General features: G+C 41.3%; 3 protein-coding genes across 3 annotated transcripts in view; 1 reads left to right on the top strand and 2 right to left on the bottom strand.

Annotated features, from left to right (window-relative positions):
- Window positions 1–611: 611 nt before the first annotated feature.
- Window positions 612–8,589, bottom strand: nopchap1 (NOP protein chaperone 1). The gene is made up of 4 exons (XM_020923661.2): window positions 8,470–8,589; window positions 5,995–6,066; window positions 5,411–5,544; window positions 612–2,196 (listed from the first exon to the last, which is right to left on the bottom strand). Exons 1-4 carry the CDS (start codon window positions 8,528–8,530, stop codon window positions 2,020–2,022), a joined length of 444 nt encoding a protein of 147 aa, XP_020779320.1. The 5' UTR covers window positions 8,531–8,589; the 3' UTR covers window positions 612–2,019.
- A 5,002-nt stretch (window positions 8,590–13,591) lies between these two features.
- Window positions 13,592–102,311, top strand: slc41a2b (solute carrier family 41 member 2b). Its single transcript, XM_020923652.2, has 12 exons — window positions 13,592–13,706; window positions 20,374–20,609; window positions 22,691–23,085; window positions 23,780–23,887; window positions 26,626–26,697; window positions 33,815–33,959; window positions 35,391–35,537; window positions 47,144–47,291; window positions 54,140–54,219; window positions 81,268–81,399; window positions 81,821–81,969; window positions 99,260–102,311. The coding sequence occupies exons 2-12, from the start codon at window positions 20,477–20,479 to the stop codon at window positions 99,443–99,445; spliced, it is 1,695 nt and encodes a 564-aa protein (XP_020779311.1). The 5' UTR covers window positions 13,592–13,706; window positions 20,374–20,476; the 3' UTR covers window positions 99,446–102,311.
- A 17,014-nt stretch (window positions 102,312–119,325) lies between these two features.
- The window catches only part of chst11 (carbohydrate (chondroitin 4) sulfotransferase 11), a 36,585-nt gene continuing 22,270 nt past the window's right edge, over window positions 119,326–133,640 (bottom strand). Inside the window, exons 2-3 of the mRNA XM_055153224.1 lie at window positions 121,592–121,821; window positions 119,326–119,950 (exon numbers count right to left, since the gene is read on the bottom strand). Of these exons, the coding sequence (XP_055009199.1) occupies window positions 119,326–119,950; window positions 121,592–121,821 (855 nt within the window). The remainder of the gene's footprint in view (window positions 119,951–121,591; window positions 121,822–133,640) is intronic.

Genomic DNA, 133,640 nt, shown 5'->3' with positions numbered 1-133,640 from the left:
TCAAATTAGAATATAAGTCTAAATAAAGAAATGTAATTCTGTGTAATGTAATGAACTTAATGTAAATGAAATGATACTGACAGTATGGAGAGGTGGCAGAGGGATCCACCACAATCACACACCCAAGTTCAACATGTCCCTATTGTTCAGTTCTTTACAATCTTTTCTAGGGGAACCATCATTTTTGTCCAGGCCAGTTTCATTAGTTTTTTTTTTTTTTTTATAATTCTGTTGAACAATTCAAAAACAGTGTCTGGTTATCATTGGTTATTTGTCAGGATTTTTTTATTTATTATTGCTTTTCTTAATTTCGAGTTATTTCAGTGACCATTGTTGATTTTTCTTTCATTACCAGAGGAGTACCAACAATTTTGTCCATGACTGTATCTAGCTTTTGTCTGTTTTTAACAGGCTCCTCGTTGAATGTTTACTTAACACACGGCAGTTAGCCCTTGGAATTCTTACGGACTGCGAAGTAACATGGCTTAAAGCTCACAAGAGTCCATTTAGTGTAATATTGCAACTGACTTGTTCCTTGTTTAGTGAAATTGGATTTCAGCACAATTTCCTTAAAATCTGCAATCGCAAAACAAAGATTTTCATTTCTGTAATTCACGACCATTGAACCTTTATTACAATAAAATGTGTTTAATCAAAATATAAACAATCTTTTTTGTCATAATAATCACTTTTTACATATGGCACATGTTTCAGTTACAAAAGTGGCTCAGAGTTTAATCATTCAGAGTTAACAGAAATACTCCAACTTACAGTGTTGTTTTTAATTTTAAATTTTAAATTTAATTGTAACATATCACATATTTAATTTCATAAGTTTCACTCTCTTTGCTCCCTGTGCTAAGTCACTACCCCATCAGAGCGCGATCACGACATAATCAGCATGCGTCGCGCTGATCAAACAGCTGCACATCACAGCAGGTTTGTCACGTCGCTGTGCACAGTTTAGTTTCAAGTTTTGGCATATTTATGGTGCGTTGTCGTTTGGGAGCATGGGTGATGTAGGCTTGTGGGAGGAGCCTCGTACAGGTTTGTACTGTTAACCATAAGGAGGGTTTGAATAGGGCTCAGGAGAGATCTCTAGATGACTCAGACATGCATGGATGAGTCTAAAACATCTTCAGACGTGTTTATGATGAGGAACAGCATTAGGACATGGGAGAAAGCTACAAAAAAATTGATTTTACAGAATACTCCCTCTTTACACAAAGATCAAATATAAAAACTATTTTAAATTTGTGGAAACTTTACGATCCACTTTCAAATATCTGTCCGGTCATTTCATTTCTCAGATTGTTGGTCTTCTCTTCTGCAGATGTGAAGTTCCAGTCTCTTGTTATCCATAAAGCAACAAAAAAACTGAACTTGATGTTATTGCTTTGTCTGGAATGTGTCACTGTATGGCCAAACCAGACCAGGTTACAGGTCAGATCTGTGGAGAGGCGACCCCGCTCACAGTCACAATGCTTGTTTTTCTAGGTATTTGAGCAGTAAAACCACCTGTAAATGAATAAATGTAAAGTAGAACTGTTTAAAGTCACACTGTGGAACATTCCAGTTCAGAGCAACAGCTGCACAAGCAGGTGATGAACCCCCCAACCAAAAAGTTACAAAATGCACCTTTAAAAGAAAAGTCTGGTTTTGGAGATTATTCTTCATAAACGACAGCTTCGTTACACAGTGAGGACTTTATGTGTAATAGAACCATGTGTTTGCTGTGAACCCAGTTGATACTTAGCAGCTGCAAAGTAGTGCGATGTTAACTGGAGGCACTGCTCTGTCTGAAGCTCTGTCACTCAAGACAGACTTTGTTTTAACGTGATCTGAAAGACCAGAATGAACTGATTTACAATGTGAAAACCTCCAGTAACGTGGTTAAAAGGTGAAAAGTCCATTTAGCCTACCGGAAAGTTACACAATGCAGCTTTAAAAAAAAAAATCGAAAAATGACAAAAGCAAAAGATCCAAATGTGTAAAAACTGTAGATGTGTGGAGACGTCCTCATTCAGTCGGCTGTAGGACCTGTATCTGGGCCTTCCTCTTGGGTCCGGGCAGTTTTATGTTGAGTTCAGTCACTTCTGTCTCATCTTCACTTTCAGAACCAGAACCAGACCCAGAATCCTCAGTCTCCTCCTCTGAGCCGCCGTCCGACCCGTCCAACTCCACCAACGCGACGTCCTGAAGGGGAATGAGGACAGGAAATGTGTGGTTAGCGGGCTAGTTGTTATTAGGATTGATGACAAAACTCCGCTCTGGTCTGTGAGAGCTGGGAAAAGTGCTTCTGAACTCATCGTGGTGAATAATGAGGACGCTGTGAATGCAGAAGGGAAGTGAGAAAGAACTTTGGACCACTGCAAACTGTTTACAATGAACTAGTTCTGTTTTTTTATGTTTTAAAGACAGAAAAATAAAAAAAGGAACCCATATTCCACTTGTTTCTGATCTGTTCTCTTCCCGGAAGACAAAGTACACAGTGGTGAGGTATGTGTGTGACTGCAGTACATTTTGAAGTACAATTTATAAATAAGCAAAACTAGAGTTGTTAAAAATGTTTAAAATACTGTATGACCGTAGTTAAAATGCCGATGAACAAGGTAAAAGGAGCTGTTCGCTTGATGCGGTAGCTTGAAAACTACAGCTTCATGACCTCACAAGGTGGAACAGAGCGTTTTGAGCTTTGAAGATGTAGACAGACTAATAATAAAGAGTTACTCAAACATGTGAATGAAACAAACACAACTCCAGGTGTGTTTTTGAGAAGGGAACAACATTAGAACATGACTTAAAGCTCATAAGATTCACTTTTGTGTGATATTGGACCTGGATTAATATTGGAATATTAATCTTAAAAAAAAAAAAAAGTACAAAAGTTTAGAGATGTATCACCAGGAAAACAGATATCCATGAATTGTTACTTAAAAGTGATGATTGATAATATATTATAAAGCTGTGTGTGTTTGTAATGTGTATGTGTTTTGTTTTCCATCTTATTTCTCTAGAGACATTATCATGTACTTCACTACATACTGAATAAATATCATGTAGATGAAATGTTGTAAAACTGCAGGGGAAGGATTAACTCTAACTCTCAGAAGATTATGATAAAGAAATGAAATAAACATCACAACAAAGTAAAACAGTGTGGTGATTAAAAAGCTGTTTAAAAAGTTTTGAGTTTTGAGAAAATATAATCACAATACAGCTGGACCTGATTTTTACTGATTCAAAACACAGAAAAACAGAACTAGTTTACAGTGTTCCAGAGTTCTTTCTCACTTCCCTTCTGCATTCAGAGCGTCCTCATTACTCACCACCATGAGTTTAGAAGCACTTTTCACAACTCTCACAGACCAGAGAAGAATTTTGCCGTCTACAACCAGGATGCTAACTAGGAATGAACATTTGATTAAATTTTCTTAATCGATCGTCGGGAGAATTAAAGATCGATTATCGATTAATCATTAACATTTTTATATTAAAATGATCATCATTATTATTACTATCTGCCCTCCTAATCTGCATAAATAAATTCAACTTTACGACATATAAACTGTAACCACTCTAGAGCCACATCAATCCGTTTGACATTATAATGTGTTTAATGCAGCACAACTCTCACAGAAACAAACTTAAAACCACATGACTCATTTGCATAAACTAAGCGGAGAAAAAAAAAAACAGCTCTTGTGTTGCTGATGCGGTTCAATTTCTGTCGGACTAAAGGACATGACTCAGGTGAATACAGGTTAGTGTGACCAGATTTGCGTTTGTCAAAGCCAGGACAGCGTACGGGGGGAGGGGGGTGGGGACTCGTCATCCACATTGAGCGACTCTCACCTGGCAAAACTTTTCTCCCCTGGACACCGAAACATATGTGCTGCTTTATACACTGTGCACATGGACTCACACTTGTCCGGAAAGGAAAGTGTGGAATTTCTTGTACAAGTCATCGTTAAATCCACATTTGTGCTTCGGTACGTTGCAGACTGACCGACTGTTTGTGTCTCGCTCCTTCTGATGCAGAGACACATGTACACACCTGTTTGTCCCCGGACACAGACATTTGGTCATCCTACGCTACACACAGCGACCTACATTCGGTTTGTCGATTAAAATGAACGTAATCAATGAAATTCTTAATGATCAATTATCAATTAATCGACTAATCATGCCCATCCCTAATGCTAACACACACTTCTTGATTCTCAGACATTAAACCTCTTTATAATTAGATGCAGACAGAACATGTGGATTGATTTTGACCTCAAGAGCTGCTTAAATAATCTATCTGTACTGGGACAAGATGTGTTGCTCAAATACATGGAAATAAATCAGGTCCAGGGCTTTATGTCTATTATAGACTCTTTCTGATGGGGGTTTTAGTTGTTTTAGCTGCACAATGTACTTTTCTAGATGCAGATGTGTGTGAAAGATTGAAACAGCTGACTCACTGCCAAACTAAATTCACCTGTTGGGACCAATAAAGTAACTTTAAACACAACGAAAAAGTCAAATTTACACGAGGAAATGTATAGTAACTATCTATCACTATTTTTTTTTTACTTTTTTGGAGCGCCTGGATTCTGTTGTGTCTAAAGATTTGATCCTTTTTCCTAGAGCGCCCTCTACCTGTTCTCACTGATTGGAAGACCTGCAGCAAACAGACACATTTTTTTGTTTTCTCACTGTTCATCCTTTCAGGCATCATCTAGTTAATTTTAATACTTTTATTTTGAAATATGTGCTTTTATTTTGATACTCCACACCAGTCCACGGAACCAGACGTTTGAAAAATAAGTGAGAGAGATGAGAAGTTGGTAAAAAGGTGATAAAAATGGACTCATACAGCTAAAAAATCTAATTTAGTGCAACTGCTACAGAAGCAAGGCCTGTATGTATATATTTGAACATTTAATTTAGGGAATTTCATGGGTGTATACATTACTTAAAAACTAAATTGTAAAGTTAAAAAAGACATTATTATAGTTAACAGCCACGTTATTTATATAAATGGTAATTCATGACGTTATTTTGTTTCTATCATGCAGCCTCATATATGCTGGTGATAAAGACAGATGTGTGATAAATTCATTTATTTATTTTCATGTTCAAATAAGCCAAATTTTAATTTGTAGTAAGTGCTTTACTACAAGTTACTGCACTCTCAATATACATGTACTGGAAAGTGAAATTATTAAAACATGGCTGATTGTATTTTTGTATTTTCTCTTGCAGTTTCACTCTGTGTTCATAAGAGGAGCATTAAATGTTAAAACTACTACAGCTGTGTCGTCACTGTCAGAGTTGAGCTCTGTCGAGCTGGTGAGGACAGTACAGTAACAACTGAACCTTTCAAATTGTAATATACTAATAAATACAGTAAATCCGTCACCATCTCGATGACCCTCGGTGCCTCGTCCACGTTCTCAATGTCGAACTGTTCCGCTGACCCCGCCTCCATCTCCCTCTGCAGCTTCTGATTGGCCGCCGCCATCTGAGGCAGGAAGCTCTGCAGACGATCCAGGACTAAAGAGGAAAACATACAACAGACCCATCTGTCAAAGCCTTTGAAATATAACCGTGACGTTGACAAGGTTGACATTATAATGCGTAACTTTTCGGTTGGGGGTCCGTCACCTGCTTGTTTCTATGGAGACGTTACTGCGCTGTCTGGAATGTTCCACAGTGTGACATTAAACAGCTTCACTTTATATTTATTCAATTACACATGGTTTTATAGCTCAGAAATCCCTAGAAAAACAGATATTCTGACTGTGAGCAGGGTTTCCTCTCCACAGATCTGATGTGTAACTTGGTCTGGTTTGGTATCCATGCAGATAAAAAGGTTTAATGCCATATTGTGAAACATTCCAGACAAAGCAATAACATCTCCATGGAGAAAAGCGTCTGACAGATCCTCCAACAGAAAAGTGACCCAATGCAGCTTTACGTTTCTACAGTAAACATTGTTCTCACCGCTGCTCCTCGGGACTCTCTCCGTCTGGGGGCCACTGGGTTTTGGTTTGAGCAGCAACTTCTCACTGAAACCTGGAAACATAACATCAAATCAAATGAGTCTTATTCTATTTTAATATTTATTTTGACCCCAACTACAACAGTACATACACAATCTCTGCTTGAAAGTATTCAAGTACTGTATTTTCCGGGCTATTAGATTGCGCTCTTAAGCCTCCAACCACATCAAAAAACGACTGCGCCCCACAATCCAGAGCCCTATACACGAATCCACTGGGGTGTCCCAGCACGACTTCAGTAAACTACAAAACCACACCACCCACAGAACACACAAACACACACGGAGCAGACAGCAACCGCACAGAGAAACACACCCACAGACACACTCATCACTCCACGCCGACGAGGAACGTGCGATTTGAAACATAAGGGCCAAAGAAACGCAACGGATTCCCCCAAAACATTTTGTGGTTTTGGTACATTCTATTTGAGATTCTTTTTTTTTTTCTTTTTTTTTTGGCGATGAAGCAGCAGGTGGCTTTTCTCTGCACACCTGTTTCATCTGTGCGCTGTGAAAGTTTTTTTTTTTTAAAGCAGGGGAAATTCTCTGTAAAAAAGAAACCGTCTGAGTCCAAATACTGTGGAGACATTGATATTTTTAGATAAAAATGAATAAAATGACCATATATTTCCATCCTTATTGTGGCATAAGCACAGACAGAAAGTAGTAACACGAGCAGAGTCACATTACATCCTGATCTCCAATTTGTTCCAACTTTTTCTTTTAACCCGACCGTTACATCATGAACACAGACTCCAGGTTAATACATTCACACTTTGTATGTTGAAATCACAAACATTCAAATATTTAATCATTCATTTATTCAGTATAAATCTTTCTATCAGAACCTCGATGATCATGTTGATTGTTCTATTTTCACTCTGCCTGTTACATATTTTTTTGGCCTCTTGATGGCGCAGTGGAGCAAATGAAACACCATGAAGCATCGGCTCAAGAGTCGAGCAAATGGATGGAACGCTTCAGTGCTTCATGGGGCTTCATCTCACCATCACTAGAAAATAGACCATTTAATGACATTTATAATCCAGAACGCATAATAGCCTGGAAAATACAGTATTTCTCTTTGTTATAATATTATATTGTGATGTGTGAGCTCCTGTGTCCAAACAATTACCCTTGTAGATCAATAAAGTGTAAGTCTAATTTATTAAAATGTTATTAAATTAAAAGCCTCCTACTATGGTACATATTAAGATTCCTAATTTTGTACACTAATAAATGGACAATGGTTTATGTTTAATAGGCCTCTAACTGCACCTCATCTAAGGCTCACTGTGGCCTTATATTTACTCAATTTCTAGTAGCTCTCTGGCATTTTCCTTTTGTACAGGTAGCTCAGGAGAAAAAAGGTTGGAGACCCTTGTCCTAGACGAAGACAAACAAATAATAGAGTTACTCAAACATGTTTGAATGATGCAAAACACAACACCAGGTCAGTTTTTGACGAGGTACTAAAATTTTAACATGGCAAAAGCTCACAAGAGTCAATTTTCCGTAATATAGGACCTTTACGTTATTTACAACTAAGCAGTGTTGGGAAGTAACAGATTACATGTACCGGAGTTATGTAATCTGAGTACAAATTATGAGTAACTGTATTCAGTTACAGTTACTGTTTCAATGAGTGGTAATTAGATTACAGTTACTTTGTTGAAATAAATGGATTTCACTGCGGTATTTTCCTGTTTTCACATTTTGGGCTAAACCAGGACTAAACCAGGACTAAACCAGGTCTAAACCAGGTCTAAACCAGGACTGAAACCAGGACTGAAACCAGGACTAAAACCAGGACTAAAACCAGGTCTAAACCAGGTCTAAACCAGGACTAAACCAGGACTAAACCAGGACTGAGACCAGGACTAAACCAGGTCTAAACCAGGACTAAACCAAGACGAAACCAGGACTAAACCAGGACTAAACCAGGTCTCAACCAGGTCTGAAACCAGGTCTAAACCAGGTCTAAACCAGGTCTAAACAATATGACACCTAACAGTGTGTAGTTTTAAAAAGCATGACAATATCAAGTAATCCAAAGTATTCAGATTACATTACTCACTTTAAGTAATTTAATGGATTATATTACAAACTACATTTTGGGGTATGTAATCTGTAATCTGTAGGGGAATACATTTTAAAAGTCACCTTCCCAACACTGCAACTAGGAACATTTAAAACAGATTGTGTAAAATAGAGACAATGCAGAAAAAAGCATTGGCTATATTACACGTGTCTACTCGTCATCGTGTAGTCTAGTCATTACGGTTACGTGATCTGTGATTTTTTGCTCTCACTTAAGATACGGACCACACGCTTTACGTCAAATTATAGTTTTTAATTCCGTTCTAGATCGTTTTTATTTACACTGGTCATAGCAGAAAAGACGTAAACCTGACCTCGCTCGTCGCCACAGCTCAGTAAAGCGTCCGAACTCGTTTTTGAGGAGTTTATTTCCATTTTTCTACGATCCCGCAGTGTTTATTTTTTTCACGTGTGTCTTGGGGCGATAAGATCCGGGTAGAAGGTTAAAAGCAAAACTGAACGCGTCATTTTAGCGCGCCCTCTGCTGGACAAGCTGTGGTTAACGTGTAAAGCGCTTCCAAATAACACGAGATAAATTACTTTAACATCTTTATCTTTCATAAATAAGTTATAAAATATGTTAAATTTGACGTTAGATAGGTTTAGGTGGAATATTATGAGCTAGCGCATGCGCAGTGAAACCAAAATACACCTGCGTGTCACTTTTAGATCCTGTGTGCAATAAGATGCCTCACTGTATTTTATTAACAATGCAAATAACGTACGTTTACCTTATTCTTTCCTAATTTATACAAAACGTCATAATTCGTAAGTATAAATTATATTAAGGTGATACAAACCCATAATTATGAGATTAAGTCTATTTTTACAAGCAGTTTAAATTTACCCTGTGATATGTTTTGTTACAGAAACGAGCTTTGGGTTCAGTCTTAGCTTCTATATGTTTGAAGACGTCTTACTCTGATTTAATACCTCCACTATTCACTTACGTTCGCTCTGTTCGGCTATAATTAAGACTTATTTTGATCTGTAGGTTGAAAACACTACAACTGTTATACAGAGTTAGGTCAGCGAGAATAAGATAGATTTACTCAGATGTAGAACGGTAGATCTATATCTATATGTCTACCGCTGTCTATCGATGCATACGCGTCAACGCAGCTGCCATCTTGGTACAGGCAGTGTACGGAAGGTTACTTTTAAAATGTAATCCCCTACAGATTACAGATTACATACCTCAAAATGTAGTTTGTAACGTAGTACATTAAGTTATTTAAAGTGAGTAACATAATCTGAATACTTTGGATTACTTGATTTGCTGTAGAAAAGCAAAAACGAGGAAATCTTCACATAAGAAGTTTTGTCTGATAAAAGAAAATAAAAAGTCCAGACTTTACTGAACCAAATTAAAAATATTATTGATAGAAGAAGAAGAGACACGTCCACGTGACATGGTTTAATCCTGTTAAATCCTGTTTTAGTCCTGGTTTAGATCTGGTTTAGACCTGGTTTAGACCTGGTTTAGATCTAGTTTAGACCTGGTTTTAGTCCTGGTTTAGACCTGGGTTCAGTCCTGGTTCAATCCTGAATTAGTCCTGGTTTAGACTTGGTAAAAAAAAAAAAGAAAAAAAAAAAAAGGGATATAGCCCAAAATATGAAAACAGGAAAATCCCGCCATGTAATCCATTTATTTCAACAAAGTAACTGTAATCCAATTACCACTCACTGAAACAGTAACTGTAACTGAATACAGTTACTCATAATTTGTACTCTGATTATGTAACTCCAGTACATGTAATCTGTTACTCCCCAACACTGGGTACAGGAGTAACACTGCTTTAGACTTAAACTTAGAGCGAGACTTAGACAAACTTAACTGATCCACAAGGAAAATTGTTTGGACACAGGAGCTCACACATCACAATATAATATAATAACAAAGAGAAAAAAATTTTATGAAAATTTTAATTAAATAATAATACATTCTAAATAAGTAGCAAAAAGAGCAAGAAACAGGTCAAATAAGACAATTATATAAATGTAAAAGTGCAAAATAAAATAGAAAATCTCAGCTTTATACAAGAGGTCACAGGAAGACAACCAAACTGGACTAAACCAAACAATGGTTTGGTTTAGTCCTGGTTCAGTCCTGGTTTAGACCTGGTTTAGTCCTGGTTTAGTCCTGGTTTAGTCCTGGTTTAGTCCTGGTTTAGTCCTGGTTTAGTCCTGGTTCAGTCCTGGTTTAGTCCTGGTTCAGTCCTGGTTTAGACCTGGTTTAGTCCTGGTTTAGTCCTGGTTTAGACCTGGTTTAGACCTGGTTTAGTCCTGGTTTAGTCCTGGTTTAGTCCTGGTTTAGTTCAGTCAGTCTGGGTTCAAAACACAACATTTAGTATCATAGGTCTACAAAATCAAATCTTATGAAATGTTCTGTTTTGCTTTTTCTTCTTCTTGTTCCGCTCGTTCGCATGTTCGTATTTGACACAAACGTCCGGCGTCTTTGCTCGCTGATATTATAGTGAGACCAGATTTCCAAAATAAAGAAAAAAACGTGGACGTCCCTGGTTTGGGTTGGTTGGCAATAATAAAACGGTGAATCGAGTCTGTAATTAAGGAAAACTGTTCTGCACTTGACCCATTTATGACGAACATGTGAGTCAGTATAGTCACATTTTCTTTGTGTTTTGGTCGTTTTTTGAATATTTCTTGTATAAAACTGGGACAAATGACTGGTTTTGGATAAATCTGCAGGGACAGGGGACACAGGGCTCAAAACTGGGACTGTCCCGTGCGAAATAGGACGTCGGTTGACCCTCTGATATTGTGAAAATCTTTACTTGCTTTGGGGCCTCGACATTGAGCTACAGTTATATCATGTACAGTGTTGGGGAGTAACAGATTACATGTACTGGAGTTACGTAATCAGAGTACAAATTATGAGTAACTGTATTCAGTTACAGTTACTCTTTCAATGAGTGGTAATTGGATTACAGTTACTTTGCTGAAATAAATGGATTACATGGCGGTATTTTCCTGTTTTTACATTTTGGGCTAAACCAGGACTAAACCAGGACTAAACCAGGTCTAAACCAGGACTAAAGCAGGTCTAAACCAGGACTATACCAGGTCTAAACCAGGTCTAAACCAGGTCTAAACCAAGTCTAAACCAGGACTAAACCAGGTCTAAACCAGGACTAAACCAGGTCTAAACCAGGACTAAACCAGGTCTAAACCAGGTCTAAACCAGTCTAAACCAGGACTAAACCAGGTCTAAACCAGGTCTAAACCAAGTCTAAACCAGGACTAAACCAGGTCTAAACCAGGTCTAAACCAAGTCTAAACCAGGACTAAACCAGGTCTAAACCAGGTCTAAACCAGGACTAAACCAGGACTAAACCAGGTCTAAACCAGGTCTAAACCAGGTCTAAACCAGGTCTAAACCAGTACTAAACCAGGTCTAAACCAGGACTAAAACAGGATTTAACAGGACCATGCTGTGCGGACAGTGTGTCCTCGTCTTCTATCAATAATATTTTCAAATCAGTTAAAGAAAGACTCGGCTTTTCATTTTCTTTTATCAGACAAAACATCTTATGTGAAGATTTCCTCGTCTTTGTTTCTCTACAGCAAATCAAGTAATCCCAAGTATTCAGATTACATTACTCACTTTAAGTAATTTATTGGATTCTGTTACAAACTACATTCTGGGGTATGTAATCTGTAATCTGTAGGGGAATACATTTTAAAAGTCACCTTCCCAACACTGATCATGGTTCACCTTTCGCGGTCTCGCCGTTTCAAGGATTTTGTGTGTGTGTCAATTTTGCATGTTTTTTTTTTTTTTACACACAGGTGGGTTAGGACTAAACCAGGTCTAAACCAGGACTAATCTTGGATTTACGAGGGAGAATGTCCACAAAGCATGATCGGGCAATTGCTACGATTATCTCTGTGAGGTTCAGAGCTCTGAGTCGGTCCTTTCTCCTGCGGTCACCTCCGAGCCCCTCCCGACAGTGAGTCCTGTTTCAGTCCTGGTTTAGTCCTGGTTTAGTCCTTGTTCAGTCCTGGTTTAGTCCTGGTTTAGTCCTGGTTTAGTCCTTATTCAGTCCTTGTTCAGTCCTGGTTTAGTCCTGGTTTAGTCCTTGTTCAGTCCTGGTTTAGTCCTGGTTTTCAGTCCTTGTTCAGTCCTGGTTTAGTCCTGGTTTAGTCCTTGTTCAGTCCTGGTTTAGTCCTGGGTTAGTCCTTGTTCAGTCCTGGTTTAGTCCTCCTCTTCAGTCCTGGAATCAGTCCTAGGTTAGTCCTGGGTTAGTCATGGTTTAATCTGTGGTGTAGGCAGCTCAAAAATTTGATCTGGTTAACGGGCAGGTGTGGTCCTGTACTGGCAGGTGCGGTGTTGTACTGAGGGTCTCCAAAAATGGCCCCGTGCAGAACTCTGTGCTGTCGGCTCCATTATGGAATAAATGAATCAGTTCATTACATAAAGAAGGAGGAAAATAACATAAGGACGACAACAGCAATAAGAAGGATGCTTTTTAGAACGTAACCCCCGTGATAAACGAGGGACACTGTCCTCTCACCTCACAACCTGTGCACATGGCTCCCACTTGTCTCGACTGGGATGGAAAACAGAGAATTTCTTGTACAAGTCATTGTTAAATGCACATTTGTGTTTCTGCATGTTACAGGCTGGTCCACTGTTTGTGTTTGCTCGCTCCTTCTGATGCACAGAGAACTACAAGAAACGCTCAATTTAATGGCCCCAATGAACGATAAAGAAAACCTGGACATTTGCATCATTTAACCCTCTCCAGGCAGGCGTTGCAGATTTGCAACAGCTAAATGCCAATTACCTACTGACTCCACATCCATATTTTATGAGCTTTTTTTACTCAGGAGCCTTTTTTCCCATCCATGCTGATAAACGTGGACGATGCAGACTGTGTAAGAATGACTACACACAAACGACCTGCCAGAAGTACAAAGTACTTTTGTTGTTTACAAAGGATAAAAATTGTTTCTCGTAGCACCACATGTAAAAGTGATGTTGTTCTGCCTCTGTAAAGCTGTTAAACTCTGCTTTATGTTTTCATTGTTATGAAAAGCGTTATACAAATAAAGTTAGTGTTCATATCATTTTCAGTCTTCAGTGTTAATTTACCACCGGACCAATGCTGCAAATCTGCAACATTCCAGAACACACTGGATGTGAAGGTCTCTCAAAAAAAAAGTCAGGATTGTATATTACTACCCCATATGATCATTTTCCCCAAATATCAGATTTTTCCTGATACTAAAAATTAATTTGAGCCTGAGAGGTTTAAAAAACAAAAACAAAACAAAAACGGACGCCCAGGACAGGACGCAAAATACGGACATTTTTGGTCACCCTAGCCCAGTACCAAGATGGCGGCGCTATTAACGCAGGTCAAGAGGCCGACCGTGAGCTCTACAGTTCTATATGACATGTACAGGAGGTTTGTGTGTGCGGAGTGACACGTTTTCTCGCAGAGTTGAGCTTTGGGCTAAGTTTTGTTGCTGCTGCTGCTGCTGTCAGGAAACACGTCTAGCATCTCTCTCAGTGGACATTTAACAGGTAAACACAGCAAATATTATTAAAATACCACGTTTTATTTACTCGTATACTTCTCTGGCATGATAACACCTGCTATACATTTTTATTTTGTATTTAATATTGCTGTAAAAAGCTGCGATTTGTAAGGAGACGTGTTACTACTGTTTCCAGAGCTAGCTTATAGCCACGATCTGCTCCAGCTTACGTATTATTACAATCTGACCAACAAGCATTTTGTTTGATCAAAGTAAGAATAAAGCTGTCATCTGTTTTAAAAGTACAGATGGAAATTGTGAGCATAAAGTGTGGTTTGTGTGAATTCTGTAGCATGACACTATTTAAAATTCTAAATTGTAAATACGTACTTTATAAACTCGAGTCTGGTCACATTGTTTTGGAATGAGACACAAATGGTTCTCACAAAATAAACGATCGCTTGTTTTTATCCTTTTATTACTTTTATTTGGTAGATACAAGGTTATAATATTAGTGATAAGTCTGTACAATATGTTCCAGATGTGGTCAAAGATCTGATTTCAGGTTTAATAAAATAACACTACAGGAAAAACGAATTTATGATGCAAAAGTGACTCTGATGAGCTTTACGTCATGTTCTAATGTTGTTCCCTCCTCAAACACACACCTGCACTTCTGTTTTGTTTCATTCACATGTTTGAGTAACTCTTTATTATGAGTCTGTCTACATCTCCAAAGCTCAGCATGCTCAGTTCCACCTTGTGATGTCATGAAGTGGTAGTATTCAAGTGAACAGCTCCTTTTACTTTTTTTACTAGAGCTGAAATAGTCTAAATGATTCCAGTGCGGCTATATTTATTTTTATTTGATTATAATACATATATAGATGAACATTACTGATCCACAAAGGAAATAAAATTATTTGGACACATCAACTCACACATCACAAAAATGATCATAATAATTAAAGTAAAACATATATGATATGAAACCGATAAAATGGGAGTTGTAGCTGCCAATAGCCGATATAATCGCCGATATATTTAGTGATGTAAAAATTCACTGTAAATGTTGAATTGTTTAAAAAACTTAGGTTTGGCTGTAGTACATTTTAAATTGGGTTTATTTAGGCAACATTTATTGTTATTCTGCCTCTTTACGTCATATTTACAGACAGTAGGTCAGACTAATGGCATTTTTGTTTCACATTCTAGCAGTTAGTGATGGGGATTCCAGTTCTTTTTAGAGAACCGGCTCTTTTGGCTCGGCTCACTAAAAGTAGCTGGCTCTTTCGGCTCCCAAGCGGCTCTTCAGATTGTTTTGTTGCAAGCAGGACTAAACCAGAACTGAACCAGGACTGAGTGTTGGGACTTGGTCTCTATCTCTCTCCCTCTCTCGAGCCCAAGATTAGTCCTGGTTTATTTTATGCTGAATTACAGCCAAACATGCACGTTTTTTCTCTCCTATGCACATGCAGATTTCTGAAAGTTTCGTTTTGAGCCGCTGCCGCTGTCAAACTCCCACGAGTCTGCACATGACGTAAAGAGAAAAAAAGTGAGAGAAAGAGAAAACACGGCTCCCAATAAGGAGCCGGCTCCCGTCGTTTGCTTCAAAGAGCCGGTTCTAAGAGCCGCTTTGTTCACGACCGACTCATCACTACTAGCTACTAAAGAAACTACCACTGTTAGCCTTTAGCCGTAAATGCTGCGCTCTGCGGTAATTAATTATATGTATAAATGTGGATCATTCACACGTCTATTCACAGATCATTTACATATCAGTGCAGGTCCAGTAACAAATATACGACCAATGTAGTCACTTTACAATAGACCAACAGAAAACAGCCTGTTTATGTTTGCGAGACACAGCAGCTAATCACTAACCAATGAGAAAGAACCAAAACTAGCTCAGATTCGACATATTTCCAACACTCAGCCTCACACAGGCTCCTCCCACATCACAAGTCTGCACTAATAAATGTCCTTTTAATCCAGACTCAAACCGATTGTCCGTAAAAAGAAAATAATCTCAATGTTTGGATCTGTGTCTGCAGGTGTAAACAAACACACGTGAGTGACGCGACTCTGTGGTGTGTTCAGGGACAGTACGACACACAGTCAAATGACTCCGTAGATAAATACTGATGTGGAGCCACATATTAGAACATTTATCTGTCTGTAAATTGGATTAAATGAACAGAATATAGAGAGTCTAAGCTTTATAACGAGGTATAACATGCCCACGTGAAATATTGGCCAATATCAGCAAACATATGGTCGATAATATCACCAACCGATATATCGGTCAGGCTCTAATGGTAATCATAAATTCTAAATAAAATAAGAAGGCAAGAAACTGGTGTCAAATAAGGCACAAGTCTATAAATGTATATGATTTTATATCTATACAAAATAATACAAAATAAACACATAAAGCAAACATTCATGTTCATAACAGATAAAAAAAAAAAAAAAAAACATAGAAAGATTAAAATAAAATAAAATAAAGCATCAGTGATTGCTATGTGTGAGGGGAGCTCTTTTTAAATATTGGTTATTGATAAAGCTTTTTTGTAGGATAAATGGTGAATGGATTAAAAGTTTATATACTTTTATTTCAGTTAACAGTTGGCTTTAATTCTGAATAAAAATCATTTAATTCTGAATAAATATTCATTCTGTTTTAAAAGACCATGTAAACACTTTATTCCTAATGAAAATGATTATTCAGAGTTAAACTTACTTCTAAAGTAAGTGTTTGGTTTATTCTGATTTTAAAGCTGAATAAATTTCTTCCTGGATCAGATAAATGTTTATTCTCCTTAAAAATAATAGTGGTTGTTCCTGCTCGTTGCGTCGCCTTTCTGACGTGATCCGGCTCCACCAGTCCTGGCTTTGGACTTTCATCCACATCTCTTTGGATCTGCGAGTGGGATGCGGGAGTGGGCTGAGGTAGAGCTTCTTTAAAATGTCAGCAGTGTGGAAATAATTTAGTGCGACTCACACGAGGACTGTAGAACTGTGCCTGCTGAAGTGAGATTACTGTGGGTTCTATGTTTCGCACTCACACCTGCACAACAGAAATGGGCCACTGCTGATGACGTCATCACATGGAGCTGTTTGTTTGCATGTTGCACAGTAGTGCTGTCACTTTAGTGGAGAATATAAGTCCAGTGGGAGAACATCTATTAAATAGTGAGGCAGATGTGCGTCCTTTTATGATCCGTGCCCTGCTTGAGTTTATAGAGATAAAAACAGCACAGAGCATTGATGAGAGCCAGAGACGAGATGCAGCTAAACTTCTGTCTCAGTTCTTATTGCCCGGTGTTCTGTGGAGGAGGAGGTGCCTCGTTTCCTGATTTCACTGTCCTCCCTGATCCAGAGTTTGAACTTGTTGTTCTCTGATCCAATGACCTGAGCCCCGCCCCAATCCAGGATGTGTTTATTTCTTTTACAGTGTCTGATATGGTGGATTTGAGGTTCTGCTTTGTCTTTTTGTGTTCTGATGAGTCTTCCTTTCACAATCCTTTTGGCGTTCCTTATTTCGGATGTGGAATGCCCAGCCCGTTTCCTCTATGTATGATTTTTTGCATGATTTGCGTTGGATTTTGTAGATGGTGTTGCATTTTTGTTCTTGTGGGATGTTGTCTTTGGGTTGTCCCGGCTGTTGGTGGAGTTTTGTGTATGGTTTTACTACAGTGCTTATGTTGTGTCTTTTCATGGCTCTCTGGATGGGTTCAGTTCAGTCTGAGCAACCTGCCAGGTCCAGCAGTCTGACCACACTCACAGGAACTAACAATATAGATATATGTTCAAGAAATGTCACATGTCACCACCAACACTGGTGACTGTTGTGAAGAATACTGGCACCTCTTGTTTGTACTTGGAGCAGAACTGCTCCCGCCAACAGCTCCAGCAGTTACCTGTCACATGTTTAGTATTTAAATGGTGTCGTGGGGTTGAGGAGCTTCTGTGAGATGAAACTCTTCTCTGAACAGTTTGCAATAAATAACACCAATTTGTCAGTGCTTCTATTGGGTCATTTTTTGAACAGAAATGTAGCGTCCAGCAGACCCAAAGCACTTTCATGCTCCGTTATTGTAGTCGCTGTGGGTCAGTATAACTGATTGGTATATTTATTCTAATTTGGTGTTTGGGTTCCAGATGATTCTCCAATCAGAAAGCAGAATGAGCCTCACATGACTCTCTCATTTGGGTTGCTGGTTCAAAGCTGAAAGTGGGTTAAAACCTAAAATGCCTCTCTCTGATCTGAACGGTCACTAAAGCCCAGCACCTGCACCAGTCATGAGTCAGTGCTAGTGCAGCCTCTGCAGCTCAGGGACAATCAGTGAGAATGTGAGAATTATCAGATCCTGCTATTCGCACTTTAAGCCTCTTTGCTCGTTCAACTCCACCGTTTTTAGAGAAAGCACCTGAAGGTCAAAGTTCAGAGTCGACGTGGAATTAAACAGAACTTTCTCTGAATAAACACGTGAAAACACACACCACACACACACCACACACACACACACACACACACACACGCACACACACACACACACACGCACGCACACACACACACACACACACACACACACACATACACACACACACCCACACACACGAGAGCGCTGCACAAATGATTATGCAACACTATTTTCATGACATCATCACGCGGTTTAGACACGCCCTCTCATTCAGTGTTTTTATTATTTTTACCTTTTTAACCACTACACTACTTTTATACCACTCTGTACATTTTAGATACACACAGAAGACATCAAATATATGAAGTAGGATAGACACTATGTAAAGGTGTAGCACAGCAAAGAGTGGCTAATTTGAGGATTTGAGTATAAAATCTATTTGAAAAAAGAAAATTGTACTGATTTAACGTTTCTTTGCTGCACAATTCCATTCATGAGCCTTGTCAGGTTCTGATGTTCCTCATAAGAGGGAAACAGTGTATGAGGAACATCAGAGCAAACTGTGTGTGTGTGTGTGTAACCCTAGCGTGCTTTAGCCCACCTCGAGTTTAAGCACAACCCCTAGTGTCATATCAGGATTTTCAACCAGGAAATACAATTTTAAACAGGCAAAAACTAAATTTTCTTTGTAGTAAAATGTTAAATATAATAGCCGTGTTTTAGTCAAATGTATAGTTCAAGGCATTTTCAGTATCAGCATATATTTAAACATTTTCACAACTAGTTTTCTTAAGCTATAGATATTACTTCAAAATGTACTGCAGTTACAGGTCTACTTTACTATCATTTAAAATTCTAAATTGTAAATGCGTACTTGATAAATTCTAGTCTGGTCACATTGTTTTAGAACGGGACAGTTCTCACAAAAAAAATGATGGCTTATTTTCTTGCTTGTATTACTTTTATTTGGCAGATAAGAGGTTATAATATTAATGACAATTCTGTAGAATATGTTCCAGATGTGGCCAAAGATCTGACTTCAGGTTTAATAAAGTAACACTAGAGGGAAGAACAATTTAAAAGGCCCGTCTCATGTAAAATCACTCTTTTCACGTTGTATCTTCTGCACATAAAGTCCGACTATTGCTCCTCCCCCCGCCCGTCCTGAGAAAGCACAGGCTCCGCCCTCCAAACGTGACGCTGCCCTTCCTCCGTCCATCTCAGGGAGGGAGGGGGAGACAGGTGTGACCCTGATAGTGGTAGAATAAACTTTTATTCATCATGGAGATACAGCGCGTTCAGCCGCATGTGTTGGACCCGGAATCGGACGAGGACTTTGAGGAGCACGAAGCTCAAGCACCACGTCCACATCAACTGAACATTACTGATTGGTAAAATATTAATAAACACTAGTAGATCAACTTATTATATCGTGGACACTGCAGGCGGGGTGGAGGTGGTGGAGGTGGTGGAGGTGGAGGAGGTGGTGGAGGTGGAGGAGGTGGTGGAGGTGGTGGAGGTGGGGAGGTGGTGGAGTGGTGGTGGAGGTGGAGGAGTGGTGGAGGTGGTGGAGGTGGTGGAGGTGGTGGAGGTGGAGGAGGTGGTGGAGGTGGTGGAGGTGGAGGAGGTGGTGGAGGTGGTGGAGGGAGGAGGTGGTGGAGGTGTGGAGTGGGTGGAGGAGGTGGTGGAGGTGGTGGAGTGGGGGAGGGGGTCGGCTGTGAAGTATTTTCTGCTACATCAAATGCGTCATAAGTGTATCTGCCGCGTCATCGTTGCAGCAGCTTTATTTCGTTGTCACGTGGAGGGTGGCAGAAATACACTGCAATTTGTTAAAAAACAGCGAATCAATCTAAAAACCACTTGGCGACAAATCCAAGGCCCACACATCACTCTGAGAAGGTAGAAAGCTCTGAAAAGTTGATTTTGCATGAGACGGGCCCTTTAAAGTTTCTATATTACACAAAACGGACTCTTATGAGCTTTAAGTCATGCACTAATGTTGTTCCCTCCTCAAAAACACACCTGGAGTTGTGTTTGTTTCATTCACATGTTTGAGTAACTCTTTATTATGAGTCTGTCTACATCTTCAAAGCTCAAAACATTCTGTTCCACCTTGTGATGTCATGAAGCTGTAGTTTTAACAGCTCCTTTTACCTTTTGTTCACTGGCACTTTAACTATGGCCATACAGTATTGTAAACAGTGTAGTTTTGTTTATTTATAAATTGTACTTCAAAATGTACTGCAGTCACACATGTACCTCACCCCTGTGTACTTTGTCTTTCAGATACAGCCCTGTTTTTGTCTCAGAGTTTAAAATGGCCGTGACCCTCGGGAGCAGCTGATTCACCGGGATCTGCCCTGAGCGCAGGAGATGAGACAGACGCACCATGAGCATCCGGAGCATAGGGGGCGCTCTTGGGGAGTCTGTGGGCTCTAGTCTGTCTGTGCGCATGAGCAGCTGGAGCAGGCCTGTGTCCTCTGGGAGACTCTCCTCTCTGCTGCAAAACATGGTCCCCACAGGTACGGATTAGTGTGGTATCTGTATTTATAAGGATTGGGGCACTTATTGGGGGTGTTGTACATGTATCTCTATAGTGAAATGTTCAGCAGTTACCATGGCATACAGAAACATTAGCAAACAGTCCAAAAATTGTGTAACTTTTCTGGTGGAGGGTCTGTCAAACACTTTTCTCCATGGAGGTATCATTGCTTTGTCTGGAATGTTTCACAATATGGCATTAAACCTTTTTATCTTCATGGAGACTAAACACATCAGATCTGTGGAGAGGAGACCCCGCTTACAGTCATAATGCCTGTTTTTCTAGGTATTTTTGAGCTATGAAACCACCTGTAATCAGTGGTGGAGCGTGCATTTCACACCGAGGCCTTCAGTAGTGCTCCGTCTGAAACAATCCACTCCTCAAGAACTATTTTATGGTTATAAAAGCATCTTATTCTACAGAAACACAGTATAAAGAGCCATGGAGATTCTGTGCACAGAGAAGTGAGGAGAGGGGGGTGCACGGTGCATGGAGAAGAAGAGGAGCACTGGGGTGCTAAACCAGGACTAAACCAGAACTAAGCCAGAAATAAACCAGGACTAAACCAGAACTAAACCAGAAATAAACCAGGACTAAACCAGAACTAAGCCAGAAATAAACCAGGACTAAACCAGAACTAAACCAGAAATAAACCAGGACTAAACCAGAACTAAACCAGAAATAAACCAGGACTGTTTGTGGTGACTGGCCCTCAGGTGCGCCCATGTGGACTGTCCACAGACAAAAGGACCGTGCCTGGACCAGGACTCTGCCGCGCTGCACGGGGCTCAGTGCAGCTGTCACCCGATCGAGCTTTGCAGACACTCTCTCACTCTCTCTCTCGCACTCTCTTGCTCTCTCTCAAGTCCAAGATTAGTCCTGGTTTAGACCTGGTTTAGACCTGATTTAGACCTGGTTTAGACCTGGTTTAGACCTGATTTAGTCCTGGTTTAGACCTGATTTAGACCTGATTTAGTCCTGGTTTAGTCCTGGTTTAGACCTGATTTAGACCTGATTTAGTCCTGGTTTAGACCTGATTTAGACCTGATTTAGTCCTGGTTTAGTCCTGGTTTAGACCTGATTTAGTCCTGGTTTAGACCTGATTTAGTCCTGGTTTAGACCTGATTTAGACCTGATTTAGTCCTGGTCTAAATCAGAATCTCAAAATCTGATTGTTTGAAGCAACAGTTTCATGGACATTTCTTTTGTGTTGGAGTTCCTGCAGACCGGATTGTGAAGGCCTCAGGGACACTTCTTTGACTTTGACTCTGCCTAGAAACAAGTGACGGCTGAAATGTGATTGGTTAAATGCTTTAATATGAAAATCCATGTGTGGAAGTAGCACAAGCATCAGAAAAACTCTGAAAGGAAGAGGACAGACCATTTGAAATGATTTAATAATTATATAATTAACATCAGTGTGATTCAGAGATTTTTTTAGGCCAGCAGAGAAGAACTTGCAGGCCCTGACGCCCCGCCACTACCTGTAATTGAATAAATGTAAAGTCAAGCTGTTTAATGTCACACTGTGGAATATTCCAGGCAGAGTGATGACATATCCATAGAAACAAGAAATAAAGGACTTTAAAGGACCCATGTTCCGCTATTTTCTGATCTCTGTTCTAATCTAGTTTCCTCATCACACACAGACCTGGTGTTGTGTTTTGTTTCATTCACACATGTTTAACACACAATCCTGCACATTTAGGTGGAATTCTTCTCTCAAACAGAAAACACTCTTCCACTTTTTGATGTCATATGGTAATACAGGAAGTGCTCCACTGTGTTTTTAAACTCCGCACACCTTCTCTAGAATCATTTAGATCATTGCAGTCCTGGAATTGTCAATCTCTATGGAACAAAAAGTAAAACCACACGGTGGAACAGAGCGTTGTAGACAGACTGATAATGAAGTGTAGTCAAACATGTGAATGAAACAAAATACAACACCACATCTGTTTTTGAGGAGGGAACAACATTAGAACATGACTTAAAGCTCACAGGAGTCCATTTTGTGTGATATTGGACCTTTAATGCTAAACCCATCTTCTCCTCGGGCAGGTTACACCAAGCTTCTGCAGGAGGACCGTCTGGCCATGGTGGACCTCGGAGCCAAACCAGACTCGTCCCTGATCCAGAACGGTTTCAGGCAGGAGACCACGCACCTGGAGGGCAGAAGGATCACAGAGCGCGCCTCCCGTTCCTCTCTGAGCTTATCCGACTGTGGAGATGTGTCATACTCGGAGACGGACCCCATGCTGTCTGAGCGGAGACTGTCTGGAGAGGAGGACGAGGCCGAGGAGCAGACCGAGGAGCAGGCAGGAGGAGGAGGAGGGGGCCTGGGGTCGGCTCTGCCCAAAGAGTCCCCTCTGGCCATGGCTCTTCAGATCCTGGTGCCATTTCTGTTGGCCGGGTTTGGCACCGTGTCTGCTGGGATGGTCCTGGACATCGTACAGGTGAGACATGCACTAGAGATACCTGTAAAGAGCCACACAAAACTGTCACATTTGGGTTTATACTGGTCACAGAGTCTTTTTTTAGTTAAAGTTGCACTGTGTAACTTTTCGTAACTGCGTAACTCTTCATAACTATGGTGGAGGGTGTGTCAAATGCTTTTCTCTACGGAGATTTTATTGCTTTGTCTGGAATGTTTCACAGTTTGGCGTTAAACCTATGGCATACTGACTGTGAGTGGGGTCGCCTCTCCACAGATCTGACCTGTAACTAGGTCTGGTTTGGTCTCCGTGAACATAGAACAGTGTAATTCCATACTGTGGAACATTCCAGACAAAACAGTAACATCTCTGTGGGGAAAAGCATTAAGTTAAGTTTAAAGGTGCACTGTGTAACTTGTCTGATGGAGGGTCTGTCACATACTTCATGGAGATGTGCCCTGGGTGTATGGCCATAAACTTGTGAATCTCTATGGAGACGTGCAAACCAAATTAGTTAGATCTGTGGAGAGGCGACCACACTCACAGTAAGAATGGAGGTGTTTTTTTGTTTTGTTTTGTAAGATGAGCCCTTAAACACCTGTAGACAGATTAGTTGAATACCAAAGTGTGGACAATTTAAACCAAAGCATTTACATCCCTCTCTAGAAAAGTTACGCATTGCACCTTTAAGTTCGAGTTGACTGTTGTGTTGCAGCACTGGGAGGCGTTCCAGTACATCACAGAGATCTTCATCCTGGTCCCGGCTCTGCTCGGTCTCAAAGGGAACCTGGAGATGACACTGGCCTCCAGACTGTCCACAGCAGTGAGTTCAGAACAACAAGAGCCAATATCAGAGTTCACACATGTCACACAGGGCGGGACGATATGGGGAAAAAACAATCATGTTTTTTTCTTTATGTTGATTTGCTCTTCTTCCATCTTATTAAAAACACACACGTGTGGACTTGAGACATAAAGAGCAGGGTGTCAGCTCACTACACTTTGTATTTCTGTTGATAGGACTGAAAATTATGTACAAATTCACATTTAAAGTTTAGAATGAGTTTGTACAATAAATTAAACCTAAAGTACACACATGTGTTACTGTTGGTGACAGAAACACGTGTGACGTCCGTGCGCAAAATGAGGTCCTAAGTTTCACTCATAAACAGTGAGAAAACAGTTGTTTACTTTCCATAACTTGGATTATAAAGATGAAAGCACCAGACAGAGAAAGAGGAGAAAAGACGAAGAGCAGAGAGATGGAGGGAGAGTGGGGCAGACTAACACACACACACACACACAGCACACACACACACACACACACGCACAGACACACACACACACACACACGCACCCCCCACACACACGCACAGACACTTACACAGACAGACGCACACACGGAGACAGAGAGAAGAAGATTGGACTTTTAGTCAAAGTTATGAACACGTGCGGAGTTGTTTCCTAAACAAGAGTGTAAATCCTCGTCAGCTCCACACTCTCATACTGCCACATGATTGGCTGTTGATATGTCGATTAAAATGCACTTGCCTTATCATCGAGATCGACCAAAGTAGAGATCACATCCATTGATCTTTTGATTTCCGGCACATGGAAAACACATGGAACATTATTTCACTCACTTCTCCTTTCTGCTGTTGTCTCGTAGAATCCTGATCATTTAAATAAAAAGATTAGTTTGACTAGTACACACTCAGAGTCAGATCGATCGAATATACCAACAGTTTGGATCATGTTGAGTAAAGTTTGAGCAGCAGAACTTTGAATCATAAATAATAAATCGTGTATCTGTCAGAGCCTGGGGGAAGGTTACACCAGCTCTGTGGTGAAATGTAAAACTGCAGCTGCGTCTGGCCACAGTCACGCCAAGAATGAAGCTGAAGAGGAGAGACCGTTAAAGGGTCCATACTACACTATACTCTGGTCTGTGTTCTAATGTCGTTTCCTCATCACAAACACACCTGGAGTTGTGTTTGGTTTCATTCACATGTTTAACACACAAACCCTGCACATTTAGGCTGACTTCTTCTCTCGAACTCAAAACACTCTGTTCCACCTTGTGATGTCATGTGGTAATACAGGAAGTCCACTGTGTTTTTAAACTCCACACACCTTCACTAGAATCAGTTGGATCATTTCAGCCCTAAAATTATTTTAAGGAAACTGAACGTAAAAGGAGCTGTTCACTTGAAAACTCTCACTTCATGACATCACAAGGTGGAACAGAACATTTTAAGCTTTGGAGATGTAGACAGACTAATAATAAAGAGTTACTCAAACATGTGTGAATCAAACAAAACACAGCTCCAGGTTTGTTTTTGAGGAGGGAACAACATTAGTACATGCCTTAAATCTCACAAGAGTCACTTTTGTGTGATATAGGAACTTTGAATATATGAGGTTCTGACTTGGTTTGGTGGGATAGAACCAGGACTAAACCAGGACTGAACCAGGACTAAACCAGGACTAAACCAGGACTGAATCAGGACTAAACCAGGACTGAACCAGGACTGAACCAGGAATAAACCAAGACTGAACCAGGACTAAACCAGGACTGAACCCAGACTAAACCAGGACTAAACCAAGACTGAACTAGGACTGAACCAGGACTAAACCTGGACTAAACCTGGACTAAACCAGGACTAAACCAAGACTGAACCAGGACTGAACCAGGACTGAACCAGGACTGAACCAGGACTAAACCAGGACTAAACCAGGACTGAACCAGGACTGAACCAGGACTGAACCAGGACTAAACCAGGACTAAACCAGGACTAAACCAGGACTGAACCAGGACTGAACCAGGACTAAACCAGGACTGAACCAGGACTAAACCAGGACTAAACCAGGACTAAACCAGGACTAAACCAGGACTAAACCAGGACTGAACCAGGACTGAACCAGGACTGAACCAGGACTAAACCAGGACTCCATCTACTTTCACAGGTCTCACAGTGACCTGACTGTTCACACATGAGTCTCCCACAGATACAACAACACAGAGCTCAAATATCCAGGGAGAGGCTCTGTACTGAACTACATGAGATTTTGATCTGTCCTGTTTTAATTCAACCTTTTGTATATGTAATAGAGAAATAATAATTTAAAAAAAAAAACATGTAAGTAGATAAAATATCTTAAAAACAGAAAAAATGGGACTAGTTTATTGTCAACAGTTTGCAGTGGTCCAAAGTTCTCCCTCACGTATCTTATTCATTCAGAGATTCCTCATTATTCACCACAATTGAGTTTAGAAGCACTTTTCACAACTCTCAGAGAACAGAGCAGAGTTTTATTCTCACCCTGATTCTTGAGCAATAAAACGCTGTGTAAGTAAATGCAGACAGTACACAGAGGACTTCTTGTACGACATGTCTGGAGAAAGAAACGTTTTGTTGAATTACACGGGGAAAAATTGGGTACACTGCTCATTTTGGTGTGTTTACAGTTCTGTCTTATTTGTCTGAGCTTAGTTCTAAACCTAAACTTTAAGTAATACATTCTGCTTTGAAAAATAAAGCGTTTCTTGTGTGTTTTCAGGTGAATGTGGGAAAGATGGACTCCCCCATAGAGAAGTGGAACCTGATCATTGGGAACCTGGCTCTGAAGCAGGTAACACACAAGACATCTGCTTCAAACCCAAAGACGTTCATTTTGTCTTCTTATGTTCACTAACTTTTTGGGTTCTTTTTAAAGACAATACAGTAGGAGGTGTGTTTACCTTGTGGGCATGTTTCGGCTGCTGCTTTCATCTTCAGAAGTGTCCCTGGTGTTGGGGGTGATGTGCCGTATGTCAGCTCTTGAAACTTACTGTGGGCGTTGCTGACATGTCACTTACCGTATTTTCCGGGCTGTTAGACGCGCTCATAAGCCTCTAACCCCATCAAAAAACGACTGTGCCCTGCAATCCAGAGTGCCCTCTACATGTATCCACTCAGGTGTCCCAGCACGACTAAACTACAAAGCCGCACCACCCACAGAACACACAAACACACACGGAGTAGACAGCGACCGCGCAGCGACAAAAACACCCTCACACACTCATCACTCCACGCCGACGAGGAACGGAACGGAGGAACAAACCGAAAAAGCGAGTGCAATGTGCCACTTCTAGACACGACTGAACAACTGAGTCACTGAACACGCCGACAATCCGTTGGTCCCAAACAGCACCCTCCCTACACGCCACAACTGAACAAAGCCCAGAGTCACCGTGAACGCCACAAACAAACAAAACCACTCACCCATCACACTGTTGGGTTTCCTTTAAAATCCAGTGCGGTTTATTTGTGAAAAAAGTTTGAAAATAGACCATTTAATGACAGTGCGTTTTATAATCCAGAGCGACTAATAGTGCAGAAAATACGGTAGACTGACCATGCCTTCTGTGGGCTGGTGCTCTCTGGAGGAGGAGTCCCAGGTGGAGGAGGAACACATGGGCCATTGTATCAGAGAACAACAAATTCTTTTTTTTTAATCACTTTGTTTTTATTGGATTTGAAAAAAAGAACAGATATATATTGTGCTGGTGAATAGTGTCTTGTGAGAAGTTGTATAGATAGACCAGTTCAGGTGACAAAGGGACAGAATATTCCAGCACCTGCCCAAGTACATCACAAACCATTTCTCAAATTACAGTAATATTTGAACATTTCCAAAATGGACAACAGCAAATTGAAACGCTGGATCAGGGAGGCCCTTGAAATTAGGAAACGAGGCAACGGCACCATCAACCGAGATGATGGAGCGTTCCTCCTTTCACACCTGGGACAGCCTCCTCCAGAGAACACCTGGCGACAGGAGGCGTGGTCAGTCTGATCGACCTGCCAACCACGCCCACAGGAAGTAACAACAGCTGACATACTAACACCAGGGACACTTCTGAAGATGAAAGCAGCAGCAGGCAAAACATGTCAGCAAGGTAAACACACTTCCTACTGTACTGTATTTTTTTATTTTTATTTTTTTTATTGCAGATTTTTAGATACAAACAAAGCAGCACCATATGAAAGTACACAGTTCACATGAAAATATAATAAATGCAGAAAAACAGAACAGTGAATAAAAACATATGCACATATAAAAAGGGCAATTTCAAAGCTCTAATTTAAAGGAATAAATTAAAATCGTTCAAAAAGGACATAAGAAAACCAGCCAGTGCTGGTTTAATCAAAAATAAATAAATCTATAAATAATTGATACCAAATTCCATTATTTTTTCTTCTATTAATACACCAAATGTATTTATTTATTTATTATTATGATTAGAGAGGCAAACTGAATTCTCCTGGACTGAAGCCAAGACTGAATATCAAACAAACTGAACTGCACAAACTCACACAAAAAGAAAAGATGTTCCAAGTCGTAAACCCTTGGGTCACAAAACACACATTTATCTGTCTTAAATTAGAATTTTTGCTTTAGGAATTCATTGGTTGGATACATTTTATTTTTAAAAATGGAAATTGTGTCTCCTTCGCTTTAGGGGGAACTGGAAAGGAAAGATACTTACCGTAGTTCTAATCATTTTCATTTCTTTCTTTTCAAAATTTTTTTCTCTTTTACTGACCTGAAGAAGCAATCATTTAGTAAGGAACATCTCAAAACTGTATTACTGCACCTCTTACTGTATTGTCTTTAAAAAAAGAACCCAAGAAGTTAACATCTGCTTCAAGAGGAGGCATTTGACTTCAACAGGGTATTAACTGTAACACATAACCTATTTAGCTCACCGTGCTAAGTAACTCCCCCTTCAGAGCGCCAAATTTGTCAAGTTGCTGTGTACAGTTTTGTATCATGTTTTTTGTGTATTTATGGAGAATTATTGTGGGGGAGCATGGGTAACGTAGGCTTGTGGGTGGAGCTAAACATAAGAAGGGTTTGAATAGGGCCCTGGGAGAGATCGCTAGATTAGTTAAACATTCATAGATGACCCTAAAACTTCCTCAGACATGGTTTTGATGAGGGAATAGTGTTAGAACACGGGGCAGTTTTTGCAAAATACGCCCGAAAAGACAGTTTTGCATTTGGCTCTCCTTTAATGAATGCTAAATAAGTTTAAGGCCATGCAGTTACGTACATATCAAGCAAATCTGAACTTACTCTGCCAAACTGGTGTCAGTTTAAAAATTGGTAATACAAAAAATGTGTAACATCAGAATTGTAAAGACACGCAACAGTCCTTTGCCTGGGATCTTGAATACTAAGGGGGGCTAAGTTTTAGAAATGATGTGCTTTGTTTGCAGAAAATTTTTAATGGAGGGGAGACAAAAAATGCTAATTGACTCAAATACACTGAAATAAACAAATCTGACTGGATGATCGTGTTTGGTTCTGACTCAAAATGGAGGGAATGGAGACCAGACGGAGCCCAGAGATACACAGAGATACAGCGAGAGAGATCAGGATTACTGGTAGATTAGATTAGAGTTAATATTATTTGAACATTTAAAAAAAAAAAAAGGTATGAAGGCACACAGTGTCGGGAAGGTGACTTTTCAAATGTATTCCCCTACAGATTACAGATTACATACCCCAAAATGTAGTTTGTAACGTAATCCATTAAATTACTTAAAGTGAGTAACGTAATCTGATTACTTTGGATTACTTGATTTTTTGTAGAGAAGCAAAGACGAGGAAATCTTCACAAAAGATGTTTTGTCTGCTAAAAGACAATAAAAAAGCCCAGACTTTACTGAACCGTATTAAAAATATTATTGATAGAAGAGGAGGAGACATGGTCATGATTTAGTCCTGTTAAATCCTGTTTTAGACCTGGTTTAGACCTGGTTTAGACCTGGTTTAGTCCTAGTTTAGACCTAGTTTAGACCTGGTTTTAGACCTGTTTTAGACCTGGCTTTAGACCTGGTTTAGTCCTGGTTTTAGTCCTGGTTTTAGTCCTGGTTTTAGTCCTGGTTTTAGTCCTGGTTTAGTCCTGGTTTAGTCCTGGTTTAGTCCTGGTTTAGACCTGGTTTAGACCTGGTTTTAGTCCTGGTTTTAGTCCTGGTTTTAGTCCTGGTTTAGTCCTGGTTTAGTCCTGGTTTAGTCCTGGTTTAGACCTGGTTTAGTCCTGGTTTAGACCTGGTTTAGACCTGGTTTAGACCTGGTTTTAGTCCTGCTTTAGTCCTGCTTTAGTCCTGGTTTATTCCTGGTTTAGACCTGGTTTGAGACCTGGTTTAGTGTCTGGCAATGAGTGGAATTACCGTGAAAAATTTTTTTTTAAAAAAAGGGAATACCCCGAAATGTGAAAACAGGAAAATACCGCCATGTAATCCATTTATTTCAAACAGTAACTGTAACTGAATACAGTTACTCATAATGTGTACTCTGATTACGTAACTCCGGTACATGTAATCTGTTACTCCCCAGCACTGAAGGCACAGCATGTTCTCCATACTCTCAGAACATGTACATTTAACAAAGAAACAAAAAAAGAGAGCAGAATTGTTAAAAACATTCAATAGGATCATTCAGGATCAGCCCCAGTTTTACCACAGAGTGTAAAAAGAAGTTCAGCTCCAGTCAAATGAAGCTCAACAACGCTAGTGGATAGTTACAGAACAAAATCGAGAAATAATAACCCCAGGATCATGTAGAGCGGGTTAATACGAGCATTTTAAGATCAAAACGACAAGGCTCACAGTAGAAGGTACAGAGATTCCAATGTGAGTCAATGGGAGCCAGAGTGAGAAGGAGCCGGAAGAGCCTCCACGCTCCCTCCCTGTTTGGAGCTATCTACATATGTCCATGTTTATGTACAGTCTATGAGAGTAAAAACATGTTTAAGTGTCTGTGAATGATCCACCTGAGCTGATAAAAACAGGACAGGTGTAATATTACAGTGCACACCTGGACTTACATCAGAGACCAGAGACCAGAGAGCACAGCAAACACCACCTCAGCACTTTTACATTCACACAAGAAATGTTTACACTGACGGATCAGAGTCGTAATCTTCAGCTGCTCTTTATATTCTGTACCTTAAAGGGCCTGCAACTGTTTTTTTCCCCATGTGCTTATATAATCAGCTCTTGAGGTCAAAATAAATCCAGTGTGTGCTGTTGGCGTCTAATTATGCAGCTTTTTAAACATGTTTGATAGTCAGGAAGTGCGTGTTAGCATGCTAGCTGTTGACAGCAAAACTTCGAAAGCTTTTAAACTCATCGTGGTGAATAGTTAGGATGCTCTGAATGCATAAGGGAAAAGTTTGGACCACTGCAAACTGTCACATTATTCTGTTCTATTATCTGTTCTAATGTCGTTTCCTCATCACAAACCTGGAGACCTGGAGTTGTGTTTTGTTTCGTTTGAACATATATATAAGACCTGTTTGTCACATTTTTAAGACAGTAAAAATCAGGTAGGTTTTGATACTAAAAAAGTCCCACTGACAGAACAGAACAGAACCTTTCCTGAGTGTGTTTAGAACCATCTGGAACTGGATCAGAACAAATATAAGAGACTAATATACACCCATGGACCTGGTATAGATCTGGTTTAAACATGGTTTAAACATGGTTTAAACAGGGTTTCGTTTAGACCTTGTTTAGTCCTGGTTTAGACTTGGTATAAACCTGGTTTAGTCCCGGTTTAGTCCCGGTTTAGACCTGGTTTAGGCCTGGTTTAGACCTGGTTTAGTCCCGGTTTAGACCTGGTTTAGGCCTGGTTTAGACCTGGTTTAGGCCTGGTTTAGACCTGGTTTAGGCCTGGTTTAGACCTGGTTTAGTCCTGGTTTAGTCCTGGTTTAGGCCCGGTTTAGGCCTGGTTTAGACCTGGTTTAGTCCTGGTTTAGTCCTGGTTTAGACCTGGTTTAGGCCTGGTTTAGGCCTGGTTTAGTCCCGGTTTAGGCCTGGTTTAGTCCCGGTTTAGGCCCGGTTTAGTCCCGGTTTAGTCCCGGTTTAGGCCCGGTTTAGGCCCGGTTTAGGTCTGGTTTAGTCCTGGTTTAGTCCTGGTTTAGGCCCGGTTTAGTCCTGGTTTAGGCCTGGTTTAGGCCTGGTTTAGGCCAGGTTTAGGCCCGGTTTAGGCCAGGTTTAGGCCCGGTTTAGGCCCGGTTTAGGCCCGGTTTAGGCCCGGTTTAGGCCAGGTTTAGGCCCGGTTTAGGCCTGGTTTAGGCCCGGTTTAGTCCTGGTTTAGGTCCTGGTTTAGGCCTGGTTTAGGCCTGGTTTAGGCCTGGTTTAGTCCTGGTTTAAAATAAATCCAGTGTGTGCTGTTGGCTTCTAATTATGCAGCTTTTTAAAAATGTTTGATAGTCAGGAAGTGCACGTTAGCATGCTAGCTGTTGACAGTGAAACTCTGAAAGCTTTTAAACTCATCGTGGTAGTTAGGATGCTCTGAATGCAGAAGGGAAAAGTTTGGACCACTGCAAACTGTCACATTATTCTGTTCTATTATCTGTTCTAATGTCATTTCCTCATCACAAACCTGGAGACCTGGAGTTGTGTTTTGTTTCATTCACACATGTTTAACACACAAACCAGATTTAGAGTTCTTCTCTCAAACAGAAAACACTCTGTTCCACCTGGTGATGTCATATAATAATGCAGAAAATGCTCCACTGTACTTTTAAGCTCCATACACCATCACTAGAATCATTTAGATCAGGGGTCTCCAACCTTTTTCCTCTGGTGAACTACCTTTACAAATGAAAATGCCAGAGAGCTACTAATGTTAGCAGTCGCAAGAAATTGAGTGTATATGAGAGCCGCAACAAGTTTTAGATGAGGTACAGATGGATGCCTGTAAAACATAAACCTTTTTTCAATTATTAGTGCACAAAGTTAGGCATCAAAATTATACATTTACAATGATAACAGACATTTAATTCATCAATTTGAGTAGTGGAGAGCTACTGGTTGGAGAACCCTGATTTAGATTATTTCAGTCCTGGAATTGCCGATCTCTACTGAACAAAGAGGAGGTAAAAGGAGCCGTTGACTTGAAAATTAGTGCTTCATGACATCACAAGGTGGAGCAGAGCATTTTGAGCTTTGGAGATGTAGACAGACTAATAATAAAGAGTTACTCAAACATGTGAATGAAACAAAACACAACTCTAGGTCTGTTTTTGAGGAGGGAACAACATCATTTAAAGCTCACAAGAGTCAGTTTTATATAGGACCTTTTAAAATGCTCTAGTTCTGTTTGTCACGTTTTTAAGACAATAAAAATCAGGTACAACAACTTCAGTTTGATAAACATGAGGATAGTGCATTTCTCCATCAGTTTTAGTTTTTTATGCGTCCTCCTTTTAAACTTGTGTCTCTTGTATCTTTGTCGTGGTGTGGTCTTTAAACCGTCTCCCTCTGGCCTCGGTTCAGACGGCGTTGCTCTGAGTTTCATCATTTAAATCACACTGAATCATTGTGGAGATAGAAACAGATGTTTATTATTCAAGTGTTTTCATCAGAAATGTAAATCCAGAACAGAATCTAGTATCATGGTGCTCTCTCCTGCCTCTCTCCTCCCTCTCTTCTCTCTGCCCCCTCTCTCCTCCTCTTGTTCTCTTCTCTCTCCTCTCTCTATTCTCCTCTCTCCTCTCCCACCTCCCCTCTCTCTCCTCTCCCCCTCTCTCATTCTCCCCCACATTCCTGCTCTCTCCCCCTCGTTCTCTCCTCCCCCCTTCCCACCTCTTCCTCTTCTTTCCCACTTCTCCCCTCTAATCTCTTCTCTCTTTCCCCCTCTCTCTCTCTCCCTCGTCTCTTTCTCCCCCTTCTCCTCCTCTCTCCTCCAGGTTCAGGCCACAGTGGTGGGGTTTCTTGCTGCTGTAGCTGCTGTGGTCCTGGGTTGGATTCCCGAGGGGAAGTTCCAGATGAGCCACGCGGTTCTGCTCTGCTCCAGCAGCGTGGCCACGGCCTTCATCGCCTCTCTGCTGCAAGGTACACTACAAACTACTACAAACTACCACAAACTACTACAAACTACAACAACAATCTACAACAACAATCTATAACAGACAATAAAAACTACAACAAACTACAACAAACTACAACAAACCACTACAAACTACAACAAACTACAACAACAATCTACAACAGACAATAAAAACTACAACAAACCACTACAAACCACTACAAACTACCACAAACTACAACAAACTACTACAAACTACAACAACAATCTACAACAACAATCTACAACAGGCAATAATAAACTACAACAAACCACTACAAACTACAACAAACTACAACAACAATCTACAACAGACAATAACAAACTACAACAAACCACTACAAACCACTACAAACTACCACAAACTACAACAAACTACTACAAACTACAACAACAATCTACAACAACAATCTACAACAGGCAATAATAAACTACAACAAACCACTACAAACTACAACAAACTACAACAACAATCTACAACAGACAATAACAAACTACAACAAACCACTACAAACCACTGCAAACTACAACAAACTACAACAAATTATACTCTCGTACAACAAACTGCAACAAACAACAAAAAACTACAACAAACGACAAACTACAAACTTTATTTGATGTTCTTAATGGGTGATACTTGTAGGATTGGGCAGCATCATGTCATCATTTTGGCCTAAATGTAAAAAAAAAAGTTCTGCTCCAGTGTGATGTGCAGCTGTCCACAGGAGGAGCCCACAACATGCAACGTTTTGCTGTCATGATGTTTACGGCCGCGTCAGCTCCCACTGGACACCACAGTTTTCTAAAGAGGAATTTTGCCCAAATTCTAACAATAATCCTCATGTGTCAGATTATAACTATAGATACACACAAATTAACCGTGCGCAGCACGGTGGATTCTCACGATATGTGTGAGTTCACAAACTCACGAGAATCCATCTTAAGGTACTCCCGCTGTCCGGTTTAAAGCAGCAGTGGTCGGCCTAGTCACAGGGCTTCTATGGAAGGGGGTGGAGTTTCAGACAAGATGACGCCAACCCCAAACACCAGGCCTACACCATAAACTATATGTATGTAATTTATATACAGTTTATGGCCTACACAGAGCAAAACAAACATGGCGTTGGCAGACGGTGATGGGGGCTTATAATGCCCGTGCGTTTTATCATAAGATCTGTTTTGCAAAAACAGCCAGCTTGGTTCATGGTTTTTCTTTCACACTTTGAGTGAGAGCTGTTCAGATGGAGACTGTGTAGATCTCAGTTGAGAGAAATACACAGATGAATCTGAAGTGAGCCAGGTTACACACAAGCGCTGCATGTCTACTTTAAACAATGCCCCTCTCTAGTCCTTAAGTTCTTCTGTAGATTTAGAGTAAATAACAGGGTTTGTCACAGGCTCCTCCTCTCTGTGTGCAGGTATCATTATGGTCGGTGTGATTGTGGGCTCCAAAAAGACTGGGATCAACCCGGATAACGTGGCCACGCCCATCGCCGCCAGCTTCGGTGACCTCATCACTCTCGCCATCCTGGCCTGGATCAGCCAAGGCCTCTACAAGTGCCTCGGTGAGTGCAGGGTACCACACTGACACTGATACTGTGCAGTCACGTCATGATGGGGGTGTCCTACATGTGTGTGTGTGGCTGAATGTTCATTATTTACCATGGTGACACAATGCACACATTAGCAAACACTGTTAAAAAAAACAAAACAAATGGATTTAAAGAGCATGTTTTCCAGAGCCTGTGGTCACAAGGGAAAGGAAAGGCTCACACATCACAATAAAATATAATAACAAAGAGAAAAAATATATAAATGGTAATTATACATTCTAAATAAGCAGCAAAAAGAGACAGGTGTCAAATAAAACATAATTATATAAATGTAAATGTACAAGTCAAAATAAAATAATAAAATATAAAATCTCAGCTTTATGCAAGAGGTCACAGGAAGACAGTACAACAATTATATGATGATTGACAGGACACAAGGTTATCTGTTCCATAAGGGTGAGTTGTTGTACACTTGTAGGGAGTATTATCTGTTCCATAAGGGTGAGTTGTTGTACACTTGTAGGGAGTATTATCTGTTCCATAAGCGTGAGTTATACAGTTGTAGGGAGTATTATCTGTTCCATAAGGGTGAGTTATACATTTGTAGGGAGTATTAGTTATTACATAAGAGTGAGTTGTTGTACAGTTGTAGGGAGTATTACTATAGTTGTAGGGGTGAGTTGTTGTACAGTTGTAGGGAGTATTATTATAGTTGTAGGGGTGAGTTGTTGTACGGTTGTAGGGAGTATTATTATAGTTGTAGGGGTGAGTTGTTGTACAGTTGTAGGGAGTATTATTATTAGTGCCTGCTCCCTGCCAAACCAGCGGTGCGGTCAGGAAGGGGCGTTACCTTCAACAGCCTCGCTCCTGATTGGCTCTTTTCGTTGTTATGATACTCGCAGTCGGAATTCCAAATACTGAACTCTGCTCCAGTTTTTCCCTTCCATAGCTGCAGGCCTTGGTGAGCTTCATTTGACTGGAGCCGAACGCTGTGGGTGACGTCACGCTCGCTCAGTCCTCTTGTTTGTGTCCTCCACTCTCTGCCCTCACTAAAGTTCACAAACTCATTCAGTGAAGCAGGAGCAGAGCCAGCCTCAGCATTAATATTTCACAAACTCAGAATAAAGAGACTTCCAGGTACGGCTCTCAAAAATATTGAAAATCAGACAATAACAGATGCAAAAACTAGTACTGAAACTAGATCCTCATTTTCTGCAGGTTTTGATACTAAAAAAGTCCCACTGACAGAACAGAGCAGAATCTTTCCTGAATGTGTTTAGAACCATCTGGAACTGATCAGAACAAATATAAGAGACTAATATACACCCATGGACCTGGTCTAGACCTGGTCTAGACCTGGTTTAGGCTTGGTGTAGACCTACTTTAGACCTGGTTTCATTTAGACCTTGTTTAGTCCTGGTTTACACCTGGTTTAGTCTCGGTGAAGGCCTGGTTTAGTCCTGATTTAGTCCTGGTTTAGAAGTGGTTTAGTCCCGGTTTAGGCCTGCTTTAGACCTGGTTTAGTCCTGCTTTAGACCTGGTTTAGTCCTGGTTTAGACCTGGTTTAGACCTGGTTTAGTCCCGGTTTAGTCCTGGTTTAGACCTGGTTTAGACCTGGTTTAGATCTGGGTTAGACCTGGTTTAGTCCCGGTTTAGTCCTGGTTTAGACCTGGTTTAGACCTGGTTTAGATCTGGGTTAGACCTGGTTTAGACCTGGTTTAGATCTGGGTTAGACCTGGTTTAGACCTGGTTTAGACCTGGTTTAGTCCCGGTTTAGGCCTGGTTTAGTCCTGGTTTAGTCCTGGTTTAGTCCTGGTTTAGACCTGGTTTAGACCTGGTTTAGACCTAGTTTAGTCCCGGTTTAGGCCTGGTTTAGACCTGGTTTAGACCTGGTTTAGACCTGGTTTAGATCTGGGTTAGACCTGGTTTAGACCTGGTTTAGACCTGGTTTAGACCTGGGTTAGACCTGGTTTAGACCTGGTTTAGTCCTGATTTAGGCCTGGTTTAGACCTGGTTTAGACCTGGTTTAGACCTGGGTTAGACGTGGTTTAGACGTGGTTTAGACGTGGTTTAGACGTGGTTTAGTCCCGGTTTAGGCCTGGGTTAGACCTGGTTTAGGAATAGAAAAGAAAATACCACCATTTAATGTGAAAAAGTAAAGTACAGTATATGGTCTAAAAAAAGAGGGTTTTTAATTAAATTATAATTATGGTATTGGAATCAGTATTGAGTATCGTGTCTATTCCTCAATACTGAAATTGAGTTTGAGATTTTAGTATTGTGACAAAACTACTGTGAGAAGAGCTTTACAAATGAATAAAAATTCCAATATTCAAAGTAGCAGTTGCATCATTTGGCCAGCAGAGGTCTCTCTTCACATGTTTATGTCAGACCAGTGCTGCACAGATTGAGCTCACCTCCTTTTACAGCTGCTTTTACCTTTAGGTCAGTAGAGATTACAAGGCTGAAATGATCCAAATGATTCATGTGCAGGTGTGTGGAGTTTAAAAACACAATAGAGCACTTCCTTTATTACCACGTGACATCACAAGGTGGAACTGTGTATTTAAAGGGCCCATATCACACTATTTTCTGATCTGTGTTCTAATGTTTCCTCATGACAAACACACCTGGAATTGTGTTTTGTTTCACTCACATGTTTAACACACAAACCCTGCACATTTATAGAGCTCTCAAACAGAAAACACTCTGTTCCACTTTGTGATGTCATGTGGTAATAAATGAAGTGCTCCACTGTGTTTTTAAACTCCACACACCTTCACTAGAATCATTTGGATCAGTTCAGCCCTGGAATCTCTACTGAACTAAAGGTGAAAAGAGCTGTTGGTTTTAAGCCCTTTAAAACTACCACTTCATGACATCACAAGGTGGAACAGAGCATTTTGAGCTTTGAAGATGTAGACAGACTATTAATAAAGAGTTACTCAAACATGTGAATGAAACAAAACACAACTCCAGGTGTGTTTTTGAGGAAAGAACAACATTAGAACATGACTTAAAGCTCAGAAGAGTCCGTTTTGTCACTTTTGTGTGATATAGGACCTTTAAGAGCTCACAATTAGCAACAGGCTTCCATATAATGCCTCTATGAGAACTAGCTGCTCTCCGTGTGTCTCCATGGGGGTTTATTCTGTTTAAAAGCTGCTAACCCTGTAGTTTCGACCTCTACAAACGTGTTCTGAAATGCCTGGGATTCATGTATTATTTAAACTTCATATTCCAGTCTCTCTCAGGTGTAAATGGGAGTGTTTACGATGCACACTCTGAATAGAATCCTACTTTTCTAAACACATCACAAAATGAAAGGGGCCTATACCTGATTTTTGCCCATGTATTTGAGCAAACATGTCCTGCCCCAGTACTGATATGTTGTATAAGCAGCTCTTGAGGTCAAAATAAGTCCTCTGTGTTCTGTCTGCATTTAATTAGAAACAGATAAAGAGATAAAGAGTGTGAGGTTATTTGTAAAGATAATCAGTCGTTACTCTGCTCTGGTCTGTGGGAGTTGTGAAAAGTGCTTCTAAACTCATCGTGGTGGATAGTTAGGACTTTCTGAATGCAGAAGGGAAGTGAGGAAAGACTTTGGACCACTACAAACTGTTAATAAGGGTTTTATATTATGCAAAAGTGACTCTTGTGAGCTTTAAGCCATCATCGAATGCTGTTCCCTCCTCAAAAACAGACCTGCAGTTGGGTTTTGTTTCATTAATGGTTCAGTGATGTTTTGCAGTTTTCAAATGCTCAAAAAATGTAAATACAAAATGTGTAGATTTTGTGATATTGTATGTGTGTATTTTATAATTTAGTATATGCTCCTAGAAAAGAACATTTTTCTGCATTTAAAGCCTGGGACGTCTTAAAAATAAAAGTCAGTGCAACGAACATATTGTTAAAATTTATTTACATTTAAAATAACTTATATATGGAAAAGGATGAAAAACACAAACTGAGATCTACAAATAAACAGTTGGCCATTAAATTTTTTCTTAAAGTTTTAAAAAATTTCACAATTTGCCCTAAGATGGCATTTGCGCTTAACTCAGTTTTAATACTTCAAAATAAAACACTTCAAAATCGGATAAAACCTCAGCCTGTTACCACTTTCCCTTTTTAAATTTAAGTTCTTATGTAAAAATCTATTTTTTTATGTCAAAACAAACTTTCTGATACATTTCACTGTAATAGGGTGACCATATTTATATTTCTGTTTGTGAAAACCCGGACATCTTACCGGGGGTGGGGGGTGGGGCCTTGACATTGAGCTACTCTCACCTCACAACCTGTGCACATGGACTCACACTTGTCTCGACTGGGATGGAAAACAGAGAATTTCTTGTACGAGTCATTGTTAAATGTGCATTTGTGCTTCGGCATGTTACAGGTTTGTTCGCTCCTTCAGAGTTACAGAGAGCTACAAGAGACGCACAGTTTAATGGCCCCAATGAACAGTAATGAAAACCTAGACATTTGCATCACTTAAAAAAAACAAAAAAAAAAACCCAGACGCCAGGACAGGACGCAAAAAAACGACATGTCCGGGGGAAAAAACGGACATTTGGTCACCCGACACTGTAATATCAGTAAATATTTCACTGCATGACATTTGCCATTTGGTTCAACTGAAATACAAAAAAAATCCTTTCTTTTGAAACTTTAAGAAAACTCAACCAAATCACATTAACAACATCTATCTAACTACCTTTAATATATTTATTGTTCAATCGCATTTTGAATAATTACTAATTAATCAACCAAACCCAATTTCCTTTATTTGTGTGATTATTGTACATTTAAAATAAAAAAGATGACTTTAATATAGTAGCAAATATAGTTTTATGTGTATAGTAAATAATATAAATATGAATTGTGTAAGAAATGCAGATATTTTGGAGTTTCCTACAACAGTCACGTCTGTATGTTTGACTGTCTACATGTCCAACGCTCCAAACGCTCTGCTCCACTTTTAGTTCAGTAGAGATCGACAATTCAATGGCTAAAAATCACCCAAATGAGTGTTTTCTGTTTAAGAGAAGAACTGAACTTGAAAGAAACAAACATTATGGTGTAATATGGGCTCCTTTAGACTAGTTCGACCGTAAAAATCAGGTACTACTTTTTAACTACCCCTTGTCCTCGGATGGAGGTTTTAAACATGAAATAAGTTTAAAAATCAAACTACAGTCGTAACAGCCATCATTAAAATCACTATTCCATATTTTCCTCCAAAGTTGTTCCGCCCAGTTTAAAGTTGCATTTTCTGCTGGAGGGTCCTTCAAAAGCTTTTCTTCATGGAGATGTTATTGCTTTGTCTGGAATGTTCCACAGTATTCTATTTTCATGGAGACCAAACCAGACCAAGTTCCAGGTCAGATCTGTGGAGAGGCAGCCCCGCTCACAATCACAATGTCTGTTTTTCTAGTTATTTTTGAGCTATAAACCACCTGTGATTGAATAAAATGTAAAGTAGAACTGTTTAATGTCACACCATGGAACATTCCAGACAGAGCGATGACATCTGCGTACAAACAGGCAAGTGACGGACCCTCAACCGAAAAGTTACACAATGCACCTTTAAACAAACCACAACAGATTTTTATTCTGCAGTTATGCGTTGAGAATTCTGCCTGACGTTGTGGTAAATGATGAGAAATGGGCGCTTTAGATGAGTTTTTCTTCCTGTATCTGTGCGCATTCATCTTTCAAAGCAGCGTTTTGGCATCTGGACCCCTGTGACTGTAATGTATGCACACAGGAATAGGCCTGCATACCGCTTTTCATAATTTAAGACTTGATAAATAATGTTAAGTGAAATAAAAGCAGACAGCAGCTGTGTAAGTCAAGGCTCCGCCATTAATCTCCGTCAAATCAAAATCTATGATTTAAAACTGCATTGTGTAACTTTTTTGGTGGAGGGTTCGTTAAATGCTTTTCTCCAGGGTGATGTTATTGAATCCGTGTGTCATTCGTTCATTCATTTTTCAATATAAAACCAAAAATAAGAAAAAGAAAAAACAACTATTTTCTTCATTATTTGTCTCCAAAACCAAAATGAAAAAACAGATAACGATTAGTTTTTTCAGTTTTCGATTTTGTGTTTAAATGAAAAATGGAAAAAACGGATAACGACCATTTCCCGTTTACATGACTTCAGTGACTGCGATGTCGGACTTTTGCACTGCATACAGACTGAACCAGGACTGATCCAGGTCCAGGACCAGACTGGGACCAGAGGGGGACTGAGACCGAGACCAGACTGAGACCAGACTGAGACCAGACTGAGACCAGACTGAGACCAGACTGAGACCAGAACGGGACCAGAACAGGACCAGACCGAGACTGAGACCAGACTGAGACCAGAACGGGACCAGAACGGGACCAGAACGGGCCCAGAACGGGCCGAGACCGAGACCAGACCGAGACCAGACCGAGACCAGACCGAGACCAGACCGAGACCAGACCGAGACCAGAACGGGACCAGACTGAGACCAGAACGGGACCAGGCCGGGACCAACTGGGACCAGGCAGGGACCAGACCAGGACCAGACCAGGACCAGACCAGGACCAGACCAGGACCAGACCGGAGGCTCAGAGCCCATGGCAGGGCCGAAGCTCGAAGCTGAGGCTCACACCCTGCGGAGGCTCAGAGTTAAAGCTCGGAGTCCACTCTGGTCCCGTTCTGGTCCTGGTCTGGTCCTGGTCTGGTTCTGGACCTGGATCAGTCCTGGTTCAGTCTGTATGCAGTGCAAAAGTCCGGCATCGCAGTCATGGGAGTCACGTAAACAGTGTTGGGGAGTAACAGATTACATGTACCGCCGTTACGTAATTAGAGTACAAATTATGAGTAACTGTATTCAGTTACAGTTACTGTTTCAATGAGTGGTAATTGGATTACAGTTACTTTGCTGAAATAAGTGGATTACAAGGCGGTATTTTCCTGTTTTCACATTTTGTGCTACATCCCATTTAGTTATTTTTTTATTTCGGTAATTTCACTCATTGCCTGAAACTCAAACAGAACGCGCGCAATAAGAGCGATGGAAACGTCATGTTAAAGTTGGCGGTGTCAGTCACACAGTGGAAGCAGCAGTGCATTGGTAAAAACGCATTTGTTTCTTGGAAATTCTTCTCCCGATGTGAGATATATATATAAAAAAAACAAATATAAAATCGCCTACAACTTAAATGTCAAACAGGAGCTACTGGCACTGGTGAAAACAACCTGCATAGACTCATAATATCTGCACTACTGTCCTATAGTGACCTGCCACATGAGGGGACACACACACACAAACACACACAAACAAACACAAACACACACACACACACACAAACACACACCTTCATCATCGTCATCAACCTGAGAACCCGCGGACCACGTCTCCTTCCGTAGTTACTGCGCGGACACCGCCGTCTCGTGCGCCGCGTGTGGACCGTGTTTTCTCGCGTAAACCGCACTTCCTCCTTTGCGCCTCTAAACCAGAACTAACACCAGGACTAAAGCAGGACTGAACCAGGTTTAAACTAGGACTAAACCACGACTAAACCAGAACTAAAGACCTGGTCTAGACCAGGTCTAAAAATCAGGACTAAACCAGGACTAAACCAGGACTAAACCAGGTCTAAACAACATGACACCTAACAGTAGGTTGACATAATTTAAGGTGATCTCATATAATTTCTCTATCAGTAATATTTTTTAATATGGCTGATCTTGTTACTGTCTTATAACAGACAAAACCTCTTATGTTAAGATCTCGTGGTCTTTGTTTCTCTACAGTAAACAGTTGTTTATTCATGGAGACTTGGGCTCAGACAATTTGAAGACAACAAACAAGAATTTTGAGGATGTGGTTGCTACATTCATGTCATTTAAAAAAACATGACAATATCAAGTAATCCAAAGTAATCAGATTACGTTACTCACTTTAAGTAATTTAATGCGTTACGTTACAAATTACATTTTGGGGTGTGTAATCTGTAATCTGTAGGGGATTACATTTTAAAAGTAACCTTCCCAACACTGCACGTAAACGGGAAACGGTCCTTATTTGTTTTTTCCATTTAAACACAAAATCAAAAACTGAAAAAAACGAATCATTATCTGTTTTTTTCATTTTGGTTTTAGAGACAAATAATGAAGAAAACTGTTGTTTTTTCATTTTTTTATTTTTGGTTTTATATTGAAAAACGAATGAACAAATGAAACACGGATTTTGCTTTGTGTGGAATGTTTCACAGTATGGCATTAAACCTTTTTATCTTCACGGAGACCAATCCAGACCAAGCTCACAGTCAAAATGTCTGGTATTTTTGAGTTATTAAACCACCTGTGATTGAATAAATGTAAAGTAGAGCTGGTTAATGTCACACTGTGGAACATTCCAGACATAGTGATGACGTATCCATAGAAACAAGCAGGTGACTGACCCATTCCTGACCAGGCCTAGCAACAAGATCACAAAGATGGGTCCCATGTGCTGCTCACTGCTCCTGTAAGGATGGGTCAAATGCAGAGGACAATTTCAATACAGGGATAATAAAATACTACAAAACAAAACAAAAACACAAAATTCGCCACAATGAGTTTATAAGCACTTTTCACCGCTTTCAGAGGCCAGAGCGGGGTTTTGCCATGACCATGATTATTGTCTAATCCTAATTATTGGACAATAAAACGTCCCACTCACACCTGTTAGTTTTATTTGAATTAGCCTTTTCTCTCCTCCTTTTATAATCAGATGCACAGTGGAGTTATTTTAACCTTTAAATCTGCCCTATAGCTCTTGGGTGAGCTCTTTAGTTCTAATCTATGACCACCGTGGATGATTCTGTTATAATTTGCACATTTTAAATCACAATATTGATCTAAAACAACTTAATAAAAGAAACAAGCGCGCTGACTTTAGAATAATGCGTTGCCCAATGGGAGCTGACGCCGCTGAATCCTACACGTCTCACCGATTAAAAAATAAAACATAAATAGAACAAAGTAAGTAAAGGTGAAAACGAGCGTAGACTGACAAAATGCCAAGGAGAGAGCCGTCCACGCTGGGAGCAGAGAGCCTCCACATTAGGAACAAAGAGCCATCCACACCGGGAGCAGAGAGCCATCTAAACTAGATCAGAGAGCCGTCTAAACTAGGAGCAGAGAGCCGTTCACACAAAGAGCAGAGAGCCATCCACACCGGGAGCAGAGAGCCGTCTAAACTAGATCAGAGAGACGTCTAAACTAGGAGCAGAGAGCCGTCTAATCTAGGAGCAGAGAGCCGTTCACACAAAGAGCAGAGAGCCGTCCACATTAGGAGCAGAGAGCCGTCTACAGCGGGAGCAGAGAGCCGTCCACATTAGGAGCAGAGAGCCGTCTACAGCGGGAGCAGAGAGCCGTCCACCGTGTCCAGGAACCACCACAGGACTTGGGGAGAGATGAAGCCCAAGCACCAACAGAACAGACCCCGACAGCCGCTCCCAGTGCAGAGGCTCCTACACAGGAAACACTGGAAATCCTAAAAATAGAAAAGGAATATGAGTTCAAGCTAATAACATGCCTAAAATAAATCTAATAAATTATGTATAATAAAAACAAGTAAAAGTATAAGATTTCGATGAAAAGCTAAGTTAAAAAGGTGGGTCTTGAGTCTGCTGTTAAAAACGTGAACGTTCTTTGGCCCTGAAATCTGTGTGTCATTCGTTCATTCGTTTTTTAATTTAAAACCAAAAATAAGAAAACGAAAAAACAACTATTTTCTTAATTATTTGTCTCCAAAACCAAAATGAAAAAACGGATAATGATTAGTTTTTTCAGTTTTCGATTTTATGTTTAAATGAAAAATGGAAAAAATGGATAACTGCCGTTTCCTGTTTATGTGACGTCTGTGACTGTGATGTTGGACTTTTGCGCTGCATACGGACTGAACCAGGACTGATCCAGGTCCAGGACCAGACCGGGACAAGGGCGGACTCCGAGCTTTGACTTTGAGCCTCCGCTGGGTCCGAGCCTCAGCTTCGAGCTCTGGCCCTGCCGTGGACTCTGAGCCTCTGGTCTGGTCCCGGCCTGGTCTTGGTCTCAGTCCCGGTCTGGTCCCACTCTGGTCTCGTTCTCGGTCCCAGGCCGGTCTCAGTCTCGGTCTGGTCCCGGACTGGTCCCGGACTGATCTCATTCTCAGTCTCGTTCTCAGTGCCGGTCTGATCTCGGTCTCAGTCCTGCTATGGTCCCGGTCTGATCTCAGTCTCGGTCTGGTCCGGGTTTCAGTTCTCATCTCAGTCTTGGTCTGGTCCTGGCCTGATCTCGTTCTCGTTCTTGGTCTCGTTCTCGGTCTCATTCTCAGTGCCGGTCTGATCTCGGTCTCAGTCCCACTCTGGTCCCGGTCTGGTCTCAGTCTCGGTCTGGTCCCGGTTTCAGTTCTCATCTCAGTCTTGGTCTGGTCCTGGTCTGGTCTCAGTCTCAGTCCCGCTCTGGTTCCGGACCTGGATCAGTCCTGGTTCAGTCCGTATGCAGCGCAGAAGTCCGACATCGCAGTCATTGAAGTCACGTAAACGGGAAACGGCCATTATCCATTTTTTCCATTTTTCATTTAAACATAAAATTGAAAACTGAAAAAAACAAATTGTTATCTGTTTTTTTTTCATTTTGATTTTGGAGACAAATAATGAAGAAAACTGTTTTTTCCTTTTCTTATTTTTGGTTTTATATTGAAAAACTAATGAACGAATGACACACAGATTCCCTGAGCTCCTCCTTCAGGCTGTTCCTTAGACGAGAGCCGAAGTACCGGAAAGACGTCTGTGTGTCCAGACTTTGGGAATGACCGGGAGGAGCGCAGCGTCCGCGAGGGTTACATTTAAAAAAAACACTAAAAGAACTTTAAAATCAATTGAATGTTTGAACCCTGCACTTTCTGATTATAAGACAAATGAACTTTCTCTTCTTGTTTCTTTTGGCGCTCATTAAACTCCCCTTCTGTTCTATTTCTATCCCCGTGCTTCATTGATATTACCTGCATAATAAATGGAGCAGCTTTTGTTCCTCTGAGCTGATAGAAGCCTTTTTAAAAACATCTGTCCAGAGTGTGCTGCGCGCTCTGGGGTTTTCTCTCTCAGAACAGTCGGAGGTAAAGAGGAAATGCGGCGGGGTGTAGAAGGTTGGGTTTGTGCTCCAGTTCCTCGTTAGGACCCAGGTGGGACCCAGATCTGCTGCTCTAATGAAAAGACCATTTTAGAATCTGATAGTACTCGAGGTTTGGAGGTTTTCCCAGGAAGAGTGGAGTCAGCTGGTGCAGAAGATGATGGATAGAAAAGACGGAGGAGAAGAGGAGGAGAGGAAAAGAGCAGAGGAGAAGAGAGAAGCAGAGGAGATGGTCAGAGGAGGAGAGGAAAAGAGGTGACAAGTGGCAGAGGCACTGAAGGTTCAGTTCTGGTTTAGTTTTGGTTTAGTCCTGGTTCAGTCCTGGTCTAGTCCTGGTTTAGTCCTTGGTTTAGTCCTTGGTTTAGTCCTTGGTTTAGTCCTTGGTTTAATCCCGGTTTAGTCCTTGGTTTAGTCCTGTTTTAGTCCTGTTTAAGTCCTGGTCTTTAACCTTGTAGTTGTGTTGTGTCCTCCTCAGATCCGTATCCGTACGTATCTTCTCTGGTCTGTGCCTTCTTCATGAGCCTGACTCCGCTCTGGATCGTGGTCTCCTCCAAACACCCGGCCTCCCGCACGCTGCTCTACTCAGGCTGGGAGCCCGTCATCACCGCCATGGTCATCAGCAGGTCAGTGTCTGCACGCCACGCTCCCAACATCCAGAATCACACACTGACCCAGACCAAAACACCAAACCAGGACTGAACCAGGACTGAAACAGGACTGAAACAGGACTAAAACACGACTGAACCAGGACTAAACCAGGACTAAACCAGGACTGAACCAGGACTGAACCAGGACTGAAACAGGACTAAACCAGGACTGAAACAGAACTAAACCAGGACTGAACCAGGACTGAACCAGGACTGAAACAGGACTAAACCAGGACTAAACCAGGACTGAACCAGGACTGAACCAGGACTGAAACAGGACTAAACCAGGACTGAAACAGGACTAAACCAGGACTGAAACAGGACTAAACCAGGACTGAACCAGGACTGAACCAGGACTGAACCAGGACTGAAACCAGGACTAAACCAGGACTAAACCAGGACTAAACCAGGACTAAACCAGGACTGAACCAGGACTAAACCAGGACTGAAACAGGACTAAACCAGGACTGAAACAGGAACTAAACCAGGACTGAACCAGGACTGAACCAGGACTGAAACAGGACTAAACCAGGACTGAACCAGGACTGAACCAGGACTGGAACCAGGACTGAACAGGACTGAACAGGACTAAACCAGGAAACAGGACTAAACCAGGACTGAAACAGGACTAAACCAGGACTGAACCAGGACTGAACCAGGACTGAAACAGGACTAAACCAGGACTAAACCAGGACTGAACCAGGACTAAACCAGGACTAAACCAGGACTAAACCAGGACTGAACCAGGACTAAACCAGGACTAAACCGGAACTAAACCAGGACTAAACCAGGACTAAACTAGAATTAAACCAGGTCTAAACTGGGTCTGAACCAGGACTAATCAGAAAATTCCTGTATTTCAGATGATATTAGTTTTGTCAAAAGTATCGAAAATCAATCAATACTAATAGAAGTATCGAACAAATCCTCATTTTCTGCAGGTTTCGATACTAAAAAAGTCCCACATACAGAACACAGCAGAATCTTTCCTGAATGTGTTTAGAACCATCTGGAACTGGATCAGAACAAATATAAGAGGCTAATATACACCCATGGACCTGGTCTAGACCTGGTTTAGTCCTGGTTTAGTCCTGGTCTAGACCTGGTTTAGTCCTGGTTTAGACCTGGTTTAGACCTGGTTTAGATCTGGTTTAGATCTGGTTTAGACCTGGTTTAGATCTGGTTTAGATCTGGTTTAGACCTGGTTTAGATCTGGTTTAGATCTGGTTTAGACCTGGTTTAGTCCTGGTTTAGACCTGGTTTAGACCTGGTTTAGACCTGGTTTAGATCTGGTTTAGATCTGGTTTAGATCTGGTTTAGACCTGGTTTAGACCTGGTTTAGATCTGGTTTAGATCTGGTTTAGATCTGGTTTAGACCTGGTTTAGATCTGGACCACTGAGGGATTATACAGATATGAGAACACATAAATAAAAAATAGAAAATAAAGCTGTATGATTTAAAGGTTGGGAGTTCGTCATTGTTCTGTCTGGAATATTCCACAGTGTGACTTTAAACAGCTCTACTTTACATTTATTCTATTACAGGTGGTTTTATAGCTCAAAAATCCCTAGAAAAACAGACGTTGTGACTGTGAGCGGGGTCGCCTCTCCACAGATCTGACCCTTCACTTGGTCTGGTTTGGTCTCCATGGAGATAGAAAGGTGTAATGCCATACTGTGGAACATTCCAGACAAAGCAATAACATTTGCACGGAGAAAAGCTTTTGATTGACCATCCTGTAGAAAAGTTCTGAGAGTTTTCATTATCACCGTGGTTTCCGACTGTGTTAATGAACGTGTCCAAAACCAAGTTACACATCAGCTCTGCGGAGTGGAGACACAAACCGCATTAGTGTCATGGATAATCATACAAAAATGTTTTCTTGTTTTTGTTTTTTTGTACTGTTGTAAAGTGGGCAAGATCTGATGTAAAAACCTGCACATCACACTGGGACTAATTCATGACAAAGAAAGAAAGAAAGAAAGAGGAAGAAGCAAGAGAGCAAGAAAGAAAGAAAGGAAGAAAGAGAGCAAGAGAGTAAGAAAGAAAGAGAGCAAGAAAGAAAGAAAGCAAGAACGAAAGAAAGAGAGCAAGAGAGCAAGAAAGAAAGAAAGCAAGAAAAGCAAGAAAGAAAGAAAGAAAGAAAGAAAGCAAGAAAGAAAGATAGAAAGAAAGAAAGCAAGATCGAAAGCAACAAAGAAAGAAAGCAAGAAAGAAAGATAGAAAGAAAGAGAGCAAAAGGGAAAGAAAGAAAGAAAGAAAGGAAGAAAGAAAGCAAGATAGAAAGAGAGCAAAAGAGCAAGAGAGCAAGAAAGAAAGAAAGAAAGAGAATGGAGTGAGTGAAAGATGTAGAAGAGGAGTATTTTCATCAACCCGAGTGAACGTGGCCGTTGAGTTGAAGACACCTTGGAGGCCTGTGTTCTTCTGCTCAGTGTTTACAGAGTCCGGCCCACTCACACATGCTCTTTCATCTGAAGTTTGGTGGGAGATTTTGGCTTCTTTTCTCCTCTCTCTTCTCCTCTTCTCTCCTTCATTCCTTCTCTCTTCTTCTTTCTTCTCCTCTCTCGTCTCTCATCCTGTCTCTGCTTCTTCTTCTCTTCTTCTCTCTTCTCCTCATCTGCTCTTCTTTCCTCCTCCTCCTCTCTCTCTCCTTTCTTCTCTCTCTTCTCTCTCCTCCTCCACTGTCTTCTTTCCTCTCTCTTCTCTCCTCTATCCTCTCCGCCTATACTTCTCCTCTCCTCCCTCTTCCTTTTCTTCTCTCTTCTCTTCTGTGCTTTCGTCTCTCTCCTCTCTGTCACTTCTTCTCTCCTCTCTCCCTTTGCTCTCCCTCTCTCCTCCTCTTCTCCCTCCTCTTCTCTTCTCCTCTCTCTCTTCTCTCTCTTCCTCCCTTCTTCCTCCTCCTCTTCTCTCTCATCTCCCTCTCCTCTCCTCCCTCTTCCTCCTCCTTCTCTTCCTCCTTTCTCTCTCTCCTCTCCTCCTCTTCCTCCTCCCTCCTCCTCTCTCCTCCTTCTCTCCTCCCTTCCTCTTCCTCTCCTCTTCTCCTCCTCCTCCTCCCTCTCTCCTTCCTCCTCCTCCTCCTCTCCTCCCTCCTCCTCCTCTCCTCCTCTCTCCTCTCTCCTCCTCCTCCTTCCTCTCCTCCTTCTCCTCCTCCTCCTTCCTCTCCTCTCTCCTTTCCTCTCCTCCTCCTCCTCCTCCTCCTCCTCCTCCTCCTCCTCCTCCTCCTCCTCCTCCTCCTCCTCCTCCTCCTCTCCTCCTCCTCTCCTCCTCCTCCTTCCTCCTCCTCCTTCCTCCTCCTCCTCCTCCTCCTCCTCCTTCCTCCTCCTTCTCCTCCTTCTCCTCTCCTCCTCCTCTCCTCCTCCTCTCCTCCTCCTCCTCCTCCTCCTCCTCTCCTCCTCCTCCTCTCCTCCTCCTCCTCCTCCTCCTCCTCCTCCTCCTCCTCCTCCTCTCCTCCTCCTCCTCTCTCTCTCCTCCTCCTCCTCTCTTAAATAGTTCTTTTCTCATTGTCTGCAGTTGTATGAGTCACACAGTACAAATGTCAGTACCACCCTCTGGTCTCCTCCGCTCTCACCAAACGCTCTGGAAAGGACAAACTCTGATCAAAACACCTTTACACATTTAACAGGCTATAAAAGAACGCTCATGGTTGTTTTTCATTATAATCTATTGTCAAAAATATCAAAACTCACACACTAATCCATACTAAGACTAGTATCGAAACGAGATCCTCATTTTTTCACTGGTATAGATTCTAAAAAAGACCCACTGACAGGACAGACAGGACCTTTCGTGAAAAAATCAGGACTAAATGAGGACTAAATCAGGTCTAAACCAGGTCCAAACCAAGACTAAATCCAAGACTAAAACCAAGTCTAAAACAAAGTTAAACCAGGCCTAAACCAGGTCCAAACTAGGTCTAAACTGGGACTAAACCAGCACTAATCAGAGAATTCCTGTATTTCAGATGATATTAGTTTTGTCAAAAGTATCAAAATCAAATCTTAATCAATACTCCAACAGTTCATCACCGGAGTATAAGTCGCAGGAAACACCCACACCATGAAAAAAAGTGCCACTTATAGTCTGAAAAATACAGTACACAGATATAAGGCCACATGGGAATAGAAAAGAAAAAAAAAAGTGGAAAATCAGAGGAGATTGTCTTAAAAAAAAGTATTGGAATCAGTATTGAGTATCAGGTCTATTACTTAGTGTGGAAATAGTGCAGTACAGATATATTGTTAGGGACACAGTAAGTCAGCTGTGTACTGTCTCTATTATCTAAGCAAAACTCCACTCTGGTCTCTGACACTTGTGAAAAATGCTTCTAAACTCATCATGGTGAATCATTTGGATGCTGGTGGGACGGGGAGAGGGTCCGTCACCGCTTGTTTCCATGGAGATGTCGTTGCTCTGCCTGGTATGTTCCACAGTGTGACATTAAACAGCTCTACTTTACATTTATTCAATTACAGGTGGTTTATAGCTAAAAAGAAACATAGATAAACAAACATTGTGACTGTGAGCGGGGTCGCCTCTTCACAGATCTGACCTTTAACTTGGTCTGGTTTGGTCTCCATGAAGATAAAAAGGTTTAATGCCATACTGTGAAACAATCCAGACAAAGCAATAACATCTCCATGGAGAAAAGCTTTTGACTGAGCCAAGTTACACAATGCACCTTTAAGGAATCCTTATTTTGATCATTTTAGCACTTTCATTCACTAATAGTTCTCTGTAGCATTTGGATTTTATTAACACCAATTCATCCCATAAAAAGTGTTTAAAAGAGCCAATACTTTTTTTCTTTCTCTCATGTTCTAGTGCTGTTCTCTCATCAAAAACATGTCTGAAGAGGTTTTAGAGTCATCTCTGCCTGTCTGAGTAATCTAGAGATCTCTCCTGTTCTAACCCTCCTTACGGTTAGCAGGACGGGTCTGTACAAGGCTCCGCCCACAAGCCCATATCACCCATGCTCCACACGACAACTCTTCATAAATATACAAAAACATGACACAAAACTGTCTGCAGTAACATGGCGTGCAGTAGTTTGATTGTACTTATATCAGAAACTTTGTATACAAGTTTTTCAAGCACCTCTCAGATCCACAGAATGAAATTATAAATGTTTTAATAATGCCTGAGCAGAGCAGTGTCAGGGTCTGAACTCTGGAGGCATTAGAAGAACACCTTTTATGGACTATAAACCATTATTACTGTTCTGTTTGTCTTCTGTCTGTTTTTAAATGTTCTGTATGGACCATTGGAAGCTGAAATAAAGCTTGACTCATTGCTGAAGGGGGAGTGACTTAGTAAGGAGAGCAAAGGGAGAGGAGAGTCAAAAACAAAAATGAACCTCCTAAAACTATGTGTTTTTAATTGAATATAGTATTTTAGAAGAAAAAAAAAAGTACACAACACCAGCACACTAACTATACATACACTGTACACACAACACACTCACTACACACACAACACACTCACTGTACACACAACACACTCACTATGCACACACAACGCACTCACTATATACACAACACACTCACTGTACACACAACACACTCACTGTACACACACAACACACTCACTGTACACACAACACACTCACTATGCACACACTACACACTCACTATACACACAACACACTCACTATACACACAACACACTCACTATGCACACACTACACACTCACTATGCACACACTACACACTCACTATACACACAACACACTCACTATGCACACACACAACACACTCACTGTACACACAACACACTCACTATACACACAACACACTCACTGTACACACAACACACTCACTGTACACACAACACACTCACTGTACGCACAACACACTCACTATTCACACAACACACTCACTATGCACACACAACACACTCACTATACACACAACACACTCACTATACACACAACACACTCACTATGCACACACAACACACTCACTATACACACACAACACACTCACTATACACACAACACACTCACTATGCACACACAACACACTCACTGTACACACAACACACTCACTATACACACAACACACTCACTGTACACACAACACACTCACTGTACACACAACACACTCACTGTACACACAACACACTCACTATGCACACACAACACACTCACTATACACACAACACACTCACTATGCACACACAACACACTCACTATACACACAACACACTCACTATACACACAACACACTCACTATGCACACACACAACACACTCACTATGCACACACAACACACTCACTATACACACAACACACTCACTGTACACACAACACACTCACTGTACACACAACACACTCACTACACACAAACACACTCACTGTACACACAACACACTCACTATGCACACAACACACACTATGCACACACACACACTGTACACACACACTCACTGTACACACAACACACTCACTATGCACACAACACACTCACTATGCACACACAACACACTCACTGTACACACAACACACTCACTGTACGCACAACACACTCACTGTACGCACAACACACTCACTGTACACACACAACACACTCACTGTACGCACAACGCACTCACTGTACACACAACACACTCACTATACACACACACACACACACACACACACACAGAGGGAGTGTATAGGATTGTGCGTGCAGCTGTTGAAATGCCTGCGGTGTGTTGGTCGATTAGAGAAGTACAGGAGAGTGACCGCGCTCGATAAACTGGATAAATGTCCCTTTGTTGGATTGTGATTTGCTGCAGCTCTTTTGTGTCAAAGATAAATAATGTTGGACTTGTATTGTTTTCGCAGCATTGGAGGACTCATTCTGGACAAAACCGTCTCTGACCCCAATCTGGCCGGAATCGTGGTGTACACCCCGGTCATCAACGGTGAGTTTAACGGATCGCACAGATGCACTGATGCCGATACCGATACTTGACCCACTTCACCCCCAGTGTCTGTGTACACCACTGTATGTTTTAGACAAACCATAGATTTAAGGCCGCCACACACTACAGAGAATTTGCCCGATTTAAGCTGCGATTTGCTTTTTCCCCAGTTCGGGGACTCGTGACCCAACTTTGTGTTTTTGTACTTGATTTTCAAGCCGCTGTGCTTCTTGTGTGTGGTGTCAGTGTGACTCTGAGCTGCTCTGTCAGATCATAACCACCAAACATCAGCTACGCTACGATAACAGACAATAAAACAGAGTGTCAGGGGCAGAGGAGTGACGGACACAGAGACACAACATACAAACTCAGGACATAGCAAAAACAAGTGTAATCAGAAAGAAATATCAGCCTGGTCTCCCTGAGGCGTCAGTGGGTCAGTTCATCAGCACAGAAGCAGTTTATGAGGAGCCCAGCCCATATGACATGATCATTATATCCACAGTGTAATGTGTGTATGTGTACAGGCCCATGAACATTTATGTGATACTGGTCACACATGAGAATGTGTGTGTTTACTAGTGTGGAACCAAAATGTCATTTTTCATGAGTTGTGTGTATGTTAGTTGTGTGACTGTTGTGACCAGAAAAACAAGAAATGGAAATGATTTTAGTTCCAATTAGGATTTTAACAGCTACACTGAAAGAGAAAGAAACTGTTAGAATTAGTGATTATCTCGAAAACTATTAATATGTTTCTATACAACTGCATAGAATTATAAATAGGTGATAATTTTTCTGAGATTTTGAGACACTCCTGTTGCTCCAGCTCGATCCTTCGTGGAGTTATGACCAAAAACACATATTTGACCTTGATTGTCTTGACCTTCAAGTGACCTTGACCGGTTTCAACCTGTAACATCCAGTGTACCTCGGTTATGTGTGTGCCAACTTGTGTGATGATTGGGTGAATATTTTAGGCTGCAGATGGTTCAGAAATTGCCGAACTTGCCTGGCCTTTATAACGGCGTGACCTTTCAATTGACCCGTGTGACCTCAAATGACCTCAGATCGTCACCAAACTTTTTTTGCGGCATCGGGAATGGGGGCTTGACTCACGTACCAAATTTGGTGACAATAGGTCCATAAATGGCGGAATTATCGCGGGTGAACAGACACACACAGACAGACACACACAGACACACAGGGTGAATACAAAACCTGGTCAGTCCTTTGGGGACCAAGTAATCTCATCCACATTATCCACAGAAGTTGTCCTCCACAAATAATGCCACCCAGTCCACAAAACCGCGCTGATAATCCAGTTTGAGGTGTTCTTTAAAAGTGAAAAGGTGAGTTTGGTTCCTCACATGTGTCTGTTTACATCCACACAGAGCACAGGTCGAGGTGAAGCTGCAGATTCGTGATAGTGACTCTACTTCCCCACGACTTTATTTCCAACCTTTTATTCTTTAATAATCATGTATCTGAAGTTTTGCACCACATTTCACAAATAATAATAACACAGTTTTGACTTGTGTCTGAACTAGAAGTGCAGAGTCTGATCTTTTGAACACTTAAGAGTCTCAAAGTGAGTGGTTTTACTGTAGACAGGAACCAGCTGATCACACTCACAACTTGTAGCTTGTGGTCCACAGACAGATCCCACTGAAGTCTTTACCATCAGAGGTTTAACATCAGATTCTCCTCGTGTCTGTGGTGTGCACTCGTTACACTTGGGTACCTTTTGTTTTTCCCCTGTTTTCTTTATTGTCTATTTGTCTCTTGTGTTTTGTGTAACAGTACTTTTACTTCAGTAATATACAGCACAGTGTAACAGTACTTTTACTTCACTAATATACAGTACAGTGTAACGGTACTTTTACTTCACTAATATACAGCACAGTGTAACAGTACTTTTACTTCAGTAATATACAGTACAGTGTAACAGTACTTTTACTTCAGTAATATACAGCACAGTGTAACAGTACTTTTACTTCAGTACAGTACAGTGTACAGTATACTTCAGTAATATACAGCACAGTGTAACAGTACTTTTACTTCAGTAATATACAGCACAGTGTAACAGTACTTTTACTTCAGTAATATACAGTACAGTGTAACAGTACTTTTACTTCAGTAATATACAGTACAGTGTAACAGTACTTTTACTTCAGTAATATACAGTACAGTGTAACAGTACTTTTACTTCAGTAATATACAGTACAGTGTAACAGTACTTTTACTTCAGTAATATACAGTACAGTGTAACAGTACTTTTACTTCAGTAATATACAGCACAGTGTAACAGTACTTTTACTTCAGTAATATACAGTACAGTGTAACAGTACTTTTACTTCACTAATATACAGTGCAGTGTAACAGTACTTTGACTTCAGTAATATACAGTACAGTGTAACAGTACTTTTACTTCAGTAATATACAGCACAGTGTAACAGTACTTTTACTTCACTAATATACAGTACAGTGTAACAGTACTTTTACTTCACTAATATACAGTACAGTGTAACAGTACTTTTACTTCACTAATATACAGTACAGTGTAACAGTACTTTTACTTCAGTAATATACAGTACAGTGTAACAGTACTTTTACTTCACTAATATACAGTACAGTGTAACAGTACTTTTACTTCAGTAATATACAGTACAGTGTAACAGTACTTTTACTTCACTAATATACAGTACAGTGTAACAGTACTTTTACTTCAGTAATATACAGTACAGTGTAACAGTACTTTTACTTCAGTAATATACAGTACAGTGTAACAGTACTTTTACTTCACTAATATACAGTACAGTGTAACAGTACTTTTACTTCAGTAATATACAGTACAGTGTAACAGTACTTTTACTTCAGTAATATACAGTACAGTGTAACAGTACTTTTACTTCAGTAATATACAGTACAGTGTAACAGTACTTTTACTTCACTAATATACAGTACAGTGTAACAGTACTTTGACTTCACTGATATACAGGACAGTGTAACAGTACTTTTACTTCAGTAATATACAGCACAGTGTAACAGTACTTTTACTTCACTAATATACAGTACAGTGTAACAGTACTTTTACTTCACTAATATACAGTACAGTGTAACAGTACTTTTACTTCAGTAATATACAGTACAGTGTAACAGTACTTTTACTTCACTAATATACAGTACAGTGTAACAGTACTTTTACTTCAGTAATATACAGTACAGTGTAACAGTACTTTTACTTCACTAATATACAGTACAGTGTAACAGTACTTTTACTTCACTAATATACAGTACAGTGTAACAGTACTTTTACTTCAGTAATATACAGCACAGTGTAACAGTACTTTTACTTCAGTAATATACAGCACAGTGTAACAGTACTTTTACTTCAGTAATATACAGTACAGTGTAACAGTACTTTTACTTCAGTAATATACAGTACAGTAAACAGTACTTTACTTCACTAATATACAGTACAGTGTAACAGTACTTTTACTTCACTAATATACAGACAGTGTAACAGTACTTTTACTTCAGTAATATACAGTACAGTGTAACAGTACTTTTACTTCACTAATATACAGTACAGTGTAACAGTACTTTTACTTCAGTAATATACAGTACAGTGTAACAGTACTTTTACTTCACTAATATACAGTACACAGTAACAGTACTTTTACTTCACTAATATACAGTACAGTGTAACAGTACTTTTACTTCAGTAATATACAGTACAGTGTAACAGTACTTTTACTTCACTAATATACAGTACAGTGTAACAGTACTTTTACTTCAGTAATATACAGTACAGTGTAACAGTACTTTTACTTCAGTAATATACAGCACAGTGTAACAGTACTTTTACTTCACTAATATACAGTACAGTGTAACAGTACTTTTACTTCAGTAATATACAGGACAGTGTAACAGTACTTTTGCACGTTTTGCAAAATCTGTGTTGTGCAAAGTCCTTGTTCGGCTTATGGGGCATCCAGCTTTCATAAAAGTTGTATTTTGTAAGATTCGTTTGTATTTTTTTACAATATAGTATCACGTGATCACTTTGACCAATCAGAGCGAGAGGAGCTAGAGCAGAGCAGAGCGGAGCTGAAGCTTATGATTATAAAGTGTTTTTTAAGACAACTATAGGATTTTGAGCTGAGAAAAAGTTTATGATCTAAAAATATGTAAAAATCGCCAACAAATCTGACATTTTTGAAAGCTGTAAGTGCCCTGTCAGCCAAACATGAGCAGTTTATAATTATATTGGCTCTATGAGAAAAACCCTCTCAGACCAGGGGATTTTTTCAGCTGAAGTTTCAGTGAGTGTCACTATGTCAAACTGGAGGCAGCTACAAGCAGCAACATCCTATCCAGTTATTTTAATAGATCCATGGGTTTTCTCTTCACTTTTGCCTGATGTGTCCTTCAGTGCTCCCTACTGGCCACTGAGTGTACTGCAGATTTCTAGTTTATCGTTTTGTTCGCTGTAGATGCCACATTGTTACAGGTACAAGAACTGTACCCTTTTTAAATAACCCTACTGCTTTTAAAAAAATCCTACTGTTCTGAATATTCTGAAGAAATGTTTGGACTCCTCGGTCTGTTTGTGATGGAGAAACTACATTAGAACAGATCAGAAGTTAGTGTGATATTGGCCCTTTAAGACTAAACCTCAGCCAAACCTCATCTGCTCCATAAAGCTGCCGTTTCCTCTCTTCGTTCTCACCACATACACCTCTAATTAAACACATTAACACATTAACGAGTCCCAGTGCCCCCTGTGGGTGTACGGAGTGTGTGCTGTGGCACAGACACACGGGCAGAAGGTGATTCATTAAAGTGCCTATGACAGGTTGGACAACACATTTCACTAAAATACAGTTAAAAGTGCACTATGTAACTTTTTGTTTGGGGGTCCATCACCTGCTTGTTTCTATGGAGATGTCATTACTCTGTCTGGAATGTTCCACAGTGTGACATTAAACAGCTCTACTTTACATGTATGGGTCAGTCAGTATGAAATCAGCCGTTTCAAGGAATCTCCCCTATGAGCCATCTCAGATTTGGCTGATTTTTTTTTTTTTTTTAAATTCTAAAATCACCAAATGAAAGAGTATCAAATTTTTGCTCAATCCTTTTGTTCCTGAGTTATGGCCCATTGACGTTTTGGGGCCATGCTCACTTTTTCTGAAGCCTTAATTTATAAGTATGTTTGAGAGACCATAATTTTATAAAAAATAGAGCTAGGAAGCTGAAAATGTGTATTATTGTAGATTCTTGGTCATAGGTTCTGAATCTGTTGTCAAATATTGTGTATCTGTATTAAGGGGGGCACTGTGGGCCCCCAAAATCTCACATTTGGTTGCTGCTCTTTTTTTTTTTTTTTTTTTGAGGTTCAAGATCTATTTACTCCAAGCAGATATTTACAAACTAACTGTTGAACCTGAATATATGAGAGAATGACCATTTCTGACAACAATCTCACACTTTTCTGAACTTTCATGTGGACGGTGTAGAGTCCCAAATTTGGTCACAGACCAAATGTGATCTTTTTGGCCCCTTCTTTGGAGCCTCGGTTCCCCATGTGGCACAGTTAGATGTTGATCAAATTTTTACCAGAGAAACTTTGGCATATTCTGATTAGTTTAAAGTAACAAAAACATCTACTATTAACTTCATTTCAAACTGAGTTTTTGAAAATGAGCTCTCATGGGTCATTTTTGGTGGAGCTTAGTGACTTTTCCATCTGCTAGAAAGATGAAAGTACCTGACTACAGATTCAGAATCTATGACCAAGAATCTACTATAATACAAATGTTCAGCTTCCTAGTCATATTTTCTATGAAGTTCTGGTCTCTCAAACATGATTATAAATTAAGGCTTCAGAAAAGTGAGCATGGCCCCAAAATTTCAACGGGCCATAACTCAGGAACAAGTCAAGGGATTGAGCTAAAATTTGAGATTCTTTCGTTTGGTAATTTTAGAAATTTTTAGATTGTTTTTTTTTTCAGACAGCTGATTTCATATGGACTGACCCTTATTCAATTACACGTGGTTTTATAGTTCAAAAATACCTTGAACACAAACATAGTGACTGTGAGCCGAGTCGCCTCTACACAGATCTGACCTGTAACTTGGTCTGGTTTGGTCTCCATGAAGATAGAAAGGTTTAATACCATACTGTGAAACATTCCTGACAAAGCAGTAATATCTCCATGGAGGAAACCAGAAAAGTTATACAATGCTCCTTTGATATAATTATATTTAAGATTTTACTCAAGATTTTACTTTTGTTTTTCAAATTTTAGCCTTTTTTTAAAAAAAAAAATTTTTTGATGAAAATCATGATACCACAGAAGAGGAATTCCGTAGTTGTTACCTAGCAACCATAATGTACACTGGGCCTAACCCCTCTAAAGTACACCAAGATTATTTGACGAATTAAAACTCAGAAATTCTGTTTAAAGCATCAGAAAAAATGTGTTTCTTGTGTAAATTGTGCTGAACTTTTGGTCTCTCTACTTCCTGTAATTTTCATATTTTTTTTACTTTTCTTCACAAATTGTTTTGATTTTAGTGTAAAACTATCATTTCTATTTACAACAGACATTATCCCACCAAATTGAGTCAACATTAGACCTGTCACACACTTTAAAGGTACATTGTGTAACTTTTTCTGGTGGAATGTCAAACGCTTCCATCAAACGCTTTTCTCCTTGGAGATGTTATTGCTTTGTCTGGAATGTTTCACAGTATGGCTTTAAACCTTTCTATCCTCACGGAGACCAAACCGGACCAAGTTACAAGTCAGATCTGTGGAGAGGCGACCCCGCTCACAGTCAGAATGTCTGTATTTGTAGGTATTTTTGAGAATATAAAACCACCTATAAGTGAATAAATGTAAAGTAAAGCTGTTTAATGTCACACTGTGGAACATTCCAGGCAGCGCAATGACTTTTCCATAGAAACAAGCATTTGACGGACCCCCAATCGAAGAGTGACACAGTGCACCTGCAACTTAAACCCAGTACATGCATGTATTCCCTGTTGGACGCTTCTATCTCCCAGCCTCTTTCTTTTTGTTATAATGTCCCTTGTCTTTGGCTCTGACGGCTCTGCTCCTTTAATCTCTGTTCTTCTGCTCGGCCGATCTGCTGCTGTTCGTGTCAGATAAGCTGTGCATGCCTCACACCCAGATCTGCATTGTGTTTCTGTGGCAAAACAAAACGAACAAGGAAGAAACTGAGACAAAGCAGTTCAGCTCCTGATGGAACACGATCCAGCTTTCAGTTTTGACCTACACACAAATAAATGCATGGGGTTTCTTGGATTAGGTTCTGTATTACACAAGACTGACTTGCGAGCTTTAAAGGTTATGCGGGGGTTTCAAATTGTCAATGAAAGGTCAAAATAGCATTATAAAGATGCAGCAGCCTTGTAATTATGATGTGGGAAAATGGTGGGAGCAAGCTTAGACTTACAGACTTTATTGATCCACAAGGGAAATGACTTGGACACAGGAGCTCACACATCACATTATATAATAACAAAGAGTAAAAAAATATAATAAATGCTAATCAAATAAGTAGCAATAAAAATAGTTCCAGTTTTATTTATTTTTTAATCGGTGATACTCGGTTTTGGTACAGATGTAAAAAAAAAATCAACTGCTCTCTAGTGTGATTTGCAGCAGTCCTTGTCACTGTCACGACCCCAGACTGTGTAAAGAGAACAACTGAGTGAGCGCGATGTCACCCACAGCGTTCAGCTCCAGTCAAATGAAGCTCATCGAGGCAGGCCGTTATAGGAGCAAATTTGGAGCCAGGTTCCGTATTAGGAATTCCAACCGCGAGTATCATAGCAGCCAAAGATCCAATCAGGAGCGAGGCTGTTGAAGGTAACGCCCCTCCCCGACCGCACCGCTGGTTTAGCAGGGAGCGGGCGCTTTGCAACGCGGTCAATCAAACCTGTTTGTTAATGCTAGTGGGAGCGACCTTGGGGAAAGAAGGCCCCTGATTGGTCCGTTATTAATGTTCATATGATAATTTATGGACAAAATAGTAAAAAAAAAAAAAACAGGATTTTAAGACCAAAAGCCTGACAGCAGCAGTGAGAGTAGAGTGACCAGATGTCCCTTTTTACCCAGGGTTTTGAGCCTTGTGTCCCCTGTCCCAGCAGAATTATCCAAAAAAATTTATTTATTCCAATTTTATACAAGAAATTTTGGACCAATCTTACCCTTGTCAACAGTAAAGAGAGACATAAATTGTCATTTGTTTAGGTAAAATACAGAAAATCTGCTTAAAAATGACCAAAACACAAAAAAAGTGTGACTATACTGACTCACATGTTTGTCATGAATGGTCTCTGCAGAACAGTTTTCCTTAATTACACACTAGTTTCACAATTTTATTATTACCAGCCACCACAATGTGGGTAAAACCAGCAGGGCTTTAAAAACACGGATTGCAGAGCATAGGAGTACAATCAGATGCAAAAACATGAACTATCCTGTGACGGCTCATTTTGTTGATTTTAACCATCCTATCTCTTCCTTAAGATATATTGGCATCGAACATGTGGAACTGCCCCCTAGAGGTGGTAATCTAGAGATGCTCCTGTCAAAAAGAGAGCACTTCTGGATTCACCATCTTAAAACTTTTACTCCTCATGGACTTAATATCGAGTTTGATCTAAGATGTTTTTTGTAATAGACAAACTATTTCTGTATTTTATAAAATGTTTTTTATGTAAATTGTTGTTTCTTGTTGTAGAATGGGCTGAACTCACTGGGTGACCTCACTTTGGGACCTCCCATTCATTGAGTGGGTATATGGGCACCTGGGCTGGCACCCATTTTGTGTGCTGTGGTCCAAGACAAGAAAAATATCTGATGAAGGCTTTTTTTGCCGAAACGTTATTTTGTTAATAAAATAGTATTTGGACATCGGCCAACCGAGTGTGCTATGCATTTTTTCACTCTGATACCAGCCACCACAAACCAGGGATGTCCCAGTTTTTGATTTTGAAAATCTGATCTCTCTAAGAGAGAGGGGTGCTGTTTTGTCAATTGGATCCAGAGGTGATGAAGCCGGAAGTGCACCCGTGCTCACTTCTTATTTGGAATGTGGCGGATAACAGGTTAGCTACGTTAGCACCTCTGGTTTAGCAAGGAGTGAGCGATTAGCAATGCTGTCAATCAAACCTGTTACTAATGCTAGGGGGCGTGACCTCGGGGAAAGAAGGCCCCTGAATGGTCCGTTATTAATGTTCATATGTTGATTTCTGGACAAAATTGAGAAATAAAAATACCAGGACTTTAAGATCAAAAGCCACACTTACAGAGATTTTTTCAATATGAAGTCAGTAGAACCAGAGACGATGGATCCAGAAGTGCACCCATGCTCACTTCCTGTTTGGCGAGGTTAACTAGCGGGTTAACTCTTTTAGTTGTTTAACTATTCAGTGCTATAGTTCAACACAATATGTTTTAGGCCGTGGAATTTCCTATTGTACAGTGTCACTATAGATGCTTTAGGGCTCTAGTTTGATTCTTTGGTCGGTACCAGGCAGTAAAATATTTGTTCTGTATCACAGACTTCATGTGGTCCTTTCACACCTGCAACCCAAAACTAGTCCCACTTACGTTTGTCCAGGGCTCCTGCACACAGAGGGCTCCACTGCTTTTGCTTCGAATGGAACGTTTGGTGCACTAACTGCTGTCGGTGTGAAAGAACCCTCAGTTTGCACAGATTAGACCCTGGAGGTAAAATATCCACTCTCTAACCCGCTCAGCCCCCCCCTGCAGAGTCTGTAATCTGTATTGTGGCCCCCTTATGTCAAACCTAGTGACCTGAATAAAGCAGATCACCCCTTAATGTTTGACCTATTAACTCTGCCCCCTGCTGGGATGGACGGAAATGTCAACTGTTATTATACCGAGATGATGGGATTTGAAGCGGGTGTGTCAGATGCCCTTCCTGTGTCTCCATGGGGTCCTACTCTGCATCACACCATCGCACCACCCGCAGAACTCGCAATCACACACAGAGCAGACAGCGACCGCACAGCGAAGCACACCCACAGACACACTCATCACTCCACACCGACGAGGAACGGAACGGAGGAACGAACCTGTGAACACGCCGACAATCCGTTGGTCCCAGACAGCACCCTCCCTACACGCCACAACTGAACAAAGCCCAGAGTCACCGTGAATGCCACAAACAAACAAAACCACTCACCCATCACACTGTTGGGTTTCCATTAAAGTCCAGTGTGATTTATTTGTGAAAAAAGTTTGAAAACAGACCATTTAATGACGCCTAATAGCCTGGAAAATATGGTATTCACATTCTTAATTGTCCGTAACAACCCCAAACTTAACTGGTTGTCTTGTGCAGCTAATTAATTGACAACGTTTTCTGACTAGGTTTTTTTTTTTTTTTTTAAACATTCTTACTACTATACTACAAGCATAGACTGTACAATGACACTCATTTTTTCAGATGTAGGTAACAATACTTAGCAATATAGGCTAATATATATATATAATATATTTATTTATTTATTTGAGAAGTTAAACCACCACCCGCCTGAATTTAATTAAAATATTATATTTTGTCCGTCATCCGCCCAACCCGCGCATCTCTAGTTCACGGTGACTCTGGGCTTTGTTCAGTTGTGGCGTGTAGGGAGGGTGTTGTCTGTCGCTGGATTGTCGGCGTGTTCACAGTGACTCAGTTGTGTCTAGAAGTGGCACATTGCACTTCGCTTTTTCGGTTCGTTCCTCCATTCTGTTCTTCGTCGGTGTGGAGTGATGAGTGTGTCTGTGGGTGTGTTTCTCTGTGTGGTCTCTGTCTGCTCCGTGTGTGTTTGTGTGTTCTGTGGGTGGTGCGGCTTTGTAGTTTACTGAAGTCGTGCTGGGACACCCGAGTGGATTCATGTATAGGGCGCTCTGGATTGTGGATTTGATGGGGTTGGAGGCTAAAGAGCACGACCTATAGCCCGGAAATTACAGTAGTTTGCCAGTTCAGAATTTGGTCTTTTTGTCTTCTGGACGTGTTAAAATATGAAACTTTGAACAGAATTGTCTTATTAAAACTGAAATTCCAATAATTATAACTGTTAAAAGGTCCAATATTACACAAAATGGACTTTGTGAGTCAAAAACAAAACTCCGTAGACAACAGTCCTGGACTTGTGTTTTGTTTCATTCACATGTTTGAGTAACTCTTTATTATTAATCTGTCTACATCTCCAGAGTTCAAAAAGCTCTGTTCCACTTTGGGATGTCATGAAGCTGTAGTTTTCAAGGGAACAGCTCCTTTTACCTTTCATTCATTTACCTGTCCAGGCAGAACCGCACGCTTTGACAAAATTTTACAAAGACGAGTGGATCTGGAGCTGTGTCCTGTCTCCCTGATTTCAGAGGGAGTGATTGACAGGCAGTGTTGGGGAGTAACAGATTACATGTACTGGAGTTACGTAATCAGAGTACAAATTATGAGTAACTGTGTTCAGTTACAGTTACTGTTTCAATGAGTGGTGATTGGATTACAGTTACTTTGTTGAAATAAATGGATTACATGGCGGTATTTTCCTGTTTTCACATTTTGGGCTATTCTGTTTTTTTTGTTTTGTTTTGTTTGGTAATTCCACTTATTGCCGGACACTAAACCAGGTCTAAACCAGGACTAAAACCAGGTCTAAACCCAGGTCCAAACCAGTTCTTACCCTGGTCTAAACCAGGTCTAAAACCAGGTCTGAACCAGGACTAAACCAGGACTAAACCAGGTCCAAACCAGGTGTAATACCAGGTCTAAACTAGGTCTAAACCAGGACTAAACCAGAACTAAACCAGGAATAAACCGGGACTAAACCAGGACTAAACCAGGACTAAATCCAGGTCTAAACCAGGACAAAAACCAGGTCTAAAACCAGATCTAAACCTGGTCTAAACCAGGACTAAACCAGGATTTAACAGGACTAAATCATGCAGCGTGGACCGTGTCTCCTCGTCTTTTATCAATAATATTTTTAATACAGTTCAGTAAAGTTTGGGCCTTTCATTGTCTTTTAGCAGATAAAACATCTTATGTGAAGATTTCCTCGTCTTTGCTTCTCTACAGCAAATCAAGTAATCCAAAGTATTCAGATTACATTACTCACTTTAAGTAATTTAATGGATTACGTTACAAACTACATTTTGGGGTTTGTAATCTGTCATTTGTAAGGGATTACATTTTAAAAGTCACCTTCCCAACACTGTTGACAGGCAGATCAACCAATCAGAGAGAAGCATGGTATGTAAGGTTGTGAAAAACAATCACATAAGATTGAGAAACTCGTCCTAAATGTGCAGGGTTTGTGTGTTAAACATGTGTGAGTGAAACCAAACACAACTCCAGGTGCGTTTGTGATGAGGAAACTACACGAGTACAGATCAGAGAACAGTTTGATCTGAACCTTTAATATTCCGGTCTTCTCCTCGTGTCCGTCTCGTTTAAAGGGCTCTTGTGTCTCTGTGCTTTGGTCCTGGTTTATTTATAAAGCTCAGAGCACAGTCAAGGGCGCTCGTCCCATCCACGCCGTGCTGTTGTCAGACGCACAGAGATGGAGTGCTCCGAGTAAAGAGGTGAGGGCCGGGACACTGGCTCTTAAGACGCCAGTATGGATTGAATTTTTTTTAGTCCTGGTTTAGTCCTGGTTCAGATCTGGTTTACTCCTGTTTCAGTCCTGGTTTAGTCCTGTTTTAGTTCTGATTTAGTCTGGGTTTAGTCCTGATTTATTTCTGTTTCAGTCCTAGTTCAGTGCTGGTTTAGCCCTGGTTTAGTCCTGGTTCAGTCATGGTTTAGTCATGGTTTAGTCCTCATTCATCCTGATTTAGTCTGGGTTTAGTCCCAAGGTATTTCTGGTTCAGTCCTGGTTCAGTCTTGGTTCAGTCCTGGTTGAGTCCTGGTTCGGCCCTGGTTTAGTCCTGGTTCAGTCCTGGTTCGGCCCTGGTTTAGTCCTGGTTCAGTCCTGGTTCAGTCCTGGTTCAGTCCTGCTGTAGTCCTGGTTCAGTCCTGGTTCAGTCCTGCTGTAAACCTGGTTCAGTCCTGGTCTCGGGTGGATTGTGAGGAGGAGTAGTCCTAGTTCAGTCATACAAAAGTCCTGGTTCAGTCCTGATTTAGTCCTGGTTTAGTCCTGATTTATCTGGGTTTAGTACAGGTTTATTTCTGTTTCAGTCATACTTCAGTCCTGGTTGAGTCTTAGTTGAGTCCTGATTGAGTCCCGGTTCAGTCCCAGTTCAGTCCTGGTTCAGTACTGGTGCGATTCTGATTCAGTCCCGGTTTAGTCCCGGTTTAGTCCTGGTTTAATCCTGTTTCAGTCCTGGTTCAGTCCTGGTTCAGTCCTAGTTCAGTCCTGCTGTGGTCCTGGTTCAGTCCTGGTTCAGTCCTGCTGTAGTCCTGGTTCAGTCCTGGTTCAGTCCTGCTGTAGTCCTGGTTCAGTCCTGGTTCAGTCCTGCTGTAGTCCTGGTTCAGTCCTGGTTCAGTCCTGCTGTAGTCCTGGTTCAGTCCTGGTCTCGGGTGGATTGTGAGGAGGAGTAGTCCTAGTTCAGTCGTACAAAAGTCCTGGTTCAGTCCTGGTTTAGTCCTGATTTAGAGTGGGTTTAGTCCAGGTTTATTTCTGTTTCAGTCATACTTCAGTCCTGGTTGAGTCCTGATTGAGTCCCAATTGAGTCCCGACTGAGTCCCAGTTGAGTTCCAGTTCAGTCCCGGTTAAGTCCTGGTGCAATTCCGATTCAGTCCCGGTTTAGTCCCGGTTTAATCCTGTTTCAATCCTGTTTCAATCCTGTTTGAGTCCTGCTGTAGTCCTGCTGTAGTCCTGCTGTAGTCCTGCTGTAGTCCTGCTGTAGTCCTGCTGTAGTCCTGGTTCAGTCCTGGTCTGGGGTGGATCGTGGGGGGGTCAGTGTCAGTGCGGTCAGTCCACAGGGAGCTTTAATCATGTCTCATAATATCAGACCTTTGGATGGGGTCAGATGGACCTGAGCCAAAGAGTGGCTCCGTCTGAAGCAGTGACACGTCCTCTTTCAGACGCCCTTTAAAGAGGACGTCAAGTCTGAGTCTGCTCTGGTGTTCTAATCTACGACACCCGAGAATCAATATCATCATCACAAAAGTACAACACTGATCGAAAACCACTTCATAAAGAAACCAGAACTGACTTGTGCTTTACAAAACTCAGGTGACAACAAAGCGCCACATGAACCGAACAAGGACTAAACCAGGACCAAATCAGGACTAAATTAGGACTAAACCAGGACTAAACCAGGACTGAACAGGACTAAATCAGGACTGAACCAGGACTAAATCAGGACTAAACCAGGACTGAACCAGGACTAAATCAGGACTAAATCAGGACTGAACCAGGACTAAATCAGGACTGAACCAGGACTAAATCAGGACTAAACCAGGACTGAACCAGGACTGAACAGGACTAAACCAGGACTAAACAAGGACTACACCAGGACTAAATCAGGACCAAATGAGGACTGAATCAGGACTAAACCAGGACTAAACCAGGACTGAATCAGGACTAAACCAGGACTCAACCAGGACTCAACCAGGACTCAACCAGGACTGAACTAGGACTGAAAAAGTAATAAATCAGGTCTAAATGAAATCCTCCATGTTTTTCCGTTCATTTTTTTCTGTATTTTTTCCCAATACGACAGAGCATGTGTGTCCCTGAGTGGCTAATCCACCTGTCAATCATCAGTTTTTGAAATGAGGGAGATTCACAAGTGATCAGACTCACATCTTCCTAAAATACTGGAGAAATGAGGCATGGATCACAGAGAAGCAGATTATATAGACAAACATCTTTTTAAATTTGTACCCAATCCTACCTACGTGTTTTCAGCTGCTTCAGTTTTGTCTATTTGAGTTCATTCCATCATTTTGAACTTTCTCATGGCACAGGTTTATAAAGCGTCCACACAGGGAAGTGCAGTCTGGGCCCAGGTCTTATCTCCCCAGGTTCAGACGGTTGTGATTGACAGGTGGATTTGACAGGTGGATTTGGTAGGTGGCCTTTTGGCTTTTGTCCCAGTTTTATCCTGAATTGATACTTCGCAGCAACATCAAAATGGTTTTAAAGAGCACATTTCCAGCGGCCTGTGATGAGTCCGAGCCTTCACGGTTCTACTCAGGAGTTTGATTTTTTAACAAAACCATGAACGACTGTTACTGGCTAATGACGAGGCTAAAGGACGTTTAACAGCACAAAGAAGCTCACCTGTTGTAGTTCCAGCTAAGTCAGTTCTTTATGGTCACATTGTGTTAAAACTCAGTTTTAAAGTTTAAAGGGATAGTTCGGATTTTTTGACATAAATCTGTATGTCATCCCCGTGAGCAGTGTCGTGCATCAACACAGACTTACCCCCGACAGCGTCCGGTGAGCCCAGATACTGGCCGTTTTCGGTGCTGATGAAAGTAGTCCAGCAAGTTGTGCTGGGGACTGTATAATAAAGTGTTTTTCTTCTCAAAACAATCTGTGTTCAAAAGAGTGATACATTTGCATCACAAAACCATCGCCGCCTAAAAAGTCAGACCTCATAATCACTTGGCACTATTTTCTTTCCGTTCGTATCACTGCGCACTGCCACCAGGTGACAGCCGCACACGGATCCATCACTTTGTTCAGTTGTTCAGCAGTGTTTACATGCGCAGACCGCCGCCACGATGTGAGAGAGCTAACGAGAGAGCTAGAGCCATAAGTATATAAGCTTGTATAAGATACATAAAAATATATCTAAAAAATGGTGCAAACTCTTGATTCTCCAGGCTGTAACAACAAAAATCTGGCTGAATCTCCACGCACATTTCACTGTTTTCCTGTCACAGACTTTGCTCTGAGGAAACTTTGGCTTCTTGCCTTTGGCTTCAATGTGGAAACCAAACCAGGTAAGAATGAGGAAGTGCTGCTGTGTTTACAAGAGAACAGACTCAAGAATCAGCTGTAACTCTGTGTGCAGTAAATCACTCAGTGTCATATCACCAGTGAAGCTTCTACAAAACCTAACTTTATAAGTCGACTGTTATTACTATTGTAAATGTCACGTACACTATTGGCAGCAGCTACGTGGACGTGTGGATGATTCATGTTTCTATTAGTCGTTCATGCTTCAGTCACAGTGGAGGTTCTATGTTCACTGTATACGAGTTTCTAAATGATGTGATGGTGATTGTCGCTCACTCAGTCTCTCACGACTCCAGCGTCAACTTGTACCACTTCTCTGTCTCTTTTCTCTCTCTGCTCGTTCTAACTCCATCTGGCGACTTTCAGCATCAGTATATTTGGGTTCATAAAGATCTCCCCTTGGCTTTGTGGTAAAGGCAAAGTCTTTATTGTCGGTGTCGTAATCAGACATGTTGTCGTTAACATTCCGAGCAGTAAACAAAGTGAACCAGGCGCGGCTGTCACCTGGCGGCAGCGCGCAGTGATACGAACGGAGAGAAAATAGTGCCAAGTGATTATGAGGTCTGACTTTTTAGGCAACGATGGTTTTGTGATGCAAATGTATCACTCTTTTGAACACAGATTGTTTTGAGAAGAAAAGCACTTTATTATACAGTCCCCAGCCAACTTGCCGGACTACTTTCATCAGCACTGAAAACGGCCAGTATCTGGGCTCACCGGACGCTGTCGGGGGTAAGTCTGTGTGGATGCACGACACTGCTCATGGGAATGACACACAGATTTATGTCAGAAAATCCGAACTATCCCTTTAATTTGACTAACAGAGCTTCAGACAGTCCAAATGAAAAAACAAAGCTTCAAAATCTATTCAAGTGTTCAAAAGAATGTCAAATATAATATGCTTAAAAAAGTCTGAAAAGTATAAACTGTCCTTTTGTGTTATTGAACAAGTCTTTAATATTGTGTCTGTCACGTAAAGGAGTTGCTTATAAATGTAGCAGATTATACTTTAATTTGGAACCGTTGGAATGTTTTATTTTGTGTGAAAAGGCGGCAGATGTTACAAGTCTATTCTTGCTTCTGCTCCTTTTCATTCACAGTGATGCATGAAACATAATTATTTTAGATTCGTCTTTCATGAATGAAACAAATAAAAAGATGAAAAATGAAAATGACAGAGCAGTGTGTCTAGTTAGCTTCACCTTCAAGAGAATTTTGATGACGGATGTGGATAGACCCAGTAATTACAGAGATATGAACCATAAACCAGGTCACACATCTGCATCTGACACTCCCACAGAAAACTCCACATGAGACTCTCACCTGTCTCACCTGTCTCACCTGTCTCACCTGTCTCACCTGTCTCCGGCTCAAGTTAATCCAGTCCAATCAAACTTTATTTGTATAGCACATTTTATAAACAAAACAGTTTCCAAAGTGCTTCACGTAGCAATGTAAGACATTTTACTTAAAAAAATAATAATAATAAAAATAAGCAGAATGTTATGTTTCAACTGTAAGGAAACTAATACAATCAATAAATAAAATAAAATCAATAAAAATAATAAAATCAATACATAAAAGCAGTACTAAAAAAAATAAAATGGATAAAACCAATAAATAAATAAATAATTATTTAAAATAAAATAAAATATAATATATAATATAATATAATATAAAATGAAATATCAAATGAAATCTAAAATAAAATAAAGACACAGAGGAGCACACAACTCACGCGGTATTAAAAGCCAGAGAATAAAAGTGGGTCTTAAGACAAGACTTAAAACTCTCCACTGTGAGGCTGTTGGGACGTGGAGGAGCAGAGTTCCAGAGTTTGGGGCCGACCACAGAAAAGGTCCTGTCCTCCTGGGTTTAAGTCTCGTTTTAGGCCCCACGAGCTGGAGCCGACCCTCGGACCTCAGAGCGCGTGCGGGCAGTAAATCTGGATGAGGTGTGAAATGTACTGTGGGGTCAGTCCATTCAAAGCTTTAAAAACAAAAAATTAAATCTTTAAATCAATTCTGAAATTAACAGGAAGCCCGTGCAAAGATGCAAGAATTGGGGTAATGTGATTGCGCTTTTTCTCCCTGTTTAAAGACGCACAGCAGAGTTCTGAACTACCTGCAAGTGATGAAGTGCGTTTTGGATGATTCTCGTGTAGAGTGCACTGCAGTAGTCCAAACAAGTAGAGATAAAAGCATGCACCACCTGTTCAAAATTATTAAAAGATAAAAAAGGTTTCACTGTGTATAAAAGACGAAGGTGATAAAAACTGGATTTAACCACAGAATAGACACATCAAGAATTTCAGACTTCTGGTCATTGCGCAATTCATACTGGGAAGGATTTTCCGAAAAAGTGAACATTAAACCTCCATGTTTGTTTTCCCAGTGGGATGCGTCTATTGACAAAGCTGGTCTTTTCAACTCTTTTGAACCATATCACTTTTGTTTCTGGTTCTGATATTGTCATATTTTAGTTGTGGGATTCGGACATAGTAATTGTGTGGTTGTTGGATCCAGCGGAAAACAGCTTGAGAAATGTGTTTGTGAACTCCATAAATGCAAAAGTGAATCAGATGTGTGTGACTGTAAACCTCTGTTCAAACTGTTTCTCTTCCCAACGGAATTGAAAAATAGTGAAAGGTGAAGGGCAGGATTGATCCACAGGAAGAACCAAAAAGGAAATCATCCTGAGTTTACAGAGAACATTTTGTATGTGGAGCGACATCAAGGCAGAATCCTGATCCCTCGTTCAACTTTGGTTACGAATTTAAAAAGTCAACGCCAAAGTGAAAGGCACCACCAAGAAACACGTGATGTTGCTGTAAAACCACAAGAGCAAGAACGTGCGAGCTCAGCCTGTTTATTTATTTATTTATTTATTTGTTTGAGACAGGGACAGCGCACAATTTTTGCATTAACCTTAACAGGAGAGATGGATTGTACATCAGGTTGTAGCATCAGTGCTCATTTCCACCTGTCGTCCCCGGGCAGCTTCATTGATTGATTGTATTGTTTGTCTTCTGCACCTTTCGCTTATCAAACAGGATCTCGCTTTGTTGTTGCTCCACATACAAAATGTTCGCTGCAAACTCGGGATGATTTCTTAGGCAGTCAAAGGTTTCCTTTTTGGTCCTTCCTGTGGATCAATCCTGCCCATCGCCTTCACCTTTCACTATTTTTCAATTCCGTTGGGAAGAGAAACAGTTTGAACAGAGGTTTGCAGTCACACACATCTGATTCAGTTTTGCATTTATGGAGTTCACAAACACATTTCTCAAGCTGTTTTCCTCTGTTAGGATCCAACAACCACACAATTACGATGTCCAAATCCCAAAACTAAAATATGACAATATCAAAACCAGAACAAAAGTGATATAGGTTCAAAAGACTTGAAAAGATCGACTTTGTCAATAGACACATCCCACCGGGAAAACAAACCTGGAGGTTTGATGCTCACTTTTTTAGAGAATCCTTCCCAGTATGAATTGCGCAATGACCAGAAGTCCGAAATTCCTAGTGCATCTATTGACCTACTTGTTAAGTTTAAAATCACAGTCTACAGTGATGCCAAAGTTGGTGGCTGAGGGACGAATTACCATATTTTCCGGGCTATAGGTCGCGCTCTTAAGCCTCTAACCTCATCAAAAAATGACTGTGCGCCCCACAATCCAGAGCGCCCTATACTGTACACGAATCCACTCAGGTGTCCCAGCACAACTTCAGTAAACTACAAAGCCGCACCACCCGCAGAACACACAAACACACACGGAGCAGACAGCGACCGCACAGAGAAACACACCCACAGACACACTCATCACTCCACACCGACGAAGGAACAGAACGGAGGAACAAACTGAAAAAGCGAAGTGCAATGTGCCACTTCTAGACACAACTGAACAACTGAGTCACTGTGAACACGCCGACAATCCAGCGACAGACAGCACCCTCCCTACACGCCACAACTGAACAAAGCCCAGAGTCACTGTTATGTTTACTGCATTTGATTGTCTTATGTTTATTCCTTGCTAAATTACGCCACCTAATGATCGCTTTAATTTACTCCAGTAGTAATAATAGTAGTAGAAGAACATTAAACAGGAAGTTGTTGTTCAGGCCTCTCTCCAGCAAAATGGCCGCCCTTCGGTTCTGGTGTTTCTTTTGGTGCTTGTTTAAGCGTCGTCTGTGAGTATTACATGGGGAAACATGATTGTACACCTTTGGTATTGTCTTTTGTGTTTGAAATGTCCTAGTTAGCACAGTTTTGGTTGGTTGTTATGCAAACTAGTCTGCAATTCATATGCCAATTTCGCTATGCTAACCGTTATGCTAACTGACTGTTACTTTAATTGTTGGTGCTTTTTATAATTTATAAATTATTTGGCACTGATATTGATGGCTATTTCTGTATGTGTTTATTATTGCAGTTTCACGAGAAAAAACAACAACTCTAAATTTCACCAAAGTCAGCCGCTCTCTGTGAAGTTTCTTCTGGGTCTACGTTTAACTGTTTGGATAGCTAGTGCACCATCTAGCGAGGCCATTTACAGTCACTGTGAACACGCCAAACAAAGTCCCACTGACCCATCCAACTGTTGTGTTTCCTTTAAAGTCCAGTGCGGTTTATTTGTGAAAAAAAGTTCGAAAATAGACCATTTAATGACTTCAGGCTGCGTTCAGACTGCAGCCTGAAGTGACCCAAATCCGATTTTTTGGCTTCTATGTTCCTGTGTCTGATCTTTTAATGACAGTCTGAACGACACAGATCCGATTTTTTCAAATGTGACCCAGGACACTTGGATATGTGCTCCTGAAACCAATACATATCTGATCTTTTGACATGTGACTTCAGTGTGAACGACCAAAGCGCATTCATTCGACCTACACGTTATCAACAAGACACAAACTTCACTATTCTGAGCTGAAGTAGGCGAAAATTGTTAATGAACTCTGAACTGAAGTGAAGCACATCACCACTCACCACTCTTGGCTCCGTCTCCACATCCACACGTTCCTTTCAACGGACGTCACTGCCGCTGTCCCACAAAACACCACGGCCAAAAACCTCGTCCTTCTCCTTCTCAATCTCCTCCTTAAAACAAGTAAGTTGTTCATGTTCTGGCTCCGGTACGAGAGGAACTTTAAAATCTCCAGATGCTCAAGTGCTCACGTCCATGTTTGGACAACTTCTCGTCATCATCATCGTGTCTCCAGTGAGCATGCAGGACACTTTCGGGCCGTTTAACATTCACATTGGAGATCACATACAAGTCACATTTAATTGGAAATGTGAATGACCTCGCAAAAACATTGGATTTCACAAAAAAATCGAGCATTAAGCCCTGCTGACTGAACGTAGTCTAATAGTGCAGAAAATACAGTAGTTCCTTGAAAGGATCCATATCAGCTTGTGGGTCCATGGGGCCAAACATTACAATTTCAGTTACAAGTTAAATAGAATTATTAAGTGTGATGTCACTTCCGGGTGCAACCAGGATGTCCACATCTGATTTCCAGCTTTGTTTTCGTTCCTTATTCATCAAACAGAGACAGCTACCTTTCAAAATCATCTTTTCAACCACAAATAGTGTCAAATCTGTAAATAATGTAAGAATAATCGAACATGCTTCATATCACACTTTATATCTCACTAATTGACGGTCACTGCTAATGCTAACTCAGCCTAGCCTAGCTTCTTACCTCAGCCTTGTTTTATTGTGTGTTTTTGTGAAGTAAATATTTTGTACAAGCTCACAGCTGCTGTTGAAACCCCAAACTCTCCCCAACCACAAACCAAAAATATTGTTCCTCTAAATGAAAAGAATGTAAACAGATTTTAAAATAAGTCTGTTTTTTTTGTCAAAATCCGTCATGTTTGGAGTTACATAAGGTGTAATTACAGTGACGTTTTTATTGTCACAAAGCTGTAAAATGCATTGTAATAAGCACACAGCGGAGTCCAAGTGATGGTGGTTTCCTGTTTCTTTTTCTTGTTTTACCACAGAGCACATGTACAAAGTTCCATACAGTCAAATGTTTGGACACATTTTTATATTCACATTATAGATTCTCACTGCAAAACAGACTTTTCAAAGCGTCAACCGTGTTATATAGGGTGACCAAACGTCCGTTTTTCCCCAGACATGTGCGTATTTTGCGTCCTGTCCTGGGCGTCGGGACAAGTGGGAGTCCATGTGCACAGGTTGTGAAGTGAGACTACAGTGTCCCTCGTTTATCGCCAGGGTTACGTTCTAAAAATAACCCGCGATAGGTGAAATCCACATAGTCAACTTTATATTTTACAATTATTATATCTGTGTTAAGGCTGTAAAACCCCTCACCACACACTTTATACACTTTTTTCAGACAGGACAGTTACAACCCTTTTTACTTCCTTCTTAAAACTTATTGCTGTTGTCGTCCTTGTGTTATTTTCCTCCTTCTTTATGTAACGAGCTGAAGAATCATTTATTCCGTAATGGAGTCCTACAGCGCAGACTCCTGCACGGGTACATTTTTGGAGACCCCCAGTACAACATCGCACCTGCCCGTTAACCCGAGATTATATCAAATTTTTGCGCTGCCTACGCCATGGACTGAACCAAGACTAAACCAGGACTAACCTAGGACTGATTCCAGGACTGAAACAGAAGGACGAAACCAGGACTAAAACAGGAATAACCCAGGACTAACCTAGGACTGATTCCAGGACTGAAGAGCAGGACTAATCCAGGACTGAACTTGGACTAAACTAGGACTAAACCAGGACTGAAACAGGACTCACTGTCAGGACGGGCTCGGAGGTGGCCGCAGGAGAAAGGACCAGCTCAGCTTCACACCTCACGGAGGAAAACGCGACAATTGCCCGATCGCGTTTTGTGGACAAACTGCTCAGCGTTCTCTCTCTTAAGTCCAAGATTAGTCCTGGTTTAGACCTGGTTTAGTCCTGACCCACCCGTGTGTTAAAAAAAAAAAAAAAAAAAAAAACATGCAAAATTGACACAAAACAAAGAAAAAATAAAAAATAAATTTGCAAAACAGTGAGACCGCAAAAGGTGAACCGTGATATAGTGAGGGACGACTGTAGCTCAATGTCGAGGCCCCACCTCCCACCCCCGGTAAGGTGTCCGTGTTTTCACAAACGGAAATATGGTCATCCTAGTGTTATAGTCATTTCTCTTCACCATTTACTCCCCTTCAGTTGTTTTTGGAGGGATTCGCACATGTTTGAGTCATCTTTAATCGCTTAATTTCAAGACGCCAATATTTTTTGACCGATCTACCCCCGTTTTCACCTCCACCTGTACACGCCCACTGTGACCTACGCTGTCATGGTGGTCATTTTTATTTTGTAATTTCTGTAGCTTTGTGTGTGTTTGAGTTTTGTTTTGTTTTTTCATAAGGTATAAAAACACATTGTCCTAACATTAAAGATATAAGAAATGAATAAAATGAGCCTAAAGAAGAGTCATCTTACGTTATCTGCCCTATTTTCCCTTTTCCAGACAATACATCAACACTGAGAGTTACATAAAACAGTTCACTCTCAAATATTAATCAGTTGCAAACAGAACTCTTCACTTTTATGGACAACAGCTTCTTAGTTTTCTTTTTCATACGTCCACACTGCACTGGATTTAATGTGTTTTTTTTAAATGCCATTATTGTACTTGATCGTTTGATTTCTTTGTTAAGACATTTCCATAAATGAATCACAGAGATGCTTCAGTCCATAACCTTTTTTAACATGTTGGTTCCTTTTAAATTGTAGTGGTTTGTTCTCATCTCAAACACTCTTTGAATATTTACAGGTAATACATTACACTTTGTTATATACATGACTTTGAGGAGACTTAAAGGGCCCATCTCATGCAAAATCAACTTTTCAGATCTTTCTACCTTCTAAGAGTGATGTGTGGGCCTTGGATTTGTCGCCAAAGTGGTTTTAGATTGATTCTGTGTTTTTTTTTTTACAAATTGCAGTGTATTTCTGCCACCCTCCCACGTGACAACGAACTAAAGCTGCTACAACGATGACACAGCAGATACACTTATGACGCGTTTGACGTAGCAGAAAACGCTTCACACCCGCCCCCCTCCCCCACTCCACCGCCTCCACCCACATCGTCTGACAATTCCCACATGAACACCTAAACAAAAGCGACAGCATAAGTTCATTGTTCTACACTGCAGTGAACACGATATAATAAGTTGATCTACTAGTGTTTATTAATACTTTACCAATCAGTAATGTTCAGTTGATGTGGACGTGGTGCTTGAGCTTCGTGCTCCTCAAAGTCCTCGTCCGATTCCGGGTCCAACACATGCGGCTGAACGCGCTGTATCTCCATGATGAATAAAAGTTTATTCTACCACTATCAGGGTCACACACCTGTCCCCCTCCCTCCCTGAGATGGGCGGAGGAAGGGTTTGGAGGGCGGAGCCTGTGCTTTCTCAGGACGGGCGGGGGGAGGAGCAATAGGCGGACTTTCATAGTTCCTGGTCCTGACTGTCTCAAAGAAATCAGTAAGATTTCACAACTATTGTGTAATGGATGTTCCAAAACCCAAAATGTGCTTGTTTATGTGCAGAAGATACAATGTGAAAAGAGTGATTTTGCAACAGATGGGCCCTTTAATTTGACAATAGCACACATTTTCAGCACTTTTAAGATGAACAAATAATGGGTTGGATGTCTCACTTTAATGACTGGTGATCATTCTTAAGGTCAACATGCAAAACATAATAATGGTACATTTTGCATGTTGACCCTCAAATTTTGTACATTAGATATGGTGCAATTACAGAGTTATACAGTATAATAATGTTGCACTAATTAGTGAAAACCTGACTTTATGCAGCACAGCTGTGGCTTTGGAAATGTTGCCTTTAGTGTCATTTATATGAAGCAAACTCCAGTTTAGACCTTCATCAGTCATGACTCTTTTAATCTGTAACCCATCTATTTCTAATGTTATGTCTTCTTTTTTCTTTTTATCATTAAATAAAATGTTTTGCTTTTATTTTAACATTAAGAATCAATCCAATATTTTACTTTGTTTACTTTATTTTTTAGTTATACTTCCTGTTATACTTGATTGTTTGCCCCACCCTAATATGTCCCACCAGTGTCTCGTTGGTCTGTGTGCGTATAAAGCCTTTGTTGGTTCATTTGTCTGTGTCAAGTCCTGTTATTTTGGAATTTTATGTTTTACTTCAGATTTTTGTTGAAGTTTCAATTAAACAACTCTGCAAGTACAGTCCTGCATTGTGGGTCCTTGATACTCATAGGATTGGGCAGTATCACATCATCATTTTGGTAAAAAAAAAACCTCTGCTCTAGTGTGATGTGCAGCTCTCCACATGAGGGCCCACAGCATATGGTGCTTTGTCGTCATTTTCGTTTCGTCGTTTACGGCCACGTCAGCTCCCACTGGATACTACGGTTGGCCAAGTTCAAATTGAGTACAAACTCATCCAAAACCGTCTTTTTCCACAAACTGTGTAGAGTCCAGTGACGTCACATTTTTGCTGTGCCCTCTTTGGACTAAAATGTTCAAATAAAGTTTCATGCATCTTTTCTTTATGCATATATTAGGCTGCTGGCTGGGCCGAACAAAATGATGAAAAGGGCAAATATCGGCCCATGTATCAGCCAGTATATCGACCTGAGATTTTCAGTGTTTACATTTAGATTGGATGGAAAAGGGTCATGTGTTGGTGAGTTACATCTCTGACAATTCCAAAAAGCAGCACTAGAATGGAAACAAAAATATGAAATCAAAGTAAATAAAAAATTGTGGGGCATGAACCATGAAATTTATATAATAGGAATTATGTTAAAATCCGTCTCGTGTCTCATCTCGTCTTGTAGAAATTGTGTAATGTCACTTCCAGGTCCAACCAGAAACTAACTGAAACCCTAAACTGTCCCTAACCCCAAACCAAAAATGTTGTTCTATAAATGAAAAAAATGTAAACAGATTTTAAAATAAGTCTGTTCTTTTTTTATTTTTTTTATTTCCCAAATTGGAAACTGAATCATGAAATTTATATATTAGGAATTATTTTAAAATCTCATCTTGTCTCATTCTCATGGACCCAGTCTTGTATCTTGTCTCGTCTTGTGGAAATTGTGTGTCGTCCCTCCCCTATGATCCCCGAGTGTCAGATTATAAGTGTAGAGCACACACAAACACTATGTGTCTGAATTAAAGGTTGTATAGAGGATTTTCCAAGGAAAGAGACTGTTTGTCCTATTTCAAATGTCACTTATGCATGTCACCACCCCCTCCTCCACAGCGTCCACAGTAGAAACACCTCCTCCTGTCTCCGCCTCACACTAGAAGTCATGCTTGTTTACAGCTGGTGCATGTTCAGACTTAGACTTAGACTTTGACGGATTTTATTGATCAACAAGGGAAATGATTTGGACACAGTAGCTCACACATCACAATATAATATAATAACAAAGAGAGAAAATATAAATGGTAATAATACATTCTAAACAAGTAACAAGTAAGATGGCAAGAGCCAGGTGTCAAATAAAACATTGGTGAATGAATTGCTGTTGAAGTTTCCTGTCCAGAAGTCACTTAAGTGACCAATCCGTCAGTGTTTAGACCCTTTGTCTGCTTCAGTCGCACCATTGCTGGAAGGAATCTCCAAGAATCACTTTAGTTTGGCTTCGCTCCTTCCCTTCTCTTCTTCTTTCAGCGACCACAAAAATACATACCTCAACCTTCCTCTGAACAAACAACAAAACTGTAGCTCTGTAACAAAATAATTTCAGAAAATACTGTATCATCACATTAAACGATACAATATTTCAGTATTTTTACACACCCCTAACAGCCAGTCATGTTTAACTGGCCTCACCATGTCCACAGCTGATGGATTTTCATTCTTTTTTTTTAATTTTTTTTTGGTCCTCTCTATAATGCTCTTTCGAACTTTCATTCACAATTTGAAACTAAAAAAATCCTCCATACAACCTTTAAGATCCAAAATATATATATATTTTGCCCAGTGTAATCACAGTGCTCTTTGTGCTCTTTGTGATTCTCAGGGATCGGAGGAAACCTGGTGGCCATCCAGTCCAGCCGCTTCTCCACACACCTGCACTTTCACTGTGCACCAGGAGAGGTCCCCGACGAGGCCAAGGGCTGCTACTACCCCTGCCGCACCTTCTTCGGCACAGGTCTGTACAATGTTTACTCTTGTAAACGCTCCTTATGACTTCATTTTCCCACAAACTTTGAACAAATGAAAATATTGCCAGTTTTTAAAGTTTCAGAAACGGCTTTTAAAGGTTTTTTATTTTACAAAAGGGATTCTTGTGAACGTTAATCTGTGTTATAATGTTGTTGCCTCAAAAACAAATGCCAAGGTAAGAAGAGGTGTTTACATGAAAACTACCACTTCATGACATCACAAGGTTGAAGCTTCAGATGTGAACAGGCTAATAGTGCAGAATTACTCAAATATGGGTGAATGAAACAAAACACAACTCCAGGTCTGTTTTTGAGGAGGGAACAACATTAGAACATAACTATAGCTCACAAGAGTCACTTTTGTATAATATAGAACCTTTAATATAACATTTTCTTCCTCTGCGTTAGGAGCAAACCACCGCTCTGCTCAGGTGCTCCTCCTGCTGGTCATCCCGGGGCACCTCATCTTCCTCTACACCATTCACCTGATGAAGAGCGGACACACCACCCTGACCCCCATCTTCATGTCCGTGTACCTGGCAGCTGCTCTGCTGCAGGTCAGTCCACATCAGTCCACCACATCCCCAACCGCACAACTATCAACAACCGCACAACCAACCGCACAGTTAACCCCAACCGCTCAACCAAACCCAACCGCACAACCAAACCCAACCGCACAACCAACCCCAACCGCACAACCAACCCCAACCGCACAACTATCCCCAACCGCACAACTATCCCCAACCGCACAACCAACCGCACAACCAACCCCAACCGCACAACCAACCGCACAACTATCCCCAACCACACACAACTATCCCCAACCGCACAACTATCCCCAACCACACAACTGTTGGTCTTGGTCTTGTCTCGGACTTGAGCACATTTGGACTTGGTCTTGGTTCAGACTCGAGGTCTGACTCTCGATGAGTGTGATTATATTTCATTACGGCCTCTGCTGTCGGCAGTAAACTTGTAGCGGTATGCAGGAGTGTGAGGTGTCTCTTTGCAGACTGTGTGCTCGTCTGGAGCTCATGGACACTGTGTGACGCACAACAAACACACACAACCCAGTGTGTGACTTGTCCACTACAGTGTGTGCCCTCCAGTACCAGCATGTATCACAGGACAGGTTACATTTTTGAAACATCCTACCTGTCCACCTGCCTCACGTCATCACGCCCCTCCTTACCTTTTCACGCTGTCTCTCCTTCCTGCGTACAGCACACACCGGCTCGGCCCTTAGTCCACACTGATTTGAAGGGCAGGACGAAATAAAGCAAAAACTAATCAAAATGAATGCTACAGTGTTGGCAGAGCAGACCTACTGCACAAGGCAGTGTGCCTTATAAAATGCCAAATAAATCTGTGGGCCACGATGTGCGTTTGGTAAATGTGCAGAGGCAAAATCCCACTGTAAAACCAGTCAGGAATTTGCTTCAAAATCCTACCTGCTTCATTCACTTTGAAGCAGTTTTCTTTCTGTGGTTGTTTAAGTGCAGTACAGTTTGCTTGGATTTATGTATATATATATATATATATATATATATATATATATATATATATATATATATATATATATATATATATATATATATACATATATATATATGTATATATAAACTGTAACATAAATTCTTCTAACTTTTTTCACCCCGTCCTGTTTTCATACCTGCTTTAAATACGTATAAAAACTAATCACAAATCATATTGATCAATTGGTCTCAATTCTATTTGATTTAATTTGATTTTATCCTCTTAAAAATAAATATCAGTGTTTAAACCCTGACATAGGACTCCAGAAGTCTCCTTTAAAAAGACCCATGATGATCAGAGCCCATTACACGGGATTACATTCATCTGCAGAGCTCCAGCAGCAGCAGCGCTGAAGGCTCCGCACAGGGACAATAAAGTCTACCTTCTTAATGATGTTTCTCCTCTGTGTGATAAAAATAGAAGTTTAAGAGGTTCTATTACACTTCTATGGGGCATTAACTGCTCACACATCACTTATGAGATCACTATGTTCCTTTTATTGTTCTGAAAATGCTATATTCACCCAAAAACAGTGTATTCAGTTTGTGTTTGATACTCTGCCTCTCTGTAGCGCGCTGTTCTGTGAGGGGAGGGGCTGTGTGTTGGGGAGCATTTCCTGGTTGTGTATGCTAGTGGGCGGAGACTTGAACAAGACACGGGGTCTCGTACACCTAACAGAAAGGAGGGCTTGAATAGGGCCCAGGAGAGATCATTATATGACTCAAACATGCATAGATGACTTGCTGTTGTTGTTAGGTTCTTTTTTCAGACCAAGACTTTGTTTTCATCCCTGACAGTTTGTTCTGCTGCTGCGTTCCTCCTCAGAGTCTCGTGATGTTGCTGTGACGTGTCGCTCAGTTGATTTAAACAGGTTTTGGCGTTGTTTTCTTATCAGAGGAGGAAGAACAACAGCTTTGTGGACTGTTTACTTTGTCCCAGTCCAGAATGTGCTTCTTTCTTTCACATTGCCACAAATGGATGATTTGAGTTGTTCCAGTTCTGCTTTGTGTTTTGTTGCTCGTGTTTCACCTTCGCTGTTTCCTTCTCACATTCTGGTCTAAGTTCCTTTTTCCGTGGACTGAACTCCCTCCCTGTTTCCCTGAAAGAGCGCAGGAAGCAGTCCAAACTGTCATTGATGAAAACAAACTCTTGGTCTGAAAAAAAGGACCTCATAACATAAATTATGACCAAATGAACCTCACTGGACTATGCTTGGACGACTCTAAAACCTCTTCAGGCAGTTTTTTGATGAGGAGCAATATTATAACATAGAAAAAAGCTTCAATCCATTTTACAGATTATCCTCTCTGTAAAGGGTCCATTTTACGCTTTTTTCTTATCTGTGTTATAATGTTGTTTTATTTCATTCACACAAGTTTAACTCACAAACCCTGTAGATTTAGGCAGTTCTTCTCTCAAACAGAAAACTCTTTGTTGCACCTTGTGATGTCACGTGGTAATACAGGAAGTGCTCCACTGTGTTTTTAAACTCCACACACTTTCATTAAAATCATTTGGATCATTTCAGCCCTGGAGTTGCCGATTTCTACTGAACTAAAGGCAAAAGGAGCTGTTCACTTCAAACTGCCACTTCATGACATCACAGAGCATTTCAAGCTTTGGAGATGTAGACAGACAAATAATAAAGAGTTACTCAAACATGTGTGAATGAAACAAAACACAACTCCAGGTGTGTTTTTGAGGAGGGAACAACATTAGAACATGACTTAAAGCTCACAGGAGTCAGTTATGTGTGATATTGGACCTTTAAAGTATCTGTATTTGTGTATAATAGCAGAGGTTGTTGTGGTTGTTCTGGACTGCGTGTGTGTGTGTGTGTGTGTGTGCGTGTGTGTGGGTGTGTGTGCGATGCTGACGTAAACAGAATATAAAGTGCAGCTTTAGCATGAAGGTGACTCCAGCAGCAAACAACAGAGTTCAACTATAATGTCCAATAGCCCAGTAATCCCTTTGTAATACACAGAGTCACATTAAGAGGAAAGAGACAGAGGGGACAGGAGCTGAGGAGACAGAGGAGACAGGAGCTGAGGAGACAGAGGGGACAGGAGCTGAGGAGACAGAGGGGACAGGAGCTGAGGAGACAGAGGGGACAGGAGCTGAGACAGAGGAGACAGGAGCTGAGGAGATGGTAGCAGAGGAGACAGAGGGGACTGGAGCAGAGAGACAGAGGAGGAGACACAAACTGAGGAGACAGGAGCTGAGGAGACAGAGGAGACAGGAGCTGAGGAGACAGAGACAGAGCTGAGGAGACAGGAGACGGAGCTGAGGAGACAGAGGGACAGGAGCTGAGGAGACAGAGGGGACAGGAGCTGAGGAGACAGAGGGGACAGGAGCTGAGGAGACAGAGGGGACAGGAGCTGAGGAGACAGAGGAGACAGGAGCTGAGGAGACAGAGGAGACAGGAGCTGAGGAGACAGAGGAGACAGGAGCTGAGGAGATGGTAGCAGAGGAGACAGAGGGGACTGGAGCAGAGGAGACAGAGGAGGAGACACAAACTGAGGAGACAGGAGCTGAGGAGACAGAGGAGACAGGAGCAGAGAAGACAGGAGCTGAGGAGAGAGGAGGAGACAGGAGCAGAGGAGCAAAGGAGAGAAGAGACAGGAGCAGAGGAGATAGGAAAGAGAGGGTCAGAGGAGAGTCAGAGAGTCAGAGTCAGAGGAGGAGTCAGAGGGTCAGAGAGTGTCAGAGGAGAGTCAGAGGGTCAGAGGTGTAGAGAGAGAGAGTCAGAGGGTCAGAGGTGTAGAGGAGAGTCAGAGGGTCAGAGGTGTAGAGGAGAGTCAGAGGGTCAGAGGTGTAGAGGAGAGTCAGAGGGTCAGAGGATTTAGTGTTAAAAGTTTGTAATAATAGAAGTGTAAGTGTGGAGGAAACAGCTTGGAGCGCTGGAGCTCACAGACAGACACCAGCTGTTCGGAGCTCTCAAAATGGCGGCAGGTAATGCTTTAATTGCAGCACACTTCCTCAGATCTGAAAAGTGCAGCCTCCGCGTCTTTCTCTAATTAAGTTTTCCACTAAACTCATAAAACACAAGGTCCACACATTTAAGAAAAGCTGTAATTCACTAATTAAAGGTGCACTGTGTAACCTTTCTAGTGCGGTGTCTCCTATCTGTCAGATGGTACAGTATGTTTTTCCTGGAATGTTCCACAGTATGACATTAAACTAAATAGAAGTGGTTTTATGACTCAAAATTGCCTTGATAAACACACACTCTTGCTGGGAGTGGCGTCGCATCTCCACAGATCTGACCTATAACTTGGTGTAACAGCTGTGAACTTTTCATCAGGCCATATACAAATGACAAGACACAAAATATAAAACATGGGAGCAACACACACTTCCAGTTTTCAAAATAATATGTCAAAATGATCAAATTCACATATAAACTATAATGAAACATAACAAACAACCAGCAAATAGTAATAAGTGCATTTTTATCTCCGTTACATTGACCTGGTGTTGTCATCTCCTTGTTTTCATTTGTTATATTTAATGCTATATTGAGGAACATTCTAGATCTGAAAAGTGCAGCCTCCGCACTCTCCGCACTAGTCAAAGCAGTAGCATCTCCATGGAGACGAGCAGATGGTTTACCCTCCTTGGGGTGTTAAATGTATTGAAATTCAAATTAAATTCTAAAACAAGTAACGAAACTAGACCCTCATTTTTCACAGGTTTTGATACTAAAAAAGTCCCACAGACAGAACAGAGCAGAACCTGAGTGTGTTTAGAACAATCTGGAACTGATCAGAACAAATATATGAGACTAATATACACCCATGGACCTGGTTTGGACCTGGTTTAGACCTGGTGTAGATCTGGTTTAGACCTGCTGTAGACCTGGTTTAGACCTGGTGTAGATCTGGTTTAGACCTGGTGTAGACCTGGTTTAGACCTGGTTTAGTCCTGGTTTAGACCTGGTTTAGTCCTGGTTTAGTCCTGGTTTAGACCTGGTTAAGACCTGGTTTAGACCTGGTGTAGATCTGGTTTAGTCCTGGTTTAGACCTGGTTTAGTCCTGGTTTAGACCTGGTTTAGACCTGGTTTAGACCTAGTGTAGACCTGGTTTAGACCTGGTTTAGACCTGGTTTAGACCTGGTGTAGATCTGGTTTAGTCCTGGTTTAGTCCTGGTTTAGTCCTGGTTTAGACCTGGTTTAGTCCTGGTTTAGACCTGGTTTAGACCTGGTTTAGACCTGGTTTAGACCTGGTGTAGACTTGGTGTAGACCTGGTGTAGACCTGGTTAGACCTGGTTTAGACCTGGTTTAGACCTGGTGTAGACCTGGTGTAGATCTGGTTTAGACCTGGTTTAGACCTGGTTTAGACCTGGTTTAGACCTGGTGTAGACTTGGTGTAGACCTGGTTTAGACCTGGTGTAGACCTGGTTTAGACCTGGTTTAGACCTGGTTTAGACCTGGTGTAGATCTGGTTTAGTCCTGGTTTAGTCCTGGTTTAGACCTGGTTTAGACCTGGTTTAGACCTGGTTTAGACCTGGTTTAGACCTGGTTTAGACCTGGTTTAGACCTGGTGTAGATCTGGTTTAGACCTGGTTTAGACCTGGTTTAGACCTGGTGTAGACTTGGTGTAGACCTGGTTTAGACCTGGTTTAGACCTGGTGTAGACCTGGTTTAGACCTGGACTGAGGGATTACACAGATATAAGACACATGGGAATAGAAAAGAAAGTTCTACCATTTAAAGTGGAAAATCACAGGAGATTGTGTATAGAAAGAGAGTCTTTCTTCTCATCGTGGGATCAGAATCAGTTTTGAGTATCGAGTATCGAGTCTGTTGTTTAGTATTGAAATGAGAGTTTAAATGTTCGTTTGGTGACCAGAGTAAAGCCTCCAGCAGAGAGGATCTGTATTATCCACTGAAACCTCTGTGTTTTTCTCCTCCTCACACACAGACCCACATATCCACTTTTCACTGCGTTTCTCGTCTTGTTCGTTTAAAAGCTTGTCTTCTGCCTCCGCCTTTGCCTTCAGAACGGCCTCCTCCTCCTCCCTGCTCCTTTTAAAACCAGTGATAAGCCCAAATAGCTTGGCACGCTTCACTAATGTCCTATTTAAAGTGAAAGCACCTCCGGAATGGGACCCAAATGGAACAGTTTGTGCAGAAAAGCGACGTAAAATGGTTGGAAGGCTTTTCCAAAAGATTCTCGAGAGCCAAACAAGATGGAGGACGCTACAGAATGTAAACCTGCCAAGGCGTTAAACACTCAACACCACAGTGCATTATGGGAAAGCCGAGGGGCAAAAGGGAGCTGGCAGCAAAAGAGTGTAAAATATGTAAAGGCATTATTAGCAGCGGGACTGAAAGAGGAGAGTGTAACGTTGTAATATGCCAGCAGTGTTTAAGGAACTGTCCTAGAGCCTTAAAGCTGCACTGTGTAACTTCTCTGGTCTGTCAAATGCTTTTCTTTCTTTTCTTTCCATGGAGATGTTATCGCTTTGTCTGGAAGATTTCACATTACTGTATTAAACCTTTCTATCTTCATGGGGTTTAGGTAGTGACCATTTAGATGAGAGAAACCAAATTCCAGGTCAGATCTGTGGAGAGGCGACCCCGCTCACTGTCACAATGTCTGTTTTTCTAGATATTTTTGAGCTATAAAAACACTTGTAACTGGATAAATGTAAAGTAGAGCTGTTTAATATCACACTGTGGAACATTCCTAGCTTGATTCATCAGCCGGTTTCACTTTGTAGAAACCGTCTGATCTCGCAGTGTTAGAATTCGTTCGCTCTACAGTAGACGGGCACTTTTTATCATTTAACCAATCACTGCTATTTGGTCGTGACGTATGTAATGCACCGCTAACGGGGCTAACTGGTATAATAAACTTTTCCCAAATCCTGTAGGAAGAAGGACAATAACGTCTTTCCTCTTGATAAAATTCACCAAACATTCTCTTTGTTCCGGCTTTAAAACCTCGATCTCGGGAATCATTGACAACACTGAATGTCTGGCTCTTCACTGATTGGCTGCTGCCCAAACTCGCACTTCGGGGTTTATACAAACCATCTAGTGCAGGGGTGGGCAAACTTTTTGGTTTGGGGGCCACAAAGGGTCCTAAAATTTGACGGAAGGGCCGGACAGGAGCAGATAGATGGAGTAGAGAGAAAAAAATAACATGAGATATGTAGAAAACCTGTGCTTGAATTTCAATTGAAAGTCACTACAAAGCATCACAACAAAATATCTGTCTTTCTAAAACACTGAAAATTAAATTAATAAAATACTCTGCAAGCGTGTTATATTTGATCTGTTGTGTATTGTTTATAATGAGTGCGTGTACATGTACATCAGCATCCCGCTTACGATTGGGTTTTTTGAGTCATGGTGCAGGTATACGCACTAACCCGGTTACAAGAATGTTAAGTTGAGTGTGAATGCGTCCAAATGACAAATACTTTTGAAGTGCTTTCTGGGACGCCATCTAGTTGTAGCCGTCACCATACTTTCTTTAGCCTACCTCCCTAAACTTGAATTTCCACTGACCTAAACGCGAGATTGCAACACTCCCCTGTTCAAGCCTGGGCCCAACCAAATGTTCACAAGTCCAACCGAACCTCTACCCAAAAACACGCTCCATCCATTAAGAGTTTGTGTCATGACGTCTCTGAGTCTTTTGACTTTGGTTTCAACCTGTTCAAACTAGAAACAGTGCAGTGTTATGTCTTGAACACGTTTGCCTCACTCATGGTCCGAATACACCGCCCGAAAATGACTCCTGTCATTATCTAGTCCGAAAGAACACTTTCCCATAAAACATCACGGCCAACATAATACACCACACCTCAATGTATATGTAGTGCCCCGTCTACTGGGAAACGCTGGAAAAATAAGACATTAACAAGGTTTATTATTATAATTTATTCAAGTTTGCCGGGCTGGATTAAAAGGTTTAAAAGGCCGTAGTTTGCTCACCCCTGGTCTAGTGTATTTTGATTCTTGAACTAGTCGCTGGAGAGAAATTAAATCGATTGGAGCCACTAGGTGGCACCAGCCTGGCAAGTACATCAGAAAAATCTCCATAAAAACAAGCAGGTGACAGACCCCCAACTAAAAAGTGACTTAATGCACCTTTAAAGAAGTGTATACCCATTTTTATACCATTTAAAAATATTTAAAACACAACATGTACATTTTTTGGTGTTTTTTGTGTTTGCTACAGTCCACATTTATGCCTCACTTTTTAACATAATTTTACAAAATCAAACGTCTGTGTCGCTAACTGGAAAATCTGTCTCACTTTCTGGTTTCTAATTAATAAAAACACTATTTATTTATTGTCACAAGTGCACAAGTGAGCCAAACTCCGCTCTGGTCTGTGAGAGCTGTGAAAAGTGCTTCTAAACTCATCATGATGATTAATTATGACGCTTAGATTGCAGAAGGGAAGTGAGGAAGAACTTTGAACCACTGTAAACTGTTTATAATGAACTAATTCTGTTTTTCACCTTTTCAAGACCAAAAAAATCAGGTTCAGCGCTTTTAAATGCAGACAGCACATGGCGGAGAGCTGCGTTTACAATACACCACCTTTAACCGTTTCTGTCGTGAGTCTGTTACTGTTGATGTCCCCTCATCTCTGTCCTGCTCTGACGCCACTGTGCACTGGACTCTTTAAGCTTTAAGTCATGTTCTAATATTGTTTCCTCCTCAAAAACAGACCTGGAGTTGTGTTTGTTTCTTTCACACATGTTTGAGCAACTCTTTTTTTATTAGTCTGTCTACATCTCCAAAGCTCCAAATGCTCTTGTGATGTCATGAAATGGTAGTTTCAAGTGAACAGCTCCTTTTCCCTTTAGTTCAGTAGAGATCGGCAATTCCAGGACTGAAAGCACCCAAATAATCCTAGTGAAGGTGTGTGGAGTTTAACAACACAGTGGATCACTTCCTGTATTCCTGTATGAGTGTTTTCTGTTTGAGAGACTAACTCAGCCTAAAGATGTGCAGGGTTTGTGTGTTAAACATGTTTGAATGAAACAAAACACAACTCCAATTCTGTGTTTGTGATGAGGAAACCGCATTCGAGCACACACTGTGGCGAGGCCTGTTACGATAATCAATAAATCAATGAATCGCACGATAATGTTTAACAAGCTCGATGACTTGTCCGGCAGCGAATAGTTCTATTTGTATGTTTGTTTGTTTTCTTTGTCTCTCTTTACCAAAAAGAGTGAATGTCAAAAGTACGGAAGCCGAGAGGGGTCACAGCAAACGCAAACGCTGCAACAAATACAAATGCGACAACACAACAAAAAGCCACAACACACCAAAAAAAGCCACAACGGAAATGACCGCAGGACTCTATTTTAATGCAAACGCCGCAACAAATACAAACGCCACAACACAAATGCAAATGCCGCAATACATTAAAAAACCACAACACATCAAAAAGCCACAATACATTAAAAAGCCACAACATATTAAAAAACCACAACACATCAAAAAGCCACAACACATTAAAAAGCCACAACGGAAGTGACCACGGGACTCTATTTTCCAGTGGACCAATCAAGCAGCAAGTGAAGAAGAACTACAACGTGAAATGAATAATGATAAAACAATGAATTACTTTTACTTATGTTTCCAACTTCTCAGTTTCTTTACTTTTCACGTTGTAGTTCTTCTCCTTCACTTGCCGCTTGATCGGTCCGTCGGAAAATAGAGTCCCACGGTCACTTCCGTTGTGGTTTTTTAATGTGTTGTCGCATTTGTATTTGTTGCGGCGTTTGCGTTTGTTGTGACCCTTCTCAGCTTCCGTACAAAAGGCTTCTGTCGCTCTCTACTGACTCCTCTCGTTTCCTGAGCGTAATGACACTTGAAACAAATGTGTCAGCACAGACTCATGGTCAGCATAGATGGATTATCTGTTCATCAACACAATGGTTACATGTGCAGCTCGAGTGCAGAAAGTCAGAAAATTGGTCTCAAAATGTCAATATTATCGTTTATCGCAATAATTTCTTGGTCAATTAATCATCCAGCAAAATCTGTTATCATTTCATTCCTAACTGTGACCACACGAGCTAGTAAAGACCTTTAAAGATGAAAAAATAATGTCACGGCCCCTTCCTCACCGACCTAAACCCTATTGAGAACTTGTGGGCCCTTCTTAAACGGGAGATTGGCGGTGAACTAAAACAGTCGACCTCTGAACAGCGTCTGGAGGCTGTGGACGCTGCTGCACAAAGTTGATCGTCAGCAGATCAAGAGACTCCAGGAATGAAGAGTTTATGACCATTATCCAGAAGAAAGAGAGATGAAAATAAACAAGTGAGAATGGGAAATGTTCATTTTTCATTAAGTTCCATAATAAATCCGCTAATTATTAATAATAATTGTTAACACAGATTTTCTCCTAAGAAAGCCAAAACTTCACTTTTACTTTCTTCAGTATTCAGGTTTGAAGTTTATTCACATTTTGGATTGACCGAGGGCACTGTAGTTGTTCAACCATAAAATTACTCCTCATAAATACAACTTGCCTAATAATAATGCACACAGAGTAGATCACAAAATGGCCTAATATGGGCCTTTTTAAAGCCCTTTAATTTACTCTCCAAACCAGCAGCTCCTCTGGCTCCTGCTCTGTCTTTGTACAGAACTCTCTCCTCTCCAGTTGTCACGGTGACCAGTAATGTTAAGCAATGGCATTACTGAGCTGCAGGACTCGGGGCTGGTGTCACTACGGTTTTGTTGAAATGTGGTATATTGTATTTTTATAAAGTCACCTCTACGGGGAGATTGTGTTTTTCATTCTGCGGACATCAGCACAGCTCAAAGTCAATTTGAATGTTGGATTTACCTGGAGCGAGATGGAGCAGAGCCAAATGGAGACCTGACACCACTTCAAACAAGTCCTCTAGAGCTTGTGTGTGCGCTATAGCTCTGATCTCTGACACTTGTGGATCATTCTGCTCTAATTGTGACACTTTAAATCACAATATTGATCTAAAACGACAAGTGAGCTGACTTCTGCATTTGATTGGTTAATTTATTTCTGTCACAGGTATCATTCCTTTTTCATAACATAATCTTAAATCCAGTTCATTCATAAAACAGTTACACCCTTATCATCAGAAGGCCCCCTAGTCAGAAAGCCCACTAGTCAGAAGGCCCTGTAGTGAGAAGGCCCACTAGTCAGAAAATCATTCCCTCTTCCATTGGTTTGTCAGCAACATTTCTCTTGAACAAATGAATGTATATTTGATGAAAGCAACAGGGAATAATCCCTGGATATAAGGGAAGAATTAGTAAACTTTTGGATGTTTACCAATTAAAAATGGCTGCAACATCAACATTTTTAGAGATATTGACAGGAAAATGCATAATCATGCATAACAGCATGAGCTAAGGCCAGCATGACTTCATTTGTTGGTTTACAAACCCACCAATGCTATATTAAAAGAAAAAGATTGAAAATAAAATTGAAATGAAGGTTGTAGAGCTCGAATTACTGAACATTTTGCAAGTTGTTGCCTGAAAATCAGACAATTATTAACCCTGTTACACTTCAGACGCCATTTCCACCCGAATCATTATTTCCTCAAACATTTTTGCTTTATTTTAAGGGTTTACTTTTTCAAATATTTAAAACTTGAAATACAATTTCATTTGTAACAATTTGTAACACTACCTGAACATGGATTTTCTGACTAGAGGCTCTTCTGATGATAAGGCTGAGCCCCATAAAACAAACAAGTAACAGTAAAGCAAAGTACCGTAATTACTTTTTTCTCACACGTTGAAGCCTGCAGCTTAAACAATGATGCGGTTAAAATATGGACCGAGTATTTTTTTTATTGACACAGTAGATGAGCCGCAGCCTGAGTGCAGAAAGCACCGCTGTCTGTGCGCTTAACATGAAGTTGCAGTGTTATCAGCACTCAAACAGTTTATCACTGTGAATAAAATAAGTTCTGATGCTAAATGAACATTAGTGAGTGGGATATGTGTTAGATGCAGGCGAGTGCATCTGCCCATCACCTTCACCTTTCACTGTTTTTGAATTCCGTTTGGAAGGGAAACAGGTTGAACAGAGGTTTACAGTCACACACATATGATTCCCTTTTGCATTTATGGAGTTCGCAAACAAATTTCTTGAGCCATTTTTCGCTGTTAGGATCCAACAACCACACAATTATGATGTCTGAATCCCAAAACTAAAATATGACAATATCAGAACCAGAAACAAAAGTGATATGGTTCAAAAGACTAGAAAAGACTGGTTTTGTCAATAGACGCATCCCACTGGGAAAACAAACATGCTCATGCACATGTTTGATGCTCACTTTTTTGGAAAATCCTTCCCAGTATGCATTGCGCAATGACTGGAAGTCTGAAATTCTTGACGCATCTATAGAGATTCAATACATTGTTATGGCCCTCCATATTTTTGAGAGACTTTTGACGATACGATATTATGATATTTCAGTTATTGTGACATCTCTAGTGAACATCGCTAACCTGCTCCTGGGCTTTTCATTTCACTGTTTTGTCCGTAAATCAAAATATGAACATCAATAACAGACCAATCAGGCGTCACTCCCACTACAAGTACAGATTTGACTGACAGCTGTGAAAACCAGTGGTGTCGGCAGCTCCTGTATGACTGTTTGATTGCGTTACTTCAAATTAGCCCCTGTAACTACTACCTTCGACAAGCTGCATTTGACTGGGGCTGAACGCTGTGGGTGATGTCACACTCGCTCTGTCCTTTTCCAGGCTGTGGTGTGAAATAGGAGTATGAACTTTTAGCATATGTTCCTGTGGTTCTCCCTGAATCCTCCTGCTTTTGGAGATTGGCATCGCTCCTGTTTACTCCCGTGCCCCTGTTTTTTGGCGTGTCCTCTGCTTTGGACGGCTCCCTCGGACTGATTCATGCCCCCTTCTTATCTTTTAATAGACTTTACACTTTAGGGCACTACTTTTACCCTCTCAAATCTCTAACACAAAATGATCCGAAAGTTGGTTGCCTCATTACTGCCTCTTGTTTATCCGACGCTCTGGGAGATTTCCTGTTTATTACTTTTCTTAAACCTGTGGATCTTTTCTGGTGGAGGCACCGTCAAAAGCTTTTCTTCATGGAGATGTTATTGCTTTGGAATGTTTCACAGTATGGCATTAAACCTTTTATCTTCACGGAGACAAAACCAGAGCAAGTTACAGGTCAGATATGTGGAGAGGCAGCCCCGCCCGCAGTTTTTCAAGGTATTTTTGAGCTATAAACCCACCTGTAATTGAATAAATTAGAGTCATGTCACTGATGTGCACTTGTTTACACACACAGCTGCTGTCAACATGTTGGATTATAATATATTAACGGAGTATCGCATTGAGTCAGGATTAAAAGGACACTTACTTGTGAAGACTTGTGATCTGTTACAAATGTGTCAGTTTTTGGAGTTACTTTTAGTTCTTAACTCTGTTTTCTTACATTGTTCTAGTGTAAAGTGACTGTAGTGTCTGTACATGTTACTGGACCTGCACTGATGTGTAAATGAGCTGTGCACAGAGGTGTGAATGATCGGCATTTACGCACATGATTAATTACCACAGCGTGCATGCATTTACCGCTAAAGGCTAATGGTGGTTGTTTTTACTTTCATTACTGACTAGAATGTGATGCAAAAATGCCATTAGGTCGACCTCCTGTCTTTAAATATGACATAAAGAGGCAGAATAACAATAAATGTCGCCTAAACAAACTCAATTTAAAATCCTGTAGAGCCAGAGCTAAGTTTTATAATCAACTGAAGATTTACAGTGAGTTTTTACCTCAACTAAATATATCGGCTTTTATATCGGCTCTTCCAGTTTTATCTGTATCATGTCAGCTGCAAAAAAAATCCATATTGTTCAGACCCTTGAAAAAATTAAAAGTAGAGTTGTTTAATGTCATACTGTGGAACATTCCAGGCAGAGCAATGACATATCCTTAAAAACAAGCAGATGATGGACCCTCAACCAAAAAGTACACACTGCACCTTTAAAGCAGTGCTTGTGTCTGCTCTGTAGTTATAATTTATGACTCCCATGGATCATTCTGTTCTGATTGTGACATTTTAAATCTCAGTACAGCCATAGAACGACTTCATAAAAGGAACAAGTGTGCTGACTTCTGAGTTGGAAAACTATGGTGTCTAATGGGAGCTGACGTGGCCGTAAACGTCATGACAACAAAGTGGGCCTCTCCTGTGGACAGCTGCACATCACACTAGAGCAGAGTTTAGTTTTTTTACATTTGGACCAAAACAATAACGTATGATGCCCTGTTCTACGAGTATCGCCCATTAAGAACTGGGGAAGGAAGTGCATACATCACAGTGGGTGTGTATGTGTACATCACACTGGTACGTCACAGTGGGCGTGTACATCGCAGTGTACGTCGCAGTGGGCGTCGCAGTGTACGTCGCAGTGGGCGTTGCAGTGGGCGTCGCAGTGTACGTCACATTGTACGTCACATTGTACATCAGTGTACATTGCATTGTACGTCGCAGTGTACGTCACAGTGTACGTGTACTTCACGGTGTACGTCACAGTGTGCATCACAGTGGGTGTGTACATCACAGTGTACGTCACAGTGGACGTGTACATCACAATGGGTGTCACAGTGTGCGTCACAGTGTACGTCACAGTGGCCGTGTACGTCACAGTGTACATCACAGTGTACGTCACAGTGTATGTCACAGTGTATGTCACAGTTTACGTCACAGTGTACGTCATGGTGTACGTCATAGTGGGCGTCACAGTGTACTTCACAGCGTACATCATGGTGTACGTCACAGTGTGCGTCAGAGTGTACATCGCATTATACGTCGCAGTGTATGTCAACGTGTACGTATACTTCATGGTGTACGTCACAATGTGCGTCACAGTGGGCATCACGTCACAGTGGGCATCACAGTGTACGTCACGTACGTCACAGTGTACATCGCATTGAATGTCGCAGTGTACGTCACAGTGTACGTATACTTCATGGTGTACGTCACAGTGTACATCACAGTGTATGTATACTTCATGGTGTACGTCACAGTGTACATCACAGTGTATGTCACAGTTTACGTCACAGCGTACATCATGGTGTACGTCACAGTGTGCGTCACAGTGTACATCGCATTATACGTCGCAGTGTATGTCAACGTGTACGTATACTTCATGGTGTACGTCACAATGTGCGTCACATTGGGCGTCACGTCACAGTGTACGTCACGTACGTCACAGTGTACATCGCATTGAATGTCGCAGTGTACGTCACACTGTACGTATACTTCATGGTGTACGTCACAGTGTACGTCACAAGTGGGCGTCACAGTGGGCGTGTACGTTACAATGTACATCACAATGTACATCACAGTGTATGTCACAGTGGGCTTGTACCAGTGGAGCTTAAAACGGGGAGATCGGCAAATTGGCGTCTTGAAAATAAGCTATTAAATCACTCCAAACACAAACTTCAGAGGGTCAGTGAGAAGAAACGACTAGAACATCATTAAAAGTTCTAATTTTGTCCATTTTGCAGAATAGGTCGGATCTAAACAAATTAAATTGGTGCCTTGATGTGATGGCGGAAGGAGGAGGAGGGTGTCAGTCCAGATTAATGTGCAAACTTAAGTCCTTTGTTTTGTAAAGATTCTCGGATAACGTCGTATCTCAGTGTGATGTATTATTTTTAAGTGTGTTGTGATGCTAAGTGCAGACAAATGGGAGGACTTTGTAAAGAAGTGTCCAAAGAAGAGTCCTAAGAGAAGAGGAAACAACTAAATATAACATTCAGAAGGACCCCTACGAGATTTGTTACTTCTACTGCCTCCATTTGGACCTCCATTTTGTCCTTGCTAAGTCATGATGAGGTCAGGGTTAAAGCTCCTGTATCACACAAAACACACTCTTATGAGCTTGAAGTCGTCTTATCATGTTGTTCCCTCCTCAAAAACACAGACCTGGAGTTGTGTTTTGTTTCATTCACACATGTTTGACTAACTCTTCATTATGAGTCTGTGTGTGTATTTCCATACAGTAGAATTGTATTTTATATTTAACCTAATCTGTTGCTTTCTCTCTCTCTCTCTCTCTCTCTCTCTCTCTCTCTCTCTCTCTCTCTCTCTCTCTCTCTCTCTCTCTCTCTGTTTTGTAATTGCTATGGAATTGAGTATTCCCTATAGTATTGTCTCTCTCATTTCTATCTCTCAGTCTCTTTGTATCTGTGTCTCTCTCTCCATCTCTATCTCTATCTGTTGCTCTCTCTCCCCATCTCCCTATCTCTCTCTCTCTCTATCGCTGTCTCTATGTCCATGTCTCTCTATCTGTTTCTCTCTCTCTCTCTGTCTCACTCTATGCCCATCTCTCTGTCTCTCTGTCTCTCTCCACCTCCCTGTCTCTATCTGTCTCGCTCTTTCTCTCCTCTCTGTCTCCGTGTCTCACTCTATTCCCATCTCTCTGTCTGTCCCCTCTATCTCGCTGTATCTATGTCTCTCCCCATCTCTGTGTCTCTCTCTCCTCTCTCTTTGTCTCCATCTCTCACTCTCTCTGTGTCTCTCAATCTCCCTGTCTCCGTCTCTCTGTCTCTCTCACTCTATCCCCATCTCTGTCTATCTATCTCTCCGTCTCGCTCTAGCCTTGTCTCTCTATTCATGTCTCTCTCTCTCTCCATTGCTCTCTCTATCTGTTGCTTTCTCTCTCTCTCTTTCTCTCTTTCAGGTGCTGTTGTGGTTGTGTGTATTTTCATATAGTACAATCATATTTTATATTTAACCTTCTCTCTCTCTCTCTCTCTCTCTCTCTCTCTCTCTCTCTCTCTCTCTCTCTCTCTCTCTCTCTCTCTCTCTCTCTCTCTCTCTCTCTCTCTCTCTCTCTCTCTCTCTCTCTCTCTCTCTCTCCCCCCCTCCCCTCTTCCAGGTGCTGCTGCTGCTGTTGTTGTTACAGTGTAAAACTTTCATAAAACTGTACCCTTAGAATTTAACAATTGAATAGCACAGGGCACAAAAGAATTAGAATTCCGTATCGGAGCATAAAACCGACACCCTGAAGGCATCAGGATAAAATCAGGAGCCAGAGGATGGAGGGGCTGAGCCAGGAGACACTTGGCTTTGCTCAGCACCTGCTCCTCCCACAAAGAGTGCAGCTCCCTCAGTTTGACCCTGTGATTTTGGAGCAGGTTTTAATATTTACCTTCTCTCTCTCTCTCTCCTCTTCCAGGTGCTGCTACTGTTGTTATTGTTGTTGTTGTTGTGTATTTTCATGTAGTATTTTATATTTACTTTCTCTCTGTCTTGTCTTGCAGGTGCTGTTGTTGTTGTGTATCTCAGACTGGATGGTTCACTCCATGTGGCGCAGCGGTAAAGACCCGGACAGTTTTTCCATCCCGTACCTGACGGCTCTGGGGGACCTGCTGGGCACCGCTCTGCTCGCGCTCAGCTTCCACTTCCTCTGGCTCATCGGGGACCAGGACAGCGACGTGGGCGACTAACCCACAAAATACCCCCCAAAAAAAAACACGGACACATGCAGTCTGACCCAGGAGCTGTCAAATGTATCAAAAATCAGACACTCATCGATACTTAAACTAGTATCGAAACTATATCCTCATTTATCGCAGGTATCGATACTAAAAAAGTCCAGTTTGCAGGAGAGAAATGAACCTTTCCTGAATTCAATGAGATTCTGGGTGGTATCAGAAGAATTATAAGAGCACAGACTAGAATACGCCCATGGACCTGGTTTAGTCCTGGTTTAGACCTGGTTTAGACCTGGACCACTGAGGGATTACACACATATAAAGACACATGGGAACAGAAGAGAAAGTGCCACCATTTAATGTGGACATTGTATTATCTAAAGAAAGAGACTTTTTTTTATTATCTTCGTGGTGTCGGAATCGGGTTTGAAATCGGGTTTATTATCCTGACAAAATCCTGGGAGTTTACTTGCAGTTTTCCAGATCAGAGTCACGTGTGACCAGAGACTGAACTGAGAAACCTGCATTTTTTGATGTGGGAATTTGCAGGGAAGGCTGTTGTGTGAACGCAGCCACAACATTCCAGAATCCGTAGAATTTAAACAGAGCTGGAGTCCGGTCAGGATTCTGTGATGGAATTTTCTGTGTAACTGTCACATTGCAGATTTGTTGAGCTGGTTTATGTTTAAAGGTTCTATATCACACAAAAGTGACTCTTATGAGCTTTAAGTCATGTTCTAATGTTGTTCCCTCGTCAAAAACACACCTGGAGTTGTGTTTGTTTCATTCACATGTTTGAGTAACTCTTTATTATTTATTTATTAATTTGTTTACATCTCCAATGCTTAAAACGCTCTGTTCCACCTTGTGATGTCATGAAGCGGTAGTTTTCAAATGAACAGCTCCTTTTACCTTTAGACTACATTTACACTGAAGTGGATCTACAAATGACTTTATCACCATATCACCATATCGGAAACGATCTGCATCCAGACTAGGGTTGGGCATGATTAGTCAATTAATCGATAATTGATCATTAAGAATTTCATCGATTACGTTCATTTTAATCGACAAACCAAACGTAGGTCGCTGTGTGTAGCGTAGGGAGACCAAATGTCCATGTCCAGGGACAAACAGGGGTCCATACATGTGTCTCTGCATCAGAAGGAGCGAGACACAAACAGTGGGTCAGTCTGTAACGAACCGAAGCACAAATGTGGATTTAACGATGATTTGTACAAGAAATTCCACACTTTTCGTTCTGGTTGGGACAAGTGTGAGTCCATGTGCACAGTGTACAAAACAACACATATGTTTTGGTGTTCAGTGGGAAAAAGCTCACCAGGACACCGAAAACATGAAAAAGTTTTGCCAGGTGAGAGTCGCTCAATGTGGATGACGAGGCCCCGCCCCCCTCCCCCCGTACGCTGTCCTGGTTTTGACAAACACAAATCTGGTCACACTGACCTGTATTCACCTGAGTCATGTCTTTTAATCTGACAGAAGTTGAACCACATCAGCGACACAAGAGCTGGAGTTTTATCTTCACTTAGTTTATGCAAATTAGTGATGTGGTTTTAAGTTTCGTTTCTGTGAGATTTGAACAAAACTGAATTAAACACATTATAATAAACGGGCTGATGTGGCTCTAGAGTCGTTACGGTTTAAATGTCGTAAAGTTGAATTTATTTATGCAGATTAGTAGTGCAGATAGTAATAATAATGATCATTTTAATATAAAAATGTTAATGATTAATTGATAATTGATTGTTAATTCTCCCGACGATCGATTAAGAAAATTTAATCAAATGCCCATCTCTAGTCCAGACACGTTGTTTCTGTGTCCGCAAGTCTTCCTTATCCACACAAGTTTGAGCATATTTGTTTTTACGTTTTACAAAACTTAAAACCGAATGGCAGCTGCTCTTGTGCGCTGATGTGGTTCAGTTTGTGTTGGACTAAAGGACACGACTCAGTGGAATATGAGTGTTCTCTCTGTGACAGAGGGGTGTTCTGCTGATGGTGAGTCTGTTCTGTGTTTCTGTCGTGTTGGAGATGGTTCATGTGAAACTTTTCAGAGATTATACGTGTGCAGGTCGTACACACAGACACACGTTTATATGAATGGACAGATATATTCTAACGTCTTAATGTTTTGGCGGTGAATTACTTTGTCCTACATCAGAGTATCAGTGTTTTCAGGCGTCCACACAGTGCTGGATCAGATCTGTACTCAGATGAATTCGTGGGAGCTGACGGTATCAGATCGTTTCGTCTCTGGAGCCGTTTTCCATCGGATTAGTGTGAACGAACACTGCATCCACAACCAAACCGACTCGAAAAGTTCTAGTGTGGACGGGGCCTTAGTTCAGTAGAGATCGGCAAGTCCAGGACTGAAACGATCCAAATGATTCTACTGAAGGCGTGTGGAGTTTAAAAGCACTTCCTGGAGCACTTCCTGTATCACCACATGACATCACAAGCTGGAACAGAGTTATTTCTGTTTAAAGGGAAGAATTCTATGTGTGTTAAACATGTGTGAATGAAACCAAACACAACTGCAGGTGTGTTTGTGTTGAGGAAACTGCAGCAGAACAGACCAGAGAACAGTGTGATATGAGACCTTTAATATCTCTGTCATTTCTGGACCTATCCACATGAAACAAAAACTGGCAAAAACATAAACATCTGCAAAATAACTTCAAACTCTCTATAAAAATCACTTCTCAATATTTAGTCTTATGATTTGATCTGAAACGTGCCTGTATGTTTTGGTCAAAGTGCAACAGACTGAGCATCATATCGTTTTTCTGCCAAATTGTTATTGTTATTATTATGTTATTGTATTTTCATATCTTTCATAAACTGTCTCTAAACATGTTGTTTTTGGTCTTAAATTTGCTGTACCTGATATTTACTATTTTAAAAAGGTGAAAAACAGTGTGCCGAGGTCCAGAGTTCTTCCTCACTCACCTTCTGCAGTCAGAGCGTCCTGCTTACTCACCACGATGACTTTAGAAGCACTTTCCACAACTCTCACAGACCAGACCAGCATGCTAACACACACATCCTGATTCTCAGACAGTAAAACGCTTTATAATGAGATGCAGACAGAACACAGAGGATTTATTTTGAGCTGAAGAGCTGTGTGTGCAGTACAGTCGTGGATAAAATTGTTGGTTCCCCTCAGGCAATGAAATAAAAATCAGCAATCATCACTGAAATAACTTGAAATTGAGAAAAGCAATAATAAATAAAAATTTACTGAAAATTGTCCAACAAACATCAAACATTTCTTTTCACCTGTGGTTCAACAGAATTATTAGAAAAAACAAAATCATGAAACTGGCCTGGACAAAAATGATGGTTCCCTTGAACTTAATATTTTGTTACACAAACTTTTTGAGGCAAACTACACAAAAAACAAATTATTTCTGTAACTGTCAATGAGACTTTTGTACTGGTACAGCACAGGTATTTTGACCCATTTCACATGAGCAAACGGTTCTAGTCTCAGGTTTGAAGGTTCCTTCTCCAGATGCATGTTTCAGTAGGATTGAGATCTGGGCTCACAGTGTGTTTACATGCACATTAGTATCTCAGTTATTAGCAGTGTTGGGAAGGTGACTTTTAAAATGTAATCACCTACAGATTACAGATTACATACCCCAAAATGTAGTTTGTAACGTAATCCATTAAATTACTTAAAGTGAGTAATGTAATCTGAATACTTTGGATTACTTGATATTGTCGTGCTTTTTAAAACTACATGAATGTAACAACCACATCCTGCAAATTCTTGTTTGTTCTCTTCAAATTGGCTGTTGAGTCCAAGTCTCCATGAAGTGGCTTTTGTTTGCTGTAGAGAAACAAAGACGAGGAAATATTAACATGAGATGTTTTATCTGATAAAAGACAAAGAAAAGATGAGTCTTTACTTAATGGTAGTAAAAATATTATTGATAGAAGAGAAGGAGACATGGTCCGTGCAGCATGATTTAGTCCTGTTCAATCCTGGTTTGGACCTGGTTTTAGACCTGGGGGGGGGGTTATGAGTCAGTTATGAGTAACTGAATACAGTTACTCATAATTTGTACTCTGATTACGTAACTCCAGTACATGTAATCTGTTACTCCCCAACACTGATTATTCACCATATCCCGGTGATATCAGTATTCAGGATACTGCGTGTACATGCGCACTGAGAAACTGGGATACTCATATTGGTGTGTACATGATGAAATGGAGTATCCTGGTTTCTTGGTATAATCTTACAAATGTGCAAAGATTTATTTAATTTAATAAACCAGGAAAACTACAAACAACCATGAGCTCCTTAGCGTCGGAAGCTCGGGAGGTTCTAATCAGAGGTACAGGGCTTTGAGGTATCCCACAATCCACTGCACACATCAAACCAAAAGTGTAGTTTTTTTATTAAAATATTCTGTATAAATAAACTCAACTTTAGAACATATAAAACATAACCACATCAGCCCGTTTGATTATATAATTCAGCTTTGCCACATTTCTTTACGTTTTACAGAAATGAAATTTAAAACCGCATGGTTCATTTGCATAAACTTTTAGCGGTGATAAAAACAGCTGCTCCTTGTGCCGCTGACACGGTTCAGCTTCTGTCGGACTAAAGGACACGACTGAGTGGATTATATGTTTTATTTTTCTGTGACAGAGGAGTGGCTGATGATGGGGAGTGTGTTCTGTGTGTGTATCGTAGAGGAGATGTTTCATGTTTAACTTCTCAGGGATCACACATGTGCAGGTCATACAAGTGCACACTGTATGTGTGCAGGTTTAGTGCAGTCACTTCACTCATGTATGGTCACTTATGGTCATTTATGTCACTGTTGTGGTGAAAAGACTGGAAAGTGTTTGTCTTTTGGACGCATGCACACTCAACTTTATGTTGCAGTAACCAGATACTGCGTGTACATGTCACAGTATCCTGTTACTATTGGAATATACCAGCTACAGTATCACGGTTTCTAATAACCAATACTGCCATAACCGGGATACTGAAACCAGGGTACTGTGTGTACATGCACCATGAAGAAACCGGGATACTGATGTACATGTAAAGTCACTCACAGAAGAACACTCCAGAACAGAAGAACACTCCAGAACAGAAGAACACTCCAGAACAGAAGAACACTCCAGAACAGTCCAGTGTTTTGTTTTTAGTCATTCTTGTGTGTTTTTCACTGTGTGTTTTGGGTCATTATCCTGTTGGAAGTCCCATGACCTACGACTGAGACCGAGTTTTCTGACACTAGGCAACACATTTCTGGTATAGTTTTGAGATTTTGTTCCAGTCTCACTTTTTTATGATTTGCTCTCAGCAGTGGTGTCCTCACATGAAGTCCACTTTGGTTCAAACACTGATGGATGGTGTGATCTGACACTCATGTACTTTGCCCTTCGAGTTCACATTTCATTTGTTTGGAGGTTGTTCTGGACACTTTGGTTCCATTTGTATGATCCATGTCTTGTATTTGTCGTCACACTGCTTGGAGATGGTCTTATTGTCTTTATCTTTATCCTGCTTGTCTGTCATTTTCTTTCTAGTCTCCTGACAAGTTCTCTTCTTCTCTTTCTCTGCTCCATGTTCAGGGTTGTGTCCATCATGTCTCCAAACAGCACAATGACACATGTCCCGCTTTAAACAGACAGACTGATTTATTTTATTGCATTTAATTTAATTTAATTTTATTGCATTTTATTTTATTGTTTTTAATTTATTTATTCATAAGGGAAGCCCCTTGAGATGTAGCGTCTCGTTGGCCCTAATACATTAACAAAAGCAGCATTTACAAAAGAGAAAGAAAAAAACAAATCAAAACAGAACAAAAGACAAAGAGACAAAGACAACATTCACACAACACACACACACACTGCATTCACACTATATAATCTAGAATCCTAAAATATACATACATCTCTGAACTTTTTCATTCCAAATATTTGTATACATTTTTTTCTTCTAACTTTTTTCTTTTCATTTTTTTATTATCCATTTCATATTTTACTATTCAAATTTTTTTCTTCTTACTTTTTCTTCTACCTTTTATTTATTATTTATTTCTTATTTCTTTTTTTTAAAATTTGTATTCTAATTTAATAATGTGAGTTGAGACATGATACCAGAAAACAGAAGCGTTTAAAGAAACTCGGGGCGTCCTGTGGTGCATCTCAATCCCAAATGTGGATGGTTTAAAAGCAGAATCATTTGGTTTTGGACGTCGACTGAAAGACTCGACTTCGCCGCACGACGTTTATGAACCTCTCACATCACTCGTTTTCATTTGGACCGTTTTAACGTTTATCTTCAAAGTTTTAAACCCAAACGACTCAAGGTTTTCCCGAAAGTTCCATCCTTCAAAATCTGTGTTCAGCTCCGACCAATCACAAGACTCGGAGCTGAAGAAGAGGAGAGAGAAGAAGAGAGAAGAAGAGAGAGAAGAGAGAGAAGAAGAGAGAGAGAGAGAGAAGAGAGAGAAGAGAGAGAGAAGAGAGGAGGAGAGAGGAGGAGACAGGAGGAAGAGGAGGAAGAGGAGAGAGAAGAGAGGAGGCGTTGGGAGGAAGAGGAGGGGAGAGAGAGAAGAGGACGAGAATAGAGGAGAAGAAGAGACTTTGACTTTTAACAATTCATTTATTATATCACTCATGACTTAAAATCCTACAAAACACCAAAGGAAAAAAAAAAAAAAAAAGAATAAGAAGAGGAGAAGAAGAGAGAGGGAGGAGAGAGAGAAAAATGTCATTTAGGGCTGGTATCGTTCAGAAATTGCCGATACGATACGGTCTACTCCCTTCCTCTCTCCCTCCTCTCCCTCTTTCCCCTCTCCCTCCCCCCATGTCTTCTTTCTCCCTCTTTCTCTCCATTCTCTCTCTCTCTCTCTCTCTCTCTCTCTCTGTCTCTCTCCCTTCCTCCCTTTCTCCAGCCCCTTTTGCTCAAACCCATGGGAAAAATCTCCCCCCTCTCCCCCCATGTCTTCTTCCTCCCTTCCCTCCTTTCTTCCTCCGTCCCCCTCTCACTCTCCCTTTCTCCTCCTCCCTCTCTCTTCTCTCTTTCCTCCTCTCTCTCTCTCCCGTCTCTTTCTCCTCCCTCTCTCCCTCCGTCCCTCTACACAAATGAAAAGACAGTGTATAAAAGGAAAAAGAAAACACTCTGTCGTCTAGACGAAGAAAAAAAAAGGGACATTTTCTGTTTTCGCAGATTTTGTCGCCAAACGAGGCCCAAAGAAAGTTGTCATCAGAGCCCATTATGTCACGTTTTGAGTGAGGCGGCTCTGCTTGTTTCCACGGCGATGTCATCAGTGTGTCTGGAATGTTCCGCAGTGTGGCATTAAAGTGTTTGTGTTGTATTTTTATTTGCATATTGTTCTTTTTGTTTGTATACACTTTCAAATATCTTTCAAATCCTGCATCTTTACTGTGCTGGGACGGTGTCTCCACAGATCTGAGCTGTGACTTGGCCTGATACACTTAATGCCACACCGTGGAACTTTCCAGACAAAGCAGTATCCTTGTCTACAACAGAAAAGTTCCACAGTGCACCTTTAGTGAACGGTGAGACAGTTGAAAGTGTAAACATGGTGACTCTGTGTTTGTGGCGGTGTGCAGCTCTTCACCCGCTCACCGCAGGGTTGGTGGTTCAAGCTCAGACCAGTGCGTCCCTCTGCCGTTGTGCCCATGAGCAAGACACTTTACCCACCTGGAGTCTTTCTCTTTTCTTAACATCTCTCCACCTGATTTTTGCAGCATTAACAGCATGAAAACAGAGCGTCCCCACGCTGAGTTTATACGAACTTCTCAGAGCTTCCACAGACCACAGCCCAGTAACTAGCATGCTAACACACACTTCCTGATCCTCGCACAAAAACGTCTCTCCCTCCCTCTCTCTTTAGCTTCTGCTGTTTATTTCATACACATTCCCTCCTTCTCTCTCCCTCTTTCTTCATTCTCCTCTCTCCTTCTCTCTCCAGTTTTCTTTGTCTCTCTGTTTTCCCTCTCTCCTTTCTCTTTTCCTCTCTTCTCATTTCCACCTCCTCTTTCCTCTCCTCTCTCTCTTCCCCCTCTCTCCTCCCTCTCTCCACTTCTCTCTTCTTCCTCTTCCCTCTTCTCCCTTTCCTCTCCTCCCCTCCTCTCTCTCTCCTCTCTCTCTTCGCTCTCTCCTCTCCCCTCCTCTCCTCTTTTCTCCTCCCTCACTCTCTCCTCTCCTCTCTCTTCTCTCTCTCCTGTCGTCCGTCAGAGGAGCAGAGTTGTTGTTTGTGTCGATGGTGAAATATGAGTTTTTTTTATGTGACAAAAACCTGCAGCTGTGACCAGATTTATGCACCTGCCTCTGGAACAATCCACAGACACAGAGAGAGAGAGAGAGAGAGAGAAGGAGAGAAGGAGAGAGGGGAGAGGAGAGAGACAGAAGAGAGGAGGAGAGAGAGAGAGAGAGAGAGAGGAGAGAGAAGGAGAGAGGGGAGAGAGAAGGAGAGAGAGAGAGAGAGAGAGAGAGAAAGAGAAGGAGAGAGAGAAGGTGAGAGAGGAGAGAGAGAGAGAAGGAGAGAGGAGAGAGAGAGAGAGAAGGAGAGAGAGGAGAGAGGAGAGGAGAGAGAGAAGGACAGAGAGAAGGAGAAGAGAAGAGAGAGAGAAGGAGAGAGAGGAGAGAAGAGAGAGAGAGAAGGAGAGAGGGGAGAGAGAGAAGGAGAGAGGAGAGGAGAGAGAGAGAGAAGGAGAGAGAGGAGAGAGAGAGAGGAGAGAGAGAGAGAGAGAGGAGAAGAGAGAGGGAGGAGAGAGAGAGAAGAGAGAAGAGAAGAGAGAGAGAGGAGAGAGGAGAGAGAGAAAGAGAGAAGGAGGAGAGAGAGGGAGAGGAGAGAGAAAAGAAGGAGAGAGAGACACACACAGAGAGAGAAGAGAGACACAGCGAGGAGAGGAGAGAGAGAGAGACAGAGGAGAGAGAGAGAGAAAAGGAGAGAAAGAAAGAGAGGGAGAGACAGAGAGAGAGAGGAGAGAAAGAGAGAGAGGAGAGAAAGAGAGAGGAGAGAGAGAGAGAGAGAGAGGAGAGAAAGAGAGAGGAGAGAAGGAGGAGAGACACAGAGAGAAGTGAAGGAGAGAGAGGAGAGAGAGAGACAAGAGGAGGAGAGACAAGAGAGGGAGACAGGGAGGAAGAGAAAGGTGGAAAGGAGAAAGCGGGAAAGTGGAAGGGAGAGAGAGAGAGAGAGCGGAGGAATGAACAAAGATAGAGAGAGGGAGAGGAGGGGAGAAAGAGAGGAAGATGAGAGAGGGAGTAGGAGTGAGAGAGGAACAGGGGGAGGAGAGAGGAGAAGTGTGTTGGAAGGTCCTGGACAGAGGGGGAGGGAGGGCAGAGATAGAGAGATGGTAACAGGAGGGGTGGGAGAGATGTGAAAAGAGAGAGAGAAATGGATAGAAGGAGAGAAAGAAAGAAAAGGGGAGAGATGATGTAGAATGAATGTAGAGGGAAGAGGGAGAAGAAGAGAGACAGAGGAATGGACAGAGGAGAAAGAGAGAAAAAGAGATGATTGGGTGGAGGAATAGAGAGAGAGAGAGAGAGAGAGAGAGGAGAGAGAGAAGAGACAGAGAGAGAGACAGAGGAGAGAGAGAGAGAAGAGGAGAGACGAGAGAGAGACAGAGAGAGAGAGAGAGAGAGAGAGGAAGAGAGAGAGAGAGAGGAGAGAGAGAGAGAGATGGAAGAGAGAGAAGAGAGGGAGAGGAGGGGGAGAGAGAGAGAGAGAGAAGAGATGGAGAGAGAGAGAGAGAGAGAGGGAGAGAGAGGGAGGGAGGAGAGGAGAGAGAGGGAGGAGGGAGAGAGAGAGGGAGAGAGAGAGAGAGGGAGGAGAGAGGGGAGAGAGAGAGAGAGAGGGAGGGAGAGAGAGAGGAGAGAGGAGAGAGAGGGAGGGAGAGGGAGGGAGGAGAGAGGAGGAGAGAGAGAGAGGGAGGGAGAGAGGGAGGAGGAGGAGAGGGAGAGAGAGAGAAGAGAGGAGAGAGAGAGGGAGGGAGAGAGAGGAGAGAGAGAGGAGGGAGAGGAGGAGGGAGAGAGGAGAGGGAGAGAGGGAGAGAGGGAGGGAGGGAGGAGAGGAGAGAGGGAGAGAGGGAGAGGGAGAGAGGGAGGGAGAGAGGAGAGAGAGGGAGGAGAGAGAGGGAGAGAGGGAGGAGGGAGGAGAGGGAGGAGAGGAGGGAGGGAGGGGGAATGAGGGGGAGGATATGAGTTATGGTGGTGATCAGGATTCTGGACACAGCCTCGAGTTTGTTTAATGGAAGAACAGAAGAGAGCGGCAGAGTGGTTAGCCCCTCACGTCACACACAGCATGGTAATAAACCTTTCTATCTCCATGGAGACCAAACCAGAGCAAGTTACAGGTCAGATCTGTGGAGAGGCGACCCCGCTCACAGTCACAACGTCTGTTTTTCGAGTTTTTTTTTTATTTTTTTTGAGCTGTAAAACCAAATGTAAAGTCGAGCTGTTTAATGTCACACTGTGGAACATTCCAGACAGAGTGATGATGTCTCCATGGAAACAAGCAGGTGACAGGCCCCCAAACAAAAGTGACACGGTGTAGCTTTAAAGAGGGGAGAGTTTACTTATTTCGATCACCGTGTCCCTTTTGTTGTTTTGAAAATGTACATTCGCCAAAAACAACAAATGAACAGGTTTTTGAGTTTCCCCTTTTTCTCTTTGCTCTCCGCTCTAACTCACTCCCCCTTCAGAGCGCTTTCACAACACACTTAGCATATGTCCCGCTAACAAAACTACTGTATTCAGGTTTGTGACGTCGCTGTGGACAGTTTTGAATCATGTTTTTGTATATTTGTGGAGAGTTGTCGTGCGGGAGCATGGGGGACGTAGGCTTGTGGGCGGAGCCTCGTACAACTAACAGTAAGGAGGGTTTGAATAGCGCCTGGGTTGTGCAATGAATTGAATTTTGATTGTGATTTAAATGTCTGGTAACACTTTATAATAACTACACCTTACTTAGCCTTAATAAAGCATGAACAAAGACTTAATTAATAATGAACAAAGACGTAATTAATAATGATTCATGCTTAGTAAATGTTTAATAAAGGATAATTCGTCTTCACTTTAGAAAAGCTCTCAAAAAGACTTAACTAACAGATAACAGCTCATTGTATTTATTATTAGTAAATCATTCTTTCATAGTTTACTAATCATTAATAAATGCTCAAATGGTTAGTTCATGAGTAATTAAGTATGAAATAATTATGAGTAAATATTTACTGCACAGGCAAATGAAGTGCAAGTGCTAATTCAGGTAGTAATTAAGTAGTTACTAAGTGTGAATCATTATTAATTAAGTCTTTGTTCATGCTTTATTAAGGCTAAATAAGGTGTAGTTATTATAAAGTGTTACCAATGTATGTGTCAAACAATCTCCAAACTCATATAATCAAGTTGAAACAATTTACGTGACACCGGTGAAAGTGAGGACCAGGACGACTGTCGTTTTGTGAAGATTCACGTTGTGCCTCCTCAAGCACCTGGTGACCTACACACTGTGAGGAATGTGTGTGATGTGAGTTACACTTCTGATTATCTCCATAAACTCACGGAGCAGCATATCGCAGCAGGACTCACATCTGTCTCACTATTTAAAAGATATTTCTGCTGCTGGACTTATTTTCTCGCTGAAGTGTTCGCTCTACTCCACATGTAAACAAACGGCGCCGTGTGATGATGTCATCTCGGCTCGGTTTGGTTGTGCAGGTGTGAGTGAGTGAACACTGACCCTGCTCAGTGGTGCTTGAACACAGAACTCTTCTAAAGTCCTAGTGTGAGACGCCCTAAAGCTTAACAAAGTTTATTTTGGGATATTTTTTCTATAAATAAGTATTTTTATTTAATTAAATATAGAGATTGTAGAACAGCTGGATCTATAGTTTATTTTGGATACATTTATGTTTTTTTGCCTTATTTGTTCAAAGTATACTTTATAAATTTTATGTTTTATATATTTATATATATCACAAAACTACATATTTGTAGCCTATATTTATTTTCAATTGGAAAGTTTTGTGTGAATTATCAAAAACAAAGTGTTTTATTTTTTTGTTTTGTTTTTTGAGAGAGAGAGAAATACTGAATAAATGCATGGTGTAATTAAAAAACAATCGTTTGAATAATCCATCCATCCATTTTCTTCCTCTTCTCTGGGGCCGGGTCGCGGGGGCATCAGTCTAAGCAGGGACTCCCAGACTTCCTTCACCCCAGACACGTCCTCCAGCTCCTCCAGGGGACCCCGAGGTGTTCCCAGGCCAGCCCAGAGACATAGTCCCTCCAGTGTGTCCTGGGTCTTCCCTGGGGCCTCCTCCCGGTGGGACATGCCCAGAACACCTCCCGAGGGAGACGCCCAGGAGGCATCAGAACAGATGCCCGAGCCTCAACTGGCTCCTCTCGACGTGGAGGAGCAGCGGCTCTACTCGTTTGAATAATCATGATTTCAATATTGACCAAAATAATCGTGATCATTTTTTCCATAATTGAGCAGAGCAGCTCTACTCCCATGAGAGATCTCTAGATTACTCAAACATGCAAAACAGGCATCTCCAACCTTTTTCTTCTTGTGAGCTACTTTAACAAAATGAAAATGTCACGACTAGTTTTAGCAGTCACAAGAACTTTAGTAAGAGGAAGGGTTTAGATGCAGTACAGTTCTCCAGGCTGGACACTCAGACTCATGTTGGAGATAGAATATTGTTCATGTAAGAATCAATAAAACATGTGCAAATCTAAAACTTACTTTCTAACCTCACTTCCCTCCTTCACCTTGACTTTTGTTTTGCTCTTGTGACTAACTCCACCCCCCGCTGTGTCCCGCCTCAATGTCAAAATAAAACACCGACACAAAGAGACTCTCAGGGGCTTTTATTGTGAAAAGATGAAACAGAAGAACCAGGAAATAGGCTCTGAAGCAACCACTCAACACCAGCCAGACTCCAACTTTCAAAACGGCAAAACATGAAAGCCCATTGTTTACGTGCTGTTGCCGTGGAAACTCAGTAAACAGGAAGTGAGTTTGTAAGAATAAATAAATAGTAAATAAATAAGAGATGGCGTTTTGTCTCCGAGGAGTTCACACAGGCTCCACTCCACTCTGAGGACGGGGCGCAGCGTAGAAGACGGCTCAGCGTTATTAGGGAAAGAACTTTGTGGCATCGGCCCAGTCATTCCTCCAGCTCAGTTTTAAAGATGTATTGCGTAGCTTTTCTAAAGGCAGGTCTTGGTCGAACGCCTGGACTGAAGCAGAACTCGAACAAAGTCTAAAACGAGGACTAAAGCAGGTCTGAAGCAGGACAAAACAGAGACTAAACCAGGATTAAACTGGGAGTCTAAACCAGGTCTAAACCCACAACTAAACCAAGTCCAAACCATGAACTGGGACTAAACCTGGACTACACAAAAACAGGTCTAAACCAACTCTAAACCAGAACTAAACCAGGGCCAATCCCAGAATTAACCATGACTAAACCAAAACTCAACTAAAAAGTCTAAACCAGGACTAAACCAGGACTAAAAGCAGGACTCAACCAGAACAAAACTGGGACTAAAGAAAGATTAAACCAGAATTAACCAGAACTAAACCAGGTCTAAACCAACACTAAACCAAGACTAAACCAAGACTAAACCAGGTCTATATAAGGTTAAACAAAAACTGGGCCCAAAGTACATCTAAACCAGGACTAAACTGAAAACCGAGAGGCACTCAACCAGAACTAAACCCGGACTATACCAGGACTTAACCAGAACTAAAACTAGACCTAAATCAGGACAAAGCCAAGTCTGAACCAGAACTAAAGCAGGACTACACAAGTCCTGCTTTAGTTCAAAAACTAGATCCAAAAAAGGACTATTAGTTTACCATTACTTAACCAGGACTAAACTAGACCTAAACCAGGACTACGGCAGCACTTCACTAAAGCCGCTCCGTTGTGTTCCGTCAGCTGAGTTGTCTTTTCTCACATACGTATGCTCCATGTTGTTCTAGTCCTGCTTCATAAACCGACTTCAAATTCTTCGTTTTGTGATGGACTCTGGATCTCCGTCCTCACAGAAACAACGTCCCAGGACTCTCTGTGTGGACTTTACCTGGGTCGTATTTGGACTGGAGACCGCTGGGAAAATCAGGAGCCACAAGGGGGCGCCAGTCGCAAAAACTCTTGTTGTGTTCTTAGGCAAGACACTTCACCCACACTGCCTAGTACGAAATGAAAGCGGTGTGTTCGTGAGTACATACATATGATACAAACCTCGATACATAGGCCACGATATAATATGTATCTCAATACAGTGCACTTTTGATTTGATACCATATATTTCAAAATGATTCGATACGGTTCAATAGAAAAGAATGGCTCTGGGTGTGATGCTAAAGGTCTTTGTTTAAACCACTTCTTGTGCAAAGTTCATATGAAACACAAACATTTTAGTCATCAAAATCATCAAATGTGTCGCATAAACGAATTTCCTTCCTCTGAACAAGCAACAAAACTGTAGCTGTAACAAAATAAATTAGTAAAATATACAAGAAAATACTCTTGGTGATTTAGCGATACAGCAGCCCACGATATCGATACTGTAAGTCTACGTTCAGACTGCAGGGCTTAATGCTCAATTCAGATTTTGTGTGAAATCTGATGTTTTTTGTGAGGTCATTCACATTTCCAGTTAAATGTGACTTGTGTGTGATCTCCTGTGTGAACTTTAAACGTCCCAAAAGTGTCCCACATGAACACTGGAGACATGACGACGTCACACACAGCGCGCGTGCTCTGTGTTTACAGAAGTTGCCTAAATGCTGGGCTTGTTTCCTGAAATCTGGTCCATTTGTTGGTAAAATGGACACATTACACGTCCACGGCAGCTTCGTTTGTCTGAGTCTTTAACCTCCTTGTATTTGGCTCGCAGGCTCTTTATTTTTTTCATTGACGTTAGAGCCAGAACCGCCTGCTATTTCTTTGACAATCATTTCAAAAACCGCCCGGTTCTGATAAGATTCCTCCAATTTGTCCTGAATACAGTGATCTCCCAAAATATGAATAAACTCTCTAACCTCACTTTCCCTCCACTGACGAGACTCTGAGCCTGACGTGGAGGTGGATGAATGTGACCTGAACGTTCAGACTGAAGTCACATGTCAAATGATCAGATGTGTATCTGTTTGTATCAGATGTGTATCTGTTTGTATCAGATGTGTATCTGTTTGTATCAGATGTGTATCTGTTTGTATCAGATGTGTATCTGTTTTAGGACATTTAGCACATTTGAAAAAATCTGATCTGTGTGATTCAGACTGTCATTAAAAGATCACATACAGGAGCATAGGGGAAGAAAAATCTGATTTGTGTCACTTCAGGCTGCAGTGTGAACGTAGATTAAATCACTATAAACTATAGGCGAGTTTCATTGTTGACAAAAGCGCGTGTTGCATGCTGGGAATTATTTTGGTTGGCAGCAATAAAAAACTAATTCAGCATGACGGACGGAGTGAGAAAGCACGTAAAGGGTATTGATCCTGGTTATTTATCCACTCTAACAGCAGAGGATCCAAGACCATTTGACCAGAAATTGGTCATAAACATCGACGGACGACAAATCACCCTTTTCAACCCCGACAAAAGGTGGACCAAACCAAATTTCTGGTCAGAATCGCCAACTACTTGGACAAATATTCACTTTGGTGATATCCACAATGACTTGGTGGAAACTCCTGGGCCATTCACAGCAGAAAAGATGAAAACCTCCAAGAGTCTGGATGTGTTGTTGAACTTGTTGGAGTCCACGGTTTGTTAGGATCTTCTACGTTTGCTCTGCAGATGTTTGAAAGTCGTTTAATTCACCGTTAGTGGTTCTTTTCACTAAGAATAGACATTTTCCTTCTTCCGTGCTTCTATTTGTGCATCCGATAATGCAGCAGAAATGTACCATTATCGGGGATAAATACACAAGGTTACGCACTGTGTTTGACGCTATCCTGTTTCTTGCCTCCGACTAAAATATTTCCCAGCATGCAACAGGGGCTTTTAATAACTATGACGTCAGCTCAAACTCGCCTATATGATATATTGATATTACGATATTTTTGCACAGCCCTAGTGTCGGTGGAGGTCGGAGGGGCCGATGGTGCAGATTGGAAGCCTCACTTCTATCAGTCTGCGGCGGGGCAGCTGTGGCTACAATAATAGTTTACCATCACTGAATATGGAGTGAATGAATAATGCTCTGTAAAGTGTTTTTGATTGTCTAGAAAAGCGCGGTATGATACATTCTATGGGCTTCTGTCTTCAGAGTAGCCCCTTTAACCGCAGCCTCAATGAGCTTCATTTGACTGGAGCTGAACGCTGTGGCGATGTCACACTCACTGTCTGCTTCTTTAGACAGTCTGCGCTGTACACCCTCCTGAATCGTAATGGATTTTAACAGAATATAAAGGCAAAATGGTTGTAAACATACGGAAGCTGAGAGGGGTCACAACAAACGCAAACGCCACAACAAATACAAATGCGACAACACAACAAAAAGCCACAACACACCAAAAAAAGCCACAACACACCAAAAAAAGCCACAACACACCAAAAAAAGCCACAACACACCAAAAAATGCCACAATGGAAATGACGGTGGGACTCTATGTTGCGACGTTTGCATTAAAAAATACAAATGCCACAACACAAACGCAAATGCCGCAACACATTAAAAAACCACAACACATTAAAAAGCCAAGTGATCGCGGGACTTTATTTTCAGATGGACCGATCAAGCGGCAAGTGAAGAAGAAGAACTACAATGTGAAACAAATAATGATAAAACAATAAATTACTTTTACTTACTTTTCCAACTTCTCCGTTCCTTTACTTTTCACATTGCCGCTTGATCAGTCCGTCAGAAAATAAAGTCCCGCGATTACTTCCGTTGTGGCTTTTTAATGTGTTGTGACTTTTTAATGTGTTGCAGCATTTGTGTTGTGGCGTTTGTATTTGTTGCGTTTGCATTAAAATAGAGCCCCGCGGTCATTTACGTTGTGGCTTTTTTAGTGTGTTGTGGCTTTTTTTAGTTTGTTGAGGCTTTTTTTAGTTTGTTGAGGGTTTTGTTGTGTTGTCGCATTTGTATTTGTCGCGGTGTTTGCGTTTGTTGTGACCCCTCTCAGCTTCCGTATAAACAGAAAGGCCGTAATCAATCAAAAGTTAGACAACGATTTCTCGGGAACGACACGAGAAGAAGAGAGTTGAGCTGAACATTTTTTGGTATTTCTCTGTAACAAGTCAGATTTAACTCATGACTCACAAGTTTCATCTGTCGTTTTATCAATACCCTGTTTCCTCGTCCTTTTTCTCCGGCATGAATAGTTGTTTTAGATGAGCGCCCCCTGCAGGTGAGTGCAGTTTGGCTCAGATATACACAGACACAAAAGAGTTTTGAAAGCTTTTGCCACGCCCCCTTTTGAATCAACCAGTCGCTCGTCAGCACGCGCCTTCAGCCGACCGCAGCCCTTGCCAACGGAGCGGACTCAGAGTGGGTGGAGCCGTATGCGAGTCTACGGACAGAAGTAACAGCAGGTCTCCAAAAACACAGCATCTCTCTCCTCCCACGAACGAAGCCTCTTAAATAAACTCCAGGATTGCCGCTTGCAGCAACGATTCATAAAACAATGATAATATTAAACATTACAATTAAATTAAACGTAAGCCTGAAGTCTGAGGAAAGCTCTGCGCAGTCTCAGGGCTCGGCTTTAACTCAACTTTATGCAAATTTGAAAAAAAAAAAGACAGAAAAAGTTTATGCAAATTCAACTGATTTAAATTCAGTGTTAAAAAATTGACTTCTCTGAGATGTTGGCAGGAAATAAAAGCTTGAAAATGGAGGTGTGATTGTAGAGTAAATATCTGTGGCTTCACTTTTTTTTTTTTTTTTTTTTGCGTTTGAATGATAAAAACAAATTTCTGCTCTTCAACAGCTCATATTTCCTCATCACAAACACAGACCTGGAGTTGTGTTTTGTTTCATTCACACATGTTTAACACACAAACCTGCACATTTAGTGATTTTCGCAAAACAAAAAAACACTCTGTTCCACCTTGTGATGTCATGTTGTAAAACAGGAAGTGCTCCACTGTGTTTGTAAACTCCACACAGCTTCATTAGAATCATTTGGGTGATTCCAGAGGTGTAGTGGGCGTGGTACATGGGGGTACACCGTCCACACACTTCTCCCGACGTGAGATATAAAACAAATAACAAAAATAAAACAGCTACAACTTAAATGTCAAACCAGAACAATGAAGAAAACAAACTGCACAGACTCATGAAATCTGCACTACTGTCCTATAGAGACCTGAACCAGGACTAAACCAGGACTGAAACAGGTGTAAACCAGGTCTAAGCCAGATCTGAACCAGGACTAAACCAGGTCTAAACCAGGACTAAACCAGATCTGAACCAGGACTAAACCAGGACTAAACCAGGACTAAACCAGGACTAAACCAGGACTAAACCAGGTGTAAACCTGGTCTAAGCCAAATCTGAACCAAGACTAAACCAGGTCTAAGCCAGGTCTAAAGCAGGTCTAAACCAGGACTAAACCAGATCTGAACCAGAACTAAACCAGGATTAAACCAGGCCTAAACCAGGACTAAACTAAACCAGGTATAAACCAGGACTAAACCAGAACTAAACCAGAACTGAGTGTCTGGACAGGCCCGTGTAGCTCAGCCGTCACCCGATCATACTTTGCGGGTACCTGACTCCACGGGCTCGGGGTCCTGACTCTCTCTCTCAAGTCCAAGATTAGTCCTGGTTTAGTTCTGTTTTAGTCCTGTTTAAGTCCTGGTTCAGTCTTGGTTCACGTGTTCATGTTCTGTAGGTGATTATGAACGGCGTTAAAAAAAAAAAAAACATCAAATATGACTGGATTTTACTGGGTTAGTGCCTTTATGTTTCTACTGAAAGCTCTGAAATCAGTAATCTCTACTAAACAAAAAGTAAAAGGAGCTGTTCACTTGAAAACTACAGCTTCATGACATTACAAGGTGGAAAAGAGCATTTGGAGCTTTGGAGACGTAGACAGAATCATAATAAAGATTTACTCAAACGTGTGATTGAAACAAAACACAACTCTCGTTTCAAATCTGAATCGTTCGCCTTAAACAAAACAAAACAAGTTCAGCCAAAATGGACCAAAATCTGAGTTAAGGCCGAGCCCTGGTTTAAGATATGACACATGAGGACCCTGTACAAACTGATGGAACATTTGACCCGACCCCACAGAGCACAACGCAAGTCCATCACATCCACATTGTGCTGTTTCTGACCACTCCAGCATGGCCGCCGCGTTAACGACGCTCGGTGCTGCCAGGCGACAAATATCCAGTGACTCTAGATCGACAAATACAGCAAACCCCCCCCCCCCATTACATCGCGTTACAGACTTAACTCCGCGCTCTGTTCCTTTAAGACGAGTCCCAAACGTACGCGAGTGAAGATGAGCGCAACCGAGACGGCCAACCAAGTGTCGTTTACAATTTGCAGTGTTCTTCAAATGGGAAAAAAAACGTGTTGAAAGCCAGCGTTGGGGTCAGGGCGCGTGCTAGTCTGATCGTTATTTTGCAGTTTGTGTTTAAATATTTGGGGTAAAAATTGCGAGAGAAAGTTGAAAGTTCATTCTCGTTGCATACATCCCCACGTTGAAACGCAATGAAGACCTGCTTCAGCCAGAAAATCCAAAAGATTTTCCACAATCAAAATCGGTGCTCTGAAAGTCACCTAGAGATTGGATTCGACATCATATTTCTTGCGCTAAAAAGACAAGAAAATTAAAGACAGCAGTTCTGACTATTTTAAAACGATGCTAAGCGCTAGTCGATCTTGAGATAACTGGGCGTGGTGTAGTTAAACATTAAAAAGTCCAGTTTGTAAAGTTGGTAAAGCTGCACTTGCTGTTGGCTGCTAATATTGCTAAAAAACTGCGCCGTCATCGCGTCCGTCGTGCGAGTCGACTTAGCGTAGCTCGGGAATCTCAGCGCGTTCCCCATTCCGATTAACCGCAGGATGTAGTTAGCGTCTTCCTCCAAGGTTTCGTACTTTCCCACCAGATCGTAGTGGATGTGGCAGGGGTGGCACAGCTGGTACACCGTCTGCCAGTGCTCGTTCAGGGGGCCGTCTCGCTGCGTGGCGGGATCCACCAGATACTCGGCGAACTCCCTGAACTTGACATCGTCGCCGGTGGTCAGAGCTTCCACGGTGGCGTTTTTGCGATAGCGCCGTACGATCCGGGTTCCGAAGCGTTTGTGGAAGGAGGAGTTGTACTTGAGGGTGAATTTGTTGCGGTAGGCGGAGACCAGGCGTTCAAAAGGTTCTCGGACGAAGAGGAACTTGAGGTAGGTCTTGAGGCGGTGGTTGATGTCGGCGATGCTGTACTGGTTTAAAGTCTTCAGATTGGACGGAACGTGAGCTTCGTTTGACGGTATCTCCATCGGGTCACTGCAGACAGAGAAAGAGAAGGTTAGATCTGACATAAACTAACATCATTTGACTTTGTTTCCTTCAACGAAACAAATGTAAGGTTTTCATGTCAAATTTAGTGGTAAATGGTAAAGATGCAATGAACTTTTCCCATGATTTGATACATATTTCGATACAGGCGTCTTTTTGCTTCTTGATACATATTTTGTGTTAATATCGATTTCGTATAATACAGTATAATAACATGATATTCATGAAACAATACATACATTACACTCAGTACATTACAGTACAACTCAGGGGAGGTTCTAGGATTTTTCTGAAACAGGGGCCATTAATGGGCCACATGTTACAATATGGAGTCAAGTACAGGAACATCTAAGCAGACAAATGATTCATTCAGTAGGGTGCAAATACGAGCACAGACAGTAAAAAGCTCTCCACAGGACTGTTTCTTCTTCCATTAACTTGTATTGATGCAATAGTTCTACTGCCACCAATAGTTTGGGGGTGAAATGCATCAGTGATCAATGAATCCTCCGGTTGTTCTTCTTGCCAGTTGCTTGACAAAACAGCGGCATTCAGGGGCCAATCAGATTAGAGTTGGGGCCAGGACCCCTGTAGTTTATATGTGAAGTGTTTTAGTTCATTTGGTTCAGTGATTTACACCATTTTTATTCAGTGAAAATAAGAACAGAGTTTCTCAGGCTGTTTTATATTTTATAATAATAAACCAGTCGACTCTTATGACTCTCTAATGATGATTTGATGGTTTCTTTTCCCCGAGTGTGTCTCTCGTCTCGCTGCGTCACACAGGCTCGTGTGTCGGTGCTGCTTTGCTCTGCCTCGTCTCCAGCAGCAGCAGAGACAGACAGTCTCTCCTCCCACACTGTCCCCTACAGTCTGTGCTCTTACAGACACACTGTGCTCTCCCATTCTCTTTGTGGACACTCAAACTATGTTTTATTACATAGAAATGTCTCAAAAGACTGTTTTCTGAGTAAAACTTATGAGTCTGAGAAAAAGATGGCACATATCAAGAGCCGCATCACCAGTGTGTATATGAGCGTGTCTGATTAAAGCCAAAAGCGATTCTAACATATTTAAAAGTGAATATCTTTGTCATCCCCGGGTCTATCTATATCAAACCCTCCTCTGTTAGAAGATTTCAGCTGTAAGTCCATATGGAGCTGTTTTCTGCTGCATCTGAGGAGGACGCTGCCATAACTGTTTCCCTTTCAGACCAAAATAAATGACAACACAGCATCACGTTGGCACATGTGCGTATCGACCAAACACGTGAATCAAATCGTGTCACCAGTATCAAACAATTCAATATTATATCAAAAATCATGGCATCTGTAATCATTGGTCACATTTTTCTACAGCGATTTTCCACCTTCAAGGCTCAAAGTGTTTACATGAAAGAACCAGTCACATTCACACGCCAGAGCACACAGACACTGGGGCGAGGTGACTTCAGTGTTTGGAAATGACAATGGAACCAGTGATGTTTTTATGCTGTGAGTGGTATTTGAACCGTCAACCTTGGGATCAGTAGATAAACGCTCTACCAACTGAACCGCTGCTAAGCTTGACTTCTCTGTGTCCTCAGATAAAACTGTACAAGTGTCTCCTCCTCTTCCTCTTCTCACTCACCTGTATTTGCCCTGCCCCGTCAGAACCATCATGACGCGTTTCCAGTTGGTGCAGGCCACTTTGGGGACGTAGCAGTAGATCAGCTCGTGCTCCTCGTCCACCACCAGATGTTTGAGGTCCCCCGGGGTCAGCACTCTCCTCTTCCTGCTGGAGGCGCTGTGGAGTCTGCACGTCTCTGCCACCTGCTCCCTGCGGGCCTCGTGTAGAACCGCTGCTCCCGAGAACTCCGGCTGCAAAAGCACGAGGACACGAGGAGAGACGTTAGGGAAGAAATCACGGTAGGAATCATTTTTGTACAGCGCTTTTCCACCTTTAAGCCCCAAAGTGTTTTACATCAAGGAACCACTCACTCACATGTAGAACACCCCCAGCATGATGTCAACGCATAGTATTTTCAAAACACATCACGCTGGAGGTGTGCTACATGCTTCTCTAATAGTGGAATGTTCAGCAGTTACCATGGTGACATGATGCACACATGAGCAACACTGTCACTGTTTAGATCGTCTGAAAACTCAAGAAAAAATACAAAATGGATTTAAAGAGCACATTTTCAGGAGCCTGTGATCAGTCCGAGCGTTCATGGTTCTGTTTAGAAGGGTTTGTTTGGTGACTTTCAATGTATTTTTTTTTTTTTTTTTGCATCAAACATGTCAGAACACACCCAAACACACACAGAAAGACAAGACAAGTGAACTTAGTGTGACCAGACGTCCCTGTTTACCCGAGACAGTCCCACTTTTAAGCCCTGTGTCCCCTGTCCCTGCAGATGTATCCAAAACCAGTGATTTGTCCCAGTTTTATACCAGAAATGTCTCAGGTGTCACTATTTTTGCCCAGTCTGATCCCTGATAACGGTAAAGAGAGACATACATTGTCATTAGTTTTGGTAAAATACAGAAAAGCTGCTTAAAAAACGACCAAAACACAAAGAAAATGTGACTGTACTAACTCACATTGGAGCAGAGTGCAGAACAGTTTTCCTTAATTACAGTTTTATTATTACCAACCGCCACAAACCAGAGTTGTTATTTTGAAAATCTGCTCACCCTAAGCCAATTATAAACTACTATAAACTAAAAGACAGTAAGGAATAAAAAAAAAAAAGGTTCGATCCCTGGGGAGTTTGCACGTTTCGCCCCGTGTGTGGGTGGGTTTCGTCCGGACACTCCAGTTTAACCCATCAACCCAAAACATGCTCCAAGAAGAACAGCTGATGAATAAGGTTAGTTAAATATCAATCAATGAACCTGTCCAGAGACGACAGGTGGAAATGAGCACTGATGCTACAACCTGGAACGAACATCTCTCCTGTTAAGGTTAATATATATTGTACATTGTCCCTGTCTCATTAAATAAACTGACTAACTAAAACGGTCAGAGTAACTACTGTATTTTTGGTCTATAAGGCGAACTTAAAGGTTGTATAGAGGATTTTTTAAAGGAAAAGAAATACAGCGACAGTCCTTTTTTCAAATGTTGTTCATGCGTGACACCACCTTCCTCCTCCACAGCTCCTCAGTAGAAACACCTCCTCCCGCCTCTTTACTCTAGAAATCACGTTTGTTTACAGCCAGTGCGTGTTCAGAATTACTGTTGAAGTGACCTGTCTAGAAGTCATTTATCGACCGACGCGTCAGTTTTTAGACCCTTCGTCTGCTTCAGTCGCGCAATCGCTGGAAGAGATTTCCAAGAATCACCTCAGTTTGTCTTCGCTCCTTTTCTCCTTCTCTTCTTCTTTCAGCAACCTCAAAAACTGACTTTCTTTTGCGGCAAATTAGTCATGGATTCTCGTCCGACATCACAACAAACTTTGTGCGAAACTGCAAGGAAGCTACAATTTTTAAAAAAACTCTAATAACTGTTGCATAAACCACATAATCCCCACGCGCCGGCGAGTCACTTACACTAGAAACATAGGGAGTTTTATTGACAACCCAACAGCCAACAGAAAATGAGAGAGCCTTGTTTTCCATTGGCTGATGATTATCTGGCCTCACTACATCCACAGTTGGTACATTTTCATTATTATTATTATTTTTTGGTCATCATAATTACAAGGCTGCTACGTCTCTGTAACGGTATTTTAAACTTTCACTGACAATTTGAAACAAAAAAAAAAAAAAAATCCTCCATACAACCTTTAAAATCATTTCATTTTCTCGTAAACTGACAGTCCGTCTTATTTATTAATTCTGGTTGTGTTTAGTGAGCTTGAACTGATTTTATCTGTTACACGGCGCTCAAAAATCTGTCAAACTGTTTTAGTACGACTTTGGTAAACTACGAAGCCACAGTCCTTGGTGGATTGTCAGAGCATTACGGCTGCTGTAGTGAGGAGCCTCGCGGAGTATTACACATTCACCAAAACAAGGAGGCGACACCGGGCGACTTACACCACGATCTGCCGACGGATCGTGGACGCCTGGGCGAAGGATCAGTCTCAAGTGTCGTCCGAGCTTCACTAAGGTCCGAATCACTGAACAGCGAAGTAACAGCGATGAGACTGACTCGAATAATGACCAGAAGGATCCAGGCTCGACACCGAAATCACCAGACTGTTTACTGATTAACTATTATAAACTGAAGATGAAGAATTTGATGGATTTGTGGAAGAGGAAAACTGAACTGAAAAAGTGAGTGTATTGTTTTGTGTTTTATGTGTTACAACTGAACAGTGTTGAGAGTTTTTGTGAATGAGTTGAATAAAGTTTGTTTTGTTTCCCTTAATCCTCCTTATAATCCGAAGCACCTTATGTATGAAAATAAACGTGGCAATTCAACATTATTGATACTGCACCTTATAATCTGAAAATTGCGGTTAATAAAAAACTGTTGACTAATGCCGGGCGTACACTGTGCGATATTTCACTCAGCCCCAGCTTAATCTGTACGACCAAATCGCAGAGTTTAAAAGTTCACAGCTCACGAATCATGTTCTCACACTGATGCACGGATGTGACCTGCCCGCGCACACTGTACTGTCACATAACGACCGGAGTTGTTGTTCTGGAAGTAGAAAACCACGGAATTAGAAAACCACAGACACAATGCTGATCCAGGCAAAAAACAGACGCGCTGCCTTGGCAATTTGTGCCATTCTCTGCGCAGACGAGCCCAAAAAGAAGAGGCGACGAATCTGGTCAAAGAAATGTCCGCGTAGACGTGGGCAGTACAGGTTGTCATTTCTTCAGAAGGACCTGGAGGTCAGTAGCATCAAGTTTTTCCCCAAACTTGTGTTCTGTGTTGCTCGATTAGCTGCGCCTCCATGTCCTGTGTCCAAAACAGTCGCCGGCGCCATCGTCCTCCACAACCTCATATCCTGCTTCTGCTTCTGTGTCCGCAGTGTATTCTGGCAAATCGGCTCGTGGATTGACTTCAACAGAGCAAAACCCTCACGAGAGGCAAGTTTGGTTTTCTTGCGACCTACGAATATTGATCGGGAGCTGGTCGTGAGGTATTAATCAGTTTCTTTCCCATGTTTACTACACGAAGCATGACACACAGTGAAGCCAAAACTCGGCCCGATCCCCAAAACAGTCGAACGAGTGAAAAATCGTCTCAAAAAAAGGGTAAAAAATCGTGCAGTGTAGGCCCGACTTAATGCTAATGCTCACAAACCAGCTCACCTGTTGGCGTGCAGATAAGTCACTTCTTTGTGGTCAGATTGTGTAAAAATAAAATTAAAAGATGAAGTCATTTGAGTAACAGAGCTTCAGACAGAGCAGTGCTTACAGTTAGCATCACTCCCCCAAGGAATGGGAAAGTATCAGTAGCTCAGACTGGACACTGGGGCGCATTGTGTCCAGCCTGTCATCCCCGCGCCACACACACACACACGCACGTCTGTCCTCGTGTTCTCAGAGACGGCATCGTTTTTGCCGTGATCAGATCTGCTCCATGTTCCGCTGTGGATCTGATGACCTCTGACCTCAGCTCCAACAGAGTCTCAACACTGACTTCTCTGTGTGTCTGTGTGTGTCTGTGTGTGTCTGTGTGCGTGTCTATTCATCTTCCTGTTCACACATTTTCCCACTGAAAAGATCAAGTATTCTGTTCTGAATCGTTAATCGCTATGGCAACGGTTCTATATTTCCCTAATTCTGAGAACCACGGACACACAAGATTCAAATTAAGGTCACACATGGCATATTACGCATTTTTCAGCAAAGATTTGATCATTTAAAGTTCCTATATTACGCAAAATTAACTCTTGTGAGCTTTAAGTCACGTTCTAATGTTGTTGCTTCCTCAAAAACACACCTGGAGTTGTGTTTTGTTTCATTCACACACTCTTTATTATGAGTCTGTCCACATCTCCAAATCTCCAAATGCTCTTTTCCACTTTGTGATGTCATGTAGTGGTTGTTTTTAAATGAACAGCTCCTTTTGTTTAGTAGAAATGGCTGAAATAATCCAAACGATTCTCTTTTAAAAACACATTGGAGCACTTCCTGTATTACCACATGACATCATAAGGTGGAACAGAGTGTTTTCTGTTAGGTTGCTTTATTGGTACATGTAGGTAAATTAGTTCTGCAGATTTGAGAAGCTCGTCCCACTTTTCACGTTTCATTCATCCACACTGGACACAATAAACACACATAAAAACACAGTTACAGATCAAGTGTCGCAGAGCTCCAGCGCTGAAGGGTTTTGTTTTGGTCCACTGTGTCTTTTATTTTATTATTTATTTCATTAGCTAGGACCACACCAACAATGACATAGTGCGAAGAAGTTTACTGATAATGTATGAAGCGAGGCAGAGATGGCTGGCTGAGACTATGGGTGGGGGCTCCATCTCAATCTTCAGTTGGCCCAGCTGGAACGGGACCCTGCCTGTAGGCGTCTTATGACTGAAAGACAAAAATAGGGGGTGGGAGGGTGGGGTGGAATTCGCCGAGACAAACTGGGATGATGGGAAAGGCTGCTACATATAGGCTTCTGGGAAATTGGAGGCGTGATTGAGGTGAGTTGTGGTTCGCTGGTGAGAGGAGAGGGCGGCTGAGGCCTGGTCCTGCTCCTGAATCTCACTTCATCATATTAACTACATTTATTCAATTCATTTTTAGCTTTGTGCATTTTAACACTTTAATTTATTGTTTCTATTCATGCTTTACTGTCTTTTATTGTATTAATTTGTCTGTGCAGCACTTTGGAACCTGTCATGTTCCAAGTGGATTGGACTGGATCAATTTTCAATATAACAAAATGTGATTTTCCAAGACAGGGCACTAAAACTGATATATAAATAGATTACAGTGTATTCATTAGTACAACAGCAGCTAGAACGAAGAAAAAATGAAGCCTCTGAAACTCTTTTAAAATGATCCTTCTCTTCACCTACTCGCCCATTTAACCAACTGATTCAAATTCACTCAAACACCTAAATGTGCAGGGTTTGTGTTAAACAAGTGCGAATGAAACTGAACACAAGTCCAGGTTTGTGATGAGGAATTGGGCGACCAGATTTTCAAAATCAAAAACAGGAACATCCCTGGTTTGTGGTAGTTAGTAATAATAAAATTGTGAAACAAGTTCTGTACTCGGCCCATTTACTGCAAAAAAGTTTGGCTTAAGATCTAAACACTGAAATCCATCAGAAAATGACATTAAAAGTCGCAAAATGATGTGTCCATGCAGCAAGATCATTTTACTGGACAAGTAAAGACTCTTAATCAGACGACCTCTAGACTAGAATGAAACATCTCTGGTCTAGTAAGTAGATCATAAATCTGAAAACAAGATGAAGAACCTGATATAAGTTTGATCATCTTGGCCAGATCGGAGAAATTTGCAGTGTTCATGACTTAATCATGACTAACATGAGTCAGTATAGTCACATGTTCTTTGTGTTTTGGTCATTTTTAAATGGCCCATCTCACACAAAATCTCTTTTCACATTGTATCTTCTGCACATAAACAAGCACTATTTGGGTTTTGGAACATCCATTACACAATAGTTATGAAATCTTACTGTTTTCTTGAAGACAGTCACAGACCAGGAACTATGAAACTATTGCTCCTCCCCCCGCCCGTCCTGAGAAAGCACAGGCTCCGCCCTCCAAACGTGATGTAGGCGACGAGTGAGCCGCCCTTCCTCCGTCCATCTCAGGGAGGGAGGGGGAGACAGGTGTGACCCTGATAGTGGTAGAATAAACTTGTATTCATCATGGAGATACAGCGCGTTCAGCCGCATGTGTTGGACCCGGAATCGGACGAGGACTTTGAGGAGCACGAAGCTCATAGGTGTATCTGCCGCGTCATTGTTGAAGCAGCTTTAGTTCGTTGTGACGTGGGAGGGTGGCAGAAATACACTGCAATTAAAAAAAAAAACTAAAAAAAAACACAGAATCAATCGAAAAACCACTTGGGCGACAAATCCAAGGCCCACACATCACTCTTAGAAGGTAGAAAGCTCTGAAAAGTTGATTTTGCATGAGACGGGCCCTTGAAGCAGCTTTTCTGCATTATACCAAAACAAATGACACTTTATGTCTCTTTTTACTGTTGTCAGGATCAGATTGGTCAAAAATAGGGACACGTGGGACATTTCTTGTATAAAACTGGGACAAATCAGTGGTTTTGTATAAATCTGCTGGGACAGGGGACACGGGCTCAACACTGAGACTGTCGGGGTAAATCTGGTCACCCTAATGAGAAAACTACATTAGAACAGATCATAAAATTGTGTGATCCAGGCCCTTTAAAGCCTCAAATGGCTGAACAGGACGCTGCGGTGTCGTGTGAAAGCTGGCGGTGAGTTGAGCTGTTGGTTTTACACAGCTGTTAGCTTGTACTTTAGCTGCGTTAGCCTCTGGGGACGTCTACAGCAGCGCTTCCTATTGAGCGCTGCTAATAGCGGCTAGCGGCTGTTAGCGCGCTGTGATGTTGCGGTCGATTTGGCCCGGTCTCCCTCGGGTGCTCAGGTATACACGGCCAAAGTGTCACCTCAGCAGATTCTCTGGAAGATGGAGGCCACGCAGCGCTGGTTTAAACAGGGTCTGGGGAGGAGAGGGTCCTGGAGGCGGCTGAAAAACGTGTACAAGTATTTCAGCTCATTACCAGGCTTAAGGACGATCATTTGTTCCATCAGGTTTTGAATTTCTCACTTTGAACTTTTGAACTTTGAAAAAAGATGTTTGAATGATTTTTATTCAGAATTTTTGTTGCTGGAATTTTAAGTACACTTTTTCAATATATTTCAAGTTCAAAATAAAAATTTTACCTTTAAAAATTCAGCACAAGTATTTTCAAGCCCTCAAATTTAAGGCCCCGTCCACACTAGGGCCCGGTCAAGCAGAAGTATATAGCAACTGATATAAAAATGTATTGAACAGATACATATGTACTCTAGTTTATGAAACTGTTGACCTTTTTTCTGTACCATTTTTGGTTCTAAAGTTCCATATGTTTTAAACAGACCATGTATGAAACATGGAACAAAAATTATTTCCCAAATTTCAAAGACCTGAAAATCATGTAAATAAATGGATGATTTAATCATATCTTGTGTTATTCCATCTTTGAACTGTTGATGAAGGGACATGATTTTAAAAAAAATAAATAAATGTATTTAAAGTGATAAAAATGTTCTTGGAAGGACTGACATATTTTATAAAAATAGTTTCCTTTCATTTTGAAGTAATATTAAAGTATTCGGAAGAAAAAAGCGACAAATGATGTAAAATCTTGCACCTTCTACTTGTTTGCACAATTTTCCCTCCGTTACCATGAACTTTCTTAATAAAAAATCTCATGAGTCAAAAAGTAAGAGGTTTTTCAACCTAATCTTGTACCATATGGTAGAAAACTATATGAAGCAAATATTCAAACCAGTTTGTTAAGGATATGGAAGTGAGAACCAAGAGTTATCACTGTTTGGATTTATTGCCCAAAAAGTGCTGCATATTTCATTCTCTCCGTTACCGACATGAGTTTTTAAATTTTTTGTCAACAACTTGAAAGAATATCACAGGTTTAACTTGACCCTGTTGGAGTGTAACTCTTTCCTACATTCTGATACTTTACTTATTTCAATAGTCCCTCTAGTTTCTGAATAAGAGACATTTGAATGTCAAAAATCTGCCCCCGTTTCCCTCTGTTACCACTTGACCGGACCCACTAGTGTTATTCGAGTTGTTTTGGTTGTAGATGCAGTGTTCGTTCACACTAATCCAACTGAAAACGGCAAAACGATCTGGTGCCGTCAGCTCCCACGAATTCATCTGAGTACAGATCTGATTCGGCACTGTGTGGACGCCTGAAAACACTGATACACCTGATGTAGGTCTGTGCACCACCAAGTAATTCACCGCCAAAACACTAAGAGGCTACAATATCTGTCCATTCATATAAACGCGTGTCTGTGTGTACGACCTGCACACGTATAATCTCTGAAAAGTTTCACATGAACCATCTCCAACACGACAGAAACACAGAACAGACTCACCATCAGCAGAACACCCCTCTGTCACAGAGAGAACACTCATATTCCACTGAGTCGTGTCTTTTAGTCCAACACAAACTGAACCACATCAGCGCACAATATCAAGCTGCTTTTTGAGCTTAGATCATGCAAATTAGCCATGAGGTTTTAAGTTTTGTTTCTGTAAAACAAACAAATCTTCTAAAAACTGTGTGGATAGATAAGACTTGTGGACACAGAAACGACGTGTTTGGACGCAGATCGTTTCCGATGTGGTGATACAGTGATATACGGATTTGTTTCTGTGTAAACGTAGTCCATGAGTAAAATTTCAGAGTAATGTCACATTCTATTGAACATCGTTAGTGGATAAATCCCAGTCAGTTCTCCCGACATCAGTTGTAAATTTGTTCCATTGCAACAGTCGGAGGAAATATAGATGTCTGAGAAAGTTTAATGTAACGTCGCAAGCTCCTGCTAATAAATCGAGTGTGTAAGTCGTTAGCTGTCGGAGACTCAGTTCTGGCAGTTTTACATGCTCAGAAAAAAAAAAAAAAAAAAACTGTTTTCCCCCTAAAGTAAAGGAGACACAATTTAAAATCTTCAATAAAATTTATCCAACCAATGAATTCCTAAAACAAAAATTGTAATTGGAGACAGGTAAATGTGTGTTCTATGACACAGGGGAAGAAGACTTGGAACATCTTTTCTCTTCATGTGATTTGGTACAACAATTTTGGTTTGATTTTCATTCGTTGCTTCAGTCCAGGGGAATTCAATTTGCCCCTCTAACCATAAAAGAAATAATATTTGGTGTAACTTCTTAGGTTCTTTTTAAAGACAATGCAGTAAAGTGTGTTTACCTTGTTGACATGTTTCGGCTGCTGCTGCAAACCATCTTCAGAACTGTCACCGGTGTTGGTGGTGACTTGTCATATATCAGCTGTTGTTACTTCCTGTAGGCGTGGTCAGCCTGATGGACCTGGCAGGTCCATCTGTCGCACGGTGTTCTCTGGAGGAGGGTGTCCCAGGTGTGTGAAAGGAGAAACGCTCACCACATTATGGATTGGGACGGGGCTCGGGTCATTGGATCGGAAAACAACAAGTTCAAACGCTGGATCAAGGAGGACATTGAAATCAGGAAACGAGGCTCAGACAGGATTAACCGTGATGATGGAGCGTTCCTCCTTTCACGCACCTGGGACACCCTCCTCCAAAGAACACCAAGCGACGGGAGGCGTGGTCAGTCTGAGCGACCTGCAGGTCCATCAGACTGACCACGCCCACAGGAAGTAACAACAGCTGATATACGACACGTCACCACCAACACCTGGGACAGTTCTGAAGATGGCTCGCAGCAGCCGAAACATGTCAACAAGGTAAATACACTCTACTGCATTGTCTTTACAAAGAACCTAAGAACTTAAAGTATATAAGAAAACAAAATGAACATCTTTGGCTTAATATTTGGTGTATTAAGAGAAGATAAAAGGAGGGAATTTGGAGTTAATAGTGTATTAACCTTAGGTATATTTTTTATTCACAAACGTCAATGTTTGAAGGTAAAACCAAATATAACACACTTTAGAAATGACTGAAGAATTTTTTGTTGAACTCATTGAACCTTTGAATTTGAAAATTAAAGATTGAGCCAAGAAAAACAAATGATGTGAAAGAAAAGTCTAAATACTACAAAGTTTTTCGAAGACACTTTCTCTACCCAGACACAACTGAACACATCAAAAATGACAAAAAGACAATTTTCCTCATTTACTGTATGCGCCGACAGTTTTGCTGTGACGTAAATCCAACCAACTCGGTCTGCGCCAAACTCGCCCTGATCTGATTGTCCGTTTCACTGCACTTTCGAGGTGGAGGTCGGTTTTCCCTGAGTCCCGAGCACAAGAGAATGCAGCATTAAATTTGAAGATGCTGAGACAGAAGCAGTTGATCCTGCGTGAGTGAGGAGGACAGAGGCTGTTTCCTATTGGCCGCTCTCATCTCATCTGTGGGCGGGGCTTACACTTATTAAAGAGATGAGGTTTTGATGAGGCTCATTCTGACCAATCAGATCACTTCACTACACCATTTCCTGCGGTTACAAAGTTAGATTGAATCATTTTGGATCAATTACTTCTGCCTTGGCATTTTGGATCTTTCCTGTGAATTTTTTTCACTGCAAATTTAACACTTAATTTTGACTGTTGAATTTGAGGCTTGAAAATATTTGTGCTGAATATTTAAAAGGTTCATTTTTTTATTCTGAATTTGAATCATTGAAAAAGAACATTTAAAGTTTCATCAACTCAAATTCAGAATAAAAATAATTCAGACATCTTTTTTCAGAGTTAAAAAATTCAAAGTGAGAAATTCAACAGTATTTAAAATTCAAAATCTGATGAAACAAATGATCTTCTGTAAGACTACAGCAACGCTCAGGAGGATCAGAAGTCATGGCTCCATGACACGTCACGCCTCCATGCCGCTTCGATGAATTTGAATTGTTTTTTTGCTAATTAATGTGTGTGAGTTATTCTGGAAATGATTCATGTTTGCATAAAAATTTCAGATTTTATGGAAAAACATGCTGTGATTAAAAAAGAGTTCATGTCGTCTGTGGAAAGAAAATGATCTGATGTTTGGAGAATGAATGTGTGTGTCTGTGTCTGTGTGTGCATGCGTGCGTGTCTGTTTGTGCGTGCAACAAGTGTTTGCTTATTACTATGTAATAAGTGTAACAATGTGTAAGAGTTGTAATTGTTATAACCATGTAATAACTACTATCTAATTAGCAGAGTTGGATGATCAGAAGATCTAGGTAACGCTACAGGAGGCAGGGGCAGCAAATTAAGACAACGGATCAGTTGAAAAATAATGTGTATTATACAGGATAAAAAGTGAGATAACATACATCAGCTGCAGCGCAAAAAAAAACAAAAAAAAACAAGCAAACTCAATCAATTAAACGTCCCTGCGAACCGGGTCTGTTTGCCCAGTGTGGAAAAACAGAGTCCAAGCTACTTCAGAGTCCAGTATTAGTTATGATGAGGGGTATGATGTCCATTAACTGAACAGTTAAGTAGTGGAGGTAGCTGGAGTAGGTGGGAGATAGAGGACATGCGGTTAGCCTCCTACCAGACCAGAGGTTCTTTCAAAAGGACAGTTCCTAGCTCACCATCAAAGTAAACCCAGGTCTGGGCACCTGGCCTGTGTGCCTCTTAGAACATAATGTTGGACAGTTAGCATTAACATTCCAATGTTCATAAATCACAGTCTGTCACAAGATTACAAACCAATCACTTCGAGCACATGCTAGCATATGCTAACACCTAGCATGCTAATGCTAAGCTAGCTAGCATTGGTATAGGCTACATGGGGCAGGACACAAGACCCGACAAAATGGCTGAGCTTAGAGTTAGCATTAGCATGCTAGCCCTAGCATTAGCACTAGCATGAAAAGCTAACAAGAACAAAACCATCAATCAATAAATTGGTTTCAGTTCCAACTTACCAGTTCAGTATATTTCAATTGAAATGCCCAGGACACATGACAATGTCACACAATGGCTCTGGTTCTAAAAAGGTGTGAATTGTGAAGTTAAAAATGTGAAACATGAGAAT

This window comes from Boleophthalmus pectinirostris, unplaced genomic scaffold (assembly GCF_026225935.1).
Source record: "Boleophthalmus pectinirostris isolate CB_2022bp ecotype Guang Dong unplaced genomic scaffold, ASM2622593v1 HiC_scaffold_18, whole genome shotgun sequence".
In the NCBI taxonomy this organism is placed as follows: Eukaryota; Metazoa; Chordata; class Actinopteri; order Gobiiformes; family Gobiidae; genus Boleophthalmus; species Boleophthalmus pectinirostris.
This window is presented reverse-complemented; position numbering and strand designations above follow the sequence as displayed.

Coding starts and splice junctions, on each gene's coding strand:
- slc41a2b (XM_020923652.2), top strand. CDS start 20,477: ATGAGCATCCGGAGCATAGGGGGCGCTCTTGGGGAGTCTGTGGGCTCT. Junction 20,610..22,690: donor GCAAAACATGGTCCCCACAG/GTACGGATTAGT, acceptor CTCCTCGGGCAG/GTTACACCAAGCTTCTGCAG. Junction 81,400..81,820: donor CCGCACCTTCTTCGGCACAG/GTCTGTACAATG, acceptor CCTCTGCGTTAG/GAGCAAACCACCGCTCTGCT.
- nopchap1 (XM_020923661.2), bottom strand. CDS start 8,530: ATGGAAATAAACTCCTCAAAAACGAGTTCGGACGCTTTACTGAGCTGT. Junction 6,067..8,469: donor GAGCTGTGGCGACGAGCGAG/GTCAGGTTTACG, acceptor TTATGTTTCCAG/GTTTCAGTGAGAAGTTGCTG. Junction 2,197..5,410: donor CACCGAGGGTCATCGAGATG/GTGACGGATTTA, acceptor ATTCCCCTTCAG/GACGTCGCGTTGGTGGAGTT.